Genomic DNA, 134,275 nt, shown 5'->3' on the forward strand with positions numbered 1-134,275 from the left:
CTGAGGTGGAGGTGGATAGCGAACCCGGGCTGAAAGAGCCTCCTTTCTCCCTGGAAATAGCTCGTATTTTGAGTTTTGCCCTGAAATGCATGACAGTGCTGTCATAAGATTTAAAATTGGAGCTTTAGCGGTGGCTGGTTCTTGTGAAGAGGGGGAGGCACAGAGTGGGATGAATATAAGGTTCACAGAGACAACTTTTCCCCTTAGGCAAGAAGTCTGGGGACAGCTGCAAAATAAGTAAGCACCTTACATTTCCATCTTATTTTAGAGAAAGCAGAGAGAGGGCAGTCCATAGTCAAAGGACAAATTTCCAAGGGTACCAGAATGCTGTATTCCCTCAGCTACCATTGATTTCCAATAGGAATTAACTGGCTTTTATGCCTTCAAGCATTTCTGTTTAAACCAGAGTGCTAAAATGACTGATATATGTTTATTTCCTTGTTTTAATCACTCTTGAAAGTGCTTTTGTGCAAACTGCTGTCTAATTCTCCGCGCCATGCTACGAAGCCGTGAAAGCCTCGTTTACTTGTAGGAGCAGGATTCAGCCCTATAAAAATATTGTCTTGAGCTCTTGATTGTAATCTGCTGTGAGGTGAACACACAAATACACAAATACAGCCCTGTTTTCCTTCCTGGTGCTGCTCATTTGTGTCTCTCTCCAACACGCTCCAAACGCTCAAAGCCATATTCAATAAAGGTCTGGCTCAAACATGCTGGTGAGGGAGAAGAAACCAAACTGAATTCTCTTCAGGCAGGGGGTTTCTTTATCAGATTCAGCCATGCACTGACAAAGCTCAGGTCCATGGGCTGCGGTGGAATTTGCTTTTCTCTGGAAGTTTGGACTCGGCCGGTGCCAGCGCCCTCGGCAGCCCCGCATTCCTCTGCGGCAGCTGGACACAGCAGCTGGGAATGCAGGCGGATGCTTCACCAGGGCCAAATCCTGCCTGCATGGCACTCAAGGGGATTGACTGCCACAGACTTCAAGTGAGATCCATTTCTGGCATAAATAGATCAACTCTGAGAATTAGGTTGCATGCAACTTTCGCAGTCCTGTCTCCTTTTGTTTTGAAGTTGTCCTCTCTCTGGTTTTTTATCTGTCTTCATCTAGTGGCCAGGACAGAGGGAAAACAGAGAACAGATATTTTGTTTTCTGCTGTGTTACCTGATTTGTTTTGGGTTACCACACGAAGTGTTAGAGGTGAACAGATATTTTGCTTTCTGCTGTGTTACCCGATTTGTTTTGGGTGATCACACAAGGTGTTAGAGGTGAGCAGAGTAATATGTTCTTCTAGACAGAGAATTACTTCATCTGTTTAGTAAATAGCTAATTTCAACTTTCCAGTTTTCCTTCTAGCACAAGAATGTTTAATTAAGCAATACCAGGCATCAGTGAGCCTGAGAGAGACTTGTTTTCTTGAACATCTAGGATACACAGATATATCCATGGGAACTTTGTCCTGTTAAACTCTTCAGATATAGTTTGTTGCCTGAAGTTGTTCTGCAGCACAGCAAAAGCTGTTATCTGAATAAAAGGCACTTCTGCTCTCAGCATGCACTGAGCCTCCTCTGGACACCCACAGGCATTAACAGAATATTTCCTACTGGGTGCAACTGGGCCTGGAGCGTGTGAGAACTGTGATCAATCAGAATTAAAAGGGGGATGATGTAGGAATCTGGAATACTGATGATTTGCCTGTGTACACAAGGAACACATCTTTCATCAGTGTGGGTGGCAAGTTACCAGAAGAAGAGGTGAATTTCCCATTTTTCCAGCTGTCTAGGTAAGGACTGCAAGTGCTTTTATGGAAGATGAATTTTAATCAAACAGGAATAGGGAGGTCAGTGTATAATTACTGTCAGAGTAAATCCTCAGGGACTTGCACACAAAGCCAAGTCGTCAAGGATCAAATTGTCTCATGAACCTCAAGATCTGTTATTCCCTATGTGGTTTTCTTGTAATATTCTAAAAAGTATTGGTGTGAAAATGATAAATAACTTAGAATCATAGACTCATGGAATCACCAAGAATGGTTTGCGTTGGAAGGGACCTTAAAGATAATTTCATTCCACTCCCTGTCATGGGCAGGGACACCTCCCACTATCCCAGACTGCTCCAAGTCCCATTCAGCCTGGCCTTGGACACTTCCAGGGTTGAGGCAGCCACAGCTGCTGTGGACAATACCTTGCACGTGTACTTCAGGTGCAAAATTTCCCCTCTGGAGCCAGGTATGGCTCATGCTGAGCATTCCCAGCCATTTTAAACTATAGCTCCATGTGGCATTTTATTCACTGCTTTGAACAGAACTTTTTTAAAGGTGCTCAGCACCTAATTTTAGAACTTCCTAACAGTTTTTTCTTCTTGTTAGGAAGCAGACAGTAGCAGTCTACGTGGTGAGGGCTGTTTGAGCAGCATGTCCAATTTTCTTCTTGTAAAGCCCTTGATATTCTCTGTGAATAACTAGTCCTCCTTTGTTTGGCTGTGAAGGTCGTGGCATATATGGTGGGCAGCTGAAAGCTGTTGCCTTGGCAAATTGAAAGGCAGCTCTCCTTGCTCCATTCAGCTGTGACAGGATCCAAACTGAGTGCTGTCTGGGCAAATGAGTGTTTGGAAGCAGAGGCTCCCTGTTAGGCACCATCTTTGTACACACTGTCCTCCTAAAATACCTTTTGGGTGGAATTTTATTGTTGAGAGTAAATTTTGACTTCAGGATAGGGAGCATGTGAAATGCTGCATCTGTGTCCTCGATGTGAGCTTTGGGTGGAGGTGCTGTGGATGACAGGTCCAGCCTCTGGCTGAGTTTGATTTTGGTTGTGCAAGTTCTGCCTGGTCAGCTGGGCACTGATGTTTCTCGTGATACTCTTGTGGCCAGTCACCACATGGATGATCCTCTTCCCACCAGAAGTGCAGGAAGTGAAAAGATTTAATTGATCACTTGCCAAAGTATCAGGAAAGCATTTTGCTTTGGCCAAGTTCAGAGGGGTCCTGACAGAGTATCGGAGTGAGAAGGGCAGAGGGAGGGATGTCTCTGGAGAAACCCAGGGCTGAGGTTTGTTAGATCCTGAGCATGTGCTGTCAGATGAGATCCATACATTCATTTCTTAATCCTAAACTTAGGGGCTCAGTTATCATCTGGTAGCACAGAGCCTGTCATTGGAATGCAACATTGCAGGGGAAGGGATGACAAAGAGGAATAGAAAGCAACTGCAGCTCAGTGTCCCATGGGACAGCCAGAGCCTGATTTGGCTGTGCTGCTGATTCAATAACCTTTTCTCAGGTTACCACCCACTGGTGTAAAATCCCTGCAGCTTGGCCATGGGGTCTCATTGGAGCAATGTTTATGCTCTGCAATAAGCACAGGCACTTGTCACTCTCTGAAATTGTTTCTGAGCCACTCATCACTCAGGTGCAGGGGATTATCTGGGAGCATGGAATGTGCACACTGACTGCAGCAGAGTCACTCTGCTGCACAGATATGAGGAAGAGCAAATTTGATCCCCAACTTCTGAATGTGTTAGCATCTATGTTTACATCTGTCCTATAGAGTAGAATATGTCCTTAAATTGAAATTTAAATTTGCAAGTATACTTTACTTCAAAGCTAGAGATTTCTCCTCTCCCTCAGAGGTTTGAGATACAAGTGTCCTAGCTCTGGAGGAGCCACTGAGAGAACCCCCTGCAAGATCCCTAAAGAGGACTGTGTAACAGGTTTCAGTCAGCATTATTTCAGGAATGTAGTTGAATGGCTTTTAAAAACCCTCCCAGATAAAAAGAACATAAGAGGGACTTGTACTTTTAATCACTGCACTCCTGAGCAAGTGCCCCGTGGCTCCTGATGCCCAGTGAGGACAGCAGGTCCCTGGCAGGGCAAGGTCTGAGGTGCCACCTGGATTTGTGCTCTCAGGGGATGTGGCTGAATCTCCCTTTGTGGGCAGCTCAGGCCAGTTTTAGGAAGGCACTCCCAGGGTCACTGGGTCCAATTTTATGTCATTTCAAGCACCTGTGTGACAGAAATGAGCCCAGAAAATCTGCTCCTCACCTCTCGTGCATCCAAAATCATCAAACAGCTTTGGGGTGCTGCAGTAAGCCTGAGACCTCCAGTGCTGAAGATAACACCTGGCAGAGAACACAGTAACCACGGGAAAAGGTGAGGACAGCAATGGTTTTGTCCTTGCTTTTTGCAGAAGATAAAGAGTGTAAATTGTGTGCTGTTACAGTGACTTTCAGACGTTCTGGATTTTTAGGATCTTCTCCTTGTGTTAAAGTGTTTGAGATCATTTTACAATGGAAAAAAAAAATACATATTAATAACCCCAAATCATTTCCTGCAGAAACTCAAACCACTACCATTACACTTAGATCTGAATTCTTTCTCCTCTCCTGAAAGACAGAATTGTACACAGAAAAAAAGAAAAAATTCCTCTTCCTTTACCATGCGTGTGAGTGCAAAGGAGACTGTCTTGGCTCCAGGGAGATTTTTATTGTTACATAATACAGCATCTGCACAGACTGGGCACTGCAGTGATGGTGCCAAAGAGCAGGCAGAGATCTGGCCTGGAGAGCACAGGGTGGAGCTGGGGGGAGCAGCAGGTTTGATTTGGCAACCTGAGTTACCTTTTGTTTTGCTGAAGGAGCTCTGGGAGCTCAGTGCAGTGTTGCTTTTGGTACTTGATTTGTTTTTGTTCAAGGTGGGAAGGCTTTTATTCCTATTAAATGGCCTTTTCTACTTATGGAAAAATTAGAGATTTTATATCTGCAGATTTCTCCCTCAAGAGAGAGTTTGGCTCTTCCCACAGGCTAAACTCCACTTGGAGTGTGCAAATCCTACAGCACGCTCTCATCTCCAGAACTCAGCCTGTTGTTAATAAAGAGCTTCAGATGTTGGGAACTCACTCTTTTCTCATGACTGCTGTGATATTTCTTGGTCCACACCGAGCTATTGCCTCCAGGTGAACAGTGTGCATTTCATGGAGCTGTGAGAGGCACTGCTGGGGATCTGCAAGGATGATCCAGAGTGGTGGAGAGGGAAACTCCTGCACTGTTTTGGAGGAACAGTTCATAGAATGGATATTGTTTCATATTGGTTTATAGGAATTATATAAAAACTCTTGACAGACGTGAGAAAAGGATGGAAGCCCAAGGAATCTCCTTTTGCCAAAGAAACAATTCCTGGTCAAGCCTCATGCTTGGTGTCTGGGTTGGAGCTCACTTGAGCCAGTGTGAGCTTTTTCCTGGATTTCAGTGAGATTTGGAGAAAGCCATTGATTAAAAACCGAACAAGAACAGAGCTGGGTCCAGCTTTGGGGGTGTTTAACTGAGTGGTGCTTCTGGCTTGGAGGCTGGCAGCACAACATCCTTTTAAAGGTGGATTATTTAAACTCCTGCAGCTGCAGCCATGCTCAGAGCATGGCAAAGCAGGGCTGAGAGCTCTCCAGGAGTGCTCTGACTCCTGGCACAGCTCTTGGGCTGAGGGTGACAGCTCTGTGTGTGCCTCAGAGCCTCTGCTTAGTCACTTCTCTCCTCATCTTTACCTTCCCTTACAGGTTTCTTCCTCCTGAAAGCTCAGAGAAGCTCTTGGTGCAGGTGTGTGTGCTATCAGAAAAGGAGAGAGCACAGCACAGGGGATCTCACTGCTACCAGTTTTATCTGTAAGCTGACTCTTGTCTCCACATTCTAGTGCCTCTGGGAGAGCTGGGAACCATTTGTTATATTTTCATTTTAATGTTTCTCTGACTTATTTATGTGAGGATGTGTGTCAGAGTCTATCAGTGTCAGCTGCTGCTGCTGAAGGGGGATTTCAGGCAGTGAAACTCCAGCTGTGTGGGTACCTCTGTCAGCTGTAGTGAGAGCAGTGAAGTCCTTCTGATGTTTTTCCATTGCATTTGGATCAGACTTTGCCTCTCCAGATCTGTATTAAACTTGGTTATAAAAGCCTTGAAATGGAGCAGAGGGTTTGCTCCATGTGCTCTGCTTCCAGCCCCAAAATTACCTTCAGAAGAGCTTTGTCCCAGTCCTGTTGTCACCCTGGGCTTGGCAGGGCTGTGCTGCTGGAGCCCCATGAGCTGCTGGCCAGGCTCTCTGGGGTTTGCTGGGTTTTCTTTGGAGAAGCCACACGGTGCCATGGCTCTGTGTCACCAGCTGCCAGCTGTCCCCAGGGGCTCCCTCCTGCACGTCACCGTGCCACATCCTCACCACCAATGATAAACAGAAGCACTGGAGAGGAACAATGATAAAGGAAATACAGGGATTTTTTTTTTCTTTATTGGAGGGGGTTTTGGGCTATTTTTTTAGTTTGTGGCTACTCGAAGATGATCAGAAAATCAGTGTTTATAAACTCAAAGCCTTAAGAACTAAGCATTAGAAGCACAGCTTTTTCCCTGCAGGCTGCAGAGAGCCAGGTACATTTGCAATTCTTTGCTAATAAGCCTGGGACTAGATCAGCATATATATTTGTAAAAACACAAATACTTTTATTACTGAAGACAGCCCAGAGCTTAGGCCCCTTCAGTTTGCCTAGAAAATGTAATATTTGATCCTCCCCACTAATTGTATGTTTTTCTTGTCTCCTGGCAGTCTGCACAAAAGCTCTGAAGTATGTGACATATGACAAAGAGAACACCAAAATCTGCTGTGCCATATGATCAGCTCACATTGCAGTGGGCATGTTCCTGGCTCCACAAAGCTTCACAGCCATCACACCATTCCCTGCTTCCTGATGGGAATTTGTGCCTTTAACTGTCTGCAGTAAGTCACAAGTATTTCCTCCCAGAGCATGCAATGTTCGTGCTTCATTTAAATCTAAAATACACCTGGGATTGGGGAGAGGGCTTGGTGATCCTGGGCACTGCTGTTGTTTGTCAGAGTCCAGCACATCCCTCTGGCTGCCCTGGCTGGCCCCAGACCCTGGCAGGGGGCTCACAGACCTTGGCATGAAGTCAAAAACACCTGTGGCTTTGATTTTAGCCCGTGGAAAAAGCTGCCAACTCTGTATGAGGAATTACAATCCACAAGGGTTTGAGTAGTGTGATAGTTGGATTAACACAGGGTGAAAAAGTAGAATTTTGGGGATTTTTAGAATGGGGTTCAGGGGGTCAAGATGGAGGGATTTGGGTGTGTCCTGACCTTCTTCTCCTTCTTCTTGCCCTCCATGTCTTTCTGTGCTGGTGACACTTTTCTAGTGGTTTAAGGTAGAGATCACTGTCAAACATAAATGATAGATATTGGCATGTTATTGTAAACATGATATATGTAGTTTTGAATATAAAATGTAAATGCCACCCAAGACTAGGGCAGAATGCCATGGTCGACCTGCTAAACAGAGCTCAGCAGGTCAGAGAAAGAATGTTCTAGATAAGGGAAAATAAACAACCTTGAGGAGCTGTTCCTACCCATTCCCGAGTTCTTCTTTGGCTGCATGGGCTGGGGAAAAAAAGACTTTTACAATCCTGGGGTCATCCCAACACCCAGACTCCAAGAGTTGTTGAGACAGGTCCAGGAGAGACACTTGGGTGATGCACCCTTCCCCACGAGGTGGGTTTGATGTAATAAACACAGCTCAGAGCCCAGTGAGCGTTGAGCACAGCTGTGCCAAAAGATGTGAATCCCCCTTTTTCCCATCTGGGTGAGGGGTACGGTGCCAGTGTGGGCTCTATAAAGAGCTGTGCCAGCTCCTGTCATCCTCCCATCAGCAGATTTGCTGCTGCACTGGGTCAGTCATGACTGTCAGTGCCACTCTGGCCGTGGTGACACGGGGATGTGCAACTGCTCTGGACAATCAAATGTGTCTCTGGAGCAATAAATGACACCAGCCACTTCAGTCAGCTCTGCGAGATCAAGAGCAAGGCGTGACAAAAAGAGAGTCCAGATGATACAAGCACAACTGTTTATAAACCTTTATTGTTCGCCGTGAGCGATCAGCAGATCTTTGACTCCAAACTGCTTCTGTCAAAGCTCAGCACTATTAAAAGAGGGGATTTATCTTCAGCAGGATTTTCCTGCACTGGACTCAAGGGGAGAAATGAAAGATAAACATCACTCTGACAGGGAGGGGAGTGTGGTCAGTGCAGCTGAATAGCTGCAGGCTTTTTGTCACTGTGGGTGGGGAGCAGAGGGATCCCGATGCAGGAGGGAGGAAGCTCTGCGTGGGGAGTCACTGAGCACAAGAAAATGCCACTTCTCAGGGGTGTTTTTGTCAGGCTGACAAATGCAGCCTTTTTGCCCCCATTAACCACAGATGCAGGATGCTCTGTGGCTCCTGACCCTCCTCCTTTGCTGTCAGTGAGCTGCAAACTCGCAGCCCACAGTGGGGAGGTGAGAGCAGGTTGTGCATCCTTGGCCTGAGGTACAGGAATTTGTGTTTGCAGCTTCTGGGCAGAGACACAGTGAGTGCATTCATGTTTTTAAGAGATACACCTAGGCTTGGAAGCAGGACTGCTGCTTAGTGCTGTCAAGTGTTGCAGGAGAGTTCCTGTACTCAGAGCTACAGTTAGAAATAGAAATATCTCTAAGTTTGTGAAAACAGGGTCAGGAGCGGGTGTGTGCGAGGTGTGGGACCTTGGAAAGAAAAGATGAGAGGTGGTGTTGGAGTAAGGAATTGGACCTGACAGGTTTTCATCACAGCCACCAATTAGGGGGTGGATTTTTCTGCTGAAGAGCAGAAAAGGGGCTGGGATTCCTGTGCCTTCCTCAGAGCAGAGAGGGTGGATGTGTGGGGACACAGCTGCCAGCCAGCAGTTGTAGCTGTCAGCCTCAGGGGAGATTTGACTGCTTGGAAAGGGCCCTATATTGTACCCCAAAAAGCGTGGATGGGAGATAGGTAAAAAACAGGTTCTCTGCTAGGGGTTATAATCAGCTTTTCTCTTCCAGGGTTCAGGCTGGTGAGCTGTGGGCTGAAGCATCTTTCCCAAGTGGGAGAAATAGCAGAGAGTATATTGATTTTTTTCCACTTTTTTTCTGTTCCCCTCACCCCTTCCTAACCTGCTCAGAAACACCTCACCATTTGGAGCATGGAGTTGAAGAAAGGTGGGAGAGAATCTGACAGACCTGCTGGGACTCAGGGTGGGCTCCCAGGACTTTTCTTACATACTGGTGGAACATTGAATGCAGGCACTGATTGTTACCTCTTGATCCTCCCAATCTTCATGTTGCCAGTGGCTCTGGGGTTGTTCTGTTGTTCTCTGCACTGGCACTTTGAATGCACTCAGCACTGCAGGGAAGGAGTCTGCAGGAATATTTGTCTCCCAGAGATGTTTACTCATGTCTGGCAGCTGTGGTGGCACTCGAGTTGAAGGTGTCACCTCTGCTCAGTCCTTGAGGTGCCACAGCTCTGCTGTCCAGCTGAGATCCAGAACCTCACACATCAATTCTGCATTTGAAAGAAGCAAATAGCCTGACAGAGGCATTTCATGGTGAAGGGAAAAATCTCTTCCAATCTCTGTGATAGTGCTCAGACAGGCAATTCCATCTCTCCCAGAAAGATGCCAATGCAAAAGTCTGTCCAAGCTGCTTCATAGCAGGGTTGGAGAATGGCAGCAGCACATCAATTCTGCACTAAAACACCAGAAAACCTCAGAATTCTTGATTTAGATCAAAGTCCACCTTCAAAACAGGATTTAGAGATTTTAAAAAATGTTACTCTGTTCCTGTGTGCTCTTTTCTCTTCCAAGAGAAGCTGTCTGCATTATGTAGTAGGTTCTTGAAAGCATAACTAGTTATGTAATTATTAGAATTATATTTGCATTCCCAACTAGGTTGTGTATAACTAGTATGGTAATATATGCTAATTAAATACCAATTAATAATTAAAAAAATGAGATCTGACTCTATACAGCTATCACAGATGTAGTAAATACTCATTGCTTATCAAGAACTAATCAGGTGTGTTTTAATATGCAGCCCTAGTCCTATATAAACACATTGTGCCAATTATTTGGAACAGATTGAATGTGCTTTTTATTCATATTGCACAGCTACTGCTGAGTGGCAATCACTGTAATGTATTTGACTACTTTTATATTAGTTCACACTAATGCTTCCAGTTATTCACATTGGAATGAGTTGTGTTCCAACCATCAGAAAATGCCCAAATTTATTAAGTTTTACCCTGTGAGGTAGAGGGGTCTTCTCATCCTTAATCCAGCCAGGCAATCCAGGTAGGCTGATGAAAAAATTTGTCTGTCTTTGTATAGTTTGAGGCTGTTTGGCTCTGGCAGGGTATCTTCCATCTCTTTATCTGCAGGCTTCTGCAACTCTGTGGAAGAGAATCAATGTCCCCATCCAGCTGAGATGCTTCTGATTTAAAAAACATCCAAAGTTTCTGCTGCCAGAGGGAAACAGGATTGTGTGAACTCAGTCTGTGGTATGAGTTTCTGCTGCAAGTTTACAGTCATGCTATACACCTGGGGGGATAAGCTCAAGCTCAATTAGCTGAACACGATGTCTGCTGCCTGCTGTGCCCTGGGAATGAGCCCGGGGAAAGGCTGGCAGGGTGCAGCCAAGCAGGGCACTGGGACCAGGAGTCCCTGGGCACCTGGCTGGGACAGGCTTGTGAGCAGTGGCTGTGCTTGCTGAGGGCTGGGGACACTCAGCACTTCCCATGGGACCTGGCTTCTGGCTTGCAGGGCTCTTTTCCAGACTTTTGCCATGCTGGGAGTTCGGATTTGGGTTTTTTTTGGATTGTGTTTTGCCTTGAAAGACAATTCCCTCATGAAAAAAAGAACCAAAAAAGGGTGATTAAAGAGTCTCTTTCTGTGGCTCCCGAGGCACGTTCACCTTCAGCAGTGAAAATGTGTTTGACACAAATTCTGTGGGCTCCCAGGTCAAAGGTTTGGTAGTGGCAGAATTAAGGCTTTGCCTGCAGCCTGTGTTGTGTGGATGAACATTTCTTCAGTACTTCTTTCATGTAGTTTAAGTAGTTTCTAAGCTCTGATGTATTTGCTGTCATTAGAAATGTCTCCCAACTCCACAGAGCCCAGAACTCAGTGAAAGTTATGAAGAATACATATTTTTTTTTATTTGCTGCCTTTTAAAAGCACCTATAACTTCTTTTGGTTACTTATTGCATCACTTAGGGGTCCCAACATCAAGGCAGTTGGATTTTCCTTCCTGCTCTTCTTAGTTTGTTCCTCCTCACTTTTAGGAATCAGGCTCACTGATTTTCAGGGTTTTTAACTTCTGGAGCTCGTGACACCTTAAACAGATTATATCAGCTCATTTGGTTTCATTTAGAAACCAATCAACCCAAATTATCTTCAGTGCCATGTAATGAAACTAAGTTCAAGTACTTTTCTCAAAGTGTTTTCCTGAGGCACTTCTGTGAGCTCAAGCTGTGCTGCATTTACAGGACAATTTAAGTCTGGAGCTTACTTGAGACTTCATCAGCAAGGTAAGAGAGCATTAGTAACTATTCTAATTTTTCAAGTCGAGATATTTTTCTGTCAGAATGGCTCTGTGCTTCCTTTAAAGTCACTGTATCTCTTTTTATTTTTTTTTCCCTTTAAAAACTAGGTATAGGAAAGGTAGATATTCAGTTTGATGTCATTAGCTCTCTTGGTCATGCTGTTTCTCAATGGAGAAATACAAATTTGCTATTTCTAGGAGCAAGGTTTTTTCCTTTATATTGACAAGAAAAAAATGCCATTTTACTAAAAGCTCTGGATAAAATATCTATTGAGATATTGAGATAGCTCTGGCCAAAACCCAAGGTGGTAGAACCAGGAGCAGAAACAGGTGTGGTCTTCACCTGATTAAAACACGTGTAAAAATGATGGGGGTGTTAAAATCACTGACTGCAGTAGGTGCCAAACAGAAGGTTTTTGTTTCAGAGAACTTCATCTGGCTCAGAAAAGGGGGTGATGATGACAGAAATAGATATTTACAGGTCTTGAGCAGGCAGGTGGTGAGCAGCAGTGGGTGAGGCAAGGACAAAGCTGGCACGTGCCAGCTCCTGGCACAAATCAATCCCTGCTGGTCACTTCAGGGCAGCCTCTGTGTGGATTTTTTGGGAGAATTGATGAGAGCCTTTAGCTTTGGAATCCCTTGCTGGTTTGTGAGCCCAGCTGGCTGAACTGAGCTAAATCCTGTCCCAGGAGGGTGGTGAACATCAAACCAGTCCTCAGAGAACAGCAAAGCCCAGTCTGAAACACCAAAGTCAAAGCTAATGGAGCTGGCCTGGGATAGAGCTCACCACAGAAAACAATGCTGAAGCAAATTTCTGATTATTGGGAATGTAATGATGCTGTTTCTTTTCAAAAGACAAATGGATGACAAGTGTCATCACAGGCTTCTTTCATTAGGCTAAATTCACTCAGGAGTGCTTGTGTATTCAGAAGAACATTATGTGGAATAGAAAGTGCTCAGCCACAAAGCAGGCCATAGGAAGGTTAATGATTTTAAGCCAAAGTTACATATAAGCAGTGATAGTGTTACAACTTGTGTTATTCCATTTTTCTGTGGCAGTGAACATCTGTTTCTTTCATTTCAATGCAGGCTTTGGTCTCCAGAAGAGCTCTGAGTCTGGGAGCAGGGTACTTGACTGGGCTTTTGTGCCGGCCATTTCAAAGGCCTGCAGCCTGGTACTAAGATTGAGGCATTTAAGGATTTACCTCCTCATTAAGGAATAATGAACATCAATGGAATTAATGGGTACATCTCAAACATTTAAAAAACCCTCCAAACCATCCTGATTCTGCCCTTTGCAGAAGTCTGGGTTCAAAACACCTCTCACTGCTCTTTAAGTCGCTGTGTCTCAATGAAGATGATGACAACTTGGACAAGAAGCAAACCTACTCCTAATATCAGATATTAGGATATTGTTCCTTGACACAGGTTCCCAGAGAAGCTGTGGGTGCCCCTGGATCCCTGGCAGTGTCCAAGATCAGGCTGGATGGGGCTTGGAGCAGCCTGGGGGAGTGGGAGGTATCCTGCCCATGGCAGGGGGTGGCACCAGGTGGGTTTTAAGGTCCCTCCTAATCCACACCATTCTGTGATAAGGAGAAGAGTAGCTTGTTACTGATGGGCTGAGAGGAAGGAAAAAAATTAGAGACAACTGCATTAATTGTGTCCAGCAACCTCACTCATAGGGATTTTTAATCACGTGCAGTTTGTGTTGAGGGAAGAAGAAAGACTCAACTGTGCCAGCTGTAAATAAAAATTAAATATGCAAAATAAATATGTAAATAAAGCTCTGAGCTGGACATCAGCCTCCACGTGTGGCTGCTGTCACTCCATGGGACACAAATCCTGTGCTGCCCACTGGGATGAGTTATTTCAGGAGAGCTGGTGCCACCAGCAGGACCCTGGTGCTCCTTCAAGGCTCCCAACAAGAGGTGGGGTGGTGGGCTTGGGTGATGGATGGGCCAGGAGGAAGAGTTTGCCCAGAGTGAATTCGACACAGTGGAACAAAGTGTTCCCCAGAATTGTGTTCCACAGCCAGGACAGCAGCAGCCTTTCTCCAGCTGAGGGGCCTGCTGCAGGAACACTTTGGCAAGGGGATAAAATTAGAGCCAAATCTGTGCTAAGCAGCCTGCTGGTGGGTGGCTGGATTGTGCAATGTTACTGGTACTCAAAATCCATTATCTGCTGCAAAAAAAATCTCTGAATGAAATGAATTGCTAGAGCAGATAGCTCTTTATTTTGTTGGTTTTTTCTTCTTCCTCTCCCTTCCAAAAGCCGTGCATTCAAACACCTCCATTCGAATTCTTTGATGGTGAGAAGACCAGGAAGACAGAACCTATAATGAAACCTTCATCAAGAAAGTGAGATCAGGGCTAGAAAATGAGCTCTTGCATTGTCAGAAATTCTTGGATTTGTTGAAACTTGGTCCTGGAATGGATAAGCCAGAAAGCAGGCCTGAGAAAAAGAGGAAAAATACGATATCTTTTCCCTTCAGCATGCACTTTTGTGAGTGCAGTCATTTCTGGGAGAGGTATCAAGAGTTACAGCTGCTCTCAGCACTGCCAGGTGAGATGAGTGAATGGCAGAATCATCATCATGAAGAAATTGGTTTTGCCTTGGAAAAAGTGACCATAACTCAAGGGCTGTGCTCAACTGATCTATTGATTTGCTGCGTACAAACAAGAATTGTGACTGATTTCCTGGCTGGCAAATTAAGGAAATATGGCTGATTTTCTCTCACTGGGAGTAATTTTGGCCTCTCAAAGTTACATTTTAATATTAGTTAAGGCGTATTTAAGAACACATCTCTCTTGGTTCTAGGAACAAGGGAGGGCTGAGCCTGGGCTGCAGATGCCACAAAGGCATCAGAGCTGAAAGGGAAATGTTGTTGCTGCTTGTACCACCCTCTCTGGCTGACTGAGCCAGCACATTCTGGAGCCATGAGAGGTGATGAACAGCAGCAGCTCGTGGAGATGTTTTGAGTTCTGGTGCTTTTCAAGGCACCTCATAGCTGGCAGCAGACTGCTCCCTTCAACACTCTCAGCAGTGGAGCCACAGCCTCATCAAGCAGGGGTGGTGATGATAGCCAGCACAAATGAACCCTCAGAGAGCAGGGAGGGAGGAATTGCAGCCAGGCCTGAAGAGTGTCAGCGCTGCTGCCCCTGGGCACCGAGGAGCCCACGTGGAGCAGAGGTGGTGCCAGCGCACTCAGGCCCCTGACTTTTCATTTTGGGGTTTGAAGCCACCTTGAAATGGCACTCCCAGCTGGGGAGAAGGGTTGTTTCCAGCTGGGGGATGTGTGTGATGCCATTGGGACAGCCTGAGGTTACAAGTTTTGATGTGGAGCTGTCCTGGACTAACACAAACCCCTTTTAGCTCACACCTTTGCTGTCCCGTTTCCTCCTGGCTGCTGTTGCCAGTGGAGGGGACCCTTCCCAGTTTGTATTTTTATGTGACACAGGGCTTGGGGAGCAGCTCCCAGGGTGTCCCTACAGCACTGCAGGTCACACCCCAGTGTGACCATGGGGACAGAGCTGGTGGGATCTTCCAGAAGATGGGAAATAGTTCTGAAGCTGAGGTGGTGGTCAGGAGATGGTTCTGAAGTGGAGGTGGTGGTCAGGAGATGGTTCTGAAATGGAGGTGGTGGTCAGGAGATGGTTCTGAAACCAATGTGATGGTCAGGAGATGGTTCTGAGGCTGATGTGGTGGTCAGGAGATTGTTCTGAAACCGAGGTGGTGGTCAGGAGATGGTCTGAGGCCAAAGTGGTGGTCAGGAGATGGTTCTGAAGGTGAGGTGGTGGTCAGAGAATGGCTCTGAAGCTGACGTTGGTGGCAGCACATGAAAAGCCACTTGCTTGCCAAATGCTGTGTCCATTGCATTTTCAAACAGCAGAACAGGTGAATAAACCAGCACAGTGCAGCTGGTTATGGAATAATTGTTCAATATAGGTCAAAAAGCATTGCCCTCAAAAAGTGGTGCTCCTCAGGAACCATTGCTGGCCTCTGGCAGCTTTAGCTGAGGGAGAAAGAGCCTCTAATTACTCTGCAGACAGGTCTTCAGTGAAATGGATTTTAACTTTTCAGAATCAATCAGTAGAATAAACCTACAGTAAAGTCTTTTCCTGATTAAATATCACTTCAACCTCCTTTGAAGACAAAATATTTACCTCTTTAACTGCTCAAACTCTTAAGGAGAGACCTCCAGGGGACAGCAGAGAGGGGGAAGAACATCTTCATTTTCTTGCTGTTTGAAGGGGTAATCCTATCTTGCTTCCTTTGCTCCTGGCTCTCCAGAGTCTATTCTGATTGAAAAGCTCAGCCTTCCAGATCTTTCCAGATTTGTACAGATCATTAGGAAGAACATTAACTGCTGCTTTTTGAATGCTTTGTGGGTTGCTGGAGTGATGCTTGCAAGCAGCTGAAGGCACAGAGGAGTTCATGGCAGTGTGAGAAGTGCCTCATCTCAATGTGCTGCCTTGTGACACATGAGCATGAGTGTTCTCATTCTTCTTCTGCAGTGACATTCTTTATTTTGCAGAAAACAACTCTTGGAGAAAATGGATTTTTCTCCAGGGCCATGTCACCAAGGGCCACACTAGAGCCTGTCTTTACCTTGCTCTGCCTGCCTCGCTGTGCCATTTTTGTCACAATGAAGCACTGCCAGGTGTTGTGTGATGCACAAAACCAGGACCTGAGAGACTCTTTTGTGCACATCTTGTTCCTATCCTGAAGTGTAAAAGCAAGGAAAGCTTCCTAGCAGCACCTCTATGAAAATATCTCCTTTAGCAGAGCAGAAAGCTTTCCTGGGGGGCTGGCTACACACTTCCAGCTTCTGGGTGGTGCAAAAAGCTTCATGCAAACCCATTTATAGTTGCAGTCCATGAGGATTCTGCCAAAACTGAAGGTAAATCTCAAGCCAGATATCTGTTACATATTATAAAAAGAGAGCAATAAAATGCAATCTGTAACATCAGCCTTTGAGATTTTACCTCTCAAAGAACTTCGCTCAGGGTTATCACCTTGTTCTTGAAAGCAGAGAATCGGAACAATTAATTGAATTGAAATGTAAGTTTATGCCACTTCACTTGTTGGTAGACAATTTGTGGGCTTGGAACAGGGCCACGTGTTTGCACCAGCAGGAAATTAAAATTGCCAACTCCAGGCTGATACTCTGTGCTGGTGACTCAAACTGTGGTGACAATTGAAGCTGTGTTTCAGAAGCAAAATATTAGCACTGATTGTGATTTTCCCTGTCAGAAAAGGAGCGTGGCAGTTCCTGAGAAATGTGATCCATTAAGGTTATAGGTTCTTAGGATTTTTTTGAGAAACACAATGCAATTTTTAATGGATAGAAACCCATGTTAATTATTTTGAAGGCCTGCAGAGAGCTCTCTGCTATTGTTGCACACAGACAGAACTGGGACCCTACCTAGTCACCATCTCAGATGCAGATGAGAGTGTCACAATCTTAAATTTGCTTTTTTTCTTTTTTTTATTTCCCTGATCTTTCCATCTGTGTGCAACTGTGTGTTTTCAGTCATCAAAAATTGAAGGCAAATCCTGAGGATTGTCAGCAATATCTAATGGTGACAGCCAGCAAAATCTTTACATTGCAGTAAATATTAATATACATCAAATATTAGTGAATGTCTCTGCTGTGTTTTCACAGGATGCCATCAGGACAAGATCCTGTCTGGCCAGAGAAAGGAATTGTAAATACTAAAGGAAATGAGCACATTTTTAGCTGAAATTCTGCTTTTCTGAGTGCTTTGAGGTCTGTGTACAGCGCCCATGGAATTTGCCATGGGGCCAGCTTTGCTTTTCACCCTGAGGACACCACAGTGGCCTCCACCCACTACAGAGCTCCATCCCCTCCTCCTTTTGGTCCTGCACAGAGCAGGTTCTTTTGCCCTAAATTCAGCTCCTTTTCTCTCATTATCTAGCTTTGGACAACTCTTTGGGGAGCAAAACATCTAAAAATGAATCCATCCTGGCAGGGAAGCCAGCAGGAGTTACCTGGCTCAGCACTCGGCTCCTGTATAAATTCCCACTGGATTTATACTGGAACTATAGGAGAAATGCTCCATCCCTTTGTGCTTCCATCCCTCTGTGAAACCCCAGCTTCTCTGGGTGCTGTTGTGGTGCTTTTCTCCTGGAAATATTCACTTCAGGCTCTGGGTGAAGACCAAGGAGCCTGGTTTAGGGTAGGACAGAGCCAAGCAGGAGCACTGAGGGGTGGGAATGCACCTGTAAAGTGCCCTGAACTTTGCAAATTCCTCATCCAAGACAGAATAGTTTTTTTTTTTTTTTTTTTTTTTTTTTTTTTTTTTTTTTTTTTGCAGCAAATCGTGATTCCCCTTAACGCCCCCTGTTGCTACTGACACTGATGCATATCATGGTTGCTGTATAAATGTTCATTTAATCATAATGAGGCAGCAAACTCCCACATTCCCCTGGTGCCTGAGCTGCTTTCAGTGTAATTTTTAGTATAAAAATATCTACTAGGGGGTAAGGAGAGGTATCAACAAGTGGTGGTTTTTTTTGTTCTTTTAAGTTTGCAGATGATCCAGCACAGCCTGTATTTTATTGTTGCTGACAGTTCCACTATGACTAAATACAAACTTAAATTTACAGCTGGAATGGAGGGATGAGGGATGGAGGGGGAAGATTTTCCAGTGAGAAGTGTTGCAAAATAGAAATTTGCGTGTTCTGGAAGGAGCTCAGAGATTCTGATTCATAAAAAAGAAAAAATTAAAGTAAATAAAGCAGAAATTATAAAATAATTTCCTCTGGCAGCAGATGCTCCCAGCTGCTGGCACGGGCAGGAAGCAGCACACCCAGGACAGATGACTTGTTGCCACAATTTTCACTTTCTGTCTGAAGCTATCCAGGCTTGCAGCCCAGAAGAAAAAGAACCAGAATGTACAATTTCAGAGTGTTCTGACCATTAATTGTGAATCTCCTCCTTGAAATAAGGCGTTCTATCAATGGCCAGAAAAAATTGGTACATTTAATCTTTTCTCATAAGAAAATTAACTCCTTATGTTCATTTGCTCTGCACATATCAGCCTTTCTGGCTGTTCCCCTGGTTAATTTTGAGTGCCTTGACCAAATTCAGCTAAAGCAAACAAAGATTTCAGAAATTCAAGGTTTGTAAATACAAACAGCAGTTGAGGATTTTCGGATCTGATATAGGATCTGATTATAGGACCAATTATAGGATCTGTGGATGGGGGGAAGGTGTGAATCCAGGATTTCAGTACTCTTGCAGGTATTTACAAAGGTTGGAGGTGTCATAAATTCCCCCAGCTGTGCGAGGACTCCAGGAGGAGTTTGCTGCAGCAGAAGGCACAAAAAGTAGAGACTCATTCACCTTTGGATTCTCTGGTGTGGAGTAAGGAGAGCCCTGAGCCAGGAGCTGCAGGTCCAGTGCAAAAGAAATTCCCCATCCCTGGAAGTGCTCAAGTTCAGGTTGGATGGGGCTTGGAACAACCTGCTCTAGTGAAAAGTGTCCCTTCCAACCCAAACCATTCTGTGATTCTGTGATTTATCACTGCTGACAGCATTTGAAATACTTGTTTCCTCTAACACTATGGATAATTTAAAAAATTTTGTATATTTTTTTTTCTCTTGATTTTAGGACACGGCTCCCAGTGCCTGCCTAGCACAGTAAGTGCATTTCTTCTCATGCCATTTTTTTCTCTCCTGTGTCAGCTTGCTCCTGAGTTTGAAATCAGAGAAATGTAACCTTGTACACGTGGTGAAGACTTGCTCCAGCTCCTGGTGACACTCCAAACCATTTGCCCACATGCATTCCTGCAGCTCTGAGGATCTGCACTACAAAATTCACAGACAGTGTCACCTTTTCCCCTGTCACTGATCTGAGCCGTGTTATCTCTGCCTGTAACCTTCAGTTCTTGCTCTGACTCTTGTATGAGAGGAAAGAAAAAGTCACTAGCGTGAAATCAGTCAAGAAGATTGAAAATTGGGATATTTTTTATTCATAAAGTTCATGGGTTTGCTGCTGTGGGATCTTGAGGAAATCAGAGCAAACTGATGCTGCTCTTGTATCCATCAAGAGAGAAAAATCATCTCAAACATCAGAGAGGGGCAGATGTGGCTTGGGCAGTGTTGGCTCCTCACTGGCTTTTGACTGTCTCACACCAGGGCAGACCCTTCCCCAGTTTAATTTTACGGGTGTGGGTAGGAAATATTTCCACTTTCTTTGTTTAAAATCTGCTGCCTTGTGGTTTCACTCAATAAATTGCAGGGAAAAAATGGCTGGGCAAGGTAGGCTTTTGTGGAAACTCACTTTTCCCACTGACATGGAGTTATCCACTATATCCTTCATCAGGAGAGCACACAGTTTTTCCTGGAAAAAGAACTACTTTGTGTCTTTTTAGCTCAGAAATGAAAGTGAGGTTCATTCCAGCTGATGCTGGATATCTGAGCAGCAGCCTGTTCTCTCTCGGAGGCATTTTCACAGCTGGGTGGCTTTACCCTGCTGTCAGACTGTCCCAAAAATTCTGCCTCTCATCACCTGCACAGCAATTCCTTCCCTGTAGGTGCTGGCTGGGCAGCAGCAGTCAGGGGTGGCTTCCTGCTCCTTCTGCTCAGGGCTTTTGTGGGATTTTCACAATCCATTTCCTCGCCATGCTGCTCCTTTGGGACCATTGTGCCTTCCTGCAGGCTTGTGGGATGTGGCATGCTCAGGTGCTGCATTTGCATTCTATAGAAACCATTTGAGTATTCTCTTATTGCCTTTGCAAAACACCCTCTGGTCATAAGAAATGTGAATTTTATTCTAAACAGGACAGAAGTGATTAGTAAAGTTTATATTGGTGCTGGCAAGGAGCTCCATTTGCTTATCTTGTGAAGTCCAGTGGCATTTCTGTGGTCTTCAGTGGAAAAACTGGGAGATTGTAATATTGTGGTGACATCAATACATCTTTTATTTCCTAATTGAGCTCTTAATCAAAGAAAAATGAGGATGTTTCAATTCACTTATCACTCCCTCAACAAACAAGGATGCTAACAGCCAGAAAAACATTGTAATGATTGTGTTGTGTGGGTCCTCTTAAAAAGAAGCAAGTGCTTTAAATGGAATTATGGTAATGATGTGATCATTGTCTGGGCTGGCTTAATGAGTTTAGCTGCTGCTGCAATATTAAATGCTTTGCACTTAAGAAAAACACCTCCTGTTCCACTTCAAAAAGATCAGAAAAAGCTGCTGGAGCTTTTGCTGTGCTGCTGGATAGATCACATGGGGCTCTACACCCTGCCAAAATAACTAAAATAACTGCTGGTTTGGACACTCTGGTCCTCTGTGGCTTTGGCAGCTCTGGTGCTTCAACATAAACACAGGAATGGGCTCTTGGAGGATGTACTTTGAGTGGATTAATAAATGATGTGAACGTTTGACATATCAGATGGGGAGAAAGTGCCCGGAGAGTGCTTCAAACCTGTGTATAAAAAAGTGAGATGAATAGAGGAGGGTTCTCTTCACTTTGACAGAATTAATCTGGGAATTGGGGGTGTGGCAGGGACAAAAACGAGGTGCAAGGGGTCAGGAAGGAGAGAAAAGTTTCCATAAAGGTTCTGTTAAACCATCTCCAGCTGTGTCCTGAGGACACTTCCCTCAGTGGTGCTGCTTTGGCTCCTCTGGGGATGGGAGCTCTGGGAATGTCTCCCTGTCTCACCTGGGTCCTGCAGAGGCCAGGGAGAGGCAAAAGGCAGGTGGGCATGGAGAACACCTGCATGGCTTTGATGGGAGCTCTTCTTGAGCAGTCCCAGACAAAGGTGAGGATGGAGAACACCTGCATGGTTTTACTGGGAGCTCTTCTTGAGCAGTCCCAGACAAAGGTGAGGATGGAGAAAACCTGCATGGCTTTGATGGGAGCTCTTCTTGAGCAGTCCCAGGCAAAGGTGGGGATGGAGAAAACCTGCATGGCTTTGCTGGGGAGCTCTTCTTGAGCATTCCCAGTCAAAAAGCAGGTGGGCATGGAGAAAACCTGCTTGGCTTTTCTGGTGAGCTCTTCTTGAGCATTCCCAGTCAAAGGTGAGGATAGAGAAAACCTGCATGGTTTTGATGGGAGCTCTTCTTGAGCAGTCCCAGGCAAAGGTGGGGATGGAGAAAACCTGCATGGTTTTACTGGGGAGCTTTTCTTGAGCATTCTCAGTCAAAGGTGGGCATGGAGAAAACCTGCTTGGCTTTTACTGGGAGCTCTTCCTGAGCAGTCCCAGGCAAAGGTGGGCATGGAGAAAACCTGCATGGTTTTGATGGGAGCTCTTCTTGAGCAGTCCCAGACAAAGGTGAGGATGGAGAAAACCTGCATGGCTTTTCTGGTGAGCTCTTCTTGAGCATTCCCAGTCAAAAAGCAGGTGGGCATGGAGAAAACCTGCATGGTTTTACTGGGAGCTCTTCCTGAGCAGTCCCAGTCTGCTGGAAATGCCAGGCAAAGGACAGAAACACACCCATGCAGGGGAGCCTAATCTTAATGTAGCTTTTTTGTTTGGAAAAAACCCCCTATTATTTAACTTGGACTGTGGAAAAGCTCTTTGTTTTTGCACTGAATACTTTCAAACTGAAATTGAGGGAGCTCTCAGCCACATGAGTTGTTTCTGTGTGATTATTCTGCAGGATGAGGTGTCTCCCATTGTCAGACCCTGTTTTGAGCAGGTTCATGTTCCTGACTGCCCAGGGCTTCCCTTCAGCACTCGTTTTCATTTTTAAATTTTTAATCACCTTTGATGATTTTGGTGTAAAGCCAGGTCAGGCCTGAGGATGGCATCTTTGGGAATGAGGATGTTTGTATAGGAAATCTAAAATTAATTTCCAGGCTGTTAAACTTTAATTAAATTTCGCTGCTCAATAATGGTGTTTTGTATCTTCTGTTAATTGCTCAAAAAACCTAATTCAAACATCCTTGACCTCTGCTGGGAGATGTGAGTACATGTGAGCTACTTATGGATTCTGGTGTGGTGAGAAAAGAAATTATTTCTCCCTCATCATTGGAAACTCATTCGCAGTGTCTGAAAAATTTTGAATTAAAGAAAATTTTCTTAGACTCGCCTAGGGCATTAAAGAGATTTGGAGCATTAATACAGAGATGTGCTTCATGCTGTGGTGTGTGTGACAAAAATGTGAAGGGGTTAAAGAATATGCAGGAAGTCAAAGATCTGCATTAAATCATTAAGTCATAAGATATCATTAAATCATCCCTCAGTTTGGAGAGCCCCACCAGCCAGGTGACAGAGGTCTCATTCCCAGCATGTGTCTGTCTGGACACAGATTCAGATTCTGCTCTTCACACCAGAAAAATGTCAGTTTTCATCAGGACCTGCATGAAAAGAAATGAAAATTATAGTTGTGAAAAAAACTCCCTACTAAAATAAAGAAATATTAAAATAATTATAATCTATAAAACATTTAAACAAACAACAACCAAGAAAACCTATACCTCCTCCCACAAAAAAACCCCTCAATTCCCAAAAATAAAAATAAATTTAAAAATAAATAATAAAAATCTTTAAACAATTCATCTTTAAAACCATACCCCATAAATTAACATAAGCCATAAACACAACTATAAAAAAATCTTATAAAAAAAGCTTCACAATTACAAATTTTCCCAAACAACTACAATTCATAAAAAAACCCACAAAACCCCCTGGTTTTTCTTATAAAGAAATCTCCATAACATAAACAAATAAAACTTCTCTTCCTAAATAAACTAAATAAAAAATTTTTTTAAAAGGATAATAAATAATATTTTAATAATAAAGAAGAATAGAAACAATATTTTTATTTATATTATTATACATTATAAATATATTATTATAATTAATACATTATATATAATTAATATATTATATATAGTTATATAGAATTATATATTTAATATAATATACAATACATTTCCATATTATTATAATGAATATAGTATATAATATATTTATATTATATATATTATAAAATTTATAATCTATGTGTTATTTAATAAATTATATATATTTTATAATAAATAATAATACATTTAAAAATTTTTATTTCTTAGCATTATTTCAATGAAAACTGTTACCAGGAGTTCTGGCACATGGCATTTCTGATATGCTCAAGTATTTTTTTTTCTTATCCTGTCCTGATGTATATACTTAGCAGTGTGGCAGGAGACAAAGGAAATGTGTCCCCATGAATTATGTGGAGCAAATGTTCTGCTTTTTTCATTGAGTCAATTAAGACTCTGTTTGTAAGTACAAAATGTTTGTTCTAGACAAACTGATAGATGGAGCTGAGCTGGGGCTGCATTTTCCAGGAACAAACAGTCCCATGGAATGTGTGCTCTGTGTTTGGAGCCGGGAGAAATGTCAAATGCAGGATTTGGTGAAACCTCTCTGCTTTCTCTGTGTGAATATTAATGATGGTGGCTTGTTGTTTTCATGATAAACTCTTTTAAATCACTGGAAAGAAATCCACCACTTCAACAAGCACGCCTGGATGAGTCACGTTCATTTGTTAGAAAGGTAATTTTGGTTGGTTTCTGACTCTAAAAAAACAACACCCTGCATAATTTCATTGTGGCTTTCATTTAAAAACACACACATACTTTTCTTTTTAACATAACGAGCGTGCTTTAATTTAAACTTTCAGGGGAAGGGAAACCAATCCATCCCACTCCTGCTAGTTTGATGCCAGTGCCAGGAAGAGAAACCTGGAGAGGGGTTGCAGGTGAGCAGAGAAAAGCTGCAGAGCAGCAGGAAGGATTTCACAGGAAGAGTTTCACAGAAAGGATTTTGTGGGAACCCACAATGTCCCTCAGACATTTTTGGATGTTCTGGATCCAGGTCAGAAGCATTTGAGACCCTGGCAGGCAGCTGGAAACAGCTGTGATTTTGGGTTTGAGCCATGGAATGAGTTACCAACCTTGCAGGAAGAACAAGAAGTCACAAAAGTTTAGATATTAGAGTAGAAGTAGTCACAAAGTAGAGGGAAGAATTTTTGAGTGCTGTACAGGGGGGTTTTGGTTTTGTACATGGGGGTCAGAGGTTTTAAGATGGATTTGGGATTTGGGCCTGCCCTGTCCTTCCTCTTTCTCCTTCCTCACCTCCATGTTCTTGGGGATGTTGGCGCTCACAGATTGGTTTAGAGTAGAAAATCACCATTTAATATAGGTAATAGGCATTGGGGAAACCTGTAACCATGTAACATGTAATGTACCATATAAAAGAGAGCAGCAGAATTCCTTAGATATCAGTGTGCAAAATTTGACCAACAAGGCTCTTTCCTAGTGTTTTACTCTGCCATACCTGGAAACAGCAGGTAGAAAACATTGCTATTTGCTATTCCAAAGTCAGGACAAATGTTGGTTCCCTAATATATAATCATATTTATTTAGAACTTTGTTTGTTTGTTTTGTTTTGTTTGCTTTTTTTCCTTCCTGGGTTTTTCTCCAGTGTCTGCCCGTGGATTATCCCATCTCATCGTGGAGATCCACCCTGACTTGTTCCTGATCTGTTCCTGCTTTCCCAGACATACTGCAGGTTTCCTTATCAGCTGCACCACCCCAATTACATCCCTCTAACCTCCAGCTGCAGGGAATATCCCAAAGTCAAAGGTGTTTTTGTAGCTCATTTTTTGTGATTTTTAGCCAAGGCATGATTAAAAATCCTGACCCTTTCTCCTCTCTCCCATCAGCATGAAATGCTGGATTTTGAGACTCTCCAGGGGGATGCAAAAAGAATGCTGAGGTATGAATGAAACAATCTTTTCCAAAGGTAAGCAGCCTGGAAAAATGTGCATTTTGGAGTCACAAAGGGTTGATTCCTGACAGTTTCCACTTGGAGTAAATCCTGGTGAGTAAATCCTTGTGTAACACGGGAGGCCAAGACAGATGAGCACAGCAGCCTCTCCTCCCTTCTAATCAGTGATGGCAGAGGCAGTTTTGGGCTTGTTCTGTGACATTTCTAAAGCCTGACTCTGTTTGATGTGCTGCTGATCTTGCCTGGATGGAATTCAAGAGTGAGGTGTCCTGGCTTGAGCGAGATCAAATTCTTTTGGTTTTGGATGAGCACCAAATCATTTTTCATGGTGACATTTAGCCCGTGGAGATCCTTGCCCAGATGACTGATGTGGGTTTGCAAACACAGAGCGGGGCTGGTCCCGGTGCCCTGAGGGCAGGGGGTGTGTGAGGCAGAACAGGAGCCCCTTGCTCATCCCTGGCTGGTGGTGGCCAAGATCAAAGCTCCAGATCTCTGTTCTTTTGGTGTTATCTCTAGAGCATGAGAGCTTTGGGATGTAGAGAGAAAAGTGGCTGGAGAGAGGCCAAAGACTGAGCCATTGCAGAGACCAAATACTCTAAATCTTCAATCCAACTGTGGTTCTTGGCCACTTATGCAGCTGCAGAAGCCTTTATTACATAATTCACTTTTTACCAGGGTACATTTCATAACCAAAACATCATTTGTAAACACACTGTTTCCAAATTCAGCCCGTCCTGAGAACAAAAAGACTTGGTGAGCTGTTTTTGGGGACGCCCTGGGAGCCAGCAGCCAGGAGCAGTCAGCCCAGGAGGAGCTGCAGGTTCTGCCTTGTGCTTTCTGCTTGTCTGAATCAATGAAATGACAGAACCCCACAGGCTGGGAGGACACATCCGTGGTTTGCCCTGTAGCAGGTACTGGGTTGCTGCTGTTTTCAGCCCTTATTTAACAAAAGAAGCTTCCTATAGATGACAAGGCAGTGCACAACAACATGACACTTGATTTCTTTTTAATTTGGACGGGGCAATGAAGCCACATGTCAACACAGCAGGAAATTAGATTTTGATTTTTTTTTTTTTTTTTAAATAAAATGCAATGGTGTTATGCTAAAATCCCAGGAAATCTTGGAGGTAATGAAGGGGGGAGTGTAAATATTGATGCCCCAAAGCCTGGAAGTTTATGAGGCATTAAAGCAGTGCCTGGAGCTCTTTGGTGCCCTGTAAACCGTTCTGTTACATAAGCATGTCTTCTTATGGCTTAACTCATCCATACAAAATCCCCCCAGGCTGATAACAGGAGATGCCTCAGCCTAGAAAATCTGTTACTTATTTACTTTACAAGTTTGGAGGAGTGAGGAAGCTTAGCTGTATTTAAGTCTTTCTGGGCTCGATGGTTGCTCCACAGCAAAAATTGCTGTTTTGGCCATAAAGCTGCTTCCAGGGTTAGCTTCCTGCTGAGCTTTAACTCAAATTATATTTGTAGCCTCAAATTCCTGCAATTCCATTCAGGATTTTTTCCGCAAATTGTAAAAAATGTTGTGTGATAAGGAAAGTGTGTCCAGGAATGCTCAGCACATATCTGGCCCTGGCTAAATCACGGGGATGCTGCCAATGTTTTGAGGAAGCTGAGCTGGGAAAGGTTTGTGGCAGCTGGCTGAATTTGGGTCAGCCTGGACCACATCTCCAGCATCCAGATGTCCTCCCTGCCCCAGTGAAATAATCACCCAGGCAGTGGCCACAGCTGCAGCCATGTGTGTGAGCAGCTTTTTCCTCCAGTGGGCTTAAACAGCCTAAACAACGAGGAAAAAAATCAAATTATTCTTTATGGAGCTTGCTCTGCATCCCTGGGCGTGAAAGCAGCCTTGGACAGCTCAGAAATGCCTTGAAATGATCTTTGTGTGTGTGTGGAGCCAGTTCACATATTCTGGCACTCTGTGGTGCTGGTGCTGGAGCAACTGAAGCTCAGTGCTGCCCAGGAGATGAGGGTTTGTGAGGGTGGCACTGTCCCTGACTGCTGGTGGCACTGGCTGCCAGGACATCCCCAACCTGCCCCAGGGTGGCTGGGACTAGGGGGAGGTGGAATCCTGCAGTGCTGCCCAGAACTCTGTGTTTGCGTGGCAAAACAAAGAGATTTTCGCTGCTAAAGGGCCTTGTGTAGGTTTTTTCTGGGTGTTTTTTGTGGTTTTTTTTTTTTTTTTGGTGGGTTTTTTTTTGTTTTGGTTTTGTGTGGTTTTTTTTTTTTTTTTTTTTTTTGTTTTGTTTTGTTTAAATGTGGCTGCTGCTGCACTGAAAAGAGAAGCTGAAGGGCAGATTGTTGCCAATGCAGAAGGAGTTGGTGAGGTTTCCTTGCGGCTGAGGATGTTCTCTGGCATCAGGCAGCTGATGTCCTGACCTACAGCACCTCCAGGCTATCTTTGTCCCTCTTTCCTTCCAGTACACTGCACCTGGCACAGAATTTGGGCTGTTTTTATTTTTAAAATTTGTTTTTTATTTTTAAAATTTGGGCTACTGTTTTTATTTTTAAAAGCGATCTATATCAATGTCCTGGGGTGAATTTATGACACTTGTATCCCCTTTAATCTGTTTAGGCAAAAAAAAAGTTTTGCACCTTTAAGACTTCTAACCCCTGTAATTTCTCAGCCAACTTGAGAGCAGGTTGCTCTTGGCTGAACATGAATTTTTGTAAGGTTTCACTGAGAATGAATGCTTTATTTCAATGCTTTATTTTTATCTTGGTTGATAGAAAGCAGAAAAATTATGGGTTTTTTTCCCCTTCTATAGGGATGAAGTGCCACATGACACAGATACCTGTTGGATCTAAGAGTTAAAGTTTGGACAAACACCTGCCCAGGTCACTGTCCCAATAGCGGTGACTTTCAGAGGTGTGGTCATTGTCTTGGTATAACCATTGCAGGAGAAAACCACAGAGCTCTGGCACCAAACCCAGCCAGAGAAGCTGCAGCAGTGTCTGCAGCAGTGTGAGTGCTCAGCTGCCTTGCACTGAAAACAAGGGCAGCAAAAAAGCCACTTTTGGGACTTGATTCATCCCCTGCTGAATAAGCCTGATGAAGACGTGTGTTCTGCAGTTATTTAAATCCTGGAGCAGTGGGAGTCGTACAGGGTAACTGAACAATACAAATCTCCCTTTTGTGCCTCTTCATTCTCTGGGTTTCAGTTTTCCCAGTCACCTGTCAGCTGTCCTTGGGTGGTGCAGGGACACGAAGGACTGAAGCTGCTGCTGGGAGGTTGGTGCAACTCTTGATGCTGTTACTTGTTTGTGGGGTTTTGAATAAATTCTTTGCTGTGCCTCAGTTTCTCTGTAAACAGATTATAATGTTTATAATATTTAACCATTGTGAAACGCTTTGTTTCCTACAGTTAAAAAGCCAGGAATAAATTATTTTTATTATCCTGCCACACAATTTGTCTTTCTTACCTCTGCAGCACCTAGAGATCCTATTTTGATGATCTCTATTTCCTACTTCTCCTTTATTTTTTATTCAGATATTATGCAAAATCCAAAATTGGTCCAGTTTTCAAGAATTCAGAAGGGAGAGGATTAAATGGATTTATCTTCAGGGCATGAACGGGGCCTTTGAAAGATATTGCTGGAAAGGAGAGACTTTTCCCCCCACATCCTGGTTTATGGAGTGCCTGGACTTTGGATGAAAGCTCTGTTGTCCATCAGGACTGGTGGGGGTAGAGGTCAGGATATTTAGGAGAATTTCTGCTTCTCCTGATCTGAAAGTTTCTGGGGTGTAGGTTCATTGTGGAATACCTGTTTTCTGGGTTACCCAAGCTAAGCAAGGCGTGGAGCAAGTTTAATCTCTGTCTGACCTTCATTTGCTTCCCAACAGCCCCCCAGGCCTTAGGAAGTAAATCATTTCTCCAGCAACATGCAAATAGAGCTGCCATTAATATTAACAACAGCCATTATTTGTGAAATAGACTTCTTGGTTAACTGGGTGTTTATTGAAGGTTTGAATAAAGTCAGAGTGTGATCGCTGTTGTGGAGCAGCTGCAGGCTTGAGGATGGGGAAAAGAAGAAATAATGAGTTGGCAGGTGGCCTGTAATGACCTGCTTAGGATGCTCTTGGTGTGAAATGAAATGCTGTAAATAAAGTGACCTTGCTGCCTGATGTGCCGTGGGTCTCTGGGGCAGGGGCTCGTGTGCTGTGCATCCCAACTCTGAATCTGGCACACGCCGAATCCCTGACTGCTGTCAGTCCTGCAGGAGTCTTACAAGGGGAGCTGAGTTCTCTGGGCAAAAGTCACATTTTGGGTCACTTTGCTGGCTTTCTGAGCTGATTAATCTGGCAGGGATTTATGTTAATGTGTCAGAGCTTTGCAAGACAGAGTTCTCTTTTTTTTTGGCAGCTGGAGTCCTTTGGAATTGTAATTTAAATATCAGTTTAATAATCAGAATTTCTTTTTTTTTTTTCCTCAGTGAAGCTGATTAAAATTTTATGGGAGATAAAATCTTCAGTTTCTCTCATGATCCTTTATGCTGGAGCATTTTAATTTACCCTTCCATCATTGGAATGGTAAGCAAGGAGGAAAGGCATGGTTTCAGGATGCTATTTTCTAGGCTGCTATTCATCTTAAAGAGATGCAGCTAATTATGAAATCCCTTTTAGCACTAGGAAGGCCCAGTGAATTTGCTCATCAGTGCTGAACTGTGCTCGTTTATTCTGCCCACGTGCAACCCACACGAGACTTCCTCAGCCTGAACTCTGAATGCTCCAAAAATTCTGTCCTTAGGTGTGTTTGAGTGTCCTGTAGCTCCAACCAGGGGCTGGGGTGCCACAGGGGCTGTCCCTGCCTGGTGCTTCATCACAGGGAGCCCCTGTGCCACTCCAGGTCCCCTTCAAATTATACTGACTGAAAATGACTTTTAGTTGCTTAAATGATGCCTTTCTCTAAAGGTTTTCAATTCCTTATTTTAAATACTGTCGCTATTGGCCATCAAATGAGTACACAGAAGTTTGGTGAGTTCAAGAGAGAAAAAGAGCTAGTTTTATTTTTGACTTTGCAATATATAGAATTCTAAAAGTGACAGTGGATTGGAGGATGAAATTGCTACTTTTCTAACTACATTGGTCAAACTAACAGTTCATTAATTCTTTTTACAAAGAGGAATGTAAAACAATCATTATTTACACGAGCAGTGTGTGAGAACTCTAGTAGAAATATGCAAACATTATTAGAAGGCTAAAGAAGTTTTAGGAGAACTTTAAAACTTTCAAAAGAACTATAAAAGAAAACACTTTTAAAAATCAGGGCAACAAAATACAATCTGTTTGATATTCTGGTGTCTGTTAGCTGGTGGTCCTGCAGCCATAATCCGTGGTGGGCATTCCCAAAAACTCCCAGCAGCTGAGCACACCTGTGGGCAATGCCAGGGGTGCCTTTAGGGACCATAAACTGCTCAGTGGGTGCAGTTCTGAGCAGAAAATATTGAGAACTAGGGGGCAGATCTTATTATAAAGCTAATGTCCTGCTGCATGTAAACATGCTGGGAGCCAAATGTGAATTATTGCATTTCCTGTCTTTTAAATGCTGGATTTGACAGCTGTGATAATGTTTAATAATAAGGTATATCTTAATGATGCTCTCACGGGGTTGATGGAAAACACAGTTATGCCATAATGGTAAGGAAAAAACCAAACCCCTGGGTAAGACTGTAACAAATTCTCTTTGCAAATAAATAGGGTGGAAACCCCTTTTCTTTCTGCTGTGTTGCTGTTGTACTCTAAAGGGAAATGAGCAATCTTGAATGAAAAGAATTATTCTTGTTAGAAGGAGTAAAATACATGGTTTAATATTCTGTCAATGTATGAATACACTTCGAATTGTATGTGCTTTACATTGCAAAATAATTTAAAATAACAATTCCTGCTTTTTGTGCATTTGCCTAAGATATAGCCCAGATATATTGAAAAAACAAAACCTATCAAACTGTTTCCTGAAAAATAATAAGCTCAGCACTTTAGGGAGGTGGAGAATTATTCTGAGAAACAGAATCTGGGATATACATAATTTACAGTGCTGAAGTGTGATGTTTAATTGCTTGTTTTTTTCTTTCAGTGCAGGAACGTTGTAAATCAAACTCTTAATTCATTGCAAAGCTCTGTTGTGTCTAGGTCAAAACTGCAAGGCATCATCCCAGTGTGATTTGTGCTGCTGGAGACATGGAGGAATCCTTCAAACTGCTGACTAAATGCTGTTTGGAAATGGACTTGAATTATTCACCACGTATTTGTCCACAAACAACAGAATTTTCTTTTAATCCTCCTCTGGTTTTACACTATGATTTATTGGACGTGGAGCCCAGGTAGAAATTCTGTAGTGGCAGAAAAACAACAGAACCAAGCTCCAGAGGCAGAGCTTGGAGCTGTGCAGTTGTTTTTCACCCGTCCTTGGGGTGGAAGAGGAGGTCAAAGCAGAGATTTCACATTATTATAGCTAATTTCACTTGTGGTTTGACCTCTGTGGTAGCAGGGGGACTTGCTCTGCCTACATGTTCTCTGTTTAATATGATCCAGTTTACCTTTCCTCATTTTCCTCCCCAAATGCTCCAGAAGCCCTGATATTGCTTTATCTAGATTTTAGGGACAGCTTCTTGGTTCACTGCTTTACTCCCTGCCCCAGGAATAATCAGGGATTTTTCCATGGGATCTTCCATCCCTCATCAGATATCTCTGGGCAGGACCAGACTCACAACAGAAACAAACAATAAAAAAATCAGGGAATATTTCTGCGGCCATCAAACTGAAATCAGTTTGACTCTAGGAAAGTTCTCTGTGGACCAGATGTAAAAGGCAGATCTAATCTGATCTAGAGCAGCCTTTGCCTCCTCTGGGCTGCTTTTGTTTATAGGTTGGATGTGGATTGATGGAAAATTTTTCCCAGGTCACTGCACAAATTAGAAAAGAGATTATGGTTTGGTTCCACCTTTTTCCTAAGCCTTTCCTTCCATGATCTTTCTGTATCACTGGGACCCTGTCTTAGGATCCTGAAGCTCACAGAAGACATTTGCTGAGGGCAATACGTGCTGGGTATTAACTGTTGGATGCTGGAGGTGTTTGTAGACTGCAGGGAATCCTCCTGACCACTGAGTGTCATTGTTAACCCAGGAGAAATGGGGTGATGAGAAAAATTTTTATTTGTGGAAGTTGGGGAGATGAATCTGTGTGGGGAGTGAGGGAGGGCATGGCCATCGCAGAAATGGTTTGGGGAATGTCAAAGTGAATTTCCCTCACAAGTGCTGTGTGTTGTCCAGCAAGCTGGAGCTGGGAATGGCACAGACTTGCCAGATATGCTGCCATGTTTTTGTGGGAACAAGGACACCTTGGCTGTGTTGAGATTTGTTGGCCTGATTTTTAAAAGTGTCACATTTTCTTTTATAGTTCTTTAGAAAGTTTTAAAGTTCTCATAAAACTTCTTCAGCCTTCTGATAATGGTTACATATTTGAGAGTCAGAGTTCCCACACAATTTCATGCACAAATAGAATAGTTTACATATTTCTCTGTGGCTGGATAGAAATGATTGATTGATTGATTGATTGATTGATTGATCTTTGGACCAGTGGTTGGAGAGGTGGTAATTCCATCCTCCAATCCATGGAATTCTGTCAATACCAGATGTTTGAATAAAATTGGGTCTTCTTCTCTTTTGAACTTACCAAGCTTCTGTGTACTTGTTTAGTGTCCAATAATGACAGAGATTAATGCTGGGAATTTCTGGCACCCTCTCAGCTGGGTGTCTGAGGTTTCTCTGTGTTGTCTCTGCTCATCTCCCACCCAACCCAGGCCTCTGAGTTCTCCCCAAAGCTGATGGCACTTCTGAGGTTTCTCTGGGCCCCCTTTTTGAACATTCTTGAATATTTTTCTTCTTTTCTTCCAGTGGACTTGTGCCCACTGGAGTCTCCAGTGTCCTGGGGGGTGAAACCCAACCCTTTTCCACCCTGCTGGCCCCTGTGGGGCCCTGCCTGGTGCCTCTCTCCTCTCCCATCATCTGCTAGAACCCATTGCCATCTGAGGCAAAATTGTTTCCACAGAAGGAAAAATGCTTGGAGAGAAATAGTTCAAATAGTGCTTTGTGCAGCTGTTTTTAAATAGCGAGTCTTGTTACCTGTAAAGTGTTGCCACTTTTCTTTGTGGCCATGCCTGTTATTGTGAGCAGAGTGTTCCTTGTATATTGATTTAAAAATTAATACTATTCCTGTATTTTATGTAGGGTCAAATCTCTGAAATTCTAATGCCTTACTATGGACTATTTGCTGTGCAGAGTAAACTCACCTTTTTCAACATTGCCAATGGTGGAACTAAGAGAGAGATTCTATTTTTGGGAGTTTGGGCTTAAAGAGCATCCTGTATTAGCCCTCCCATTAATAATATTGCCTTCAATGATAGCAAAATCAAAGGAGGAATGGGAATTGGGTTGGGAGAAGGAAACTCACAGGCAGGAAGGCATTTGGTGCTGAACTTTCTGAGTGAGCAGCATTACTTCAATTCTTCTTAAAATCATCTTATTCTTACATCTTTGTGCTGCACCTTAACAAGCAGTTGCTCTGCAGGGTTGCCTTTAACACTGATAAAACCAGGCTCTTTCCTTTGCAGAATGGCAAAACCTGTCTTAAACCCCTCTATTATTTGAAATAAGATACTGGTGTTTTACTGACAAAGCAGGAGAGGAAACCTTCCCCAGCTGCCTTCAGTGGGATTTAACAGCAAGATTCCTATTGACCAGCAGTTGTGATGCCATGAAAACATCACTTTTTTGGCCTCAAACCTGCTTAAACTGGGCAGCTCAGGCAGGAGAGGTATTTCTGGGATCTCTGGTGCATTTGGGCAGAATTTTAAGTGCTCTGAAGTGCAAATTTTCTGCCCAAATGGCTTTGCTATAAAAGTGGGGGTTGTTTGTTTGCTTGTTTTGCTTTAGCTGAAAATCACTTCTCATGGCTGAAGATGTAATTCAGCCCTGCTTTCACTGGTGATTATTCAGAGCCTCTGGGAATTCAGGGGTGTTATTGCTCCACTCTGGGAACACTTCCCTGCCCACTGGGTGAGAGCTGCTCTACCCCAGTGCCTCTTGAGCAGATCCAATAAATACAGAGAGACCTTTCCCTGTTCCAGGCAAGGCAGCATTAGCATCACAGCAGGGTGACAGAGCCTGGGAAAGCCCACATGGAGGCTGAGTGCCATGGAGCACAGGAGAGCAAGAGAGCACTGAAAACACAGTAAAAGTGATGTATTTTCTCATCAATGCTTGTTGTTATTTTTATTCGTAACAAATTAAAGTCTTTAACTGCTCCCTCTGCCCCTGGCAACACCAGCTCTTGATGCCATGCTGCTCGTGTCTGCTTGCACTTAAAAAAAAATAATTAAAAAGAAATTAAAAAGAGCTATTTGGAAAGACTACACTTAAGTGGCATAAAATTACATCATCTGACCCCAAATCAGCATCACTCCTAAGTTTGAATATCTTGTTTTCTATGAAAACAATTCTAAAATGTCATTCAGTGTTCATCTTTCCTAGAAATTCCTTGTTTGGAAGAAAATAATCCTTATGCTTTCAAGGAATCAAAAGTTCTTTGATCCTTTGTGCTTTTCCTGAATTTTGGAGGTGGTGATGAGGATGATGCTTTTGTTTATTCTTAATTCATTGTTGATCATTTCTCCTTGTTACCTGTCACTAAACTTTACCTTTCCTCATTTTCCTCCCCAAATGCTCCAGAAGCCCTGATATTGCTTTATGTAGATTTTAGGGACAGCTGCTTGGTTCACTGCTTTACTCCCTGCCCCAGGAATAATCAGGGATTTTTCCATGGGATCTTCCATCCCTCGTCAGATATTTCTGGGCAGGACCAGACTCACAACAGAAACAATAAAAAAATCAGGGAATATTTCTGCATGCCATGTTTGACCCTAGGAAAGGTGTCTGTGGACCAGATGTAAAAGGTGATTTGTGGTGACTAAGACCAAATTTGTTATCTCCCTATGGCCACCCGAGCAGCTGCTGCTCACCAATTTGTCTCCAATGCACAGTCAGAAATGTCCTAGATGGGAAATGGTGCACAGAGGCTGTCATCCAACTGTTACTGCTAAAAGAAATGCATTTCTTAGTGGGGAAAAAAGAAAATATTCCATAAGAGTACTGCAATTAATATCCTTAATTAATATGACTCATTCTGTAGAAAGCTCCTCTTGTAAGCTGATGTATAACATTATGAGGTGAACACATCAGTCAATTAACTTTAAAGCAGGGCTTAGTGTATTTTGTCTATTTTTTATTTGGATGAATTTCTGTCATGGCTCACAAGAAAAACCCACAAAACCCCAGAGTAAACCCATTTCACTTAATGAAATGAAATATGTCACAGTTTAGGACTTGGCACTTGGTTCTGTCTTTATGAAATTGTGTTTGGGTGACCTTTGTGTGAGGATGAAGGGGGTCAGGTCCTATTCTGACTCAGTCAGTTTTTTTATTTTTTTTATTTTTTTTTTTTTTTTTTGGTTTTTTGTTTGTTTGGTTTGGTTTGGTTTTGTTTTGTACTATTACATTTGTATTTTAAATTTTCCTAGTAAAGATCTGTTATTCCTATTCCCACATCTTCACCTGAGAGCCTTTTAATTTCAAAAATATAATAACCTAGAGGGAGGGGGTTTACATTTTCCATTTCAGGGGAGGTTCCTGCCTTCCTTAGCTGACACCTGCCTTTTCAAACGAGACACTTTGCCACAGAAATTGAGGGACAAGCTCATACAATCCCAAACTTTGCTGTTAGGATTTAACTCTGAGTTACAAATCCTGTTCCCATGTGGAACTCGCAAAGTGTCAGGGCAAAAGTAGCCTGAGGCCTCCAATTTCCCCAGAAGAGAGAGTTATTAAAATATACAGGAGAAATAGGTATTAAAGCATACCACAGTAATTGCTACAGGAAATCAGAAGGCTTTTGACAACCTGTTGGACAGAATAATTAGTCTAAGTCTGGGGAGAGTAAAGGATGAAGGCATCAACTGGAGAACAAAATGAGCCATATTTTTGTTTCCTGTAAATTGGCTTTGCCTTCAAATGAGCTGTTCTGCATAGAGAATTTGTCTTGCTATACTTAATTTGTTACTATTTAAAAGTATTTTTGGAAATACAATCCACTCCCAAGGTCTGGATGCCTTCAGACAGTCTAGTTGGTTTGTTGTGCTGAGTTCCAGGCCTGAAATCAGTCTGAGCATGACTTTACATGCTGGGGACTCCAACTGGTCTGTGAAAAAGTAATCCTAATAATTCAAATTGGCTTGCTTTCTTCTCTTGTTAAATTTTCATTATTTAAATCCCTTTAAGGTACTTGTGTGACTTCATTACTTCAGCAGCTTATAGGTAATAAAAAGCTTAAGAGTCAAAAATGACATCTCTCCTTATAAAGTGCCTTGATGTTATTTTAAAAAAGCTTTGCAAAAATCTGCTAATGAGCCTACCAGTGACAAGCAGTCAGGATGGTAAAGGGCAAGAAATCTTCTAAATCTGGGCTGCTCCCTGCCCAGCAGTGTTCTGCTGTGGAAAGGAGCAGGAGCTTCCATGGGAGGTCTCACACCACACAAAAAATGGATCCAGCTGCAATTTCTGGCCCACAGAGCAAATAAAATTGTGAACCTAACACTTGTATCTGCAATAAGAGCAGGGTTTTTGAGCTGCTGGGTGAGTCTGAGAAGAAGAAAAGGCAACTTTGGGAATGACACCTGTCAATGCCAGGCTGGAACAAGGGAGGAGAGGTTAAAAGTGACCCCAAGCAGTCCTTGAGCAGAGTAGGAGAGTAAAATGAAACTAATAAATTCAAAGGGATTGCTGAAGTCCTGTTTCTTGCTCAGAGAACAGGATTAGGCAGATGAAACGCAGAAAATCTTATTTTTAATGCGTAGAAAAATAAGAGATGTGGCGGAGCAGAAAAGTTTGACTTGTTGGAGGGTATTTTAACCTAATTATAGCGAGCCAATTTTTGTAGGAGATGGAAATGCTTCCAAACACTCTACCAAAACTATGAGACAAAAGCTTCAGGAGAGGTACATCCCCTTAAGTTTAAAACCTCTTCTCTTAGGGGTATCAACAAAATTTCTGAATGCAGGAAATTCTATTTAGTTCTGTTTTAGAAATTAAGGAAACTGAGGCACAGAGCCCCTCAGCTACAGGACACGAGGTCTTCTGGCTGCACTCTGCTCACTTGCAAACAGCTCCTGGCTCTACCACTGGCCATGTCCCTGGGAGGCATTCATCACCTAAAACCCTTCTTTTCCTCTCCCCTGCTCCTGTGCAGAAGTAATCAGGAGCCCAAAGGCTCCTCTTGCAGCATCTCAGGAAAAAACTTTAATTAATGACGCAAAGCTCCTGTGGTATCTATTTATGGGAAGCCTTTTTGGGAAGGAATTAATGATATTAATGTCTGTGAATCACAGAGCATGGTCAGAAAGGCCACTCAGAGAGGTGTCTGAGGAACATTAAGATATTCCTTAAATAAACCTGGGGATTTTTTTTTTTTCCCCTCCTGGCCTCTGTAAAAAGCACAGGCTGCATCTATGCAGCTAATGAAATTTCCTGCTGATTGGACCCTAAACAATTACTGCATCTTTTGATTGCTAATAGCTGGGCTGTTAAGAAGAGAAGAGGCTCTATTAGGAGGCAGGGACCCAACAGAGAGCATCCCAGCTAATGCCCTCTCCAGTGTACAGCAGGAGTTCAACCTGTGTCTGCCTGATTAATCCCAGTGTGAGGCACCTGCAGCACTGGGGTGGTGTTAATCAGGCCCAGCACGCTGCACATGGTGGTGGGAAGGGTTTCACAGCTGCAGAGAGGCAGAATCTCATCTATTTATTAGCAGCAAGTTCATCATTTCATCATTTCCCTGTGCAGATTAACTAGGAGACAAAAGGTTTCTTCTGACAGCTTTCTGGGCAGCTATTGTAGGCAAAAAAAAAAAAAAAAAGCAAAAAACAAACTCAACAAAACTCTGTGACAATGTTTTGTTCTTCCAAAATAAATGATGTGGTTCTTTCTCTTAACAACAAAACAAAGTGCTGCCAGCAGCCTGGCGTTTCTGAGGAGCTCAGCAATAATGCACAGGGAAATGAAGCCCAAATCTTGGGAGCAATTTTGTGCAGTAAATAACCTGAACAGCACGGTGTCGACACTACCAGGATGAGCACGCATCTCTCATGGGTAAGAGGATCTGAAATAAAAATAGAGTCGTTGCTTTTTGTCAGCACCACCTCCCTCTGCCCCACAGATGGGCTGGGTCTGAATCCCTCACCCCACCGTGGTGTGAAACCTCTCATGGAAGCTCCTGCTCCTTTCTCCAGCTGCTTTTAAAGATGCACAGCAAAACACTGCTGGGCAGGCAGCAGCCCAAATTTAGATTTCTTGCCCTTTGCCATCCTGACTGCTTGTCACTGGTAGGCTCATTAGTTTTAAGGGGGGAGGATGAAGAAGGAAGGCTCAGCTCATTTGATAGAGCTGTTATTTATCCCTTTGCTGGCTCTTCAGGTCCTCTGAAGCCTCTCCCAGGGACTGAGAATCTGTGGTTTCACTCCTTGGCCAACAAAATATGCTGTGGAGGGCACAATGAGAATAGGGGCTGTAAACTGGGTCTTTAACAGCTCAAGATATCCTTTAAAGTTCCTATTTTCTCCATATTCTGCAGGGAGAATATGTAAAGTTACAACGTAAATCTGTAGGATTTGGGTGATATTTCCTATGAGGGTTATAATATGATGTTAAGTCACTCTGTCATAAATTTGTTCCATAATTATATGTGTTTTTCTGGCTCAGAAATATTCTTGTGCCACCAGATGCTGGAATGAGGTGGGAGCCATCTGAACGTGCTAGAAAGGAACTCTGGGGGTGACTTCACGTGGATGTTGTGTTAGTTGGATTTCATGAGGTCTGCAAACTGCTTTGAATTTGGGCTCTTCCAAGAATGGAATAACTCATTAATGCTGGCATTTTACAATGCTGGTTAATATTTGGGCTCCTGGCATTGGCAGTGTATTTCTTCTTGTGCATTGGTGCTAAATCTGCAATGGAGTTTTTTTTTTTTCAGAGTCCTTTTTTCCATATATATTGTAATATTTTCCTAAAACTTTCACCATTAAATTAACACTAGGGCGTGGAGGACACTGTGTTTTTACTTTTCATTCCTGTGGTAACATTCTGTAGAGTGACTCCCTTCTGCACATTTCAGTAGAAAAAACAACCTTTTACCACTTTCTTCCAGCTGGGGCTCACCACTGTAAAATTGATCCTGTTTGCTCCCAGAACCAAATGTGCTTATTTCCCTGATGACAGCAATTTACAGATATATCAAGTGGCTGTGGCCTTTATCTTGATTACCTGGGTCCCAAAGCTGAATGCCCAGAGGATTTTGTGATGTGTATTGAAAGTGTCTAGTTGACTCAAATGGGATGAGGAGTTTCCTCTGGAGAGGCTCTGGAAAGTCAGCAGGGACTGAAAAACAAATAAGGTTTTCTTGTAGTTTGTTGCTTTGTTGGTTTGCTGTGAAATATTTTGATTTCCTTTATTCCTCTAAGGCTCAGTTATGGCTTTATTGGACCTGTGTGTAAGGTCTTTTATGTATCAGGCTAAAGATCATGTTCCCAAAAGGAATATCTATTTTCTTAAGTTCCCCTGCCACCTGAACACTTCACTTTCCTTTTCAAATCTCTGCCTTAACTCTGTCATATATTTTTGGTTGTTGTTTTTTTTTTTTTTATTTTCCCCAGGTTAGGTCTTTAGTCTCTATTCCTTCAATTTTCTGTATCTCCTGCATAATTTCCCCCCCCCTTATCTCTAATGCACAATCCCTGGAGGCTCGCTGCTGGGAGAACAAGAAGCAGCTATTTGAAGGTTAGGTTGTGCTTTACAGAGGTTGAATATTCTGTTCATTAGAGAACAGGATTTTTGTGTGGCTACCAGGGAATAACAATAAAGGTGGTGAGTGTTTCTTCCCACCCCCTTTGTTCTTAGCTCTTTAAAAGCAGCTGCTTCAGGTGCCAGGTGGTTCCTGTGCTCCTGCCTGTGATGTGCTCCCAGCCAGAGCTGGAGAACCTCTGCTGGCCAACCAAAGACTATTTCAAATAATAAGATGGGTATTATAAATGGAATCTTATTGTGGTTCTGCAGTTCCTTGTGCTGGAGTGGGATCCACCTCCCCTGGCTGGAATGCACAAGGGGTTTTTTGTCTGGCTCAAACACAGCTCTCTGTCCTCCACGGCAAAATGGTAAAGGGGCAAAAGACAGGAAATGCAAATCACTGCCAATCACACGGAAAAGGAATTGGGCATGAGAGGATGATGAAAGATTATTCTGATTGTGGGGCTGTGTTCAAATAAACTGGGACTCCAGCTCCTGGGGAACAGGACTGGTGTGTTTTTGAGGGTGTCTGACAATGAGGACCTTCAGGACCTATTGAGAAGATGTTGATAGTGATTTATTTACTTTTCATAAGTCTCTCTTTTCCTTGCAAAGGACTGGTGCCAGCTGCAGCCTGTGGCTTCCTCTCCAAATTTGCATAGGGGAGGAGAGAACGTGAGGAAAAAGATTGATTTGACAAGGCACTACTTTGCATTTATTGATAGGAAACCAAGATCCATCTGACAGTGAGGGCTGGTGAAGGTTTAAGACTGTGCCATGCTGTTTTTAATGTCATCAGCTTCTGCATAATAGGGAACCCTTTGCTGTCAGTATTTCCTGCTGGATGACATGGCAAAGAACATTTACATAGGAATAATTTTTAAAAAAGATTTTGGGAAGAAAATGGGCACGGCTTTGAGGTTGGGAAGAACCTTATGGCAGGATCTTGTTAAAAGTACAGGGCTGCCTGAGGTGTTTCTGTATCTCATCAGGCACTGGGAAAAGTTCCCTGTGAGACCCAGCCTTTCTTATTTCCCTCTGATATTTCATCCTGCCTGTTCTCAGCAAATTTTGGGGTGGGAGGTCTCTGATGGCTTTAAGGGGGATTTTCCTGGTAAAAGTTGTTCAACAGCTCCAATGACTCTTGCAGGGCTGGTCATCTTCCACATCTATTTCAGACAGTCATAAATGCATTTCTTGATGTTGTGGGCTGGTTACAACAAATGAAAATCTCAATTCTATGTACAGAACTAATGCTCAGCCTAGAAATTTCCAGAGGAAATGTATATATAATATATAACCACCCACAGATGCACAGATGGACACACACATACACGTTTTCTGCTTTTGTGTGGCTGAAACACCCAAAATGTGGTGTTTCAATGTATTGAAAATGTGGTGACAAATGTATTTGAATAGTTTCAGGAACCAAATCTAAGACAAAAGGCTTGTCAGTTGTGCTGTGAGAGCAGGGGAAGTTTGCCAAGTGGAAAGTCCCTCTGGGATTATGGATGCTTCCCTTGCACCTGCTTTCCACTGATAAGGGACAGGGATAATAAATCCCTCTAAGATTGCTTTTCCTTGGCCAGGAATCTGTGTAGGTGAGAGGCTGCAAGCCTGATCTCTAATGTATTTGCTGAGGATAGTGAGCTTCAGTAAGGAAGAGGAAAATTGGGAGTGGAATGATGATTTCAAGAAAACCCAGCCCAATCTTTCTGCTGAAAGAGTCGACTAAATAAATTAGAGCAACATGTTCCTTTCAGTAGTCTTGAGTCTCACAAGCTCCATAACTCTGGCTGAGAAGGATTCCAGACCCAGAGACTGGATTCCCCTTGCTGGTGTGGGACCATCAGCACCTGCTGCTCCAAACACATTTGGAAATTGTTTTGTTCTTATTATTCCTTTTCTGCTGAGGGTGTGGATGATGCCTCATGCTGCTCTGCAGCCTTGCCCCCAGCATCTGGGTCTGATGGAGATGAGGGGTGTGAGGCACCTCCAAAGGTGGAACAAGACCTTTTTGGGGTTTAGAAGAGTTCAATCTGTGTAGGCACTTCAGCAAATCTTCTGGGCTCCCATGTGCCTGAATATGTCAGTTAATTTGGTTATTTGGCTTCCTGGAATGGCTTTCAGCAGCTGCTTTACCATACTGTTCTTGTGGTCTGTGCCTGACCTCTCTGTTCTCCTTTCTCTTCTTCCATGGAAATGGCAATAAAAGGGGCAGCTTAAAACTGTGGGTTGTTTTTTTTTTTTTTCCTTTTCCTCACAGGTTTTTATAAGAGCTGTCTTCTACAGGAAGCCTGTAAATATGAATGGAAATACATTGATGAATACAATGGATAATTAACCTGGCTGAGTTCTAAAGGATTTTTTTGTTTAAGGATAGGGTACACCAGCAGGCACATTTTCCTTGTCTTTTGTAGTTTTTTCATCTGTTTTCTGTCTTTTGTCTGCAAGGTGCTTTTTGGTAAGAGATCAGTCTTGCAAAGGTGGAATAATTTCCATTCTTCAAAACCAGAAAGTTCAAAGTATTATTGTGAAACCCTTTCAAATAGATTTCTACTGAATGAAAAGCCCTATTGGGGAAAAAAAGAAATCCTAAGGCAGCAGAAGATACTGGCAACAGACAACTGAGCTGATATAAGAGCTCAGTTATTCATGGTGGAGCATCACACTGTGTGCAGAGGGTGAGGTGAAGCAAGTTCCCTCTCCAAAGGGGAGTTGGAGAATAAAGCAGAGAAGCAGCTGGAGAAGTTTTTGGTAGAGCTGTCTTTGGGGATGATTCTCTGATGTCTTCCCCTTTTTTCCTTGAATGCAGACTCTGACCTAAGCAGGAACTGCTGGTAGGAAAGTGATTATTTCTTTCATCTTTTTCTCCCTCCTCACCCTTTTCCCAGAAGAAGGCATTTACTTCTTCCAAAAAACACAAGGAGAAAACACAGTTTTTTCAACCAAGTGCAGCATTTTTGTGGGGAGAGAAAAATGGAGCAGATTCGAGTCCAGCTTCCTTGCCAAAGGTAGTTTTGCTAAAAAAAAAGGGGCAACTTTATATTCATAGTGAGAAATGAAGGCTCTTACATTGACCTAAAGCCTGGTATCTAATTCTGGACAAAAAATCTGTGAATGTGATGGAAATTTTAACTAAGCAAGGACAGTGACATGTGGACTCTGTAAAGCTCCTTGTTCTGACTCTGCTTTTCAAAGTGTGCTCTGACATTGGCTGTCACCTGCCAAAACCTTTCAGATGAAGAATTCCTTTTTTTTCCCCCTAAGATGAAGACAGCTACTGCCTCTCACTTTAGCACTGATTTAGGTGTGTTTTTTCCCATAGTTAGCTTTAACCAGAATGAACAATTCTGTCGAGTTCTGCTGCTTCTCATCCTGGCTCTGCTTTCCAATTTTCAGTGTGTGCCCTTGTCCCAAAGGCCAGTCTGTGCCTATCCATGGAAATTTGTGTTTCTCTCCACTTTCAAGTCCCTGTGTCTAGCATGCATGCATGAGACCTTTTTATATTCATTTCAGAGTCCTTGTGAATCTTGAGAAAGTGTGGACATCTTTGAAGCTTCTGGTAAGATCTTGTCCCATCACAGAGGAGATGTGATGGAGAAACAAAACCTCTCTTCAGGTCACTGCTTTCAGTGGGAGTGGGAGCAATACAAATGCAGCAGAAATCACAATTAATGATTCTTTAATAACTGAAAGGGAGGGCTTGATTTCTGCTTCAGCATTATGAGAAATAATGAGGAATATTTCACTGTGAAAACTGCCTGGGAGTCTTTGGTCCTAGGGGGGCAATGGGAGCATTCGGCTCTGTACAAATGCTGTTGGAAAATCCACAGGACAAGTGCAGCTATTTCACAAGTCATTTCCCAATTTTCATATTTTTCTCATTTCTGCCTGATTAAGATTTTCCCCAAAACGGGAAAATTGCTGTTGATTTTTCCAGCTGGAGATGGTAAATCACTTATTTGAAGCTGGACTCTTGCTTGCCTGTCTGAGCAGTTTCAGGCGTTGCTGTGATCCTTATCTTATTTCAACTGCTCTGGCTCAGTGCCACGTCCACCTTGTGGGACTTGAGGAATTCCCTGCTTGTGTCTGCTACAGCTCTTTGGGACTTTCCTAAAAGTGGAAGTCTGCTTTGAAATTTTGCTGGAGAGACCAGTCCTGGAGCTTTCAGTGGCAACAGAGGGGTCTGAACTATTTTTTTTATGTTTTGGTGTCACCTCTTAGGGTGATGGCTTGTACCAAGAATGGCTTTGTACCAAGTCACTTGGATCAAAAAATAAGGGAATAATAAAAATCTAACAGCACCCAGCTCTCAGCTTAGCAGATGTGGAGGTTCTTTGATGCCTCTGCAATGTCATACTGAAATTAGGAGCACTGATGTAATATGCAGGGATTTTCAGTGCCACAAGCTCTCTGGAGGGTCCCAGCAGTGCTGGCTGGAGTTTTTCTCAAAAGCTCTGAGCCTGGCAGGGATGCTCCTGTGCTGCCATGGCTCTCAGCTGGCCTCTCCTTTGTCTCTTCTCTCACAGCTTCCAGCAATGCACATGGTTCACTTCATCTTTCAGACAGCATTGATTTCAGAGCAGTGTTTCTTGTTTCAGACCTCTCCCTTTCTATGTGATAAGGAAACCTATATTTTTTTTTTTGCTTACAAGATTATGTAGCATACATTCTTTGGAGGATAATTTCCCTAATTCTCCTTTGGTATGCTGACGGCACAATTATCATCTCACTTGACAGCTGTTCCCTTGAATTTTAAACATCCAAAACACATCCAAGGGCACTGGAGGAATTCAGTAGTATTGCTGTCTGTTGCTAAAACGTGCTGAGATTTTTGGAAGGGGAAAGGATTTCTGCAATCCCAGGGAAGACGTTCTATAGCATGTAGATGGCAGCTCTCTGATGAGAAGAGATTTGGGAAATAGTATCAGATTTATGAATGAAAACTACAAGCAGTGAATTACCAGAAAAAGCAACTAGGAGCAAAGGAGATAAAACAAACAAAAAAAAAGATTATTTTGCTTTGACTTTCCTTCACTTGTCCAGTGTGATGGGGGAAAAGGAGCTGAAGGATAATCAGACCCTGGATAATCAATGCCCTGTTCCCAGTGGCATTGATCCCTGGTGGACTTGAACCCCATAGCACACCTCTGACATTCAAACAGCAACATGAATGAGGAACTTGTCAATTGGAGATTCAGTAAATGAAACCTGATTTTTTGACAACTCAAACTCAAAAGTGGTATTTTGGAGATATTGGTGTTTTAAATGCGTGCATTCATGGCATGGGGCTGAATCCCTGACAGCAGGCAGGAAACAAGGGGTGAGACCTCAGCATCTCCAAAGAATTGTTTCTCTATCACCCACCAGTTCTCTTCTTCTCCCTCTTGCTAAGATCTGTAGTTTGTTCAGAAAAATGGGGAAAAAGGGTCCAAACATTCAGAAGGAGCCACAGATACAAATGTCATTATGCTTTATCCATTCGGGTGTGCCTGAGATGGGAAACATTGAAGAGCCTTAACTTCAGGATGTTTTTACAAGTCAAAGTAATGAAATCAACCATGTGAATATTTTCAAGTAAAAAGCACTGGGAATCACTAAACAGGTATAAAAAACTTGATGCCTTATCATGAATTGTAACTTATAATTTTTAATGCAGAAAGCATTAATCTTTCCTCCCTGAAGGCCAAGAAGCTTTGGGGAAAAAAAGGTTGGGAAATCTCCTCTGCTGCTTGTGTTTCCTCATTCCGCATGGAAGAGTCTTTTTGTGGTACCTGTAGGACCTTCTGTATTGACTGATGAAACACGAGATAAGGGAACAAATGTTAATGAGATAATTTCATTTACTCCAGGCTTGAGGTCTGCCTCCCCGTTGCCTTGGAGACAACACATCCCTTTTCTGGAGGGATGTGAGTGGGATTTGCCTGAAAAGTGCATTTGAGTTTGTTCTGCACCTTTCCAGCAGCTTTTGCATCTTCTGGTTTATGATCAGAGCAGGGGCTCGCTCTGTTCTTCCCACATCATAAACATGGACATTTTTGCCAATAACTGAATTTTCTGCCCATGTTTGACTAAAAGCTGAGACCAAAAGTTCAGGTTTATGGTATCTACTTAGTAGGAGAGATGGTTTAAGTTGAAAAAGCCTTTTTACTAGCACTGGTTGCAGATGGGTGCTTAGGAGAGAGCCCACCTTGGTGCAGAGCACTCAACCAAAAATCACATTGTGCCCCTGGACAGGCTGCTGGGATCCTGCAGCCCTTCCTGGGAGGGTCAGCAGCTGCAGTGATTAACATTTGAGCAGTGGGAATTCTGGTTATTCTCTGTGTTGCTGTGAGAAGGATGACTCTGTGCAATGACAGACTCTGGCTTTTTGTGCATTCTGTTTGAGCACTCCTGCAGAATGAGCTGCTGGGCAGCCCGAGCACTCAAGGACTAGAAAGGATTCATTCATGTGAGCTTTCTAACTAGTATTCACCAGAATTGGCAACAGTTTCCCATCATTACCTAAAATGGATATAATTTGTTCCTCATTCCCATTGCCAAGGAATTGACTGATCAGCCCTTCTGATTGACAGTCCCTAATTTGGTTTCCCCCCTTTTCTGATCAAGTGAAACTGCCAAGATCCAGCACCTTCCTGCTGGAGCCCTGGTCACTGAGAATTTCTGATTTTCTGTGCTTGCAGGCACTGATCCCCAGGAGAACACTTCATTTCACCTGAGGCTGTGGAGAAGCTTCCAAAATGGAATGGTAGAACTGGGATTGGGGGGGGGGGGGTGGAGTTTGAATAGAAGTGTGTGATATCACAGGGTGGAAAACTCAGAGATTAAGTATTTTAGAATATAGTAATATGTATAAAGCAAGATGGAGGTTTTAGGGCGGAGGCTGCTCCTTCTTCACCTTCTTCTCCACCTTCTTCTCCATGGGTTGGCATGGTTTTGTGTAATTGGATAAAAAAGTCCCCATTGCAGGGCATGGTTGCTTGGTTATTGAGTTAAAATAAAAATAATTGAGGTGTCATTTCCTAATTGGACAGTTTAGCTTTAAAAGGCCTTGTAGAGAGAGGGGGCTCCATTTTTAGTTTGTTAGACTGAAGTGCTGCAGAACTCGTGTTTTGTGAGACTGTAACATAGATAAGAACTAATAAACATCTGAGTCCAAACAAGAAATACCGTCTTGCTTTTAATCATGACCCTGGCAAAAAGAAACTTAGACTCCACACCTTCCTTCTTGGCTGATTTAATGGTTTTGCTTTTGCTCTCGAATCTTCGTCCCAGATTTATCTTTTGCTGCAAAGTTCCCCCAGGTTTCCTCCTCTGAGGAGGTTTTACCCTCATCTCCTACGAGTGATGTTGTAGATGGAAAATTTCCATTTCCCCTCTGTGCTCCAGCTCCCTCCCAGCAGCAGCACCAGCAAGTCTGCAGTTCCCAGCCCCCCAGCAGCAGGTAGGAGAATTTCCTAATGGATGCACATGAATATCTTTCCCTTTGGAGCACAATCTCTTTTGTAATATTAGGAGCCACGGTGATTGTTCGGGCCTGTGTTTGCCATTGTACACGCTGTACTTATTGTGCTTTCAGTCTGTGCAATCAGCAGGATATGGGAAGGATTCTTTGGCACCTTTGCTTGGTGATTAGTATTTGTATAGCACTTGAAAGCTTAAAATGCTTTAAGAGGGATAAGTAGTACTATTAATAACGTCATGCTTTACTATACAGAATGGTGCTTATGCATATTTGTGGTGATAATCCCCAGTCTACTCTTTATCAAACACTGTTGTCTTTCTGATCTGCTTCCAGCTTATCTTCCTCACACCTGTCAAAGCACTTTTCAAACAGCTTTTCTTCTTCCTCTGATTAAAGGCACACACAAAAAAATATTCCTCTTAGCACAGAATTCAGCCTTCAGGTTTCAGTGACCATGCCCAGATGTGGTGGTCTCTAAGCCATGCTCAGAGACTTTGATCTAATCAGGTTTCCACTCATCTCTCTGTCTATTGCTGACCTAAGATCTGCCATTCATTAAAACCCATTTTGTTTTCAGCAGCATTTGGGGTTTGATCTTCCTGGAGGAGTGCTTTCCTGTGTCCAGGTAATGTTTCATCTGGGCTTTTTACAAACCAATTTATTTTTATGTCACTCCCTGTAACTTCTTGTTGGAAAATCAGCTTTGTGGCTGAGGAGGAAATTAATAGAGACACAGAGAACATTTCTCTTAATTGCTGATGCACACCCTTCTACCTCAAGCAGAAAAAGCTGGGTGAATTTTGTGTGCACTTACCTGCTTGAGTTTTAAGGAGGTTAGGGCAGGGGGGCTGTCTGGGAGAGATGGAGTCTGTGTTTTTTAAATGACCACTGTTCTCCTTTGGCAGGGCCCCTTTCAGCCCCAAAATAGCTCCATGCTCAGCAGCAAGTTGGCATCAGCAGCCTTGGAAGTGTTTTAAAATGTCCAGGAGCCAACAGAGGTTCATTGCCAGCAACTGACCTTGGGTGTTTTTGTAGAACCTGCTCGGGTTTCCAGCACTGGTAGCAAAATATTGGTGCAATCACAACCTTTCTGCTGCTTTACCAGGAGACAAGAGAGAGAACAGCATTTCCTGGAGAAAGAGAGGCACAAAATGTCTGATCTGGGTAGCGTGGCATCTGTGTGGAGTTATCAGCATGACTTAGAGGAAGGGGGAGGGTGGAGGAAAGATTTTTTAATTTTTTTTTTTTTTTCTCAGTACCTTAATCTATTAGGGTTCATTCACAGAAACAAAATTCCTTGGGTTTTCCTCCTCCGACCTTGGGTCACCCTGTGCTCCAGACCCCAATTTTCATGGAGCAGAGTCCTGAGCACATGGCCTGGGAGCAGAATGGAGATGTGGGGCTGGATCAGAAACCAGAGCCATCAGTCCCAGCATGGGATGGAAATTCTGCTTTTAGGCACATCTTGCTGCTCTAAGTGTCCATTTTGTAAATATTTTGCCCTGATGGATAGAGTTGTTGAGTATTGCTTTTTCTCCTGTACTCAAATGGGTACTGAGGACATTCAAGTCTTGCAAACATTGATTGCCCCCACTTGATTACCCAAAGTGACTTTTCAAACTCTTTGCCTCCCTCACATTCTGACTGGGGTACAAACATCTGGCCTAGTGCTCCAACATGCAGAAAGGATTTTTCCCTCCTCTACACGAGATTTTTTTAATATATAACCTCCTTTTTTGACCTGATTCTCTTAGATCTTCCAAGATTCAGTACAGCAAAGGCCCCAGAAATATGAAAATATCTCAGTGGAGTGTGCCACAGGGGAGATTCAGCCTTCAGAATAAATTAATTTTTTACTTTTAGAAGTATGTGATGACCAAAATCAGATTATCAAAGCCATGCCAATAAGAAAATCAGCAATATTGGGCTGATGCTTCTCTTTCAAGTACCTGCAGCATTTTCAGAGACTTGAGAGTAAACAGCAATTCAAGCTGCCTACTGCTCAGAGGTTTTAATTAACTCTAATGATAATTGCAGAGCACGTGTTGCCATTTTGGGCAGCAATTACACAGCTTATGTGGGGATTCTTGTGTGGGTGAAAAGTGGTGTGGGGAAAAAGCCCCTGGTAGCTGAATAGATATTTATACACTTGTTGCTAAATTTGGATTTTATTGGAGAGAGGAATCTGCTTTCAGCTCTGAGAGCGCTGAACATCACTGAACATCCTGCCCTGCTCACTCAGGCCAGACAGAGCCTGGTTTGGTGTTTGGTTTTATTCTGAAAAAGCAGAACTGAGCTCTCTGTTCAGCATTTCAAGATTGAATTTTCCTTGGGAAGGCACGAGCCTAGAAGGGGACATGTTGCTGGAAGAGGCACAGACTATTTCTAAGAGCACAAGCCTATAAAGGTTGGCTCCTGTGGGATTTAGGCTCTGGGATTTTTTTTCAGCTGTCCTGAAAAGCCCAGCTGAAGTGGAGCTGGTTTTGGGAGCACAAACAGCCTCGTTCTGTGCATGTTCTCACATAGGTCTGGCTTTATTAGTTTTGGAAGTTTTCTTGGATGCTTAGTGAACAAACATAATTTCAACCTCAAGTGACCTTGGAAGCTTTCTTTAAATGTACCTTTCTTCCTCCTTCTCCTCTGACTTCAGAATGAAAATAATTCAAGGCTCATGATGTGCTGATCTCACCCGAAAAAATGGAGTTTCAGCTCCTTGGGGTTCCTGTTGTCTCTCTTGCAGGGAAGTTCTCACAAATTTCCTGCTCAAAAGCATCCCTCCTTAAAAAGGGAATATTTCAGTTTTATTTCAAGAACTTGGAAATGGTTCCCCATTTCTCAGTGGGAAAACTTGCTCAGAGTTAATTTTCTTTCTGTGGTTTTTGTTTTTGGTTTTTTTTTCTTTTTCTGAACATATTTGATAGACTTCCTTTGAGTGCTCTGTTTTTGCAACAGACTATGAAATCTCTAAATGTTGTAGCCCGTACTTATCAGCAATCAAAAGCACACAAAAGCAGGTGAAAGCTGGATTCTTTTGCTTTTGACTAGAAGAGGTTGAAAAAGAGCTAGTGCCATGGAGACACAAAAGAACCCTCCTCATAAAGGCTGTTGTGAAGGCAAAAACATGGACATTTTGAAAACTAAGCTAATTATTTCAAAAGTCAAAGCAATGCAGCCAAAACATTTCTGGTTTGGTTTTTTTCCCCACCCCGGTTTTCTGATGTTTGAAAATATATCAGATGGGCAAAATTTTTGACAGGCAAATTTCAGGAAATGCTTTGCTCCCAAGGATCAAATGGGATAGTTGCATTAATTATTCATTAACCCTGAGTAGCACTTATTGCTTGGAATGGATGAAAACAAACAAAAAAAAGATAATATTTTAAAAACTTATTAGAGGTTCTGTATTTGGTAGAAATATTTCATTAACCTGCAGAGACCATGAGGTGATTTAATAAAACTTTTCACATCCAAGCTGTGTCCTGCTCTTTGATAGAATAAAGCTGATGCAAGCTGAGGGGAGAATTTTTTTATTTAATTCATATCTCCCTTTTCAGTTTAGCCTTATTCCTTCAGCCCTAGGACTCTTGCACAGGTGACTTCTATTTGAACTATGAGCATCACTTGATCTGCTACCCTTTGGGGACATCCTGATGAGTTTTTACAATAATTTGGGTGTGAGATGGAGGAGAATCAAATAGAGCAAACTCTGAACCAATTACTATGCTACTCTAGTCCTCATTTTTTGTCATTTCAAGTTCAAAGGAAGATAAGGACCCTTTTGGACACAGATTGCAGTTGCTGGCTGTCATTATAAATACATTTCTTGGTGACTATTTCATGCTGAGGCTTGAAAGGTTGCTGAGTCCTATTCTGCATCAACTTCAATCAGGCACTACTTGTTCAATAAAAGGCCTGGAAATGATTCTGGGAGTATTTTCCCCCCACGTGGTGCCTGATGTGTACTGTGGGCATTGTCCACTGAAGAGAAAATCCCCACACTCCAAGCTGTGCTTTGTCATCACCAGTTAGGAATTCTCCAACAGTCCTGATCTTTCTAGAATTTTGGGAGACAGCTCTTGCCTCTTACCATGACATAAAATCCTATCTAACCATGAAGAAAAAGGCCAAACTTGAAAGATAAAATGAGCTTTAAAGTCCTGCAGGTGGTGCTGACAAAGAAGAATGCTTTGAGCAGTTTGCTTTAAAGTAGCACAGCAAGTTGAGTGTGTCCCAAGGTTATAATAAATGTGGGAACTTTGTAATTAGCCCTGGCTATTGTATGGTAATCACAAGTGCAGTCTTGCAAACGACTGTGCCACTGCTGTGCTAAAGCTGCTTTTTTTCTCTCTGCAGCTCTGCCAGGAAAAGACCATTAATTAAAGCTTCAATGCTCCAATGACCCTCCACTCCAGTCTCAGAATTTTCAGTATTTTCTTCTCTCTCTTTCCTTTCTTCATCTCTTAGTTTACTCATTTTTAGGACTGCAATTTTCACCTTGGAGTAGTTCAGGCTCCAGCAAGTCCTCGAAGCTTGTGTGTCCTCACGAGATGTTTTTTTTCAGGAAAAGTCCCTGTGTCCTACTGACCTTCAGAGGTAAACTGTTTTCACTGCAGTCTTTTTTCACTGTAAAATAACTGGGTGAAGCTTGTAAGCTTCAAAAAACATGAATGGTTTTTGTCATGCTGAGCCTGGGAAATGATGGTGGATGTTGGAGGTGTGTTCTGGATCGTGTTGCAATAGGAAGGTTTTGACTTTGGGGGCTTTTTTCACATCAAATCTGAAACAAGGCATCTCATTTTTTCTGTTTTTTTTTAGGGTGGTGGTCTTACAAACAATGTGTCAAAACAACATAATTAAGTTTATCAGCAAAGGATATATAATGAGTTATTTTAAAAAGAATAATACTAAATAATTATTATTTAAAAGAGAAAAATAATTTTATTTCTAGTCTTAAAGCAATTTATTTCATTACACATTTTTCCTTTTTTGCTGGTCTCAGGCTTTATCTCCATCCCCAGATCTGTCTGCATGGCCCCAGGCAGGATGTAACATATCTATACCTAGAACACTTTCTATTGATTGTTATTTTTTTGTTTTGTTGGGGCAATAAGTCCTCTTTGGGTTAGGAGAATATGTGTTTATCCTCAGTTTGCTCAGGAAAACTGGATGCATAGCAGCACAATAAATTTCCCAGAACAAGGTCCTGTGTTTGTGACTTAAAAAAAAAAAAAAAAGATTGTGAAAGGAATGAAGGGAAACAGATGGGATGGGAGTTGATCAGGGTGCTTTGACTGTCAGCTGGGGATGAGCAGAGGAGGAGGATGCTGTCAGACCTCTCCATAAACCCATGAATTAGGATGCCTGGGTTTAATTTGTCACCTCTTGTGCTGATGGTGACGAATGGGCACACGCAGAGCTGGAGGTGACAGTGGCACTTGGGCCAGTTTAGCTGGGTTGGGAAGAGCAGCCTGGGCTGTGCAGGTGGGAGTTGGGATTGGGGCTCTTCTGCCCCAAATCTGACTGTCCCTGCTCCCAGCTCTGCCCTAAGCACTTCCCATCGTGTCCTGGCTCTGGGGCTGGTAATTGATGCTTCTGTCAGAGCCAGGTTAACCCCAGGCTGCTTTTATCAGCCTGTGCTGGAGTTTATCTGAGCTGCTTGTGGTGCACAATGGACTCCCCAGAGCAAGATATTGGCTGCAGCAACAATAAGAAATCTCCCATCACTGCCCTGGGGGGGAAGCTGTGTGATGCTAATTGCTCTGACTCAAGGGCAAAGCAAACTTTAATTTATAAATTCATTACAGCAATGGCCTTTTTTGGCTTCACAGGTGATTGTACTGCTGAAAACTCCTCTGATCAGGAACAAAATTATTTGTTAGCAACGAGTTAGAACCAGTGAAGCTTAATGGTTTTAACCAGAGTTAAAACCATTAACTATGCACTTATAGTAAGTGGAACAATTAATTTGAGCTCCAAAATATTAATTGATTGGTACAGTGTCCTGTAACAGCAGTAATGGTGGGAGCTGTGGGTCCAGAGAGAAACACATCTGGAAATAGCAAATACTGCTCTCTGGCAGAAGTTCCCTGGCCTGTTGTGAAGAGAGACCCATCCCCATTTAGAGAATCAGATGTTCCAGGGCTGTGAGGTTCATCCCTCTCTGCTGGCTCTCTCTTGGACCACTGAAAGGTTCCTGCCCTGGAACACGTGGAGTCCTCAATAACTTGATGAGTGAATTGGAATAATTCAGGGTTGTCATTGGCAAGTGGCAACACTGCCCCAGGTGCCCAGCCAAGTTCTTTGGAATTTGAAATAGGATGCAATTGAGCTACCTGGGCTATACAAATACAGAAATAACAACAGCAAAGAGCTTCTGGTTCAGAAAGAAAAACACCAGATTTTTTTTGAGGGTTTGAGGATCTAGGACACAATTTCCTTCTGAACAATTTCTGACATGAGTTTGGAAAGAATTGCACTTTCCAATGAAATGCACTTTCGTGTCTTTTTGACAAACATTTATTTTATAATTATATTGTGTGAAAGTCACATTTAGAGACCCTAATGAGAATTTAAGATCCCATTAGTCAAGCTGATCTAATGACAATGAGACATTTGATACTGATGAGACAGTGGAAAGAAAGCATGTCGTATTAAATAGCTCATTTATGTTTTCCAAATGGTCAAAAAACCTTGAGTAAATATTCCCCTGGGTCTCCTTTGAGGAAAATAATTATGGGTTAAGTGCTGGGTGTTGTTTGTCCATTCCTTTCTGTGAGCACAGGCTGACATCACAGCTGCTGTTGTACATGGAGCACAACACCTGGGACTTCTGTTGTACTTGTAGGCAGGATTTACATGAAAACCTTTAATACTACAAGAAAAAAAAAAAAGGAGGAAAAAGCAGGATACTTATTTTGATTGACATGTTAGATGTCCTAGAGAGAGTCAGGTTTTTTGGAAAAGGGAAGTTTTAAACCTTTTGGGGAACTCTTAGCGGGAAATGCAAGGGGGTGCTGAGGCTGACTTGAAGCCCTTCAGTGAGGGGAGGAGAGCACCCATGACATGGGGAAAGTGCCAGAATCAGAGAATCCTGCTTTTCCTGTCCCAGGAATAAGCAACTGTTACGGCACTAAATAAAAACAATTGCAGAGAAAAGACACAGCTGTCCCAAGGGTCTGGGGGACATGAAGCCCAAGATGTGGATCAAATCTAATCTCAGTATGTAGGAAAGTGAGGATTGGCTTAATTGTTCCTCTCTTGGAGGAATTCAGAACCATTCAGGATCTTTGGAAATTCCCATCCAGAACTGGAGTGCACTCCAGGAGCCAGAGTTCAAGCATATTTTGGTTAAAAAACACATTGGAGATGATGCAACTCCCTTTAGTAGTGATGGTAATGTCTTGCAGTGGCCTGTGGTCCCCTTCAAAATAAAATCAGGGCCAGCCTGAATCTTGGCTCATCCTTTTCTCACTTTGAACTGTGAACTGCTCATTGCCCTTTAAACTAGACTTGGTCTGCAAGAAATTATCTGGGGAAATGCTGGCAAGTGCTAACTTTTTCACAGCCATTTATAAATCTGTGTTCCAAACAAACAGAAGCAAATTTTCTTTCCTTCTCTAATGAATCCCTAGAGGGAGTTGTGGATTCTGCATATAAATGAGCTTTGCTCAGATTATCTGTTTTTAAATGTAGTGTATTGTCCTTCTCCTTGCTCAGCCCAGCAGGGTAAACTCTTAACCTGGTCCCCAAGCTTTGATATCATCCCTCTGTTTGAAATTCCCAGCACAAGATCCTCCAAAGCTGAGCAAACAGCCCAGTTAAAACCAGCTGGCAAGTATCTGAGCAGGGACCAGCCCTGCCTGAGGATCCCAGCTGAAAAATCTTCTGGTTGGGTGTCCCTGTGGGCAGGGGCTTGTCTGCTGTCCTCCCTGGCACTGGAGGTGATGCTCCAGCCCTGCTGCCAGACCTTTCCCAGCCCTCCCTGTGCAGGAGGACATCTGGCAGCTCTGGATCTCTGCCACCAACTCAGTTGCCTTTCTCCAGCTTCCTTATTGTCCTTTGTAATTATCTTTCTCCTAATTCCTTTGGTTATCTCTTGAAATATGTTAAATGAGAAATATGAAGGTGACTTGGCATAATTATTCTCTGGTGAGTCAACAAGGCTCTTCAACATGAACTGAGTGATTATAAACATTAAGTTCAATTAGGAACATGGATAACTGTTCTGTGGAGAAATAGACTTGTACATTTTCTGAGCTGTGATGGATTTGCTCCCTTGCAGAGCTCAGTGTGTTCAGCTTTTCTGTATTTGTGCACCTCTTTGGAGGAAAAAAATGCCATAAATACTGGGGATCATCCACAGTACTGTAAGAAAAAGGGTGTGTTTTGACTTTTTCAGTCACTAGCCCTGTGAATTGCGACAGGATCTTCAAGGAGGAGTGGGAGAAATAAACCTCCAGGGAAGAGAAATGGAAAAACTCAAAAATAATGAGGAATAGAGAAATTTGAAGACCCCACAAAAAAAAAAAAAAAAAAAAAAAAAAAAAAAAAAAGCAAAGGCATTAATAATGGAAGGCTCTGGAGGGGATGTAAGCAGCTGGTTCATGAATGCAAGAGGCTGAAATTTGCCCCAAAGCAGGTGAGGTCCAACAAATCAAGAGGAGATGATCACATGGGCTTTGGCTCAGGAGGTTTTGGGGAAGACACAAAACACGAAGAAGAGGGTCACAATAGACTTTTAAGTGCTGATGTAGTGTCACAGTGTTCATGAGCCACCTAGATTTTGGGCATTGCGTGGGATCTGAGCTCTATAATCTATGGAATTACTGGGGATCTCTTGAGACTGGACTTTGGGGGTCACCAGTCCCCCCTGCATGGAGGTGAGGACAGAAGGGAACTCCAGCTGTGTTCCTGTGGTGGCAGATTGCAGTGCTTTGCTTGATTGTCTATTTAATGTAGCATTTAATAACAAACATCTTCATCTGGCCTCAGATTTTTCAGGGTTTCTCAGGCCCTGAAAATCCCCAAGCCACTTTGCCCATTTTGGTTTTATTGGCCCCAGCCATAAAAGCCTGCTGCCTGCTCTGTATTGTTGGCTCCTGAAGTGATTGGCATCTATGGGCAAAAAGCAGCAGACAGGAATAGACTGAAAAATCTGCTCTGTACTTTATTTGCAGTGTTTACCAAGAAATGGGCTATGACAGTGATTATATACTTCAGATGGTGCAGCCTGCTGTCGATGCAAAGGATGAGCTATCGACATCAAATATGGCAAAAAGTATAAATCTCACATACCATGAGTCTTTTAGATGTAAATGAGAAAAAAATGTCAGGAATGGGAAGTGCACAGGGTTGTGTTCTGATAATTTTGCACAAAGCAGATGCTCCTGACAGTAAGGGAGGCAAGACAGAGCTGTAAGGTGGAGCTGATTTGCCTGCCAAGTGTTTTTTACCAAGGAAAATACTCTTTTCTCTGCCAGGCTGCCCCTGCTGAGGACATGGCTCCAGTTAGTTGGTTAAACACTCTCCTGCATAGCTGGCTCGTGGCACTTGTGCAGGAAGGAGATGTAGAGTGCTGTGATGGGTCAGTCAAGGTGATGACCAAAACATTTGCCAAATAAACTGCTGAACTGAACAGAGTGAGTGAAGGGGGTCCCAAGCTGGGCTCTGGGAGGTGAACCAACAGACAGCAGGTGATCTGGGCAGGGAAAATGCCAGGCTCTTAAATGGTCTGTTAGAAATACGTTCTTGGGGCAGGGATTTGCAAAAATAAGCCTGGGCTCCAAAGCAAACGAGCTGAGGGAAAGGCTGAGGCTGGGCTGTGCTGTTGGAATCTTGGATGCTGAGAATTTTAAACTTTCTGTGCCGAAAGTTTAAAAAGGCACAGACCCATGAGAGAACACTGCATATGATCTGAGGCTGTGGAGAAAGTTTCCAAAATTGATTAATAGCACTGGGATTATGGGTGTGGAGTTGGTTAGAAGTGTGTAACATCACAGGGTGGGAAACTTAGAGTTTAGGTTTTTAGAATATAGAAATAAATATGAAGCAAGATGGAGGTTTTAGGGTGGAGGCAGGTTGTTCTTTTTCACCTTTTTATTCCTTCTTCATGGGTTTGGGTGGTATCTTGCAATTGGACAGAAAATGCTGCGTGGCAGCTCTTGAGGGATCAGTTATTGGGTTAAAGCAAAAATAATTGAGGTGTCATTTCTTAATTGAGTAATTTAGTTTTAGTTCAGCCTTAAAAAACCTTGAAACTGTATATCTGGGGCCATTTTTGTGCTGTTTTCTTGCACACGGAGTCTGGTGCAGACAGCGTGCTGAAGTTTTGATAAGATAACAAGCTGAAGACTGAAGAAGTCCAATGTGTCTCTTGTTCCTGACACAGAACTGCTCCAGGAGGGCTTCCCCAGACAGGGAGAAGCCCAGTGTGGGGCCAGCAAGGCCATACTGTGCCTGTGGGGAGAGGCACGGGGAAGGTGCAGGGCTCCTGCCAAAGCCCTCCCCGCTTTCCTTGGCAAATGAATTGTGATTGTGTTCTTGCAAGGAAGGGGTCGAATCCTGAGCAGGAAAAGGAAGGAGGAGAGGGCCTGTGGGCAGGCTGTGCTCCATCACGTGGCCCTAATGCACCTCCAAGGTGGATGAGCATGGAAAGGTCGTTCTTGGGGTCTGGGTGTTGAGGTGACCCTGAGAATGTAAAAGTCCTCATTTCCCAGCCCACACAGCCAAAAAAGGAGTCTGAATGTGCAGGGTTGGCTTCTCAAGGCTGGTTATTTTCCCTTATCTAGAACATTCTTTCTCTGACCTGCTGAGCTCTGTCCAGCAGCTCGGCCATGGCATTCTGTCTGCCCTCAGGGCAGTGTTTGCATTTTACACCAAAAACTGCCTGTGCCATGTTTACAATAATGTGCCAATATCTTTCATCTATGTTGGACAGTGTGTCTGTGCCTTAAACCAACAGAAAAGTGTCACCAGCACAGCAAGACATGGAGGGCAAGAAGAAGGAGAAGATCAGGACACACTCAAATCCTTCCATCTTGTCTTCTTGAACCCCATTCTAAAAAGCCCCAAAATTCTACTTTTTCACTCTGTTTAATTCAGCTACCACACTACTCAGACCCTTGTGGTTTGTAATTCCTCATACAGAGTTTGCAGTTTTTTCCATGGGCTAAAATGGAAGCCACAGGTGTTTTTGACTTTGTGCCAAAGTCTCTGAGCCCCTGACAGGGTCTGGAGCCAGCCAGGGCAGCCAGAGGGATGTGCTGGGCTCCCACAGGTCGTGCTGGTCTGAGGCCGCCCCTCTGTACACAGTTCTGAAGGTCAGAGGTGTACAAAGATGAAAGGTCTCCAGGGCTGCTGAGGAATGGGCACAAACTCTCAGCTTTGATACTGAGAAGAATTCAACAGCAGCATCTCTGTGGTCAGGGCTCTTCTGTCTGCGTGGCATTGACTGAGAGCAGCGCTGCAAGGAGCTGCTGCAGGGCTGGAACAGCCTCGTTAAATCTGAGCCAAGAACTGGAGCCAAAGAGACATCTGATGAGTCACTCGAAGACAAAGGAAGAGCAAGGCAAGAAGTAGAAAACAGAAATTGTAGAAAGCAACAGGTAGGTAGAAAATTGAAGCAAAATGCCCAAGAAATGTTCCTTGTCAGCTTCTGTCCCTGTAAGGGATCTTCACTGGGTTTCCTCACTGAAACTGCTGCAGTGAAAATGAAATTCCCTCTCCATCAGTTCCTCTTGTAATTAAACAGTTGGGAAGAATCCAGGTGAAATCCCCAAACCACATTGCTACATTCAGCCTGCTCCCCTCCTGCACTGGTAACATGTCAGAAGGGCTTTGGGACTTGGCTGTGAATTGTCTGTGATTCATCAGACCTTGGCCAGAAGAGGCTGAGCCCGAGCCCAAACCACCACCACTCCACTGGAGATTAGTTTGGAAGTCTGTGCTTAATCAGAGCTTGGGCACAGGTGGTTCTATTTTATCCAATCTCCAGAATAATTATCTTTTATTGGTTGTCTTTAGTCTCAACACCCTGTACCTAAGCTATCGTGGGGGAATGCAAATATAGTTTGGCTTGGCTGGAGCTCCCCTCTCCCCCTGAAATGTTCTGGGTTGATGCATCCCACTCTGTTTTCCTTTTAATTTCCTGCCTTACCCTGCTGCTGTGGCCATCTCAGCCTGGCGTGTGGCACCTAAAGCTGCTGTGCCCATGTCCTGCTGCTGGGGCAGTGGGGGAACCTCTGGGTCTGCCCAGGCTCCTCCAGCACCATTTCCCTCTGCAGCTTGGGCAGTGGCTGAACTATTCCCACGGATTAGCCCTGTAACTCCACATTCACACAGACTCTACAAAACCCCAGTCTGAGGTGGGGAGCTCTGGCTCTGTCCTGGTTTTGAATGTGTGTGTGGTACAGCAAAGGGACAAGGCTTTTATACCCTGGAGAAAACCCATCATTAATTTCAGATGTGATTAATTTCCCAGCAGGATAAATAATCACAGAGCTGAGAAGATACCTGGGATCTGGTCCAATGTCACATTTTATCTTTGCACTCTATCTCCTTGTTTTCTGGGAATGCTCCCTCTGGGAGCTATTTGGAGACAGAAGAGGCTGTGGCTGCCAGCCTGGGGCTGTGCAGTGCTGAGGGGCTGGTGGGCACAGGCTGCTGCTTCCCTGGCACCTCCAGGGTTTATAGAGAGGAGGTTTAATTTCAGCTCGCAGGGAGCTAATTCTGCCCTGTCTGGATTTTTGGTTATGTCATGAGTTATGGCACTGTTCATCCCCACACTTCAAAGTGCCACCAAACTGTTTTTCATCCTTTTCTATTTTTCATCTGGCTAGTCATAAAGGGTGTTTTTTTTTTTTTTTTTTTTTTTTTTTTTTTTTTTTTTACACCACTTCCCAGTCTGGTTTGATTCCTTGGATCTTGGTGATGTTACATCAGGGCACAGAATAGTAACTGTGTTCAGAGTAACCAAAATAAAAGTGACAGAGGCTGTTAATCAAGAGATGTCAACTGGGGTCAGGAAGAGTTTCCAGCCATTTTGTGTGAGCCAGAGATGAGGTTTGAATAGTGCTGCTAAACAAGATGAAATGTGCCTGTGGCCTCCTCCACCATTCCTGTGTGAAAATGTTGAAAAGCTGGGTTTTTTCTGCTTTAACTTTGTGAAGTGTGGCAGCCAAAGTCATTCCCAGAGGAGCAGCTTCCTTCCCCCTGCATTCCCAGAGGAGCAGCTTTCTTCCCCCTGCATTCCCAGAGGAGCCCAGGCCCATCTCCCCCAGCCCTGGAGCTCCAGAGGAAAACTCCCCCCTTGTGCAGGATCCTGCTCCAGCAGAAGCACAGCTGGCACTGCAGGAGGGCTGAGCCCCCCTGGGATGGGGCTGAGCCACCTCCCTGACACACAGGGGACAGGGCATGTTCTATGTTCTGTTCCACTTGCATATTGGAGTTCATTGTCCAATTCCAGCTTCAGCCCAAGCAGTCCCATCCTGCTTGTTTTTCTCTCTTCATTCCACGCTGTTTGTGCTCTTGGGCCTGAGATTTGGATCATTTGTCCTTGGTGCCCAGCTGGAGCAGGAATTGTTTTGTCTCCCTGCTCTGTGCAGAGAGTTCACCATCCTCTGATATGAAGCCCAGACCCACACACTAAAGCAGCACAGAATATGAAAAATACAAAAGCCAAAACCTGATGCATCAATGTTTCCCCCTGGCCTTTGGGGCCATTGGGCTGGGCCAGGGCAGCTCACTGGATGTGTCTTTGTTCCTCCAGGGCTCCAAAAGTGTTGCACATCTTTGAGCAGAGCACGTTCAGACCTCTCTCCCCTCCTCCAGTGTCTCCCTTGGCACTTCTGCTGCTGATCACAGCCGTATCTTGTTTGACTGAATTGTTCCCTCTCTGCTTCCCTCAGCTCTCCTCTCTCAGCCAAGTTATAAATCTGTGTTTGTAGCTGATGTTGTTCCCAGGGAAGCAAACAGGAAAAGGGTTATGACTTCCCTGAGGGATGTGATTGAATGGAAGAATTGGCCTATCAGGTGGAATAGATCCAAAGTAGTAGTCTGAAAAATGGGACTAGTGACTCAATTTGGAAGGAAACCACCCCTGTTCTAAGTACTGTCTTCAGGAGAAAGCTTTTAATCTCTGCATTCCTCCCCTCTGAGATCTCATGCTGGTTTGGGGGTTTGAGTCATGTCAGTTGTTTCATCGTTTGTACTCTTTGTTTCATTTGTTTTTAAACAGATATTTTTCCTTTCCCAAGTTGTTCATGGGGCTGAATTACAGAAAGTGATTTCCCAGGGGCTGTCCCCACCTGAGCTCTAAGTGGCCTCACACACAGGTCAGAGAGCTCTCAGAAATCCCACAGAGCCAGCACAGAAGGCTTGTGACAAGCAGAAGCAAGAGCACGAATTTCTGGTGGCCCTGTGGGTTTGTTTGGGGTCAGGGATGCTGTTTGGCTCTGCTGTGTTGCTGGAGAGGAGCAGCCTGAAGGATTAGTGGGGAAATGTGAATATTTCCACCCTGCCCTAGGGTTATCCTACTCTCTGCCCCACTCTCTGTGCTTTAGACAAAGGCTGGCTAAGGGAGCTTTGGGGGAATTAAAGCAATTCAATCACAGCAAGAGGCTGTTTGCAGGCTTTTAAATAAACATTGAAAAAACCTTCCAGCATGGCATGTTGGAAGATAATAATTCCACACTGCATCTGGCTTTTCTTTGGCATGTGTGAATGTGTCATATTCAATAGCGGAGGATCTCTAGGCTGGGGAAGAATTCTCCTAGAATCACAAAATGGTTTGGGTTAGAAGGGACCTCAAAGAACATCTTGTTTCAATCTTCCATTGATGTGCAGGGCGCCTTCCACTAGTCCAGGCTGCTCAAACCCCCACCAGCCTGGCCTTGAATGCTTGTAGGGGTGGGATCCTGATCAGTCATGGCAAGGGAGAATGGGACAGCTTCACCTCTTGCCCTGCCACAAAGTCCTTTGTCATTGCAAGTGGCAGTGCTGCCCTTCCCCACCTGGGCACACCCAGCCTTCCTTTCTCCTCCTCTAGAATTAGGAATTCCCTTAGGGCAGCCAGTGTCCCCATCTCAGTCTAGCTGAGCAGTTCCTGAACACAGTGATGCCTCACCACTCTTATTGTAACACAATGGCCACGATAAATGTGTTTATTCAGGTTATGGATTCCTTCCGTCTGCTTGGCACAGACAAACTGCAGGTCAGTGGGAGCTGAGATCGTGTGTTGAGCATGCAGTAAAGCATGATTAGCACAGTTTGGCTGTGTAGCCCTGTGCAGTATCTTCCACCACAAGAATAAAATATTTGGAGGAAGAGAATGGTTAGATCTGCTAAATGAATCCTTCAAAACCCTTGGGCGTGATGCTATTTAGTAAAAGGATCTTTTGTCACTCCTTGCAGCTGTAGAAACATTTGTGTGCTGTTTAGGGGCTGTTCTGTCAGCAGCAGAGTGCTCAGAGTCTGTGAAATAAAACCTAGCAGCACCTTTAAAGATGGTTTGGTGCTCAAGATATCAGGGAACAGCCTCTGAGTTAGTGTCCCAAAGGAGCAGGGAGAGGAGCCCCAGACCTCTTTCCTGGGGAACAGGATCTCACTTTCTGCATCTGGTGGGCATGAGCTAAAGAATTCTATCCTGCAGCCTGGTGAGGAATTTAAGAGATTGTATGGACAGACTGGATTTACCACAGACATAAATAATGCTCTCCTTTTGCTCCAGTCACACTGAGTCATGTCTGTGTCCTTTTTCTTTCAAATAAATGTAGATGATGACTCCTTGTCCTCAAGCACCGAGCTGGGCTCTGGTGTGGCTGCAGGAATTCCTTCCTTTTGCCCTCCTCAGCAGGTGACAGGATCTTACCTCTAAAAACCCTGCAAGCCCTGCTTCCTTAAAACTCTACAGCCTCGGGAGGCTTGGAGATGGGAATTGATGTGTCAGCAGCAGCTGTGAGGTTGAAGGAGTCTCTGGGTGTATGCAAAGAGCAGTCAATGCAAATTCAGAAATCCAAGTTGGCAAACTGCTCAGGAGTCACAGATCAAACTCGTTGCTGGATGGTTGTTTATTAGCTATAGCATTTTGATAATTATTATCATCCTACATTAAAGCCTTGGCTTAATCCCAATTTTCCTCCCCACAAATTAGGAACAGTTGCACTAAGAGCTGGTCTAGTGGGAAATAACAGAAAGGGGGTGATGTTAAAGCACGGTGGTGAGGAGATCCAGCAGCCCTTGGTACCCTGCACTGGGAATGAGCACCAAACCTCACCAGAAGGCACTGCAAGACACCAGCAGCTCATTTTACCCTAATTCCAAGGAAGGAAAAGCTTTCCTGTTACAAACAAGTGGTTTCCAAACTGTTGACCCCAAGTGGTTTTGGACATCGTGGAAAGGAGGCTGCAGACCTGCCTGGTGCTTGATCTGTGACAGCTTCTAGGGGCAGTTCTCTGGCCAGAAGCGTTTGGGTATTCATTGCCCTTCATGTTTATATAAGAGGTTCCCACTGCTGTAGCCACAACCAGTGCTATGGGTAAGGCTAGAACTAACCCAGAGGTCAAATTTGCCCCATATTTGGTAAATTTCTTGACTTCTGATATGTTTGCAAAGCCATGGAAGCAATTTCTTTGGCCAAAAATTTATATGATGAGTTTCTCCCAATTGCAGTGAATTATCCGTGAGCAGTTTAAAGTTTGATGACACACATATATAATTTAAAGTAGTTCTGACACTCGCATATAATTTAAAGACATTCACAAAATAACTTCTGGTTTGTAAATTGGAGCAACCAGTGCAGGAGCACATATGGAAAAGCTGAGCTTGGATCCCTGCTGATTAGTGCTGGCACTGCAGTCACAGCCTGCTCTTTGTGCAGTTTGGAGTGTGACCAGTTCAAACATTTTACAGCAGAGAGAGTTTTCCAGAGCAGCTTTAAAGTGAATGTCAAAAGATCATTAGTTGATATGCAAATAAAGAAATTATCTCTCATAGAAAGGACTTTTCCTTCCCACTGAGGAATTGAAACTTGTTTTGTCCCTTAGAACAATCTCATCTCCAAGCCTTGCTTGTGTTACTTGGCAAGTGTTGCCCAAATCTGATAACCTTGGCAGTGCGTGGCTTTGAGATTCTCTGTTTTGAAAGATGAAATTTGCAGAGCTGCTGTTGAAATCCCAGCTGAAGGAAGTAACAGTCTCATCACTCCACTGCCCACTAACACATCTCAACGAGAGCAGGAAAACAGCTGGCAGATTGAGATGAAGCCTGGTTACTTCAGCCCAAACTCCTGACCTGCAAAGTAGCTTTGCAAAGCAGGAGGGATTTTGAACGGGGTCAGTGGGAACTGGGAACATGATCTTTGGATGTGCCTGGTGAACACTTCCATGGCAACTGTGCCAGATGTGACAACACATCTGGCAGGGCCACACGTGTGATAGTGGTGGCCACGAAAGCTGCAGTGAGATACAGCTGGAGCTGTAGGACCAGACTAGAGTCTGTTTTTTCAGAAGAATGGTTTTTACTGCTCCTTCTGCAGCACTGGGTCCTTTGGGAGCCTGTGGCAGAGGAAAGCAGGACCGTGTCAGGCTGTGGGTGTCTCTGAGTTGTCTCTGGACTTGCTTGTGCCTCTCTTGTCCTTCCCAGCCACAGGATATCAGCAGTGTCTGCTCTGCTGAGAGCTGAGGGGAGATTCTCCCCTCCTAATCCAGCACTGCAAAACCAGCTAGGCAGCCAGTGGGGCAGCTGGGACATCTGATCCTGTGAAGAGAGGCTTTTCCTCCTTTCCCTGCAGATTTAACTCAGGGCTCAGTGATTCACCTTACACTGAGGGGCCACTGGAGCCTGCACTCCAGTTTAAGGTGGCTGAAAAATTACTAGAAATGATGTGAGCATTGCCTCAGAGCTAACACTCCTGGGAACCACCAGCAGCACTGAGGCCACTGTTCCTGCTGTCCCCAGCAAACACTCTTAGGGTGACCAAGCAATGTGTGCTGATGAACGTGTGCTGGCTCATTTATTCTCAATTTCTTTACAGACCAGGCAAAATCTAAAGCTCCAGGTTTGTTTTTGGACTCAGCCCAGGTGAAGGCCAAAGGCTTCCCTGTGCACAGTGGTTCTGTTGAAGCAGACTTGGGCGGTGTGAGCCCTTGCTGGCCTGTGGTTTCCTCTCTGGTTTGGTTCCTCATGAGGGTTCTGCAGCTCCATAATGCAAACCAGCTGAGGTTTAAGAACTTTGTTTAGTCCCCCAGTCTCTGATGATGTCAAGGATTTTTGTGCAGTTCGTAAAATTGCCCATTCATATAAATGTGTCTGAATAGTTTCCATGGAAACACCTGCTCCACACAGGGAAATGTGATTTGCCTTTATGGATAAATATGGAATCTTGCTACCTTGGAGAGCCTGGGCTAGAAAAGGAATGGCTTCTGGCTAAGAAATAGTGCATGAGAGGCCAGCACAAGCCCTGGGTTGGCACAGCCAGCAGCAAGACCAAAGCTTGGGGGAGAAAAGTCTCAGAAATTCACTGAGGCTGAACCCTCAGGTGTGGTTACAGCAGGATTCCTGGTTCTGTGAGATTTAGACTTTGAAAGTCACCGAGGTGGCACAGGTGTTACTGTCCCTGCAGTGTTACCTGGGGTGGGTCTTTGTGAGCAGCAAGGTCTGAGGTGAAGGTTTTTCAGTTTTGTGGCATTTGATAAAACCAGCCTGGGACTCGAGGGAGCTGTGCTTTGGCAGCAGCTCTGGAACTGAGGGGAAAAAGGGCTGGATGTCCTTTTAGTAGGGAGGGAGGCAGGTGTGGAGCTTCCCCTGGAGCTGGAGCCCATGCTGGCAATGAAGCAAATTTTAAATTACTTTGCTTAAGATTTATGTTGGAGACAATAAATCAAAGAAGTAAATACTTCAGGAAGGTCTTGGTTTTTTTCTTTAGAGGATAAAGAAGCCCTCTCCTCAATCCTGTAGGAGGGTACAGGAGCACTTAAATTCAAATATCTTCATCCACATGCCAACCAGGCAGGCTGTTCAGCAGATTTCCTTTGCAGCCAACTGCATCTGTGACCTGGGATAGGTACAACTACTTGTCACAATGACAAGCTGAGGGTTTAATTTTGTCAATTAATTTCTGTTTGCAAGTGTTCAGCCATAACCTGAATGAATCACAAAGCAGCCAATAAAGGATGGGATTAACCTTGAGGTTTTGTTTGTTTGATTGTTTGGATTGTTCCCTTGGTTTTGTAATTCTGAATATTGGTATGTTGCAGAGACTTCTCTCAGTTCAGACTGGCAGTTCAGAGTTGTGCCTGTGGAGATCTCTGCAGCAGAAGTTCAATATACAGCATAGCTGTGATCTTTAGTCTCCTTGGGATCAGTGGGATTAGAAACCTGGAAACATGAAGTAAAGGCAGCTGTAAAGGTACAGGACCAACTCCCCTCCTGCTGTTTCCCTTCATGGCAGGGCTGCAGCAGCCTCTGAGAGTTGGTCATGGGGTAAGGCACCCTTATTTTCTGGTCACTTTTGACAGCATTGTCTTCTTTATGTTTTCCTTGCCCTCTGTCTCATGGTTTCTCCATTTTAATCTTGTTCTTTTTCTCTCTCATCTCAGTGTCATGCTTGTGCTGTAGCTCTATCTCAGCCTCTCTGTCCTGCTCTTTGTCATGTTGATTCCACAGTGCTTGGCACCTTCTGAGAGAAGTCAGCTAATCCTTCTCCCAGTCCTCAACCAGAACCTATGAGCAGTGATATTTTTCAGACTTCACTAATTCCAGAGAGCATTAAACTTGGAGATGAGGGCTGAAAACAGGGCTGAGAAATACAGCACACGACAGTTACAGCACATTTGTTACTGAGCATCCACATTAAAGCAGGATTAATGACTGCATACTTCCTGCTACTTTTAAAAAGAAGCCTGAATTTGCAGAGGGGATGCTCATTTGAGCAGGAGGGATGTGCAGAGGAGCACACCGTGGCAGGTCTAAGCAGCAGAGGCCAGCAGAGGGATCCCTGGACTGCTGCTTTCCTCCGTCCTGCTTTGCTGAGAAATTCCAGGTATGACAGAAGTAAAAATGCAAAGTGATGGGACAGCATCTGGCATCTGCTGGTGCAGCCGGGCTGTGGGCAGCAGTCTGTGTCTGATCTCCTGTCTGCCTCACCCCCACCCCTCTGTGCTCAGGGGCTCTGTGCCTGCTCACTGCTCCTGGCAGGCCCAGCTGGATGGATTTACCAGGAGCAGGGAAAGGCTCCTGAAGGCAGTGTCTGTATGCCTGGAGCTGGTGTGGTGCCCACATGCCACGGATACTGTGCGAGCACGGAGAGCGAGGCTCATTTCACAAAAATGGAGTTTTGTTTTCCATCTCTCCTCAACGCAGAAGAATTACAGTAACATGAGTCCTTCCGAGTGCCAGCATGTGCTCGTGGGCTGGGTACCAAGTTCCTGCTCTGGAGCCGTGGAAGGGCTGGAATTAGAGGGTGAAGGCACAGACTGTTCCCTCAGCTCTGTCTGCATCACAGTTTCACAAAGGTCAGTGCTGTGATGCCAGCCCAGCTCCCTTTCTCTCAGCTGCAGTCACCACTGATGGCCGGGGGTGAGGCGGCTCCCTGGAGCCACCAGCTCTCTTCCTGGAAGGTTGACTCACTGATGTTCTTTGAAGCTGGATCCTGCTGCCTTCCTTTGAATTATCTCCCAGATGACAACTCCCTCAGGCTCCTTTCCCTGCTGTGCTTACATGTGTGTGCCCCTCTGGGGTGACACCGGTGACGTGTGCGTGGCCTGGTGGCCGTGTGGTGGCTTTCCTGTTGGGTGCCACCCCGGCTGTGCTGCAGTTTTACACCCATGAGGGCAAAAAAGTTTCCTTTGGGGTGAGGGGTGCCCTGAAGAGCAGCTCAAAGCCACTCTCTGGTGTTTATCCCAAAGTGTGAGGATGACCCCATCGTGCTCCTCATGGCCACGTGTCCCCAAATCCTGTCCAGGACACCACATCCCTTCTGTGCTTTCCTTGCCCGAAGAGCTGGCTCTCAGCCCAGAGGTGCTGAATTCTTAATCCCACCATGCTGATTTTCACCATTTTCTCCCTCTGCCTTTTTTACTGTGACTCCTGACATCCCTTGTCCCCACAAGGAGAGGTCTGGGCAGCAGCTGAAGCCACCTTCTGCTTCGTTTGCACTCTTTGTCTTTGAGATCTCAAAGATGTTAACAACTCTGAGTATTTTGCACCACTTTCCACCCTTTCTAGGACATCCATCTCAGAGGGAGTTTCATAAAATGGCTCCACAAATCATGATCTCTAACAACCAAATGCTGTTTTCCTTCTGTGGTGTGACCTCATCAGGAATGTGCTGCAAACCCCCAAATTTTTCTTGAGAAGCCATCATCAACCAGCCTGTCTCACCCTGACATCCTGAAGACCACAGGCTGCTTAACATTTGATGCATTTTGGCACCCTGACTGGTTTGTGGCCATATTTTGTGTGTGTTATTTAAGATGTGTTTTGGCAATGTGACTATTTTGTGGCTGGTTTTCTGTGTCTTTTTTGAACTTTGGTATGAAAATGTCTGTGATCTATTACCAGCCAAGGCCAGGGACAGACCAATAGCATGATTTATTGTCTCCTAGAATTAGAAAACAGCTTCTGTCTCTGTACAGGCTTATCTCCCATCCAGTATCTTAAATTCTTCCATCTAATAACAATTAAATAGATCTTTGAGAGCATTTTTTATCTTAAAACTTTTGGGGTTTAAGCCCTGGAGAATAGTTTAATACTTAAAATACAAGCTGCACAGCTCTAAAACAACCAGGTCTGTATTATTCAGAAGAGGTGATTTTTAATGTTAAAGAACATTTTCAGGTTTCTCTGTGATAGAAGCACATTCCCTTGCAAGCAGAGAATTTTTTATTCATCTGAAATAGTTTTAAATTCATTTATATAAGGTAAAAAGATAATCTGAGCCACCACTATATTAGGAAGCATTTAAAGTCTGGTAGGAGCAAGTAAAGTGTGCGTAGGTACAGCCAATAAATGATTTGACACAGGTTTTTGCAATAGCTTTGGAATAGCCAAAGTTTTACTGTTCCATTTTTCTTCTGTAGCTCACAGAGGCACTGAGTCACTTTATCAGTGACTGTTGCAGCAATCTGCTCTTGGCAGGGTAAAAAAAAATAATGCCCCAGTGGATTTTCTTGGCTTTTTTTTTGGCCCCGAGGCCAAATCTTCAAAGGCAAATGATTTTTTGCTTGCTGAGCAAGGAAGGCAAAGGTGGTGGGCAGGGATGCAGATCTGTGAAGGATGATTTACAGTGGGCCAGGGTGTGCCCTGACACCGTATTTTGGGGGAATTTGGCTTATTTTGCCCTGCCCTGCTGGTGGAGTGCTTTCTTGACTATAGGAATGTTTCTGTTGAGCAATGCAGAGCTGCTGCTGGGATGAATAATTCATGGCAAATCAGGCGTGGAAAAATCTTCCAACATTCAATCAGATTTTTTTTTTTTCTTTTTAAAATTCAGGCTACTGCTGACCTAATTTATCTCGAGGATGAGTTTAGCTGATCTGGACAGACAGGGATTAATTTAACATTAGAAGTGGCGGGGAATGATGTGATAATGAAATATTGAACCTTTTTGCCACTCAATGCTCTTCCCCTCCCATCCTGTGCTGGCTGTTCCTGCTGACATCTGGATGAACATGTGGCTTGGTATCTGGAGTGTTGGGCCAGAACTCAGGGGATTGGGATGAAAACACAACAAAAGTTTGCTCTGGGAACACATGCAGAGACTTTGGGATGTGGTTATTCCCAGCTCTGGCTCTGGACACATCCTCAGCGCTGCTGGGAGCTACTGCAGCTTCATTTGGGGAAATATTTCTGCTGGTTTCATTGTTCTTTTTGCTGTCACTCCAGTTTTCTGGTGTTTGGATTTGTTTTCTTCCTCTGGTAGACTGGAATATGCAAAGCAGGGCCTGATTTCAGAGTGGGAGGAGGGCCCTGAGGAATGAGCATCAAGTCAGAGGCAGCCAAGAAAACCTGTGGTGTAGGATGACACAGCCCACCCTGAGACAGCAAGGCAGCCTCACTTCTCCTGATTATTTTCAGGGTTTCCTTCAGTGCACCTTTCTGTGTGATTAACAGCTTCAGTACCACAGTAATATTTTCTTTAACTCCTCAATTCTTTCTGAATAAAACATTCCCCTTTTTTAAGACATAAAAGAATACAGTGTGTATGACTCAAGGAGTTGCTGGACCTTTTCATATTCCATAGGACCATGGAAACATCAGTAAGAGCCAGCAGAGAGTTCAGCAATACCTGGAGCAATATCACACTACCTTTTTTTTTGTGGTGGGGTGTTGGCCTGGCAGCTTTGAAAATGAACATGCAATTCTGAATCAATCAGAAGAAGCAGAATTACTTAAAAATATCCTTTTTTTTTTTTTTGGTACAATTGGAATAAGAGTTGAGATACAATCCCCTGCAGCTGGAGGTGTGCTGTTTGCTGAGCATGCCAGCAATTTTTGATCTCAAATGTCAGTGCTGTTACTGATTGAGTGCATTGGTTTGCTGGGGAGTTTCTCCACATGACTTTCAGCCAGTATTGACCCTGCTGCTGCATGTCCTTACCTTGTGATTTAGCTGGAGGTACAGTGTGTTTTCTTGCCTGCTGCAGATGTCTGCTCTGCCATATCCTCCTGTGATCACCCAGGAGTCAGTGCTGGATGTGGGAATAGCTTCATTGCCACATCCCCTCCAGGAGAAGTGATTTGAGTCTGTCCTGCAGGTCACACTCATTCCCCCTCAGAGCTTTGCAGACAGTCAGAACTTTTCAGGCTGGCACTGGTGTTTTTGCAGCCCCACGTGCAGACCCTGCTGTAGCCAGTGCTGCCCTCCAGCAGCACTTCCCATTATCCTTGTGCTTCCCATTGGCCTGAGATGCTGCTCAGCCCCATAGCAATTCTGCCTTGACTCCTTAGGTTTTCCTAAGTGTGAGATGAAGTTCACAGGAGAACAAGCTCAGACTTTAGTTACCAAGATTAAAGCGTGAAGAACTTGATGCTTTTGCTGTAAACCTGGAAACAAGCAATTACAAGAACAATCAGTCCTAGATAATTGGGGGTTTCAGTGGTTTTGCTCCGTCCTCTTCAATTCAAGGCCTTCTGAGTTGTGCTGTGGGCTGGAGAGGTTTTCTTGTGCTGCTTGCCCTTGGCACAGAGCCTGGGAGCTGAGGCATTTTATTCTTCAGTGCTGTGTCTGGAGTTGAGAATGGAGTTCACATCTCCTGCCTGTAATTGTCTTTTAAATTGCTTCTGCCCTGATTTGACTGAGATGGCTTAATAGATATTCCTGAGCTTTTGATAGAGTAACAGTTGTTTTTTGCACCATATGGCAGGAAAGAAGAAGAGGTTAATTATAAATGCTTTCTGTGAAGCTTGGGAAGTGCAAGGCATTAATTACCAAAGCTCTGTGGAGACAGCCCAGATTACCTCTAGGTTTATTATCAACACAGTTAATAAGGTGCCTTATCTGGATATGTCTGTGTGAGCAAACACACTTGTCCCAGAGCCTGTGCTAGGATTTTGGGTGCTGCTAACTCCCTAATCCAGCAAGAATTGCCATAAAATCTGAGAAGGTGTGTGCTGAAGGGTTTGGCTGGGGGATGGATGTTGGGGCTGTGTCAGGGAAGGCCAGCAGAGATGGTCTGGGAATCCTGGTTATCTCCCAATAGCTGAGAGAGAATCCAGTGGGTGAGGGGATCAGGGATAGCAGAAAGGATGGTGAACAGCAGGAACAGGCTGTTCATCCCTGCTGAGCTTGGGGACAGGGCTGAGCTGTGCATGTCACCCGTGCTCCTTCCTGGAAGGATGATCCCACGTGAGGGATGTAAAAATAATTACAGTGGGAACAGTGCACAAAGGGTCACAGGACATTATACCCAGCCTTGCTAAGCCAATTTTAGTCTAATGATCACAGTCATTGGCCTCCTCCCAAAATCATGGTGATCATCACACAGGAATCCCTCACCTCAGGCTAACCTCAGAAGACTTTTACTTCCAAGAATAAATGAAGTTTCAGTGCCAGCTGAAACCTCAGGTCTTGGTACCCACTGCAGCCTGAGGGAGTTTCCCAAGGCCTGCTGTGGCATCTGGGTGCTGTGCAGGACCAGGGGCTGGCCCAGAGGTTCACAGAATTCACAGAATCACTGGGCTGGAAGAGACCTTCAAGATCATCCAGTCCAACCCAGCCCCAGCACCTCAACTCAACCCTGGCACCCAGTGCCACATCCAGGCTGGTTTAACCACACCCAGGGATGGTGACTCCACCACCTCCCCAGGCAGCCATTCCAGAACTTTATCACCTTTCTGTGAAAAACTTACTCCTGATATCCAGGTTCTGACTGCTCTGGCTCATCCAGGCCCTGCTTGCAGAGAGAGACTGTCAGGAGCTCTCACCCAGCAGGGTGAGGAATGGGTACAGTAAAAATGTGTCAAACCCCAGCTCAGGGAAGAAATTATGATGTCTGGCTCCAGATCAGAAGGCTGAAGGATAGCTTTATTAAAACTATACTATATTACATTAATATACTATTTAAAGAGATTTTATCCCATTCTACATACTTACTTCTTACTTACCTAACTCAAACTTGTTTCTCCACAGCTGGATCCATTGGTCACTGACCCCAAACAACCTCACCAGAATCCAACCCAGCCATCACTGCAGGTGAACAATCTCCACACCACATTCCACATGGGAGAACAAAGGAGCAGAGATAAAGATTGTTTTCTCTTCTCTCTGTGCTTCTCCTGAGAGCCAGAATGATGTCTGTCTGTCCAGAGAATGGGAATGTCACAGAATGGGGGAGTCCCTGTCTGTCCGGGACAAGGACCCTGCTCAGGGGGCAGCCCCAGGTCGTGCTGTGTCTCCTCTGTGGGATGGTCATGGTGAGAGTGGTGTAACTACTCAGGGTAAACTCTTGAGGCACCTCACCTATTTAATTAATTTGTTTGAGAATCTTTTACCAGTTAGAAACCAGGGCTAGCAGTAGAGATAAAATTTGGCTCATATCTCCTGTCAGAGGAGGAAGGAGACAAATATGTGTGAGAAAATGCCTTGAGCTTTCATTTACAGTGACTTTGATTGTTCCATTGAGCTGACATCCCACTCTGATGCATTTCTACACTTGCACATTTGAATCATGTTATGGCAGTTAATCAAAACTACCTCTACTACTAATGCTGTTCCCCTGAACAGGCTGATAAAATCTCTGAGAAGCCCTAAGCCTGCTTACTTTACAGCACAAATTATTACTGAACTCAGTTTTTATGACCTGTCCTGCTTTATTTTCGTGCTCCTTGCTGCTCAGTACACCCCAAATGGTGGGAATTTATCAATATGGTTATGACAAGCATAGCTGGATTCTTGGTGTGGAGCCACAGCATCCCAAAGCCTTCTAAAACCAACTTGGATTTTACTGATGCTGCTCTAATCCCATCTCTGCTCCCACACCCTCATCCCAGCCCCTCTCCCTTTGCAGCCCTCACTTGGGGGCTGGGAAGACCAACGTAATCTGGAGAGAAAAATTCTGAGTACAAGCTCAAAAGCACCATCATGTAAATTCCTCCTTCTCCTTGAGGAGGTTTGGGGAAACATTCAGAATATCTTTGCCACAGTGTGTAGCTGAGCACTTCTGCTCTGTGGAAGAACTACAGTCTGTTCACAATTTAAGATGAGACTTCATTTTTTAATGCAAGTGTTACAAGCCAGGCTTGTTTGTGTGCTTTGGGATTTTATTTCAATGAGGAATAGTAAAAGCTAATTTCAGCAGCATCCTGGGAGTGGTAGTTGATGCCTTTTGGAGCCAGATAAGATACTGCAGAATACTTTTTAAAAAAGCTTTTGGCGCCAGAGACCTGTGAGTTGAAAAAATTCCTGTATGATCTGCCCTAGAAATCTATTTTGTTTTGTACCTTCTTATCTTTGTTATATATCTACACATAGATCAGTGCAATTCTTTAGATAGAGGAGATCAAGCTTCTATAGCAGTTTTCCTAAAAAAGCTGTGAGCAGCTCCTGTGCTCTTCTGGTCAGTCAGAAACTTTCCAGCTGAAATCCATCTTTGGTCACATCATGAAAGTCCCTTTTAGTGGGTTGCAACCTCCAGCTCAGCTGGAGGCAATTATTATCTGATATGTACCCTGAGTAGGACATAATTATACTTGTCACTAAGTGGCACTGTGTAAATTAGTCTTTAATTGCTGCACATCAAATGAGCAGCTACCCAGCCATTTTTCTGTGAGATAAAGAGTTCCAGCATTAGCTTCATCACTCTGCCTTCTGCCTTCACCCAGCTTCTCATTTGTTCTCTTTGGTGCCTAAGATGCAATTTCATGTGATGAGACCTTCTTAACATATTTGGCTTTTGCCCTGTCTTGGTCTTAAATATGGTGGTAGAGAGTTTAACATTAAAAATGCAGGAGTAATGGAGAAGATGTGTCCTTCAAGTCCTGCTGTTAAGATAGAATTATTGCACATCGTCTGGGGCCAGAAACCCTTTTCTGGCTGCTGTTTGATAAAACAGGATCACAGACAGGGCCTGAGGAATGCAACCCTTTAGCATGATTTAGCTGGGCTGTGCTTTGGAGGTTTTTGCTGTAATATGGGGTGGATCACTCTGTCTGAACATCATTAATGTGTGTGAACTTCAGCCCTCTTGATAAGTTAGAGGTTAATAGAGGGGAGGAATAGTCTGATTGCTGCGGTGCAAAGCTGTTTATCTTATCTGGTAACATCTGCACCTTGGATCAGCCTGCTCCCCTTGGCTGCACTCCCAAGCCCTGGTTGTGTTTGGGATGGATGGACACGTATCCTGCTGGTTCCTGCTGCTGGGGCCAGGGCAGGCACACTCATGGTCCATTCATTCCTGCCCTCAGCTGCTGGGGAGCCTTCCCCAAACCACTCAGAGAGGCAGTTCTGAGCATTTCTCACCCAAAGAACTCCTTGCTTGCTCTCCATGCCGATGCTGGCGGATCAAGGAGCCATTTCAAGGGGCTCAGTTCTATGGTACTGGGGCAAAATCCAGATGTGGATGGAATCCTGAGGGGAGTGTAACTGCTGGAGGATGTGTTTAGTCCACGTGCTGGTTTTGGCTGTCAACAGTGCAAAATGAGGCTTCTATTCTCCCCTCTCTTGTGGCACAAAGCAAACACACTGGTTAGTAGGGTGGATGGCTGCTGGGGCCAGGTGTTTGCTTTTTTATGCTTCTGTCCCTCTTGCTGACACCAGATACCCCTTGGCAGAGAGGCCAGGAGGAGCAGCCAGGGCACACAGCCAGCCAGGCCTGGGTTTACATTCCAGGCTGTAATTTCTAAAGCAGTTTATGCCGTGAAGTGTGGACAGACTGTTCAGAATAACAGCAGGAACGTTTCCAGTCAGAGAAAACCTCAGCACTGTGCTGATGTGAAGCCTTTCCTGTCCTCTGCCTCAGCGAACAGGTTCTGTGGCCAGAGAGATCCTTCCTGTCCTGGGAAGGGGCTGCTGCCCTGTCCAGAAGCTCAGGCATTAAATTCAAAGTTATTCATCCAAACCTTTGTACCAATATGTTGTCATCAACTTATAAATGCAGTCAAACCCCAACTTTCCAAATTCCTTGCAGCCTGCGAGCCTCCCATCACAAGGTTTTGGTTTGGGTCCTTTATGGTGGTCTTTCCTCCAGAAATTCTGCCTGAGGAAATGCTGCATCAGGAAGACCCCAAAAAGCTTTTTTTAATTTGGTCTTCACTGTCTTTATCCTGCCCTTATCTTTGGCACATATTTTTCCCAGGATGTATGTGCCAGGTCAGGGCAGTGAATCCATGGGTGCTGGGCAGCAGGAGAATCAGCCTTGAGCTGAGCCTGAATTCCAGCTGGGACTGACTTAGGTACCACAGGACAGTATGAGAAAAATAGACCTGGGTTTCTCTTGATCTTCTTTGTCACACCTGTGAGCTAATCTGAGGGGTTTGAAATGAAACTCTACGTATTTTTTTTAAAGTAAGGCCATATTTTCCAACAATTTGGGGATTTCAGGAACCAGAGTGTTTAAAAAAAATCACTTTACATCTGAGACTTCATGGAAAACTGTTGATGCTGGTGGCACAATGTCCTGTTGTAAGCTTGATAGGGCAATGACAAATCTGGTTTTAAAAGTCCTTGATTTCCATTTCTGTGGAGTCATTATTTCTGCCTTGTATGTACACTGAAAAGCATAGATGGGCCTGGACATTTATTTCTTATATATTTAGCTCATTGACATCTCAGTCGGGGTGCTATTTAAATGATGAATTTACGGTTATACAAAACTGGGGAAATTCAGGGCTATGGCAAAGACTCTTGTGGTTTAGAGCTGTAGGTGTTTACTCCAGACACCCAAAACCTAAATGAGACCTCAACTCTCTGACTTTAGCACATTCCAGCCCTGAAAATCATTACAGGCTGACCACACAACTGTGCACTGCCAGTGAGAAGTCCTGGTGATGCCTCAGGTTTTAGATTTTACAATTTTGAGATTCTGTGCTGCTTTAGCCTGTGGGTCTGGGGCTTCATATTAGGGGATGCTGAGCTCTCTGCACAGAGCAAGTAGACAAAACAATTCCTGCTCCAGCTGGGCACCAAGGACAAATGATCCAAATTTCAGCCCCAAGAGCACAAACACCGTGGGCTAGAGGGAGAAAAACAAGCAGGACGGGACTGCCTGGGCTGGAGCTGGAATGGGACAATGAACTCCAAGGTGCCAATGGAGCAGAACTGATCCCAGGGAGAACTCTGGGAGCGCTCGTGCATTTTGGGACCATTTTGGTTCATTTTGGGTGCAGCCCTGGCTGGGCTCTTTTGCTGCCCAAGGTGAATCCATTGAGGTGATCCTTTGAATAAATCCCTGCTGAGGTTTTTCTGGGTGCTTGGAGGCTGAAGAGCTCCTGGACTGGCTGTGTCCCAGCAGGGGAGGTGGCCTTGCACTTACTGGGCTGCAGGAACAAAGAGGGGGCTCAAGCTGAGCTTAAATCAGGCTCCAGCAGCAGGCGAGGAGGGAGGTCTGTGATTCCACGTGGGAATTGGGCAGGGGTGGCAGTTTGGTGGGGACAACCCTGTCCAGGCAGGGTTTGGGCAGAGGGATGCACAGCTGCTCTCTGCTTTCCTACTTGGACTCTTTCAAAAGTCCTGTGGTCTGAACAAAATGGAAAAAAGGCTTTTTAAAATTAAATGTAAGCAAACTGATGGCTGGAGCTTCATCTGGAGGTGAGAAATTGTGCTGTTTTGCCTCCTAAAGGCTGAAACGAGACAATTCAGAATTTGGAAAAATAAGAAATAAAAGAATTTCCAGAAGGATTCTCAAATTTCTGGGTGGATTTGCAAATCATTTGGGTAAACATAGACGTCATCCTTTTCTGGCAAAGACCAAAGCTGAGAACACTGCCTGGCCCCAGCTGTGCTTTGCTGCCTGTTTCAGCCACCAGAGTGGGTACATGGCCTTTCCATGCTGCAGGAGCACTGAACCTTGCCCTGGCCCTTTTGGAAAACATTGGAGTATTTTCAACCATACTTTTGATGAGTTTTGAGACATTGTTAATGCTTCCTGGCTTAAAAGGGCAAAAATGTTGGTGTTTTGGCTTCTAGTATTTGGAGTTCAGCTGGTGATTCCAGGGGCATCAAACACCTCAGAGATGGGGGGACTTAAGGATTTGGGATCATGGAAGAACTCCTGGCCTTATCCCACAGGGAAAAAGGAACAAATAGAGCAAGGTGTGAGCTATGCAAGCCCACAGCCACATGTATACACACCTGTATTTCACACCAGTTTCAGATTAAATTTATGCAAAGGGCTGCTCTTGGGTCTTTAACTGATGGTGGGTTTGTGCAAGGAGGAATGAGTAGGGCACACTAATTTTGTATCTTTCATTAAGCACACAATTAATCCATGTCTTGGAGGAGGCAGTTCTTTCTTTGGCTCTCTCTGCTGCTCCTGCTCCCCTGTTAATATTCAGCAGGCTCTGAGGGCTGAGCTGCTCTTTGGTTTCAGGCAGAGAACAGCTCCCTGGTGTTATCTGATGCCCTGTGAAGTTAGTTTGGGATGCAGGGCTGGGAAACTGTGGGAATCCTGAGCTTCCCTCTGGCTGCCCTGGCAGGTCTGGGACCCTGGCAGGGGTCAGGAACCCCCTGGACAGAGCCCCCAGAGACACTGGCTGTGATCTCTGGCCATGGAAAAGAGTTTTCAATCTTACAGGATGAATTACAAGCTCTGAGTGTTTGATATAAGTAATAATTAAGTGTGGCACGGGTGCAAAAGTAAAATTTTAGGATTCTAGATGAGGGGTCCAAAGGGGACAAGATGGAGGAAATTGGGTGTGCCTTGTCCTTTTTCTCCTTCTTCATGCCCTCCATGTCTCACTGTGGTGTTGGCATTTTTCTGTTGGTTCAGGCTGGGGACACACTGTCCAATGTAGGTGACAGATATTGGCACGTTCTTGTAAATCCAGCCCAGGGAGTTTCTGGTATTTAATGTTTGTCACATCCCACTGAGGGCAGAGCCCCACACGCTGCCCTGCAGGACAGAGCTGGGCAGGGCAGCAGAACATGTGAGAGATCAACAGAATAAACAACCTGGAAACCAGCACAGACCAATTCTGGCTTCTGCTTTGGCAGCGGGGCTGACAGACAGAGACTTTTCAATCTCGGGATCATCAATACCTCAGATTCCGACAGGACTCAGCTGCTTGGGAAGAGCTCAGAGCCTTGCTTGTACCTGCAGGCTTGGAATGATATTCCCTTATTGCTGCCTGAGCTGAGTGCTGAGGGACGTGTTTGAAGGAGAAAAAACCAACTCCAGCCTGGGGTGAGAAGAGAAAGGCTTGAATGAAACATCTCATCATTCAGAGATGACCCAGCAGTGACAGGAGCATGGCCCACAGCCAGTCCCTGACCTGGGGGTGCCTTTTCTCTTGGCTTTGTTGTGCTGATTTGACAAAAAATCATCACCAGCCCTTGCTGAGGCAGCACAAGCTTCACACAGGAAGGGCTGAGGCTGTGTGTCCTTCCAGGGAAACAGGGAATCCCAGCTCCTTTCCCTGGATATTTGGCATGGCCTTGTGCCTTCAGCACGCTGCTCAGGCTACTTTCAGCGTGCTCCCTGCACTGACAGAGCCATGAAGGGCGTTGTGCAAAGCTTTTCTGTGAGATGGATTGCTCAGGGAGGGTTTGGAGAAGAGAATCAGAGCAGAGCTGCTGAGGGTGAAGGGGTCAGACTGAATAATTGAAGGCAGATCTGCTCCAGTATCTTTCAGTAGCTTCTGCACTGTCTGCATGGGTGGGTGAGGCCTGGATGAGCTGAGATTTGCAAACCCCCTGTCAATTTACTTTCTGATTTTCGGCACAATGGACAGTGCTTTCTAAAGGCTCAGGCTGCAGTAGCTTTCATTCACAAGCATGGGAACTGCTCATCCTGAGCTTTTCTGCTTCTTCCTGGGCAAGGAGAAGCTAAAAATGCCATTTGAGAGAAAAAAAATAAGGCTAAACTTTACATTCTGACTTGTGATAAACCCCTGACTATACAAGTGGAAAATGGATTCAGGAAATTAGATTGGATATCAGGAAATTCTTGGATATTAGGAAGAATTTTTCCATGAAGGGGTGGTCAGGCATTGGAACAGGCTGCCCAAGGAGATGTGGAATCACCATCCTTGGATCCTTGGAAGTGTTCAAAATGTGTACAGTGTATGTGGCACTGGGGACATGTGGTGTATGAGGTGGTGCTGGTAATGGTAATGGTTAATGTGGTGTGGTTAATGGTAATATTTAGTTAATGGTAATGGTTAATGGTAATGGTTAATGGTAATGGCTGGACTTGGTCCTGAAGGTCTCTTCCAATCTTTGTGATTCCATAACAAACCTCTTCACCCCATCCATGGGCCCCCACTCCCTCACAGAGGGCTGAATGGTCTCTCATTAACATGTCTCCAAGGCCAGTGGGGCTTGGAGACAAGAAATGGCCAAATCCATGGTATTCCTGCCCTTCAAGAGACACAGTCTCAATCTATGCCAAGAGAAATATAGGTTGGATATTAGGAAAAAGGTTTTTCACAGAAAGGTGATAAAGTTCTGCAATGTCTGCCCGGGGAGGTGGTGGAGTCACAGTGATCCCTGTTTAAACCAGCCTGGATGTGGCACTGAGTGCCAGGATTGAGTTGAGGTGTTTGGGCTGGGTTGGACTGGATGATCTTGAAGGTCTCTCCCAACCCAGTGATTCTGTGATTCTAGGAAGTCTCTGGGGTCAGTGGGAGCTGCTGGCACAGTGCACAGCAAGCAGGCTGCAGGTAAAGCACCCTGACCCCAGGAGCACTGCTGATGGGGCTGGGAACAGCAAGGCCCTTCCAGCTCCTGCAGCAGTTCAGCAGCAGAACTCATGCACCAGAGCCCTCTCTCATGTGTGAATCTTCCCTCATTCATGACAAATTTCAAACCCATACATGGAAGAGGCAATGACTTCTCCACGTGTATTCCCCAGGGAGGCTGCATGCAGATTTTGCCCTGTGCCCAATGAGCAGTGGCCATTTCAACACCCTGAAGGGGAATAGATGGCTAAATCCTGAATTCAGGCTCAGTCTAAGCAAACAGAGCAAACAGAGCTCACTGCCAGAGGGATTTCACACTGCAGTTCTGAGTTTGCTGCTCAGCATTCATTTGGTTCTAATTGTGTACCTTGGCTGTGTTGGCATTGCATCCTCACATCCCTGCTAATGAGGAAGCAGGGCTGCTGCAAGCAGAAGAATCCTGTAGGGATGTTGGCAGCATCCCAGAGAAGGTATTTTAGACTCACTGGGGAAGTTCCAGACATCACAGATTATATATTTATACTAATTATGCCTTATCACTGGGGAAGGCCAGGACAGGCAGCGAATTCTTGGTGTAGGCAGGACTATGTTTTTGTAGCAGAAAGGCAAAATCACTTCCAGTGAAGGGAATAAGTTATCTCCCTAACCAAGAACCAGCACTTTTATAACTGGAGTATTAAGCACTACAGAGAACATTGCTTTGCCCAGGAAAGTCACATCTCCTCAACCCCCTCCTCTCCCTCTGTCCTTTCCTCCTGGACTTGGTGGTGCTTCAGGTTGGATGTTGCAGTTTGCCAGGAGATGCCCTGAGGACAGCCACGTCAGAGGTTCCCAATTCCTCCTCAGAGGAGGGCAGAGGGTGGAAATGCTTGCCCAGGACAGATGATGCTGCTCCTCATGGGTGTTTGGGGTCAGTGCAGTAGAGATGCTGAGTGTTCCCTGCCTGTGGCACTGTCATGGGAAGCCTGGGCTGCTGACAAGGACCATGGTGTAATTCCACTGCATGCACCTGTGTGACTGGAGAACCCAGCCCAGTGCACAGACAGGAGTGCAGAATAAGTGTGAGCATCACCCAAACGAGGACAAGCAACCCTGGATATGTCTCATCCACCTTGTCCAGTCCTACCCCAAATGCAAAACTGCATGGCGTGTCACAAACATCAGCTGCTTTTTCTTTATTTCATTGTCTTCAGCCCTCATACAACTACAAATTTAGCACTGCTGCTAAAGAAAAAAAGAGCAAACTACAGCCATTCATGGGGTAACATAATTTAAAACGTTGTGAGACAGCTGATACTATTAAAAATCATGGCCCTGTTACGGGCTTTCATTATTGATGGCTACTTGAGGAGACATACACTATAAAATATAAAGATAAAAAGTGAAAGGCTATTTAGATAGCTGTTCAGCTGAGTGCTGCTAGCATCAAATCAGTGGCACTGGAGAAATGAGAACAGACACACGGCACAGCCTCTGGACTAAATGTGTTCACATTCTGGGTCTGCCAGGGCTTCGCCTGCACAACGTACACTTTAAATCAAAGCAACATTGAAGTCAGTATTGATTGTTCTTGGAGATAGATTTTACCTTCAGGCACTGCTGTTTCCCAAAGGAGCGTGAGCAAGGACGTAAGTCTCTGTGCAGTGCTGGCTGCTCGTGGACAGGGATCTCCCTGAAATCCTCTGAAAACGATTCCTCCTCTGGAAGTACCCACTGCTGCTGCTGAGGGAGCGCTGCCTGTTCTTCAGGTACTCCCGGTAGTTTTTGGTCAGCAGGGTGTAGAGGAAGGGGTTGATGCAGCTGTTGCTGTAGGTCAGGCAGGTTGTCAAGTAATTAATGTTCTTCATCACCTTGGGAGACAAAGGGAAGGATTCATAATACTGGAAGAGGAGCTGCCATATCCAGAAAGGCAAGAAGCAAGCCCAGAAGACCAGCACTATGGTGAAGATTAAATAGAGCACCTTCTGGTTGGGCAGCCTCTTGGTCTGCTTGAAGGAAGCAGTCTGGGACACCCAGTAAATCTTAGCCAGGCGGATGTAAAGGTAGCCAATGACCACCCCCGGGCCCACGATGCTGGTGCCAAAAAGGATGGTGAGATAGACTTTGTAGGACAGCTTGCTCCAGGTGGGCAGGCAGATGCTTTTGTTGTCCCTTTGCACCAGCTGGATCATGATGAGCATGGGCAGGGTGAGCAGCAGGGACACCAGCCAGATCAGCACAGCAATGGCCTTGCGGTAGCTCTTGGACCTCTTCACCGTGTCCAGGGGCTTCAGCACGGCAAAGTAGCGCTCCGTGCTCATGACTGTGAGGGTGAAGATGCTGGCGTGCATGGTGAGGAAGTCCAGGCTGAACAGGATGCGACAGCCAACGTCCCCAAAGTACCACTTCTGAATGAAGTAGGTCCCGACGATGAAGGGGATGGTGAGGAGGTAGAGCAGGTCGGCCAGCGCCAGGTTGATGATGTAGATGTACATGGAGGCAGAGGAGCGCAGGTAGTGGCACATCACCAGCAGGGTGTAGACGTTGCCTGTCACCCCCACCACGCACATGAGCGACAGGATGGCCCCGATGGTGCAGATGGCAATCATGTCCTCCGTGGAGCCCGCGGCCCACGCGCCGTCCCCGGTGGCGTTGGCGGAGACATTGGGCCTGATTCTGAACACGCTGCCCTCACTTGTGTCTGTCACCATGTAGGGGGTGGTGGAGAAGTGGCTCTCCAGCTCGTCACTGAGGGACATCCTCCTGGGTTTAAATGCCAGAAGCTTTGCTCATGTCACAGGGGTCGGAGGGGGTTCTCTCTGCTCCGAGAAACGTGGCCGCTGGGAGCTGTAGAACCATTTCTTAGCGGTGTCTCATCCAAGGACCATCTGCATTCTCCACTAGAGGAAAGACATCAAAACCAACATATTAGAAATCTGCCAGAGCAACACAAAAGTTCATTTAGAAGTTACCTGTCCCTGAGCACGTATCTGCACTGCCTGAATGTACCAAAGGTCTTTGGCACCGAGGCCACTCTTGTAGGGCTGGTGCTGTCATTGCAAGAGCCCAGCTGTGAGCTGTGTCCATGGAAAAGAGACAAAAAAGGTTGTGTGGATCACTGGAACCACTTACTGGAGTCCTTAGTTTGGGGTTAGAGGAAAAAAATATCCTTCCTAAATTTATAACGATGATTTAGAGCTATCAGCATGATTGTTTAAACCTCTTTGCCACATTCTTAACTCTGAAGGAGCGGAAGACCCCTAAAAAGGGAAAACAAACTTCAGATTTATCATTTGCAGCCAAATTGTCTGTTCTGAGTTAGTGATGCATTCAAAGTCCTGTCCAGCATTCCTGCAGCGTTTTCACAGAGCAGCTTCCCTTGAATGAGAAGCTCCTCCTCTGTCCTGCAGTTTCAAACAGCATTCGAGTGATGGAGAAAAAGGCACTTCATAAAGCAAAGTGCAGTTTCCCTGTGGGATTTCTGTGTCTGTAAACACAGGGTTTTTCACCCTCTCTGTCCAGTGTGACACCAGAGATGTCCATGTGCCTGTAAAACAGATCTGTCTCAGCCAGAGCTGGTGTGAACCTGCCTCAACAGCCTTGAGCAGCGAGGTGTGAGGCAACATGTGAGGAAACTCTGTAGGTGGGAGCCTCTGCTTAGCTCACACTCGGTGCTGCACAAATCAGGACTCTGTTGCTCTCAATTCACTCTAGGTGTAGGCAAAAGAAGAGCAAACCTTCCTCAGAGAAAGCTGAATAAGTAGCTAAAATGCCCAGATTTTAAGGGCATACCAAAAGCCTGTGCCATCCTAAAGGTCACTGCATACAGAAGTGCATTTGCACTGTGTGTTTTACAGCACTCAGGCTGTCTCTTTTTCTTTGGAAAACGCTGAGGAGGAGGGGTGCTGGACTGCCTTGTCCTTATAGGGCTCAGCAGGCAAAAATTTCCCTCTGCCTTGTTCCACTGGGCAGGCTGGATTTGTTTAATCCTGGGAATTTGCAGCGTTTCCCAGTGAGTTAGGTGTCCCTTTCCCTCCTCACCAGCTCTGCCTCCTTTTCCTCTTTCCTCCCACTGTCTCCTTGGCAGGAGCATTACAGTCCCCCGCTGCCCTTGTGTCACCCTGTCAGTGACCTCTGTGGCCTTGAGGATGGACAATTTTCATCCTCTTCATGACCTGCCCTCACCTTCTCCCCATTACCTGCTGAGGATGGCGGGTACTGCAGAGATGTCATAAAAAACTCTGGATAAGAGAGGACAACTGAATGCAGAGGGAGATTTCCCCTCACGTAGCAATTGGGATAAAAGTACAAAAAAACAGAGAAACACACAGAGCCCGTGTCCCACCCCAGTCCCTTGAGTGCAGGTGAGAGATGAGCATGGTTCTGCAGTGCTCAGTGCTCCTTCAGGACAGTGCTGCTCTGGGCTGTCTCCACAGCTTCACCAGCATCAAGATCCATTTCTTGGACCTTGCAATTCCAAATCTTCCCCGTCCTGCTCCTGCTGTGCCCTTCTGCTGTAGGGCAGGTGTGGCCAGTCTGTCCCACTCCCTCGGTGTCCCTTTTATCGGTTGGTGTCCGAGCTGGCAGTGCAAATGACTTCCAAGCTGCTCCAGGATCTGTGGCTGCTCCTCTGCCTCACAACCAGCAGAAGGGCACAGAAATGAACAGCTCTGCATGGGATGCTCCAGCTGAGCCCGGAGCTGGTCCCACACGCAGCTCTCGGCTCGGTGTGCTGGTGATAGCTCATTTTCAGGAGCGTTATTTCCGTGCCTCAGGTGCTGCCTCCTTGCAGCTGCCTCATTTGGCATCCCAGGGACTTGTAGCAGATTTGTGCCATGCTGGTGCCTGTCTGTGCAGCTCCCTGGAGTGACAGCTCCTGCTGGAGAGAGCCGAGCCCACTGCATCTCCCTGCTCTGCTCCTCTTCTGCTGAACCTGCCTTCTGCTCCATTCATAAAATTCCTACAGCACTATTTCCATTCAGACACTTCGCCCATCTCCAGACAGAGCTAGAAGAGGAAAATTAAGCCAAATGGGGAGCGCTTGCATAATTTTAAAGTTCCCATCAATGCTGCTCTCGTACACAAACACACACTCACATGCACACACAACAGAGAGCTTGTTATTCCAAGCAGCCATTCAAGCATCTTACGGTCCAGGCGGTTTTTCCAGCCAATCTTGCCTTTCCCTCTACGATATCATCCCACAGGAGTACCATGCACATTTACAGCTGTAAACAGAAATGAATTTCTCCTGCTCAAACCTTGCTTTTAAATCCGTCAGATGAAGTTTCCTACGAGAAAGAAAATAATAATAATAATAAAAGTATATCTAGTAGTATCAAAGCTGGAACTTAAAGAAAGAAAAACTGAAAAAGAGGAAAAAAAATAGAAAGAAGAGAATCCTTCTTCATGGGCAGAGAGCGAGAGATCCCAGGGCTGTGTCGCATCTGGAGCGGCAGGGGCAGGAAGGGAACGTGCTGCCAGCCAAGAATGTTTGAAATCTGGGCGCTCTTAATACTCTCATTCCCCTCCCTCCACTCGTGCTGGCTATTTTCGCTCCCCGGTGACGTGAGGCATAGCGTGGCTGTGCTGCAGCCAGCGAAGAGCCTGTTTAAAGCAGCAGGGTTTGATAAGCCTGGTTATCAAGGCTCGCTCAGCTGCATCCCCCTGCCCCACTCTGGGCATTGAGAGGCTCGAGTTGTTCCATCCCAGGAGTGCTGGAAGGCAAAGAACCCTCTGGACAGCACACGGAGAGGGAGAATTCCCAAATTCCCAAATTCCCAAATTCCCGAGGCTGCCCGAGCAAAGCCAGCACGGCTGGGGAAGGAGAGCGGGCCAGGGAGGGTTAAAATCCTGCAGGAGGGTCACATTCCTGCGGAAGGGAAGCAGCAGAGCTCCTTGATTTGGAGATCCATTCCGAAGCCAAGCTGAAGTTTATTTGGGTTGGATGGTGTACCGACAGATGAATCCGTGCAGCGGGATCACACACTGCAGCACCCGAGACATTTCAGGCTGGCAGGAACAAAATATTGCCAAAGTTGTTCAGGGGCTGGGTGGATCCCTTTCCCCAGTGATACTTGTGAGAAATGCTACTCACTTTCAAAAATTTGAAAAAGGTTTATTAAAACCTTTCAAAAATTACAACAGAAAACCGAATAGAGAAAATAAATACGGTGCTGGGAGCAAAGGATTTTCCCCACCATGTGCTCATCCACACAATGGAGGTTTCGCCTTTTAACCCTTTGGTCCCTCCCAAAGTTCTGTCCATTGACTCCTTTGCTGTCCAGTGGTGGAGGTCACATCCTTACATCTTTTTCAGAGGTCCTGTGTTGCCATAGTGACAAGCAGACCCTCCCAAATATCCCAGATACCCAGGTCACCCCATGATAACAACACAACGGGGGTAAAACACAACTATAAATCTCTAAAACTTCTCTTAACATATATACATGATATTTGCCCTTTAATTTGTAGAGTTGACGATTTCATTACTCATTTATCACATACTCAAACACAGAGATCAGCCCAGCAGTGTTTGGATGGGACTGGTGCCGGGAGATGCTGAAAAACTCTGGATTGTTTTGTGAGCAGTGGACGTTGTGCTGGTTGCTTGCACACAGTGGGATTGCTCTTGCTCCCAGTTTCCTGCCTTGTCTCTGAGGGCTGCAGGGAATCGCTCCTGATCCGTGCCAGGGGGAGGTGAGGAGCCCTCACCTCTCCCAGGTGTCTCCTGCAGGACACAGTGTGTGGGAGATGCTGGCAGCCCCACTGCCTGCTTCTCTGGGCACCCACAGTGGGCAGGGGATGCTTCCCAGCCCTGGGCTCCTGGGAGAGACCAATCCATCCTGAGTGCTGCTCCCTCCTCTGCCTTTTTCCGTGGATACTCAGGTTATTTCTTCTGTGTTCTCAACTGTCTCCACAGGCCCCCAAATGGGTAATAATTAGCATTGACTCCATGGTTGCAGAAGGCCGATCTATTGCTTTATTATTATCTCATCCTATACTATATTATACTATATTTATATTACACTATATTACACTAACAAGAATTATCACTCACTAGAAAACCCATGACTCTCTCTGCTGAGAATCCCAACACAGCTGTTGGATCCAATTTGTCAATGAATCCAAAACACCATCACCAGAATCCAATCAAGCAATCACATTGGGTAAAAAACCTCACAGCACATTCCACGTGGGCACAAACACTGAGCAGCAGTGAGATAAGAATTGTTTTGATCATTCTTTTCCCTCAAGAAAATGCCTGGGAAAGTCTGTGCCTGCTCTCTGTGGCCAGAGAGCTGCTGCCATAATCAGCTTTCTGCACTCTGGGTGTCTGGAGGTGCATCTTGTGTCTAAGGGCAGTGGGAGCCCAGTTTGGCTCCAAACTGGGACAGCTTGGTGACAGCTTGGTGGAAGAACGTGGACAACTTGGTGAGCCCTGGCTGTGCCTGTCCCCACAGTTGGACAGCTGGGTTCTGCTCAGGGACAGCCTTTTGAGATCTTGGCTTAAGAAAAAATCCATGTGGAAGCTGGATTTTACTGTAAAAATAGATCTTTGCAGCTCTAGCAAGAGATGGCTGAGAAACCCCAGCCTGAACACTCACATGTACGTTTTGCTCTGACTTTGCTTTTTGTGTTTGGTCCCTGGAAATCTTTGGAGAAGTGTGGGATGGGAGCTGCTGCTCAGGCTGTCTTCTGAGGAAGATCCAAATTCCTGGATCAGGAATGGTCTGGCCAGCAGGAGCAGGGAGGTCATTCTTCCTTGGAGAGATTTGAGTTGGGCTAAAGCTCTTTGGGCAGTGCTTATAGCTGGGTGCTGCTAATTCACATACACTGGTGGCTTTCTGTGGCCAACATGGCACAGCTGCCTCTTTAAACTTTAAATTAAGCCATCTCCAAGATTTTGTGGAGACAGTTGCCCTCTCAGTCTACACAGCCCCATTTACACTTTTATTTGCAAGGTTTGAGATGTGCTATTGGATCTTCTCCATCCTTTGACCTCCTCACCTTCTCTTTGGTTCCTGGAATAGCTGCAGTGAGTGTAATCACCAGGGGGAAAGCAGCAAGCTCTCGGAGGCAGAAGAGATCATTGCTTCCCTCCATCTGCTGAGAAAAGCTTCTCTCACAAGTGTCTGTTGGAGAAGCTCTTCAGGGACAGGATTTGGCTTGGGTAATATGTCACATTTTCCTCATTGCCAGTTAAAATCTGATCATGTCTTTGTGAACAGTTTTGAGAGCTGGGATAATGGTCACAGACAAATGTTAATTAATTCTCTTTATTGCAAAGCATTTGAGATCAACAACAAAAATCACAGCAGAATTCTCCTGGAAATCCCTCAAATCATCATCAAGAAAGCCATGGATAGTGCAGACACACTGAGGCACACCTTCCATGGGCCAGAAGCTGTTGCTACACTAGACACAAAAGCCTCTTTGATATTATTTTCTATCCCAAATATCCTGGTCAGCACCTCTGTGCTCTGCTCTGCCTGGTGCAAACCACACAATTCCTTTGCAGTTTGGTCCCATGTCCTCAGCCTCTCCTCCTCTGTTCAGCTGAACAGCTGCCCTGCTCCCTCTTCGAAACCATTCTGTATTCTTCAGCCCTCATAGCTGGGAATTAGAAGATTTAGGAAAGTGCTCTGGGGCCAGAATCCTGTTAGGAAAAAGTCAGGCTCCATAATTTCCAGCTGCTGCTGCTGATCCCAGGGGTTTTCTCAGCACGGAGGGCAGCACACATCCTCAGCCTGGCAGCAAAGATTTCTGCTGGAGCTCTCAAAACCCTCTCACAGGAGACAAGAGATGGAGTGTGAAAAGTTGTCTGGCAGTGCATAAAGAGCAGCAAATGTCACCACGCTGAGTTTGTGCCACTGTGGACTCGGGGGTGGCATTTGCCATCCTGCACACAGTGGGGTGGGGCTGGGGATGGTGGCAGCTGGTGCTGCTGTGGGTCACCTCTCTGGAGCAGCAGATGCTGATTCAAATGCTCCTTTTAAAAACTGCTTTTCTACAAGAAGTCACATTCCCACATAATTTCTGCCCTTCCTTACTCTGATAGGTAACTTCTACCCCCAGTGGTGGTGGCTCAATGCTGGCTTTCAGTGCCTGTCTTCACTTCCTAGAGGAGACAGTAAGGGAGACAATAAAGTCCTTTTTTCCCCCTTGTGGCAGCATCAAACTGAGCAAAGTCCTCCTGATGCTGTCAGCCCCTCTGGGGCTGCAGCCCCTCTCTACTCTGCAGGTGGGAACAGCTCTGTGCAAGGGCCTTGAAAAGGAAAGGCTTGCAGCTAAAAGCACTGTCAAAAATGACAGGTGCTAGTTAAAAGTATGTGCCAGTTTTTAAATAAAGCATTTTGCCCTCCATGGGCTGCTTCCTGGGATGAAAAACAGGGAGCAGATGCCTACTCTGTGCCAGTCCCTCTCTGCAGGGACATCAGTGTCACCAGCACAAGGTCTGGGCAGCAGAGGACAGGGCACAGGGGGGGGGGCTGTGCAGTGTTTGTTCCTCTGCTGGAACTTTTGATGTAGGAACAGGCTGGATGGAGGGTGCTGGCTGAAGTGAGCAGTGGATGTGGCACTCCACCTGTGCCACACTCCCTTGTGGCTCCTTCTTTCATTTCCCTTCTCTCAGGGTGCAGCACTCCCCTGCCCACTGTCCCTTCCCACCATTGTCTGCTCCTTCAGAGGGAAGTGCCTCCTGGCATTTTGTGCCAGAGGGAAATTCCTCTGGAAATGGCCCTAATGTAGAATAAATGGCTTAATTCCCTGGTCAAAAGCAGTGGGAGGACTGAGCAGGTGCCTGGTTCCACAGTTGGAAAGCATGCTTGATTGTCTCAAAATGCTTTTCTTTGCCTTGGTTTGGTCCAAAGTACCACTTTACCTGATGGAGGCTTTTTTGTTCCCAGGTGCTGCCCCACTCAATGGGAAGGGGCTGCCCACAGCAGATGGGGGGGCTGAGGCTGTGCTTGGGGTTGCTGAGGGCTCCCCCCAGCCCTGGTGTGAGAAGGGGGTGCAGACAAGCCCACGGAACTGTATCAGTGCTACGGTGCCCAACCAACAGGGAGAATGATGTGCAGAACTCCATGATGTCAGAAGGATAATTAATTACTTTATTGTATTATACTAAAGCTATATTACACTATATTACTAACAAGAACTATCATGAACTAACTTACAAACCTGTGACTCTCTGCCAAGAGACCCAACACAGCTATGAACTAATTTGTCAATGAATCCAAAACACCAGCACCAGAATCCAATCAAGCAATCACCTTGGGTAAAAAAAATCTCCATAATGCATTCCATAGGGGCACCAACACAGGAGCAGTGTGGGAACTCAGGATATCCTCCTGGCTGTCTCCAGACCCTGGCACAAAGTCAAAAACTCCTGTGGCTTCCATTTTAGCCCGTGGAAAAAGCTGCCAACTTTGTATGAGGAATTACAAGCCACAAAGGTTTGAGTAGTGTGGTAGCTGAATTAGCACAGGGTGGAAAAGTAGAATCTGGACCCTGAGAGGGCAGCAAATGAAGTAAGAATTGTTTTGATTCTCTTTGCTTCTCTCACAGCTTCTCTCAGGATAAATCCTGAGACAACTGAGTCTCTCTCTGTTCAGAGGATGTGTGAACATCACAGAACAGCCCATCTGCAGCCCAGGCCATGCCCTTGTGCCCCTCTTAGACTGGCTGCTCTGGTGCAACTCAGTTTATTTTGAGTTTGCATCACTGTGGTGGCCAAGGCCACAGCAAGGGAACCCCTGACATGCCCTGTGCTGATCCCACCTGCTCCCTTCCTGCTCTCATCCATGCTGAGCTGCTCTGTCAGTGCCCTGAGATCATCTCCTCTTATTCCTCAAGCACTTGGTATGGTACAAACTCCTCTCACCTCACCCTGTGTGTGGACACAGCACCTTCTTGGACTCACTGCAAATATTTAATTCTCTTTGCAGATTTCCCACGCAAAGCACTGAAAAACTTGTGGCAGCAGGCACAAAAAAAACCAGCAGCAAGACATGGCATGAAAGTAACATGAAGCTGCAGCACAAAATACCCTGGTGGTACATTTTTATTGTACATTTTTGTACATTTTGTTGTACATTTTTTGTGGTGCAAAATTGGAGGTCTTTGCATTTAAAGAAGATTGTTCTCAGTGGGCTGGGAACTGCCTTTGGGTGCTTCATATGGCTGAAGATGGGGAGGGGTTTGAGTTTGGGTTTTGGGAGGGGTGTCAAAGCTGTTTTATTGGGCAGACAAAGGGAACAGCATGCCTTGTTTTCCAGACTAGTCAAAATGTACAAACACCTGTATAATGAAAAAAAAACATCCCAAGGGATAAAAAAGGCCCCACTCAGTGCAGAAGCCACCAGTAGTTTGAAATTCTCTCGTGTGTCTCCAGACCCTGAGGACGTCACCTCTGCTTTCCCTTCAGGGTGCTGTGGGATGCAGTTCTTGCCCCCATGATGGAGCTGCTGTCTCTGGCAGTGGCTGCTCCAGCTGTACTGGCTTTCTGCTCTTTAATCCTGTTTTGCATCCCGGGACTGTGCAGATGAAGAGATTTAGGTGAAATGAAGTGCATCCTTTCACATGCTTACACACCCTGGCTGTGCTCCAAGCCACCCTGACTCCACCACGTGTAAACAAGGAGGGAATATTGCCTCTGAAGTGTGTGCTCAGAGCTGCAGGGAGCTTTCCTGTTGGAATCTGAGCTATTGATGATCCTGAGATTGTAGAAAGTCTCTGTCTGTCAGCCCCCTGCCAAAGCAGAAGCCATCATTGGTCTGTGCTGGTTTCCAAGTTGTTTATTCTGTTTATCTCTCACATGTTCTGCTGCCCTGCCCAGCTCTGTCCTGCAGGGCAGCGTGTGGGGCTCTGCCCTCAGTGGGATGTGACAAACATTAAATACCAGAAACTCCCTGGGCTGCATTTACAAGAACGTGCCAATATCTGTCACCTACGTTGGACAGTGTGTCCCCAGCCTGAACCAACAGAAAAATGCCAACACCACAGTGAGACATGGAGGGCATGGAGAAGGAGAAAAAGGACAAGGCACACCCAATTTCCTCCATCTTGTCCCCTTTGGACCCCTCATCTAGAATCCTAAAATTTTACTTTTGCACCCGTGCCACACTTAATTATTACTTCTATCAAACACTCAGAGCTGGTAATTCACCCTGTAATATTGAAAACTCTTTTCCATGGCCAGAGATCACAGCCAGTGTCTCTGGGGGCTCTGTCCAGGGGGGTTCTTGACCCCTGCCAGGGTCCCAGACCTGCCAGGGCAGCCAGAAGGAAGCCCTGCATTCCCACAGTTTCCCAAGCATCTTCTGTGCTCAGAGCACTTCAGGCTGCTCTGGTCCCCTCCTGAGCCCCTGGCAGAGGAGAGCCTGTCCCATCCCTGCCACCCCAATCTCCACAGTTCAGTGTTGGCCCACACCCTGGCTATTCCCGTGTTGCCAGCACTCTTTCTAGCAGGGCTGAAAAGCCAGCACTGTCTTTAGCAGGGATTTTGGAACGAGGTGCTTCTCCAGGCTGGGGCACTGAAGTGAGAAGCAGCCAGGCTCAGGGGCTGGGCTGGCAGGAAGCCTCGAGGCTCTTCCCACTTTGCAAGTTTGCTGTGTTCAAGCCAAATGAGAGAGGCTGGGCACCTGCTGCAGGGGAGGATGGCTCTTGAGAGCCTTTAAACACCTCCAGTGTTAAGTGCAAGCAAAACATTCCAGGATTTTGGTGGCTTGAAGCTCCTTTTGCCAGCCTGCATTAGCAGCGCGTGACTCAATTTGCTAATGACTGCAATTAGATATCCCACAACTTTGCAAAGAGGCTCTGGGTGACCTGTGCTGGCCTTGGCTGAGTTCCTGTCCCCTTGGGATATTATCCAAGTGATGGTCCAGGACTCTGTGCCAGTGCAACATCTGGCTGTGCCTCCTCCTCTCAGCGCAGCAAGCAGAAATCCCTCGCTGTGCATAAAAAGCAGTGGGAGCTGGCAGAACTTCACTGGGGCAGAAGGGAAGGGCAAATTTTTGCCTTTGCTACCTGTGCCACCTCTGCCCAGCAGTTTGAAGCATTTTACCTTCAAACCTACCTGACCAGAGCTGCTCCTGGCATGGCTGTGCCCTGGCAGCCCCACTGCCATGCCCGGGGCACAGTGCAGGGACCCACTTGGCTGTTTGATGCCCACTGATTACATGGCATGGCCTTGGCATGGCCTTTGGGAGCACATTTATTACATTGCAAGGGCTTGGCATGGTCTGTGTGAGCACAGAGGAGCATTTCTGCTGGCAGTGCAGCCCTAGCTGGGAGACTCAGATATTATCAGTATCAAGAAGAAAACCTTGAGATAAGAAATACTGACTTAGAAATGCTTAGAAATGCCATGGAGCAGGACAGACATTTCTGAGAGAGAAATGGAGCTAGAAACAAGTTTAAAAGGATGGCCTTGCAAATAAGACTGAATGGATACTTTGGAGAAATAGAACCATGAAAGATGCATTATAATGGGACCCATGAGGGGTAATTTTAGATTATTGGCTTTAAGACATTTACAGCATGGTGTGGCAAAAGCTGAGAGGCCAAGAAATGCTTATAATGTATTGTAATTAAGAAATACGATATATACACAGATATATAGAGAGAAATAGAACTATGAAAGATGCACTGCATCAGGACCCATGAAGAGTAATTTTAGATTATTGGCCTTAAGGCATTGACAGCATGGTGTGGCAAAAGCTGATAGGCAAGAAACATTTATAGAGAATTGTAATTAAGAAAGATTTGGCTTCTGATTGTGATGGTGTGAATTATAACATCTGTATTGTCTCACCTTCCAAAAGAGACTGAAAATGGAATAAAAGTTTTTAAAACACCTCTCAGCTGGCCCAGAAAAGGACCTAATGTGACACCCTGGAGCTGCTCAGAACATGGTGCTGTGCTGCTGGGATGGGCAGGCTCCCCATGGAGGGAAAAGCAGACAGGCTGAGCAATGGGAAGCCTTGGCAATATCAGCTTGTGCACTGTAAATCAGGAGCTGGCCTGTCCCTTCATCCCTCAGCTTGCTGCTGCTCCACGCTGCTGTTACCAGCCCAGCTGTGGGCAGCATAACTTACCCAAATCCTCCGGCCACCTCCTTTGGCCACGCCGTGGCTGTGACAGCTGTGCTGACATCCCACACCTCATTCTCCCATTGCTCAGGTTAATGAACTCAGCCCTCAGCTCTGTGTGCACTGAATAACAGAATAACCACAGGCCAATTCTTTGCAGCCAGTTCTCTTGCATTATTTATAGAAGAGGAGTAGCACACTGTCCTTGAGGGAAATGTATGGACACTTGCCTGTCAGCCTGTCATACTCGTGTCTGGACCCAGGTATCTCTTTTTCCCATCTCCTCTTTCCAGTAAAGTTAGCTTAAAAAAAAAAAAAAAAAAAAAAAGGCCAAAAAATGATGAGCTAAAAATATAGCTGATAAAACTTTGACTTCAGAAAGACAAGCCCTTGTCCCACTGGTATTGACTTAGCAGCTACCTGAGCTGAAACCCTTCCTGTGGCTGCACTGAAATCCCTTCAGCAGGGCAGTCCACACATCTCAGCTTGTCTTCTTGCTCTAATTCCTGCCTACAGATGATGCAAAGATGACACAAGTGCCCTGTTGCAATGCTGCTCTCCAGGCCTGAGATTTCACAGCTCAGAGCTCTCCTGTGGAGTTAATCAGTAATTCATACACCTCCTCCAAAATCCCAGCCTTCTTCAAAGCCTCTTAAAACCACGGATCAGTAATGTTAGAGAAAAGACACTTCTGTAATTAAAAAATGTGCTTCCACTGATATTTTCCATGGTAAATATTAATTGAGACAATCACTTTTAAAGGATTTTTTCCTGTTGCTTCACCTGAAGCCTAAGGGTGTCAGTATTTAGCAAAATACTGTGATTTAATTTCAAACTTTCTCACCCAGGGCTCCCTAATGTCTCATTTTCCAGCTCACAAGAGACCTCAGCATTTCAACTTTCCATTCTTGTTTGGAATTGAAAGTAATTTCAAATGCCTAAACTCCTGGTTTCAATTCCTTTTTTGGGGCTAAATGATGATTTTCCTTATAAAAGTCTTCTATTCTCTTTTCTGCTAGGTTTTTACTGATGAATGTGTGCAAGCATTTCCCTAATCTAAAGAAAATCAGCATGCACAAGAAAATTTATATTCTTCCTTTTACCCTGTGCAGCTTTAATTTCACCCAGCACCAGCTTCTGCCTCGTGCTTCCCAGGGGGAATTGTGAGGCTCGTGGTTTTCTCAGCATTACCTCTAACCAGGGAAACAATCCCATAAAAACAATTTGGTTTATTTAATAGCCTTAATCATAATTTTATGTCTAGAGAGACAAATACAAATGCTGTCAAACACAGCTTTCCTCTCCCCCCGCACCTGGAGCCTGGCTGATCGATCGTGGAGTCTTTGCTTCTTTTTTGCCAGGGTTGGGATTAAATGCACAAGATGGAATTTCTTGTTTAGACTCAGATGTTTATTAATTTTTATCTCTGTTACAGTCTCACAAACCCTGAGTTCTGCAGCACAAGGCTTTTGAAGGATAAACTGTCAATTAAGAAATGACACCTAAATAATTTTTAGTTTTAACCCAATAACCAACCACCCGTGGTCCACAATGTGGACTTTTTTATCCAATTACACAAAACCACCCAAACCGGAGGAGGAGGAGGAGGAAGAGGAGGAGGAGACAAAGAAGAAGAAGAAGAAGAAGACACCATGCTGTCAATGCCTTAAGGCCAATAATCTAAAATTACTCTTCATTGGTCCTGTTACAGTGCATCTTTCATAGTTTGATTTCTTTCTATATATCTGTGTATATATCGTATTTCTTAATTACAGTACACTATAAGCATTTCTTGGCCTCTCAGCTTTTGCCACACCGTGCTGTAAATGCCTTAAGGCCAATCATCTAAAATTACCCTTCATGGGTTCTGCCATAATGCATTTTTCATAGTTCTATTTCTCCAAAGTACCCAGTCTTATTTGCAAGGCCATCCTTTTAAACTTGTTTCTAGCTCCATTGCTCTCTCAGCCATGTCTGTCCTGTTCCATGGCATTTCTAAGTCAGCATTTCTTATCTCCAGGTTTGCATGCAGATGCACACACTGTGTGAGCCTTCTGTCAGGCTTTGAGGATCCTCTACAAATCCATTTCCCTCATTTGCCTACTAGGGGGGCTTTGTCTTGGCCAGAGGTGTCTGCCAGGTCCTTGCAGATCCTGGTGTGTCCTGGCTCACCAGCAGCTCCCAAGGGCAGCACTGGGAGCTCCCCATCCCTGCAGGCAGCAGCTGGGCTGGGATGCTGTGAACAACTTCTGGAGAAGCTGCTGCATTTTCCTACTGCAGATCCTGGGCGTGTTTTGGGTCAGGGAGTGCTCCTGGCTGGGAGGAACCACAGGGCTGCAAAGCCTGGGCTTGGTGCCCCTGCCCTGTGTCACACCACAGATCCCTGCCCTGGCACTGCCCTCCCACGAGGAGCAGCAGTGCCCAGAGCCAGACCCAGTCCTGGCACTGGCTGCAACATCTGTGATTGCTCCTTTCTCCGAGCTCCAGAAGGGCTTGGAGGTATCTCCTCATCTGGAGCTCATCTCTGGCTCTGAATCTTGGCACATTTGCCTGAGCAATTCCCTTCCTAAGCTGGAAACCCTTAATCCAAGAGGGCAGAGGAGTGTGGTAGGGAGAGGAATGTGGGGATGGGGGACTTTGGGGTTTGTTTGATGGGTTGGGTTTTTTGTTTGGGTTTTTTCCCCCCAGGTTTTCTGTGTTATCAGCACATGCCCAGCAGTGGTACTTGCTTAAGCAGCTATAATTTCCTCATTCCTTCTGGTGTAAACCTGCCCAGCATCTCAATGCTGCCATTTGATGTTTTCTCTGAAGTATGAGAGGCAGCAGCAGTGAATAAAATCATCCTTTATATTGGTGGACCTGCTAGTCAGGATTAGGGGATAATCAATTCTTTATTTATCTCTGCCACCTCTTCCAAGGTCAGGATTTACACTATTTTTTTTTTTTTTTTAATTTTCCCCCCTCTTTCGTAGATCTGTCTCTGCTTTAAAAAGCCTTGAGAGCATGTTGCAGCCAGTTTCACTTTGGAAGGTGCTGAATTTGAAGCAGCAGACTGAAGGCACAAATATATTAATCCCCCAATTTCCATGCAGTTATGTATTGGTTGTCAGCAACCTCAAGAAATGCAAACCAGGCTGCTTTTTTTAAATGCTTGTGAGCATCAAGAGGCAAAGATGCTCTGCTGCCAGGGTTTGTTCATTTGAGATTTTGTTAATTTTGAGATTTCTTTGTTAATATATTAATGAGTGTGGTGGGTCTAGTGTTGGTTATTAGTGTATTCACTTCTTGTTGTGAGGTAGGATTAGGAGAAAGGTAAAGTAGGTTTAAAATTTTAAAAGGGTATCAAGAAAAAATTATTAATAGTAATTAAAGAGTAATAAGAATTAGAATAAAACCTTTAGAATAATTATTTTCTCTTTATAACTTTTTAAATTGATAATGTAAAGAAACAAAACTTAAAATTTTAGTTAGTTTACTACTTTTAGAATAGGATTTTTTTTATTTATTTAGGGAGAGAAATCTTTTTGTTAACATTATGGAGACTTTTCTATAAGGAAAATAGTTATTTTGTGGTTTTTAATTTTTTTATGACCAGTAGTTGTTTGTGGAAATTTGTAATTGTGAATTTATTTTGTTTTTTAATTTTCTAGAAGTTTTTTAATAGTTGTGTTTATGGTTTATGTTAATTTACCCAGGGAACAGTCTGTGGTACTTCATCTCACCTGGGCAAAGGTTTGTGGGATAAAGGCAATGACCCCATGGAGCTGTGTGAGCTCCAGCCACCCTTGGGCTGCTGCATTGTTGGCCAAGGCTCTGTGACTTTGACTAGCCAAGGATTGCAAGGAGGGATCAACATTGGTCCTCTAGTTTTTGAAGGATTTGCTTTATTTTGATTATTTTTTCTAGTGCTTTGCAGTGGGTGCTGCTCACTGAGCTTTGTAGGACCCTAAGGGTCCTTTGTAGGTCCTCCTAAGGGTCCTTTGTAGAACCTCCTAAGGGTCCTACAAAAAGTCATTTGTAGGTCCTTTGTAGGTCCTCCTAAGGGTCCTACAAAAGGTCCTTTGTATGTCCTTTGTAGAACCTCCTAAGGGTCCTACAAAAAGTCCTTTGTAGGTCCTTTGTAGAACCCCCAAGGGTCCTACAAAAGGTCCCTTGTAGGTCCTTTGTAGGTCCTCCTATGTCATAGTTGAGATGGAGACAATCCAAAGGAACACATTCCATTTTCAGAAGGCTTCAAAGTGTTTTGGTTTGTTTTTTTGTTTTTTTTTTTTAATATAGCATGGATGCTTTTTATACATTCTTAGCAAACTCATAATTTTACACTTTACTCATTGGTCAGGAAAGACAAAATGCTCATTGGAACAGGCAGTTGCACATTTCTCTTATTTATACTTCTTTCTTTCTTGGTTTCTATGTCAACAACCTTGGTAGAAAATTCTTTCAGGGGTGAGCATGGATCATCTTATCAATCCTCTCTCTGGCTCACTGTAAAACCTCTTCCTGAGGGTCCTTTGTAGGAGCCTGGTTGTAAAGCAGAAGTTTGGAGGGCTGTAGGGAAGGGCAGGGCTGTCCCTGCCTCCTGCACATCCATCTGCTGGGCCATGGGCGTGTGTGCTCCAGGCAGGAGCTTTGGGTGCCAGGGTTTTGGCTGGCTCCCAGCTCCCAGCTCAGTCTGAAGCTGCTGCTCTGGAATCCCTGCCTGACTTTCAGTGGGAATAGAGGCTCAGGAGCAGGCAGGCAACTCTTGGGTGGTTGGGATTTACCTCAACAGCAACTCTGGGTGCTGTAACAACAATAGTTATTTATAGAGGGGATATTAGGAAAAAAAATTCTTCCCTGTGAGGATGGTGAGGCCCTGGCACAGGTGCCCAGAGCAGCTGTGGCTGTCCCATCCATAGAAATGTCCAAGGCCAGGTTGGACAGGGCTTGGAGCAGCCTGGGACAGAGGAAGGTGTCCCTGCCCATGGCAGGAGTGAAACTGGATGGGCTTTAAGGCCCCTTCTAATCTCAACCTTTCTGTGATTCTGTGATATTCCTAAATAGACAGAGATGAAGGTGATTTGATTAATTATTGTGCCAATTTTGGTTTGCTCCATCCAGCAGCCCTACCCTGCCTGAGCTCAGTTTCGGTGCTCCTGGTCTCAGTGGTGCTCTGCTGCTCTAACCCTGCAGTCTCTTCTATCAACCCAGCATCCGGCAGGGAGGGGAAATTTGGGAAATTTTAAAACTGAATTATCTTTTTTTTTTTTTTTTTTTTTTTTTTTTTTTTTTTTTTTTTAATATAGAAAACACTTGTTCAGGAGGGACTGTTTTTTTCTCTTGCAGAGGGCAGTTTATGTGACTCTGTGCTGTAGTGAAATAAAGCCTCAAATTCAATATTTCCCATGGAACATTGTTAATGTTTCCATCTGCTAAAATGGGTTTAATTTGATTGACAAAAATTTCTTCACTGTTGTTAGACAGTGAGTTGACAATGGCAAATAATCCATACAAAATCCCTCTGGATTAGTTCTGCATTTAGGATGCTAGCACTGTTGGCATTACTATTTTTATTTTTTATTTTTTATGATGATTTTTCTTGCTGCAGAGAACTCAAGAGGCTGATGTTGTGAATGAGGCACCGAGTTGAGACTCGGGAGGTCTGTGTTCAGCTTCCAGCTCCCTTAATCCTTCTGTAAGATTTATTGAAAAGGATTCAGCTCCTTTAAATTACTTTTGCAAAAACTCCAGGTCGAGCTGGAGCCTTGTGAGCGGATCTGCAGAGAAAGGAGGGTTTAACACCTAATTGGGGAAAGTAGGGAGCTCTTGGTTTTAAAAGTCTCAGGCTGGAAATACCTGGCTGGGAGGCAGGAAAGCATTCCATGAGGAATGCATCTCCCTGGGAAAAGGGTCACTCTGGGCTGGTGATTCACTCCTAGTCCTGACACGGCTGTTCCCATATCTGCAGCCCCCCAAAAGCTCTGGTTCACCCACATGGTGATGGTTTCTATTTTAGGGGTGTTGTTTGAAGAGGCTCCTGCTTTGTCTGGCAGCTGAGCTGAGGCAGTCACTGGGGAACTGGGTGAGTGCTTAAATAGGAGTTTAAATCGTGACATTCAGTAGGGAAGCTGCAGCAATAAATAAAATCTCGTGGGAAATGGAGTGATGACCTTCTCAGCAAGAAGAAATCCAATCTGCTCAGGAAATAAACTTCACAGGCTTGCATTTCCCTTTCCCAGAAAGGTGAGGATTACTTCAATTCCTCCTCCCTGGCTAAGTCCTTGGCTGTTCACTGGGGCTGTGCAGGAGCCTTTTGGGTACTTGGAGTTTTCCCCAGCTGAGGGGAATCCCCAGAACAGCAATGCTCATCCCAAGGGGGAAGGAGGAGCAGCTCTGATGCCCTCCCTGCAGCTCTCACTGTGAACAAGGGACAAGAACCAAGAGACAAAAGCTGAGGCTGAAGTGAGCCACGTGGGCTCTCAGTCTTCCCAAGAGCTGCCAAAGGGGAAGGGAAAGAAGGTCCAGATTGTGTGATGATGCTGACTGAGGCTCTTCCTGTATCTGCTGGTTCCTGGAGGAAGGAACTGGGTCTCTGCCAGGGTTTGATTCATCTCTTTATCTGCAGCTCCCTCTGGGCTGCGCTCTGCATGTGGGTGAATTCCCAGTGAGATGGAGACACCTGGAATCCTGTCCCCACAGGAGTCATTAAATTCTTATCACCCATAACTGCCCTGTGGTCCTGAGGGGGAAGGAAAAGAGCAGAAGGAAGAGAAGGCACTGCCTGCAATGTGGAGGTAGTAATGGGGGTATCTGGAAATGGGGTGGTTTTCCTTAGACACTATTAAGGCTACAAATAAATCTGTCCTTTCCTTGCCCTCTGCAGAGGAACCAGACCTTCCCCTGCAGGGCCCAGGTTTGTTGGGACCCTGGATGATGAGAATTTTAGATTTTCTGTGCTGACAGGCTGTGACCCCCAAGAGAACACTGCATTGACCTGAGGCCATGGAGAAGCTTCCAAAATGGAATGATAGAACTGGGATTGGGGGGGTGGAGTTTGAATAGAAGTGTGTGATATCACAGGGTGGAAAACTCAGAGTTTAAGTGTTTAGAATATAGTAATATATATGAAGAAAGATGGAGGTTTTAGGGCAGAGGCTGCTCCTTCTTCTTCACCTTCTTCCCATGAATCTGGGTGGTTTTGTGTAATTGGATAAAAAAGTCCACATTGCAGGGCATGGGTGGCTGGTTATTGGGTTGAAAGTGAAAATAATTGAGGTGACATTTCTTAATTGGACAGTTTAGCTTTAAAGGCCTTGTAGAGAGAGAGATGGAGCTCCATTTTTAGTTTGTTAGACTGAAGTGCTGTAGAACTCAGGGCTTGTGAGACTGTGACATAGATAAGAATTAATAAACATCTGAGTCCAAACAAGAAATTCCATCTCGAGCATTTAATCCTGACCCTGGCAAAAAAAGAAAAGCAAAGATTCTGCACAGGTCCTGTCTCCCTTTGGTTTCTGTGGCACTGCAGGAGCACAGGGAGGGCTGGAGGGATGTCCCTAAAGGGCCACATCTGTCCCTGCTCCTTGTATGGCAGCTCTGGATTTTCTGTTTGCTCCTGCTGCTGGATTATGATGAGCTGGGCACTGAGGACAGGTCTTGCATCACTGGTGACTCAACATCCCACTGAGTCATGGGATTAATAGTCCAGAGTGAATTAGCAGGTGGGTAGGAGTGTGTGCACGGGCCAGGAGAAAGTTATTCAGCAGTGATGTTGTAAAGGAAGTGATCTCATTAGCAGAGTGGTGTAAACATAATTTTCACATTTGGGGAACTACTGAACTCTTTGTGTAGACCTGAAGGAAATATCTGCTGGAGAATAAAAATATAAAATTAATTGCAAGGCATTTGAGTCTTCTACTGTGACGTACAGCAATCCTGATCTGTGATTGCAATGATTATGAGTGCAAGTTACTAAAATAGCTTTAATGTAAAAATAAATTGCATTTATCATGGAGGGAACACTACATTTGGCTGGAGAAGATAAAAGTGTCCATGTTTGATATACATCAACTGCAATTCTTGAAACATTTTTGAGGACCACTCAAAATTTAGAGTGCTTGAAATGCTGCTCCTCCATTACAAGTATTTCTAGGAAGGCTTGTGCAGCTTGGGGTTCGTATGTGTGTAAAATCCTTTGGTGGTTTGTGCCCCTGTGACTCACATTTGAGTCATCAACCTGAGAATCTGCTTAAGCTTTGAGGAGAGATCAGATTGTTATCTTTTACAGAAGCCCTGGTGGCCTGATGAAGTGAGGTCATCAGTGAGAACGTGCTCAATCCTGAGAGGATGTGTTATCCTTGTTATCCTTTTGGGTTCATTACTCAATCCTCAGAGCATGTCACTCTATTTTTCCCAGCTGAATGTCCTTCTTATTAAATTTAATCTCCTTAGAATGTTTGTTTTGTATTCCTGCCCCTCATAGGGGTGTTGCATTGTGCCATTTGTACTTTTGCTAATTTGCTGTCCCATCTTTAATCTCTCTTCTCCCTCAGCCTCTGAATTTGGGAAACAAGTCTTTCAAATATTATGTGGTTAAGAAAATGAGTTGATCTCCACAGATTCATCTCTTCTTGCAAAGCCACAGCTTTGCTCCCGAGGACACATTCTGCTGATAACTGCCTGTGGCACCCCATGCTAAGCTGAGCAGGTCTCAGCTGCTGTCACCTCTTCACTGGCTGTGATTTTGATCTGTGGGACTCTGTGACAGCTGTCACCTGTATTTAGGTCCCTCACTTGATTTGTGTCCCTGCTGGTGTATTGATGGAGCTGGTCCATGGCTCTTTCTGTGCAGGCAGCCATGGGAGCTTAGGGACAGGTTTGAGCTTGGGAGTGGCACTAAAAGGATCCATGACCAGGGAGAGGTGATCTTGTTGGGAAGGGCCAGACAGGGGAAGTCTGCAGGAAGAGTCTTGGACGTGGCTGAACAAAAACCTAGCAGAAAATGGGAGCAGGTTCTGGGAAGTGAAGTGATTGTTCTGCCTACATTGTGATTGTTGTTTTCATGACCTTTACTCCTGTTTACTTGCTAAGGACTGATGTTGTGATTCTTCTATTACTATGTTTTTGAAAGTGATCTGATAAAGATTATTTTTTTCTTTGGTGTAATAATTACTTCATACCTTGTAGAACACTTGCAGATAAATGCTTACAAAGTCATAATGTGAGGAAGTGATTTTGATCTCTAGTGACTAATGTGATGAATAATTATATTTTTCCTTGTACACGAGTCAGCACAGACACGATGATGCTCTGTTATAAAGAATTGCAAACACAGGTGGTTCTTCTGCATTTCAGGGTATGATTAATATTAGATAGGCTTGGATTGGAAGGGACATTAAAGCCCATCCAGCACCCCCTGCCATGGGCAGGAACACCTTCCACTATCTCAGGGTGCTCCAGGCCCCATCCAGCTTGGCCTTGGACACTGCCAGGGATGGAGCAGCCACAGCTTTTGGGGCTCACTTCCCCAGAGAAGCATTGCCCTGGCCATCCCAATGGTCCTTGGCAGTCCCTCCTGATGGCATTTTCCCTGTCCTGCCTTGGCACAGGACAGAGCAAACTCTCCTTTCACTGCCCTTCTTTGTGTGCTGTGCCCAGCAGAGCAGCTGTCTGCAGCCATGAGATCTGCCTCCTTGGCCAGCTCTTCAGGAATTCTCTGTGACTTGGAAGTGCTGTGTTCAGGGAATCAGTGGCGTGGATTTCTCCTCTCCTTCCTGGCTCAGAGCACTTAAAGGATGAGAGCTCTAAATCTGATTCTGCCATGACTTTCTTTACTGACCTAGGGCAGAAACATTATTTGCACTCATCTGATGGCAGCCTCTGTGCAGCCAGCAGGACTTTGGGCTTGAGCTGCCCATGGGAGGACACTTCCTGAGGGAGAAGTCTCTTGAGGCTGGTGGTGTTTGTGCAGAGCTGACAAATGCTGATGAGATGTCTTTAGTACATTGGTTGTATCTCAGGGTCTGTGGTGCTGGAATGACCCCAAGAGTGTAAAAGTCCTCATTTCCCAGCCCGTGCAGCCTAAGGAGTCTGAATGCCTAGGATCAGCTTCTCAAGGTTGTTTATTCCTCCTTATCTAGAACATCCTCTCTCTGACCTGCTGAGCTCTGTCCAGCAAGGAGGCCATGGCAATCTGCCTGTCACCTTGGGTGGCGCTTACATTTTATTTCAAAAATTACATGTGTTATGTTTACAATATTGTGCCAAGATCTTTAATTTATGTTGGACAGTGTGTCTCTACCTTAAACCAACAGAAAAGTGTCACCATCACAGCAAGACTTGAAGGACAAGAAGAAGGGGAAGAAAGCCAAGACACGACCAAATCCCTCCATCTTGTACCCCCCGAACCCCATTCTAAAAACCCCAAATTTCTACTTTTTCACCCTGTGTTAATCCAACTATCACACTACTCAAACCCTTGTGGATTGTAATTCCTCATACAGAGTTGGCAGCTTTTTCCACGGACTAAAATCAAAACCACAGGTGTTTTTGACTTCATGCCAAGGTGTCTGAGCCCCCTGCCAGGGTCTGGAGTCAGCCAGGGCAGCCAGAGGGATGTGCTGGACTCCAAGAGTTATCCTGCTTCTCCGGGAGCCAAGCAGTGCTCTGCAGTGTGGTCTGCAGGAATCTCACCAAAGGGTTTAACACGCTCCTCTCATAACGAGGTCAGGAGCTGCAACAGACACATTATCCTGGATTGTGCTCATGAGAGGGAGCACGGGCTGCAATAAATGCTGGGGGAGGCTGCTAAGGCCAAGAAACCTCTCTGAATCTCCCAGCCAGGACCCTCCCAACTCCTGCAAACTGGAGATGCTCCCCATGAACTCTGGAAGGGCTCTGCTGTCCCAGCTGCCAGCACTGCTGCCAAAGAAATGAGTGGCATCTTCCCAGACAGCTGCTCCATGGACACAAGCATTCCTTTTATGTACATCCCTGCTAGGAGTGTGGGTTCTCTGCCTGTGACTGCCAAAATGCTGAGGGGAACAGGGGAAGTGAGGGAGATGTCTCAAGCTTTCCAAGCCCAAAGCAGTACGTAATGAATCCCATTCAGCTCAGCTGGGAAGTGTTTACCAGGAAAACCATTAGAAAGCACAAGAAGGCAACAAAACAATTGCACAAACACAGAATCTTCTCTCCCCAGCAATTATCTAATCATCAAAAAGGGAACTTTCAGTTTTGTGTTTCCTCAGTCTTGGGAAGAGCAGATAAAGTCAAAGCTGGTTAGAGCAGCACGACTCATGTTTCCTCCAACAGCCACTTCTGATTTCACCTCCTGTTTTCCCTGGAAAGCAAGGAGACTCTTGTTTCTTTTGGACATATTAGGTCATGGGGATGCCAAAACATTTTCATTTTTCAGTCTTCTATCATGTTTAAATGTGGAAGCAGTGCTGTTGCTTGGTGGGAGATGCTTCACCATCACAGTTGGTGACTGAAGCATGTAGGGCTGGATGTGCTTTGGCAAAATTTTCGGCTGAGTTGTTGGAGCAGGAGAGAGCTGTGGGGCTGGAGGGGTGTTTGGTTTCAGTCCACATCTGTGCACAAACTGTCATGGGCTGTGCTTTCACAGGTGTTGATGTGCTCCTCCTGAACCAAAAGCCTGCTGGTTTAGAGACAATCCCTCAAAACTCTCCCTGTGTTACAGCACCGTGGTGTCTGGAAGTGGTTCTGGGTTTAAGCTGCAGCCTCTTACCCACCTGGCCTGTTCCAGTGGCATCTCTGCAGGTCACTGGATGGGGACAAGGGGAATAAGAGGCACAAGGCAAACTCTGGAGGAGCCAGAGGGCTTTGGCCTGTCCTTTGCAGCACGGCTGAGGTGTGCCCATGAGCCAGATGTCCCCACTGCCCTTGCTGGAGAGCAGAGCCCGTGGAGACACAAAGGTGATGGTTCTGGTGGTCAGCAGAGGTGGCAGTTCCTTCCTGGAGCCTACTGATTTGGGAGTATGCTCCTGTTTTAAAATTGCCTTTTTTTCCTGTGGAAATATCCCCTCTGCCTCTCACACTGCCAACAGAGTGATTGTATTACATGAACCTCTGCTGTGGAGTGAGGAAATGTTTGAGTTCCCCCCCGACCTTCTCACACTCACTGCACAAAGAGCAGCTTTAGCTGGTTGAGTGCTCTGTGTTAGCCCCTCACAGCAATGCTAGATACACCTGCTGCAGAAGATGTTTAAACAAACATCAGTGGCTCTGCAAGAAACCAGGTGCAGCCCTGTAGCTGTATCAACACCAGGATAAAAAGGAAAGTGATGCAAACAACAAAAATAGGATATATCTGAAATTCCTTCATAGATGGGCTGCAGCCCAGTCAGCTGGAGCTTTGTGGAAAATGAGCTGTGCAGCAGAAAGCCATGGCAGGAAGTGCTGTGGTTTTAGAATCATGTTTCAGGAAGTCTTTAAGCAGATGAAGCTGCTTTGATGGTGCCTTTCCAGGGAAGAGCTGTTCTCCAGCTTCCATCAGAGCTTAAAATCTCCATCTCTTCTTCATGCTGCGTTACTGGCCTTTTTTTCAGTCCCTCTTTTTCCCCCCACTGTCCTGTACACACAGGGGTGAAAGCATGGCTGGGCTTTATTCAGCTGCTCTCAGCTGGTCCTGAGAAACACGAAAAAGATTCATTACACCACGAGGATCCTGCAGACCATAAACTATTTGATGAGTAGTTAAAAGACTCAAACTGTGAAGCAAAACTTCCATTTTCCTTCCCCCCTTCTTTTTAGTGAGACAGCCTATGCCTGTAAGGAGAACTTCTGTCCCTTACAAAATTCAAAATTTTCAAAATTTTCAAAATTCAATGGCTTTTCAAAATCTGTATTTTCATGAACAGTGGTTTTTTTTCTGAATGTGTATGAATATTTCACCTTGACTTCTCAGCAGTTACTGGTGGCCACTTGCCCTGCATTCCTCTGTTTCACCCACCTGCAAATGTCTCCTCTCTGGTATTTCACACTCCAGGCAAGGGGAGCAGATATCCTTAGCACAGGAGCTCTCAGGAGCTTACATCTCCAATGTACTATAGCACTCAACATGCTGCCTAGGCTTTTAATTACATCTTGGTGATTAGCAGTCCAGAAAATCACTTGAAACCAATTAAATAATGTGCACCTAGCTGAAGACTGCTGCAGGCTCTGGGGGCTGCTTCAGAGCAGTCACAGTTTATTGGGGTTTAAACAGTCCCTCTCTCCCTCCCTGTAAATTATTTACCTACTTCATTATTTTCCAACTCCACCAGTAATTGGTTTTTATGGGTTTAGTAAAGCTGCTATTATTAGTGGCAGCAGTAAAATTTTCTCCTCTTTGTATATGCCCCATCCCATGTCTGGGTCGAGACCCTAAAGTGAGCTGTGGCTTTTCTGACCCCTGAATCACTGCCTGATTTTAATGCTCTCATGCAGAAGTACCACAGGTTCTGCTGCCCAACCTCCCCCTGAGTAAATCAGCCCTACAGCCCAATCTGGCCTTGGAATGGAGCAGCAGTGGATGATGCACATGAGCTCATCACTATGAAATATCCAAACCTCTCCAGGACCAGGCAGTGGGATTGAGAAGAGCTGAGAGCAAAAAGGTTCTTTTCTCCTCCAATTTTTTTAATATATGTAAATACTTTTGCATGAAAATCTGTCCCTGCAGGGGCAGATGTCCCTGTCCCTGACCAAGGGGGCTGAGAGCAGCTGGAATGCCCAAGGGGAGCCTTTCCTCCCACCCTGCTCATGAACAGCTGCTCCTGCAGCCTTGGGGACCCCCAGCTCAGAGCAGCCAGAAAACCCTCCTGGGGAAAACCACCTGGAACTGTGCCTCGTCCCAGGGCCTGGATTTATTCTGCCACACACACAAGCTGGTAGAGAAAATCAAGATGAGGTAGAGGAAATAAAGATGAGGGACACCCCATGCTCTGAAGGCAAATCTGATCATCCCTTATGGGTTTCCTGCACAAGACCTCGGGGGCTGCTCCCAGCATTGGTGTCCAGCTGGCTCTTCTCTGTCCTTGCAGCTTGGTGGAGAATGTGCTGCAGGGCAAAAAACCAAAAGCCTCCTCTCTGCATGTTTCCCAAGAATCCTCTTGCTTCCCTCAGATACACTTCCCTCTACATCAAGGTGAGTGCTGGCTGAGCTCCAGGATCTCCAGTCTGAGGACCCTTAGAGCTTCATCCTGGTGGTTGCCATCCTCCCCATCACTCCTGCAGGGGTTGGGCTCTGAAAGGAAAGGCATGTTCAGAGTGTCTGAACACAGGGCTCTGGGATGCACTGCAGGGCACCAGGGATGTCCCATGGGGACATGAGGGTAAAGTGGGATCTGGAGGCACCCTGAGGTGCCCAGGGCTATGCCAGGCCTGTGCCCGGGGGGACACCCAGCCCTTCCCTGCCTGGGTGGGTCACTGGGACCTGCTGCTGGAGGCAGGTCCCGTGTCAACAAGCAGTGGGACTAGAAGCAGGTGCTGTGTCACAGTGGGGCTCTCTGTGACACCCCAGTGCAGCAGGCGTGGTCAGCATGGCTGCTGCCCGCAGTGCATGGTGACAGGCAGGAGCCTGGAAGTGACACGGAGCCCCCGAGTGCAGCCCATGTCTTGCCCCACCACCCCTGGCAGCCCTGTGGGGCTGAAGTGTTTTGCCAAAGCTTCCCACGACACCAGCCCAGGATCCCCCATACTGCCTATCCCACAGGATGGAGAAGACACCCCTTGCCACCCCCAGGGAGGCCTGGGAGGAGGACAGCTCTTCCCAGGAGAACAACTGGTCACAGATGGTCTCCTTCTACGACAGAACCACGATGCAGCCGCTGCAGCTCGGTGAGCGAGGGGTCCCGTGGGGCTGGGCAGGGCTGGGGCCCAGCAGCACACCCTGCACGATGCCAGGGTCATGTTTTCCTGGCACGGTGACAGCAGCAGTCCTGGGGGACAGGCAGGATGTCACCCGAATGCCAGGGTGGCTTGGGGCTGGGTGCCAGCCCTAGCAGAGCCTCTCCCAGGTAAAAACCAGAGCAGAGGGGCTCCAGGGTGTGGGCAGTGAGAAGCAGTGGGACTCTGGACCTTTCCTGCCCATATCCCAGTTGTTCCTCAGCCCAGGGCACTGGGGCTTTCCCAGCTCCAGCAGAACAGCTCCTCTGCCCGTCACCTCCATCCACCAGCTGCTCAGGCTGTGCCAGGGCTGTGGGCACAGGGCTGGCTGCAGGGTGGGTGCCCTTGGCTCTCTCCTGTGCCCAGAGCCTCTGCAGCCCCCCTGCCCTTCCCTTCTGACAGATGCCAGCTGGTTGCCTATATACAAAGAATCAGAGGACGCCGTGAATTTCATCCTGGCCTTTGTCAGCAGCCTTGACAAGGTAACTGTGGCCAGCTGGACAGTGGCTGTGCTGGCATTTGCTGGGCTGGCTGGGCACAGCTGCCTTTCTCACAGGGCACTGCACTCCCAGTGCTCCAGTCCCACTGGCGGTGTCCTTCCTCCCACCAACACTCCCTGTTTGTGTCTCTGCCAGGACACCCACAAGTTCACATTTCTGAAGAGCACCTATGTCATGTGCAAAACTGCCTTAAAACGTGGCTTGACCCAGGGCCTGGATTTATTCTGCCAAACATGTGAAGTGGTAGAGAATATCAAGGTGAGGGGATGGGCACATCCCATCTGGTGTTCTGGGGATGGGCACAAGCACCCCCGGCTTTGGCACCCCGTGTGGACAGAGCTTGGGTGGGTCAGGGACTGGGTGCTGCCAGGTCCCATCCTGGTTGTGCTCTTCAGGACCTCCTGGAAAAGGAGCCAAAGGACTGGCTGTCCTCACAGTTCCGGTATCTCGCCATGATTGCCATCGAAGAATTGAGGTGAGCCCCTGCCCCAGAGCTCTGAGGCCACCTGCACGAGGCCTCCCAGCACCAGTGTCCAACTGGCTCTCCTCTGTCCTTGCAGCTTGGTGGAGAATGTGCTGCAGGGCAAAACCAAAAGCCTCCTCTCTGCATGTTTCTCAAGTGTCCTCTTGCTTCCCTCAGAAAGGGAAATGCCAAACCAGAACATGTCCCTCTACATCAAGGTGAGTGCTGGCTGAGCTCCAGAAGCCTCCAGGCCCTCTGGGCTGCTCCCTGCTCACCCTGTGCTGCCCCATGACCTGAGATCCCAGGCAGGCTGAGGTCTTGCTGCTGCTTTCCCACCCTGGTGGCTCTGTCCCCTTCCCACGAGCCTGGCTGCTCTGTCCCCAGCACTTTGTGTATCCCTGTGTCTCTCCTGGGAAGCTCAGTGTCCTCGTCAGGCACTGAGAGCACAGATCAGTCTCCTGGGCATAGGGAAAGAACAGAAGGATGACATGCTGTCACTGCAGGCCCCCAGCCTGTAATAATTAACATTGACAGGTAATAATTAGCATTGACTCCATGATTGCAGAAGGCTGATCAATCACTTTACTGTCCTATCTTATTAAGAAACCCATCGCCCTTACCAACAGTCATGATACAGGCGGACCCACTGGTCCTTCAATCCAAACATCATCACCAGAGGTCAATTAATAAATCACCTTTTGATAAACAAATCTCCATGGCACATTCCACATGTGCATAACAACAGGTGCAGCAAGTGAAGATAAGAATTGTTTCTCATTCTTTTCTTTGATCTTCTCACAACCTTCCCCAGGACAATGCCTGGGACTGTCTGTGCCTCTCTCTGTGGCCAGGGAGCTGCTGCCACAACAGGCACTGCTCTCTGTTGTGTTTGCAGACCCTGAAAGCCATGGACACAATGCTGAGGACAGTGGTGCTCAGCTTTCCTGCCTCCAGCGTCAGCAAGGAGCTGCAGGACATCTTTGAGGTGTGGCACAAGCAGAGTGGGAGTTCTGGGGGGTTCTGGGGCTGGTCCTCACCCTGGAGGGGATGAGTTGCCCAGTCCAGTGCAGAGCATGGTGTGGGGAGGGGAAGCAGGGGCTGGCACCAGGCTCCTCTGAAGCACAGTGGCTGCAGAAGGTGGCACCTGCCTGGCCAAAAAGTTGTCCTGGGACTTTTGTCCAGGATTGTAAGGGACCCCAGGGACAGGCAGCCCACTGCAGGTTTGTGTGAGGCCAGAGGAAGCCATGAGGGATGGGACAAGTCTGGCGCAGGAGCAGAGCTGTGTTTGCTCTGAGTGCTCACCAGCAGTTTCTCTCACCCCAGTTGTTGCTGGACTACACCAGATCCAAGAGAGAAGCTGTGAGGGAGAGGGCTATGGGGAGGATTTGTGTCCTGACCAGTTTGCTGTCCAGGTATTCCACTCTGAAGGTAAGGACCACGCACCCTCCAACCAGCCCATGCCCCCCTCCCTGCCACTCTCCATGCCAGGGCTGCTGCCCAGCTGGTTGCTCCAAGAGATGGGTCCATGGAACCCTGCAAAGCCCAGATTCACCAGGAATCCAGCCCTGGGCACACTCTTGGGTACAGGTTCAGCACCAACACCCTTCTCTTAGTCCTTCTTCTCATGCCTCCCTCATCCAGCCCTCTGTCAACTTTGGAAGAGACAGTTCTGGGCCTGTGTGCCCTGCAGACATCTCAGTCCCAGCCACGGGAAGGCTGGTGGGACGTCTCATTATTTTCCGCTATTCCGAGGAACAAACAAGATATACAGCTTTCCAGGCTCTCTCTTCCCTCGCTGAATTCCTCTGTAAGTAAAAAAGCAAGAGCAGCTGTGGCCTTCAACCCTCTGCACACAGACCTCTCTTGACAGATCTGCTTCCTGACCCTCCCAGCTGCCTCCCGTAGCATCCCAGCTGTCACTTTGCTGCACAAGCTCAAGTCCAGGACCTGTGTTTTACCCTGCTGGTTTGTGGCCCCCACAGCCAAAGCCCATTTGACTCTCAGGTCCCAAAGGCCATTCTTCCCCATTAGAGAAGAGCAAATCCACCACCCTGGCTGGTGCCTCTTGCCTACAGCAAGAAGCTATTCCTGATATTGCTGATATTTCTGGGAGAAATCCCAGAAATCCTGACTGATTCTGTCCTGCTGTCTTGCAAGCAGATCTCAGGGTGGCTTGATGACCTTGCTGGCAAAGCAGCTCTGTCCTACTGACTATTCTGTGTTTGCCCTGCTGTTTAGACAAGTCAAGGCCAAGGGATGGGTCAGACGAATTCTATTGGGAAGCTGTGAGCACCTCCTCACTGTGTTACCTGAGCATTGCAGAGTGTACCCAGGTAATGACCCCCCTCCTTGCTGGGACTTTGTCCATGGCATCAGCAGGGCACTTATGTGAGCAAAGAGACCCAGAATCGGTGGGGCTGGTGGGGCCTCACTGCCCTGGCAAGAAGGTTCCTGGCATCCCTGAGCAGGGACAACACATGGGCTGCACTCTGGTGTCCTGGCAGCAGCTCCAGCCTCAGCAGGAGATCCTGGCCCCCAGCAAGCCCCTAGTTCTCTGTAGGGCCAGCCATGAGCCCTCCTCCCTGACGTGGAGGACCCTCTCTCCTCACCCTCTGCCCCGCAGGGACTGCAGGCACTACTGCCAGCTGTCCTGTGGGGTCTGCTGCCAGCACTGCCAGGAACCTCTGCCCAGCCAAGCAGCACCTCAGGGCACTCAGTGGCACGTGTCTTCCTTCCTGCTGTAGACCTTTGGAAAATACCTCCACTCTAGCGAGAGGACAGATGTCGTCCTCGAGGCCATCGAGGCGGTGAGAGACACCAGCATCCTTGACAAGGAGGTGCCCAGCAGCATGCTGGATGTGGTCATGAAAGACCCGGACTTCTGGCTGACAGATGTAAGTGCCCTGGGGCTGGATTGCCCTGATCTTCAGCCCTGTCAGGCCTTGTTCCTCCCTCCATCCCTTCCTCACAAACCCAGGTGACTTGGGCACCTGAAGCCACCCAAAGGTGGCAGAGAGGAATGAGAAGGGCAGCTGAGGACATGGCTGCACTCCAGTGGCAGCGCCATCCTCACCTGTATCCTTTCCAGGTGCCCAAGGTAGTGAACTGCATTTTTGAGAACCTGCTATGCATCTCCACGGAGTCAGGCCGTGCCAAAGTGCAGTCACTGCTTCTCCTGATGACCAGCGAATACTCCTCGGCAGTGGTCATCAGCCTGTGCAAGATGGCTCTTCAAGGAGACAGGTACTGGCCCTGACCATCTGAGGGGCTTGCTCCATGTGGAGAGAGGGACCCCGAGACTCTGTGGCTGCCAGATCCAAGGAGTGCTGCAGGACATCCCACGGAGCCAGGCTCTCCATCCCACAAACCTCTCCAGCTCTCTTGGTGGGCTTGCAGCAGCCAAAGCTGACCAAACCACTCCAGAGGCAGCTTGGTGCCCCCAGCCCCACAGAGAACTGCTCCTCAGCCCTGACCTGCCTCCTGTAGGACCCCGGGGACCCCCAGCATGGGCTCTGCTCTGTGGGGCTGGTCCTGGCCATGGCGCTGTGGCTGAGGCAGCCCCCTGGCTTCCAGCACTTTCCAGGAGCTGTGTGACACTCTGTCCTCCGCGCCCGGCGTTTTGGACAAGGTCCTAACCGAGTTTGCTACCTTGCTGCTGAGCCAGTGGAGCAACCCTCCCGGAGAAGGCGGCCACACCTCTCACGGAGCTGTGAGTTACCAGGAGAGGCCCCAGCCCCTCTCTGTGAGCCCTCTGGCAGCTCCTCACAGCTGTATTTGCTCCTCCAGCCATCCTTGGGGCAGGTTGACTTGGAGGAGTTGGGTGACGAGCCCGACGCCTGGGACGATCCGGGGCATCCCCATGGGATGTTGGCCTTCCTGCTGCTGGAAGCCCTCGTTGGGCTGTCAGAGAGAATTGACGTGGTGAGCAGGGTGTGGCAAGCACATTTCTCTCCCTCTCGGGGTTTTCCATAGAGGTGCACAGGGAGAAATGTGCTTGCCACAAGCAGGGTGGTATGGGGGCAGCCAGGGCTTGGGGTTGAGTGGCAGTGGCTTGGCCTGGGCTGGGAGTCAGCATGTGGGCTGACTGCTCCAAAAACCATCCCAGCCATGGTGGGGCCCGGGGTGGCTGCCCTGGGAAGCCTCCAGACATCATATTTTTTAAAAAATGGAAACTCTCTTCTTCATAAAGTCAATAAAATTTGAAGCCTTCCTGCCAAGCATGATGAAGATACTGGAAGCTGGCAGTGAAGATGAGAAGATGAAGATCATTGAGGTCTTCCGAAACGTCCTGGAGCACCTGAAAAAGTCAAAGGCCAGCTCCATCGCTGTGGCACTGGTGGAGAAGATCCTGCCCCTCTTTGACTCGGTGAGGATGCTGTGGGAGCCCGAGCCCTGCAGAAAGCAGCACTTGGAGCAGGCTCAGCCCTCCAGGGATGGATTTTGGGTGCTGCTTGTGCCCGCTCTGGAATGTGCCCCCGGAGCGTGGCCCTCACCGCAGGCACGGGCAGGGAGCTGCTGCTTCAGGGCTGCCCTTTCCCCCTCCTGGCAGGAGCACGGCCGGCTGCGAGAGCTCTCCCTCTGGCTCCTCAGGGACCTGCTGAGGTCCGTGGTGAGGAGGGATGAGAAGAAGATGAGGAGGCAGATGCGGGGCGCTCTGATCCCGCTCCTCTTCCGTGTCAGCGACCAGCTCCCCAGCGTGGCCAGGGTATGGATTTGGAGGTTGAGCACTGGTGTGGGGGGATTGACTCCCCCCAGGGATTCTGGGCACTGGGGTAAGGGCTGCTGACATTGGGCAGGGCTCCCCCAGTGCAGCCCCTGGGAAGGGGAAGCAGCACAAGCAGGGCTGGACAAGGTGGCTCAGCCATTTTCAACACCTGTCCTGCCTGCTCCAGCAGGGCTTGGCAGCAGCCTGTGGCCACTGAGGCAGCATCCAAGGCTGGAAAACATGGCTCCAGAAGCCCAGAGGCTTCTCAGCTTCCCCACAAGTGTCAGGGCTTCAAGCCTCAGTCAGTCACCCAGGGCTGGCCCCAAGAGACTCCAAGACATTCGGGCTAGGACAAGTCACAGCTTCCAAAGGGTGGGATCACCACAGGAATAAAGCCAAGAGGTCCTTTTCCCCAGGCTCTGGTGCCACCTCTGAGCTAACGCTGTTCTGCAGGCTTCCAGGGAAGCCCTTTTTGCTACTGCAGAGCTTCTCCAATGGACGCAGCTCAAGCACCTGCTGCAGAAAGAGCGGATGTGGGAGCTTGGAGAATGCTTGGTAAGGACAAGCCACAGGGCCCAGGCTGGGTGAGGGCTGTCTCTGCCCCGTGTCTGTCCCCATGAGAGCCCAGGGGAGCAGAGGCTGCTGGAGGGCTGGGCAGGACCTGGAGGAGCTTGTTCCTGGCCTCGAGAACAGAGCCCCAGAGGCTCCTCTCCAGGCCCCTCTCGCCTTGCTGTGTCCAGCGGGAGGGAGGGCTCAGCGGTGAGGGATGCTGGCAGGAGTGACCCCAGCCAGCTGGGGAGCTCTGTGACAAACCTGGAGACATCCCTGGTGCTCCCTGCAGCTCATGAGGAGGAGGATCAGTGCTGAAGAGTTCATGCATCAGAGCCTGCCCTACCTGAGGGACTCTCAGTCCTCGGTGCGCCTGGCGGCCGTCAGGTTCATCAGTGAGTCACTTTTGGGCCAGCCTGGCCACCTCCCTGCACTGCAGTGGCAACAACCCTGTGGCTACCCCAGCCTTTGAGCCTCAGCCTCCCTCTGTCCCCTGCCTCGAGCTTGGTGGCCACCTTGCCCAGTCCCTGCTGGTGGCCCCTGGGTCAGTGGGAGTGGGAGGGTGGCAGGGCTGGGGCTCACCCTGCTGGGATCACGCTGGGAGCAGGGAATGACAGAGCTCTGTGCCCAGGGTGCGCCACGAGGCACATCAGGGAGCAGGATTTGGAGACTCAGGCTCACATCCTCAGTGGTGAGTGGGCTGTGGGGAATCTGGGGTGGGGGGGCTGTGCAGGCACAGAGCTTCATCTTGGCTCTGTTTCTTTGGGTCACAGCCCTTCAGCCCTTAGAGGGAGACAGGGATATCTCAATCAGCTCCGTGGCAACGCAGACGGGCATGATCCTGAGAGCTCCAAGGGTGCAGAGAAGAAGATGGTGCATCATTCTACAAGCTCTGTGCTGCTGGTGCTGGTGAGCTCAGCGGAGCTGCAGCTTTCTGTGCATTAATAAAATGGAGAAACACATCCAAGCCCTCGGTATCCTTCAGATGTGTAGTGCCCTGAGTGTGCTGAGCAGACTGTGTCCATCTTGGCCTGCCCCACCGGCAGTGGGATGCTTCCTCCTCGTGCCCCTGCCATCTCAAAATGTCCCCAAAATTGCAGGCACAGGGCCACAGATTTTGTGCAGAGGGTCTCAAATTGCATCGCTGGTACCCCAGAATGTTCTCGTGGACCTTGAATTGTATCTGCAGAGCCCCACAGTGTCCTTGGCAGACTTCAAATTCTATTCCATGTATTTCAAAATGCCCCACCGAGTCCTGGAGTGCAGCTGTGGGGCCCCAAATGGTCTCTGGCAGCCCCACTAGGTCTGGAATCAGGAGGGAATGCTCAGCCCTGAGTGGACCTCAGCAGCCCAGAGCTCCTGGGGAGTGCCAGGGGCTTGAAGCTGGAAAGGAGTGAAGCATTCTGTTTTAAATGTGGCATCTCTTTGTTTTCCACCAAATCGAGCCTCATCCACACGTTCTGGGGAAAGCCTCCAGCTCTCCACCACACAGTGAGCAGGTGATGCCATCCCCAGGCACTGGGAAAAACAGCAGAGGAGAAGAAGAGCGAGAAGGGGTTGGGCAGCCAGGGGAGGAACCAGCGTGCCCCTGCCCTAGCTTTGTTCAGAGGGGCAGAACGTGTGCAGGCTGCGGGGTTTGGGGTCTTTGCACCAAAAACCTCCCAAATCATCGGGATAAAATCTCCCTCTAATACTGTCTTTGAGCATTAGAGAGGAAAGTGTCGCTTTATTTTTGGCCAACAGAGGTGGCCGACAAGTTCTGGCCTCCTCACTGATGCCAATACAGAACTTTTCCACTTATTTATACATTTTTAGCAAAAAAAAAAAAAAAAAAAAAAAGAAGTTAATCAGTTCTAAGTCACATAATTCGCTTTATTAATTTGTATTCTATCCTCTACTGGTTATTGATTTCTCACTCTTTATGTCACTTTGCAACACATTTTGATCCTTTTATCCTCTTTTTCTTGGATGGGGAGTCTCCACCTTTCCAGGCCTCCACCTCTTCTGTATCTTCTTGTTGGCTGTTTTCCCTTGCTGTGCCTCAGCTCTCCTGTGAGTAGTAGAGTTGTCATGCTTTGTCACTTAATAGTAAATCATCTGACTTTAGCTCAGAGCCTTGCCAGTGATTTTTAAGGTGATGTCAAACCTGTTGTTCACAGCAGCCAGGTGCGGGGGTGTCAGGGGACCCCTCTGCTCCCGGCTGCTCAGCTCAGGGGTCCCTGGCAGGTCCCCAGCCCTGCCCTGGCCCCGGTGTCCCTCTCCTGCAGAGCAGGATGGCCATCAAGTGGCTGCTGCTGGGACTGGCACAGGAGCTTTTCATCTCCTCCAGGAGAGCATCCAAATCCCAGTCCTGCTCTGCAGGGAGTGGCAGGCCAGCAAAAGGCTGCTTCTACCCCAATCAGATCAGTAGCTGAGGGTGCCTCTGGATTTTCCTCTCCTGTGCTTGGCCATTGTGAATAAGTCTGCGCTGTCAAATGAAATCTTAATGACCTGAATCTATCCGCTATTGGCAAAATGTGGTTTATAATTGCACGGGAATTCAAGTAGCATGGCTAAAATAATGCTAAAAGGGCAAAACCTAAAGAGTTTGCTTACCCCCAGAATAATTAAGATTTCATAACTGGGCTTGTCCTTTTGATTAATAACAAACCTGGTGAGTTTTCGCTTCCTAGAGTTCATCACTTTAGATATTTTGTAAATCAATCCACTACAAATATTCTATGGAATTTTGGTCTATACATTGAAGCTACAATGGCTTGGGAGATGCTGCCTGACTTTGGGAAGGAGCTGGAGCAGCCCTGATGGCTTGGGGTAGAGAAAAATAGTAGGGGGAGGGTTTGAAAGTGAGTTTCCAGTGAGGGTTGAAGTCCAAAGCCACAGCTTTGCTCCTGCTCTGCCTGAATTAGGTGTTGAACCTGGAACATGAGCATGTGATGATTCTCGGGCTCTGGGCTGTCTCTACAAAAATGGTCCTGTCTGGGGACTTGGTCACGATGTCCCACGGATGGGAGGTTTTATTTCAGTCCTTTGGTTAACTCGTTTCTCAGTTTTCGAAGTGTTGCTGCTTCTGTTTCCATTAAAGATCTGCTCTTGTGACAAAAAACACTGTGAAGGTCACTTGATCCCTGGGAAAGAAAACACAAGCTTTGTTTTTCCTCTCTCTAAAACAATCAATTTACAGACTCTCTCTGGGAATGTCAGGCATTGTACAGACACCCTAGGCTCTTGATGAAAGTTGATGTTGTTTTTTATGAGTTATATTCTCTTACTCTGCAGGAAACAGACATTTGTCTGCTTAATTTTGTTCTAGAAAAAAAGAAATAAGTGAGAAAAGACAAACAGCAGAATGTGGGTCCTGTTTTTCTCTGCTGGATGGACTTACCTGCTTTGCTTTTCCTTTACCTGTTGTCACCTCATGTTGTCAATCACCAGGGCAAATCTGACAGGTGAGTAAAGTGAGTAAAAAAAAATAATTTCCTCACTTGGTGAGTAAATTATTCCTGTGGGCTGGCTGGGGGTGAGGGTACCCAAAAGCCACGGGCATTCTGCTGGTCCTGCAGGAGAGTCTGCTCCACACAGGTGCCAGTGACACCTTCTGGTGCTAAGCTGGGCTCAGAAGAAGCATTGTTTCCTGCCAGGGTGAGAAACTCAGACCCACAGGCTGCGATGCTCGGGCTCTGAAGGCACTGTAAGGCTGCAGATGGTTCTAATTTGCTAAGATCTTTGAAATATGTGGATTTATTCTCTTGTCAGCCCCTGGGAATATGCATGTCCTGACTCTCTGCCAAGGCTCTGTGACCAATAAATGATCTCTGTGAGGTGGCAGAGGACCAGGCATGCATTTGGCAGGCAGGGGTGCCCAGCAGCTCTGCATGGCTCCTCTGCCACCCCAGGGAACCTCATTCCCTGTCTGTGCCAGCTGTGACACAGACCCAGCCACGCCAGTGGACACAGGTGTGCACTGAGTTGGCTCCAGTTTATTGTTTCCTATGAGAAAAGAGACCATATTTTAGCCATTAAAAGAACTCCAGACCAGATCCCAAAGCTTGATGCTTTGCCCTCCAGGCTTCTCCAGGCTTGCAGGAAAGCAGCTGTCAGAGAGCAGCACTAAAAAATCACAGAGTTCTCCAAAGATCTCCTGTCCACCTGCTGCTAGGGGTGTTTCACCCTAAAGTGACTCTAAATTGGACAAAGATGGATTTGATGGGTGCTCCAGGCGCAAAAAACTCTTGATATGTTTAAAGAACTCTAAATATAGGAAATAACCCCATTATTTCAACTATTGTCTGTGGTGGTGACTGTGGCTGTGTGTCACTGACCATGACCTGAGTCCATTTGCATCAGCTCTGCCAAAAATTGATAAAGATAAGTGGTATCATTCCAACTTTATAATGTAACAAGCAAATGAAGTAATTGCTCTTGTAATGGCTCTTAAAGTAGGTGTGGTCATTGATCCATTTTCCCAGAGGGAAGCTGCTGACAGATGTGGCACAATCCTGAGATCCTCTGTAGGATCTGAGCCAATTAAAGATCCCAAATGTTTTCCAAAGCACTTATCATGACTCTTGTCTGCCTGATAAGCTGGGATCTGTTGGTGGAGCTCTTTCCTGGGCTTTTTGGAGCAGCCCCATCTCCACTACCCTCCCTCTGTGGTTGGTTGCAAGTGGCAGCCCCAAGCTCAGCCTTTCTCTGTGTGACAGGGACACCAGGCCTGGACCCCTCTGGGGATCTGGCACATGCAAGGTTTTTAAATCTCCTTGCTCTGCTGTAATTACAACTGGAATTCTGGGGCAGAGATGCCCACATTGGGGATTGCTTTTAGAAGATGACGTTTCAGATTGAAAAAGCTTCAGTGCATGTGCTGGTAGGCTTGTTAATGAGTTTTTCTCTTAGAGCAGGAGTTCATTTTAACGTAGTTAAAACAAGCTAAAACATAACAAAAGTAGTTTTAAAATAATAAACAAAACACTTGAAGCAGAAGTTTTTTGGAGGATATATCATTATTCTGCAGCAGGTAACTGCAGATTATTTTGTACTCCCTGAAAATAAACATCCTTGTAGAGCTATTGTCTGCCTGTGAGTCAGCACAATAGAAGGAAACTGAATTTTAAGAAGTGTGAGTTAAATGCTGGAGATTGAGGAGACAAGGTGAATACCCTAAACATATATGAGAGAAACCTGGAGCTCAGCTCTGGATGGACAGCAGGTGACTTCTCCCTCGGCTGTATTTGATGTTTCATCCTGCACTATAGCCTCTTCCCTTTATTCCTTTTATCTATTGGCTCAGGCTCTGGGAAACCACTGGGAGCAGATCCAGCCCTGGAACTTTTACCCTAGTTTCTCTTCTGGAGCTCCATTAGTGGAAGGTTGAAAGGTCCAGGCTTTTATGAGAAATCAGCCTAATTCCTAACATAATAGAGCAAAAGGAAAGTGTCCCTTAAAGATTCAGGGAGCTGCACTCCCACTTGCAATTTTATGATCATATCACATCATGTCAAAAAATGTTTTCTCACTATTTTATGTCAACATGTTTGATTTCTCTCTGCTTTTATTATTTTAACACCAATGGCATCAACAAGCTGTGTTGATGCTGAGATTATGTAATCTATCTATCTATCTATCTATCTATCTATCACGTCATCTATTCCAAGGGTTTCCTATTTCACTGTTAAAACAACAATCATCTTCCTCAGCAGGGACCAGAGCTCTCCCAGGTGAAGCTACGTTCCTGAAAACAGGCACTGAACATTTTGGACTTGATAGGGTTTTTTTGGCTGCTCGATTTTTTTTTTTCTCCCCCAGTCTGGGGAAATCTTAAATTTGAAATTAAATTTTTATAAATTTTAAAATTTATAATTTAAAAATTATAATTACTTTTTAATAAAAATGGAAATCTTTCAGCAAAAGAAAATATTGATATTACTTCATGGCAAGGGCCAGTTTGAGCTGTTGCAGAGCAGTTCTGTGGCCATCTACAGTCAGTGTAACTTGCTCGAGAGCCAGGCTGATGGCTGAGGCTGAGTGCTTTTCATCCTGGGAGCTTTAATTCTTTTCAGTTGTGCTCCAGTTTGTGGTGCTCACCTCTGGATTGGTTCTCAGCTATTGCAAAGGGATGATTTCCTGATCACCTGAAGCTCTGCTTGGTGTCACTGTCCATCCCTCCAGGTCTTCACAAGCTTGGTTACCTTTGCAAGGGACAGTAGGTCACAGACTGGTGAGAAATAGTGGTATTATTCCTGGTGGAGTAGGGCAGTATTTTAGCATAGAGAAGGAGGAGAATGTCTTGTTATGAAATTTTTTCCTAGATCTTTCATTCCTTGGAGCATCTGTGTAAAAGCAAATCTTGTTTGGGAATGTGTGCAGCAAGTCAGAGTTGTGCAAATGGAAGGGATGGTGTAAAGAAGCCCTGAGGAGAACTGAGCATGGTCTGATAAAAAAATTCATAAACTTTCTGGAAATTAACCTAAAGGAATTGTGGGTGTGAGGTCCTGATGCAGCTCCTGACTGAATGTCTCTTGCCAGTGTTTTGCTGCAGTTTTGTGTTACAAGTTCCAGTGGTCTGGATTTGCACCAGTGTTGTGTTGAAATAAATCTACTCTGCATGTGATTTGGATGTTTCACAAATATTTTTAATTTAGCAATTATGTTTACATATGTTTATGGACGGAAAAATCCAAATACAGTGCCTTTTGGCTAACCCCATTGTGTTCCATCCATAATCCTTTAGAAACTCAGAGCTGTTTGGATTCAGCACCTGCTTCATCCACTTTCCCTCATGCTCTTCTGAGCAGAAAAAGGAACCAAGTTAAAACTCCAGGCCCACTTATACTTCTGTATATTTCAGAGGCAGAGAACATCCTGACACTTGTGGAGGGCAAACCAGCTCTGCTGGCCTGGGCTGGATCCCAACATCCCATCCCTAAGGATCACAGCAAGTAGCTGGTGTTCCCTTGGGATGGTCCTGCTGAGCAGGAAGGTGCTGGAGACTCCCTGAGCTGGAGTTCACATCAGTGCTGAAGAGCCCTGGATGCTGCACCTTCCTGCCATGGATCTGTCTAATCCCAGAGGTCCACTGAGAGTTTCTGGGCTGGCACCTTGTCCTGCAGAAAAAACCCTTCTCTCAATGGTTCTAAGCACAGACCACAGCGATGGCTTTTGTGGACCCCACTTTCTTGTCCTGCAAGGGACAGGGGAGGTGATATTCCATATTTTTCAGGGTCATTTACATCTTCATGGCCATCTCTTTCACATATTTTTTGTTCCTCTGGCCCTGCAGATCATATTTCCCACATTTCCCTGCTCCCACATTTGTGTATTTTTCAGATCTAGTTTATATTACTGGAGTATGAGCTAATGGCATGTGGATATGCTGTGGCTTTAGTTCTTCTGATCTGTGTTTCCTTCCTAACTCTTTCTGAAGTTTTCACTCAGACAGAACATGAGGAAATGGCCTCAAGCTGTACCAAGGAATGTTTAATTTGGACGTCTGGAAGAATTTCATCATTGAAAGGATTGTCAGGCTTTGGGAGGTGGTGGAGTCCCATCCCTGGAGTTGTCCAAGGAATTGCTCTGGGCTCGGTGACAAGGTGGGCACTGGGCACAGGTTGGACTCAATGATCCAGGTCTTTTCCAACTGAAATGATTTTGAGATTCCATGATAACTGCAGGTATCACTGAGCAATTTTTTGGCACATGATTTCACAATCACAAGAGTTGATTGTGGTTTCACTGCTGTGGTGGTCAGGCACTGAGTTAATTGACCACACTTCCTCAATTCATTTCCCATAAGACAAAACTCCCTTCCTGTTTGTGCCTTCACATCTGGATAACGAATTTACTGCCTTGTTAATAGAAGGAAAAAACTCAGTAAAGACTGCTGTATTTCTATGCCTATTTCTAAAGGGGAATTAAAACGTGAAAGGCTTCATTTGTCCCCCAATTTAGTTTGTACAGTCCTTGCTGGATAAGCAGTCTTGGGGATTAACAAAGCTGTGAGTTGCCAGGGTTGTAGTGCCTGAAGTCATGTTTCTCTCTGAAACAATCTTTTCTGTGTTGCACAACTGACAAGGCTTCAACTGCAAAATGTTAGCAGTAATGAGAAATATCTGTGTGGATCAATAAATGAGTATTTTGTGGGACTGGCCTGTAGCCTGTCAGCATCTGGCTGTGCCTCATGGAAGAAAAACACCTCTAGAGAAGACTGCAAGTCAGTGCTGGAGGAAATGGTATGAGTCCTCAGAGAGCACCAGTTACACCAAATGGAGTTGGAAAATTTAATAAAACTGTGCCATAGGGAAGAGTGAGACTTTGGTACAAAAGAACAACCAGAATTTGTTTGGATAAAGAGCTTCAAGTCATCTTTGTGCTGGGTGGGAAAGAGAAGCTATGCTCACATAAGGAAGTCCTTGGTTGCAAACCAAAAAACCCACTGATGTTTCAGAAATGATGTTGTCATCTGCAAGATCCTTTTACACCTTGAGCTGAAATTGCTCCATAGCTGGAATGGAGACCTCAACATCAGCATGGTCCAGGAGGGAGGGCTGGGGGTGAGCACAGCAGAGAGGGAAACACAGAGCTGCAAAGGAAATTTCCTCTTGGTTTTATTGTTTTGCTCAAGCAGGAACCGATGAGCCTTGCTGCAGAGTGTCTGTAGGGGAACTGCTCTGCAGAGAATGCCCACAAATGCCCTGCATTGTTGGGTGCTCCTTGGGCTGCAGTGAGGTTACCACTTTCTATCTCCTCAGTGTGCAGGAACTATAATAAAGGCACCAGCCTTCTCCTTTTGGAGAAGGAAAAAGGGTTCAAAATCTCCAGATGCCTGTACAAGAACAAGACAGGCCCAGTGGTGGCAAGGTGACAGATGTCAATAGCATTAAACCCCATATACATTTATCCTTTGGAACACCTGTAAGAAAAGTGAAACACTGGTTCTTCCTTTCCAGCAGGAAGCACTAATCTTACCTCACTATGAAAGCCCCCTGTGTCACAAAATTCATGTGAGATAGGAAATAGGTGTAAACTCCCTGGTTTCTTCTGCCAGAGCTGAAATAATTTCCTTTGAGAACAATATCCATATTGTCAATCAACCTTGTTATGAATGCCAAATTAAGGACAGTAGAGTTACATGCAAAGCCTGAATCATACAAGGAAGAATACTGAAGGACATAACTTTACACTGTTAATTTCTTTTCCCTCTTCCCTATCTGTGTATATTCTTCTTGGTTTTGCACAGGGCAGTAGACTGTACCATGTGAACAGTCTGGTTCATCCTCATGAGGTCTTGCAAACTTCTCCTCTGCTGTCTGTGATGCTGTGATTGCATTCTACTGCTCCTGCTTATTTTTGCAGACTTTAATTCCCCCTGGCAGGTTTGCTTGGTGCTGCTGAGCAGCACGCTTGGCTTTTTGCTAGCCTGCAGTAGAACACCTGCAAGGGAGCAGGGGTGTAAAAACTCCTGAGTTTTGTGTCGGGAGAAATGGTTTAACAACTGATTTCACACATCCTGGGGAGGTGGCTTTGGTTTCTGAGCTGTTGCTGGGAGGTCTGTAGTGCTGGGACTAAGACTGAATATCAGGGACAACAGGATTAAAACTCTGTATGGGGTCTTGAGCTGGTTTTCCTGGTTTGCTATTTCAGCAGTGCTCCCTCCCGTCAGTAAGCAATCTGCTCCCCTGCTCCCTAGGTTTTACCAGATGTGGTGGGAAAGATGTCTCCTTTTGCCTTTTGGATTTTGTTATTCTCTTGGCAACCCCTGAATTTAAATTCCTCAGAGGGCATATGAGCTGCCCTGAGATACCAGGGAACACGTCAGGTGGGTCATTCATTGTCTTTTGAGTTTCCAGTTGTGCTCTTTGCTTTGGAGCAGAAACACAACTGTGTGTGTCTTCATCAGTGGACATGCTTTGCAATTCCTTTGGTTCTATTTTGAGACAAGAATGCCCAAATCCATAGAATCTGCATCCTATGGATGGAGACATGAATGTGAGCAAGTTGCTTGTCTTCTAGAAAGAAGGTGGCTGAGGAGGCAGTGAAATACCTGTCAGGCACACTGACCTAGGAGCAGGTTGGAGCACTTAGTAACTATCCTGGTGGCAGCTTTCTTCTCAGAATCCCAAAGCTGGTTTTGCTTTAGCAGAGGATAAAGTGAAACACAGGAAGGGCAGGATTTTCCAGATCCCACTGAGTGACCTACTGTGAGCTGGGATGTGCTGCTGGGTGATCTTCAGGCTTGCAGGCCTCTTGGGTGTTGCAGACTCAAAAAAAGGACATACAACCATAAGTAAATATACAAATTTCTCAGTCTACCAATGCTTCACTGTCCAATAAATGGTCCCAATGGAACTTGTAGCTGGTTATTTCCAGGGTCTGGACTGGAGGAAGGGAATAAAAATAAAATATGTAGTCTGGGAGCCAGCAGAGCTGTTGCTGCTGTTCCTCTCCTGAGTCATGTTCTCTGTTTGATTAAAGACAAATGGGGACAGCATGACAGCTTAAAGCTCATTTTTCTTTACTTGAGTATTTCCCCTTGCACAAAAAAGACCCCATCCTGCTGCTGCAGGCAGCACTGTGTTTGCTTGGCCTCTGGCAGGGCAGGGATGTGCAGAAGAGCAGTGATTTTCAGCTGGCAGAAGGTGAATGAATCCCTTTGTGCTGGGGTTGGAAGGACTGCAGCACTGTTTTCTCAGACCTGTGAATCTTTTGGTGAGATCCAGTCTCCCACAGAAGCCAGATGATGGGGTTCTGAAAGCAGCTAAATCTAAAATTGGAGTATCAGTCATTCAGACCTGCCCCATCCTGTCTCACATTGTAGAGGCCTGTGCTTTGGAGAACTGGAAGGATTTGCTCATTGCTGTTTCTCCCAGACAGCTGCTTGTAACTCACTTCAAGCTGATGAAATCATTGAAGTGTTTTCAATTATGGTCCCAAATGGGCAACCCCAACTTTCCCAGAGATTGAAAAAATTACTTCTAGGCCATTTGTGTGTGAGACATCACTACAACAGCAGTTTTTATGAGCTGGGCAGGTCATGGCAGCAACCACTTGTATTTTGATCTTTCCTGTATTAGCTGGCTGGGGTTCAGCTTTGTAGTGTTTGCATGTATCACATCCACTTAGGGGGCAGTAATAAAGCAAAGAAAACGTGTGCTTTGCACTGGACTTTGTCTATGCAGTTCAGAATACAACAAATAGATGAAGGAGGATGAGGCTAATTGCAAATAATCCTCAGTAGTGACTTCCAAGGAGTGTTCAAATTAGGCTATGACTGTCACAGGCTCTAGGAAAAAGTAAAGAAATTAAATTTTCCTCTTGTCAGAGTGAGCAGACTCACAGAAGTAGGAACAAGGCTTGGAAATAAAATCATAGAACTGACTGGGCAGGTTGTATTGGAAAGGGATGAGTCAGGGTGGGCAAGACACAGCTCGTGGTGATGACTCAGGCTGTAAATCTCCCCTGCAGCCAAAATCTCAAAGATAAACTTGTGTTTATGTTGCAAAAGAAAACAAACACTGAGATGAAAACCTGGAGTGCTTGAAGAGGAAGAGAAAATTGTTTTTTTTTTCTGGAGCTCCTTGGCCCCAGGGGAGTCAGAGGGCTGGGCTGGGATGCCCCAGTGGTGCCATTTAGCAGCAGCTTGGTGCCATCTCTGCCTGGTGTCAGTTCTGGCCTTGGGCCTTGTGATTTCCAATGAAATCACAAGTGGGTAGGCTGCCTCTCTGTCTGTGTGTCTGTCCATGAGTCTGTCTGACTGCACTGCAGGATGGCTGCTTTGGGCTCCAGTGCATAAACCCTTGTGGATTTGCTGCCTGTAGGACAAATCTGCAAGTAGGAGCAGCTTACCCAGAGGGCATTAGGCCCCTCTACACATCCCTGTGTCTTAGGACAAGATGGCCAGGGAAATATCAAATTTCTTTAAGATGATTTTGAAAGAAGCTGTGTGTCTCCTTTTATGGGCTGCTCAGAGGACTCTTTTTAAAGTCTTAAGATCACACAAACAGAATCACTGGGTTGGAAGAGACCTTCAAGGTCATCGAGTCCAACCCAGTCCCAGCACCTCAACCAAACCCTGGCACCCAGTGCCACATCCAGGCTGGTTTAAACACACCCAGGGATGGGGACTCCACCACCTCCCCAGGCACTTTATCACCCTTTCTGTAAAAAAATTTTTGTAATATTCAGCTTATATTTCCCTTGGCAGAATTTAAGACTGTAGATGATTAGTTAATGCATGACAAGGCATGTCATTGTGTTGTTCTAAAGAAGTCAGGGTGCTGGCAGCTGAAAAATTTAACACAACACCAGTTTTTCAGCTGAGGAGGTGTTTTACAGCCCACTGTATATCTCAATATGTTACAGGGGTTTATAGGACGTTAAACCACAGCTTTTCTAGAGGTTAGGGGAAAGGGCAGGGAAATGATCCATTAAAACTTACAAATTTATGTCACCACTGAAGAACATTTATAAGGACATCTGGCTGTTACCTTAAAAGAAACTTAGAGAAGGGTTAGACATTTCTCTGTCAGTCAGAAACCCTGGGTACCACATCTGCCACACAGTGGGAATCCCTGACTGGAGGGGGCTGGGGGAGGATGCAGTGTGCTCTGCCTATCCATGGATGCTGCAGAGAATTTCAGACTTTCTGTGCTGACAGGCACTGACCCACAAGAGAACACTGCATTTGACCTGAGGCTGTGGAGAACCTTCCAAAATGGAATGATAGAACTGGGATTGCGGGTGTGGAGTTTGATTAAAAATGTGTAATATCACAGGGTGGAAAACTTAAGAGTTTAAGGGTTTAGACTATAGTAATAGATATAAAGCAATATGGAGGGTTTAGGGCAGAGGCTGCTCCTTCTTCTTCACCTTCTTCTCCATGGGTTGGGGTGATTTTTTGTAACTGGATTAAAAAGTCCCCATTGCGGCCATGGGTGGTTGGTTATTGGGTTAAAAGTAAAAATAAATGAGGTGTCATTCCCTAATTGGACAGTTTATCCTTCAAAGGCCATGTAGAGAGAGAGATGGAGCTCCATTTTTAGTTTGTTAGAGTGAAGTGCTGTAGAACTCATGGTTTGTGAGACTGTGACACAGATCAGAACTAATAAACATTTGACTCCCAAACAAGAAATTCCATCTCACGCATTTAATCCCAACCCTGGCAAAAAGAAATAAAAACAGCTATCTTAGAAGGTTTATAATTATCCAGCATCCATTTGCAGAAGGCAGCTTCCTCCACCTGCTTTTGGGTCATGCTCATCTGATTTTTGACCTGAAAGGAAAGGGCATGGGGTAGAAAGTAGAAAACCTGAGCCAAAACCTCTAGGAATGTTAGAAAGATGCAGCACCTGGAGTAAAGCTCAGGGTAGGTGGGGGAAGTAGATGTGAGAATGTACTGGGGAGTGATGTTAATTCAATTCTGAGTGTGATTATTACCCGGGGTCTCAACCATTCTGTTTTTGATGTCCTGAGCCTGGCACCTGAGTAATGGCAGCCAAATGTCCTGGTGCTGGCTGGAGCATCTCTCTACAAGCCCTGAACTCTGCAGCCAAATTTCTGCTCTGGTGATGCAGAAACCTCAGGGAACTGCACCTGGTGCATCTGGGAAAACCATGCCTGACAACAGCTTCCTTGTGTGAGCAGCTGTCTGATTGTACACAGGTGTTTGACTAGTGAATTATTTGATCACTTGAATTACAAAGATAACTTCTGTGATACTGCCTTCTTTGCCATAAAAATATATGGCCCTCATTATATGTCAGCCATAAATTACTCCATGCACCGTTTTCATGACTACCAGACTAGCAAGGGAGTCCCTTCCAAACATGAAAGTGGAGGTTATACAGGTGAGATTTGGAAACCAAACTCTACATGACTTATTTGCTTTGTCTCATGGGCTCAGACACCTGGTATTTCAGGAGAATAGAAATTTCCTTATGTCCTCTTTAGCTCTAGGGAAACAAAGATTTGTTAAGGTCAACATGGGTTTTTTTTTCATAGATAATCAAAGAAAATATGGGTCTCATTCTGGATTTAATTTCCAGCTTTCTCTTTTCTGATCCTTTTCTTTTATTAAAGAAAATGTAACAGCTGGCTTTGATATGACACAATAAGTAAACAACTTATTCTGATAAATTGTTTTCTTTTTCCTATCACAGAAGGCTTTGAAACTTGTTTTGAACCATGATGGAACTGCTTTGTCCAAAATACTGTTGGTTCACATAATCACAGAATAGTCTGAGTTGGAAAGGACTCTTAGGTGAATATATTTGGGATCAAACCCAAAACCCTGGCATTATTAGCACCTGCTCAGACAACTCAGCAGGTCTCAGGTTGTATCTCTGCAAAACTGGAGGGGTTTTGGATCTCGGTTTCTGTGTATTCTGCTCTCTGGGATGCTGTTGGGTACTGACTGTGCCATAGCAGTCAAGAACAGCTCCCTTGGACATGCACAGAGGGTGCCCCAATGCTTGGAAAAGGTGGCCGTTTCTCCTAAAAAGACATCAAAGCTTTTTGAAGTCAGAGGATCACAACAGCAGATACAGTTCTGGTTTGGCACTCTTGGAAGAGCGTGTTCTAGGAAATGCCTGCCTTTTAGAGGAAGCTCATTTCCAGATTTTGCTGAAAAAAACGCTTTGGAGCACTGCCACAGACACTTAAGCTGCTGATGTGTATTTCTTGCAACACAATGGTTAGTTGCATTCCATACAGTAATTTTCCAAACTCTGCTATTGGAGTTTGGAAAAACAAAACCAAAAATCAGCTGTGGAAGGAAGAGAGGTGCTTTATTCACACTTGCTGTCTCCCCAGACCAGATTACTGTTTCAGGGTGATTCAGCCAATATCTGCAGCTCTAAACGGGCGACAGTGAAACAGAGCACAAGCACAAACAGTTCATGATCTTGTCTTGTAGGGAGAGCAGCTTCTTGGCAGGCTTCAAAATAACTCTCCCAACCACTTAAATTTAAAAAAGAAATAATAAGAGAAGATGCTTAATACTTGGGAAGGTGACTGGATCATCCTATGAATGAATGAATGAGGGAGTTTTGGGTGGCTACACAGGTGCTGGGCCTGGTACAAGCTCCTGGCAGCAGGGGCTGCTCTGTGTGCCACAGCACAGGCTTGGTGGGCAGCTGCTGGGTTGGGCCTTGTTGCCTTGTGATGTTCAAGATCACCTTAATTTGCTCCATCCATGGATCCATCCATGGATCAATCCATGGATGGATCATCCATCCATCCATCCATCCATCCATCCATCCCTCCCTCCATCCATCCATCCATCCATCCATCCAATTGTGCTGTTGCTGGAGGAAGTGTTATGGTATCAAGATGATCCTGGTTCAGAAATCCAGCACCCCGTGGATTTCTGGAGCAGGGGACAGCACATGGAGGACATCAGACCATTTCCATGTTCATCAGAAGAAAAGCTGGTGGAAAGTTTGTGTCCTGGCAATGGGGTCCTGCTCTGCAGCCCTGGGAACTAACGAGGCTGAGGATTCCAGACCTACGGGGAGCCTACAAGGGAGACAGAGAGGGATTTTACAAGCACATGCAGTGACAGGGCAAGGGGAAATGGCTTCAGATTCATGGAGCAGCTTTAGATGAGAGATTAGGAGGAAGTTGTTTTGCTCTGAGGTTGGTGAGGCCCTGGCACAGGTATCCCAGAGAAGCTGTGGCTGCCCCATCCCTGGAAGTGTCCAAGGCCAGGCTGGATGGGATTCTGGACAATCTGGTCTAGTGGAAGGTGTCCCTAGTGGGTGGGATTAGATCTTTAACTACACCTCTAAGTTCCCTTCCAACCAAAGCATTCTGTGATTCTGTGATTTACCTTGTGCCCAGAGCATGAGGGCATTCCTGAGCTGTGCTCCCCCATGGCACACTGAAGAGGAGCTCCTGTAGCACAGGAGGCTCACCCTGTGGCTGCATCTCTCTTACTGACCGTGACCTTGTTTGGAACCTTAATGATTTAAGGTTCCAAAACCTTCTCCAACTTTAAATATTCTATGATTCTAAACAAAAGATCAAAATTGTCTACGGTCCATCTGTGCTTGGGGTTAAGAAGTTAATCTCCTCATTCCTGCCCTTGGTCACTCTTCTGCCTCCAGGGCAGCTCCTGGAAGAGGAGATATCCTCATGAGGTGTCCATGGGGGCTTAGCACAAGCTCTTTCTGCCTACAGCATCTTGGGTAGCTGTTGTCTTGGTTTGGAAAGACAGGTGTCTGTTAAGGAAGACAGGAGCCTCCTCTGAAATGGAAAAAAAAAATTTAGGAACCCCCCCCCCCCCCCCCCACTCCCTCCAAATTGTTATAAATTTGAAATTAAGGGAGGCTCTCATATGGGAGCAGGAATAACAATTCTTTATTAGGGAAGAAAATATAAAGATAAAATAAACAATGCAGTGAACCCAAACAACACTGACAGAGTCAGAATACAACCTGACACCCTGTTGGTCAGGGTGTTGGCAGCAGTCCAGTTGGGAATTGTGGCTGCAGTCCTCTGGAGTGTCAGGTGTGGCTCTGTTGGAGCAGTGATCCTGCAGAAAAGGGTGCAGTTTTCCTCTGAAGAATCTGGAGAAGAGGCAGCTGTTCCTCTGGGAAATCCAGTGCAGGAAACAGAAACTCAAGATTATATCCAGGTAGGAACGCCTGGCTCCTCCCTCTGGGTGGAGCATCTCACAATGGGATGTTCTAGTTCTTGTCAGCCACGGAGTGACATTCAATATCCCATTATCAGCAGATGTCTCCCCTGAGAGAGGATTGGTTTGTGGAAAAGATAAAGAAAACTGCCCAATTAAGAGAAGATAACTGCCACACCTCTAACAGATGGCAAGTGAATGCATCTTGCCTTGCAATCTAGGACACCGTTGATTTCTTCTGCAGTAATTCACAGGTGCCAAAATAATGGTTTTTCACAGTAGGCTCTCCTCTAATACTTCTGAGCAAAGCTGAATGTGCATGCTCAGCTTTGGAGGGTAACATTTTAACCAAAACCAGAAAAGAACTTTATTTTTTCTTGTGGCAGCTGATTGGTGAGTGGTTTGGCAATAAAAGCATTTATGACCCTACAATGGCTGTCATAAAACACTGGGCTTATCCTTTTTATGTTCCAGCCATGCATTACCTTATGTGTCTTGTTCATGTACCTCATTAGCAGGGGAATTTCTCAACTCCATGAAAGTGAAGATAAGTGAGATTTGGAAGCCAAAATCAAGGACAAAGCACACTGAGACCAACAGTCTACTGCGACAAAGACTGTTAATGCTGAGACCTGGGAAAGATCCCTATGCTGCCTTATTACTTTTATTTTCCCAGAACATGAAATAAGAGAAACAAGATGTTATAGTTCCTTGAAACAAAAAGTAATAGAAGCCCAAAACACTTCTTGTAATCATGCATATAGATAAGAAAAACTGAGGTTCTTTTGTGTTCATAGTATTTAACTTTCATATTTTCTGGTTCATTTATCATGTTGAGTTTCTGGGTAAAATTCTGGTTAAAGTTAACATTGGTATTCTGGGCCAATAATTCTGAATTCAGCTAGAAGGGATTTTGTGCTGTCAGGATGGAACAAATAAAAGATTCCTTGGCCTTACGAGAAGGTTCATGTTGGAGATTCTCTCTCTTGGAAGTTGAAATGAAGCCTTGTTCAGGAGTGAAAGTTTGTGGGATTATTACAATATAAATACAATTTAATTAATAAGGAGAAGTTTCTTACTGAAGACATAAATTACTAATACTTTTTTCTATATATCACACGGTTTAGAGTCAAAGGATGCAGTGCAAACTCTGTAAAAACCAAAACTTCTCCAAGCAGTTTTTGGGTACTGATGATCTTTGCCCGTTCCTGATAATTCTAAATTAGGCAGCTTATGTTACCCCTGAATTTCTGCCCTATGCTTGCAGAAAGTTGATGTTTGAGGAACTTGGTATCCCTCAGAGGGAACAGTGAAAATGAAAAATCACATTATGCCTGGGCCAGGGGAACTCAATGTTGTGTCTCTAAGGAAGAGGTGAATCAGAAACAACTCTTGTGTGGTTTATTACCAAATCCTGTTCTTGAACACTAACCCTTTCTGTGAAAATTAATCAAGAGAAAAGAAAAATTAAAATTTTGAGTCATATTCCCAGAATATTGCTATCTTCAGTGGTGCCAGCTTGCACTAGAACAGCTGCTATTTAGTTTGGCTGGATTTGAGTGAAGGGTTCAGTCCTGTTAGCACTCCTCAAACCAAGCAATCTTCTGGGAACCCCCAAACCCCCCAAATTGTATTTTTTTCTGCTACATTTC

The 134,275-nt window shown here is 45.7% G+C and overlaps 3 protein-coding genes and 1 long non-coding RNA gene across 6 annotated transcripts; 3 read left to right on the forward strand and 1 right to left on the reverse strand.

The window, feature by feature from the left end:
* Positions 1–5,499: 5,499 nt before the first annotated feature.
* Positions 5,500–21,344, forward strand: LOC146765840 (uncharacterized). Its single transcript, XR_014949385.1, has 3 exons — positions 5,500–5,645; positions 6,571–6,741; positions 8,863–21,344. It is a non-coding gene; the product is annotated as an uncharacterized LOC146765840 (long non-coding RNA).
* A 7,027-nt stretch (positions 21,345–28,371) lies between these two features.
* On the forward strand, positions 28,372–115,531 carry LOC146765841 (uncharacterized). Its single transcript, XM_085556953.1, has 10 exons — positions 28,372–28,390; positions 108,936–109,039; positions 109,607–110,261; positions 110,415–110,537; positions 110,675–110,754; positions 110,840–111,727; positions 112,066–112,549; positions 112,981–113,075; positions 113,487–113,636; positions 113,831–115,531. The coding sequence occupies exons 6-10, from the start codon at positions 111,650–111,652 to the stop codon at positions 113,996–113,998; spliced, it is 975 nt and encodes a 324-aa protein (XP_085413079.1). The 5' UTR covers positions 28,372–28,390; positions 108,936–109,039; positions 109,607–110,261; positions 110,415–110,537; positions 110,675–110,754; positions 110,840–111,649; the 3' UTR covers positions 113,999–115,531.
* Positions 82,000–87,468, reverse strand: LOC110473343 (urotensin-2 receptor). 3 transcript variants are annotated; one of them, XM_085556925.1, is made up of 3 exons: positions 86,080–87,468; positions 82,801–83,718; positions 82,000–82,689 (listed from the first exon to the last, which is right to left on the reverse strand). In XM_085556925.1, exons 2-3 carry the CDS (start codon positions 83,575–83,577, stop codon positions 82,429–82,431), a joined length of 1,038 nt encoding a protein of 345 aa, XP_085413051.1. In that variant the 5' UTR covers positions 83,578–83,718; positions 86,080–87,468; the 3' UTR covers positions 82,000–82,428. The 3 variants fall into 3 exon arrangements, with proteins under 3 accessions (XP_085413051.1, XP_085413049.1, XP_085413050.1); XM_085556923.1 differs by having other exon boundaries at positions 82,000–83,718; positions 86,080–87,462; XM_085556924.1 differs by having other exon boundaries at positions 82,000–85,825; positions 86,080–87,462.
* Positions 115,532–115,556: 25 nt separating the features above from the next.
* On the forward strand, positions 115,557–117,838 carry LOC110473341 (uncharacterized). Its single transcript, XM_085556952.1, has 4 exons — positions 115,557–116,002; positions 116,289–116,391; positions 116,628–116,687; positions 116,770–117,838. The coding sequence occupies exons 1-4, from the start codon at positions 115,979–115,981 to the stop codon at positions 116,907–116,909; spliced, it is 327 nt and encodes a 108-aa protein (XP_085413078.1). The 5' UTR covers positions 115,557–115,978; the 3' UTR covers positions 116,910–117,838.
* Positions 117,839–134,275: the final 16,437 nt, after the last annotated feature.

Source organism: Lonchura striata, chromosome 18 (assembly GCF_050655825.1).
Source record: "Lonchura striata isolate lonStrDom1 chromosome 18, ASM5065582v1, whole genome shotgun sequence".
Classification (NCBI taxonomy): Eukaryota; Metazoa; Chordata; class Aves; order Passeriformes; family Estrildidae; genus Lonchura; species Lonchura striata.

Excerpts from the sequence above, each read along its gene's own strand:
- LOC110473343 (XM_085556923.1), bottom strand. The coding sequence starts at position 83,577 with ATGTCCCTCAGTGACGAGCTGGAGAGCCACTTCTCCACCACCCCCTAC.
- LOC146765841 (XM_085556953.1), top strand. The coding sequence starts at position 111,650 with ATGGACACAATGCTGAGGACAGTGGTGCTCAGCTTTCCTGCCTCCAGC. Across the intron at positions 111,728-112,065 it reads AGCTGCAGGACATCTTTGAG|TTGTTGCTGGACTACACCAG; the intron begins GTGTGGCACAAG and ends CTCTCACCCCAG. Across the intron at positions 113,076-113,486 it reads GCATTGCAGAGTGTACCCAG|ACCTTTGGAAAATACCTCCA; the intron begins GTAATGACCCCC and ends TTCCTGCTGTAG.
- LOC110473341 (XM_085556952.1), top strand. The coding sequence starts at position 115,979 with ATGTGGGAGCTTGGAGAATGCTTG. Across the intron at positions 116,392-116,627 it reads GGCGGCCGTCAGGTTCATCA|GGTGCGCCACGAGGCACATC; the intron begins GTGAGTCACTTT and ends CTCTGTGCCCAG. Across the intron at positions 116,688-116,769 it reads TCAGGCTCACATCCTCAGTG|CCCTTCAGCCCTTAGAGGGA; the intron begins GTGAGTGGGCTG and ends TTTGGGTCACAG.